This window comes from Haliotis asinina, chromosome 11 (assembly GCF_037392515.1).
Source record: "Haliotis asinina isolate JCU_RB_2024 chromosome 11, JCU_Hal_asi_v2, whole genome shotgun sequence".
Taxonomy (NCBI): domain Eukaryota; kingdom Metazoa; phylum Mollusca; class Gastropoda; order Lepetellida; family Haliotidae; genus Haliotis; species Haliotis asinina.
Genome location: NC_090290.1, coordinates 6,400,682 through 6,535,719, shown reverse-complemented (window position 1 = coordinate 6,535,719; position 135,038 = coordinate 6,400,682). Strand labels below are relative to the sequence as shown.

Here is a 135,038-nt window from a genome sequence, read left to right as displayed (position 1 = left end):
TATGACGTCAAACGTCATGCACGTATAAAGATAAGGGGGCATAACTCCGCTATGCTTTACATTACGTCAATGTAACTCAGATCACATGGACAGTGTTTGCTGTGGATACGGATTCGCTATGTTTTATTCACAAGGAACCAAACTATTCCAATATAAAGTTCCCCATAGTGAGCGGATACCGTTTGGTAGTTTCACAATTTGTAGTGAGTGGGTAAGTCTAATTTTACGCCGCACTCAGCAATATTCCAGCTATATGGCGGCGGTCTGTAAATAATTGAGTCTGGACCAGACAATCCAGTGATCAACAACATGAGCATTGATCTGCACAATTGGGAACCGATGACATGTGTCAACCAAGTCAGTGAACCTGACCACCCGATCCCGTTAATCGCCTCTTACGACAAGTACAGTCGCCTTTTATGGCAAGCATGGTTTGCTGAAGGCCTATTCTACCCCGGGACCTTCACGGGTCTCACAATTTGTAAGAAGAGATGCCAACGTACTACATGAGAAAGCAGGTATTAGCAATTTGGCTGGCCCTATCCAAAGCATAATTTAGTTCTTAGAATCCCATATCCTCCTGTTTGTGTAGATGTAACTTGATTACTTTTGCATCATTATTAAGGGAGTAACAGACACATCTTCAAGTGTAATGAAATAACTGAAAATAATGCGACATTTTAGTTGACCTCAGGGCATGTTTTGTGCATTTTGTGACGTCTGAAAGAGATGACATCGGTTTGCTGATTTGCATATATCTCACCTAATTTCCACTCAATGTGTAAAAGGCCTCGGCTTCTATGTCACATTTCAACACTCCTTAGAAAAAACATTAAATGAATGGTTTTACCATTGAAATTGTGTCCTGAATATATCAACAATTAAACGGTTTTACTACGTATCTTATTGTGAGCAACATGCGCACCTGTCTGGCATCAGTTTAGCTTAAATGAAAATTTCGCAAACACCTGAATATTCATTGAATATTCATTTAGGATATAAACTTTTCTTCTTATGATTATGTAATTATTTCTCTTCATAATTATGCCATGAAAAGTACAAAGAGATCGCTTTTTAGTATGGAACTTAGAATATGGACGTAAGGTTTGTCCAAATTAAGACATGACCTGGTTTATATATGTTCAAACAATTTTCGTATATCCTGCCATTAAAATATGTTTTAATGGAATTTGAATTGACTCTATGATCGAAAACAATGATGATGATGAATAAAACGTTTTTCACAACTCGCACCTGGTCAATCAATTTTCATAAACGTTTTGTCTAAAAGAACGACAAAAACAAATGCAATGAACAATTAAGACATTTCCTTTAAACATGTGTGCCTATACATTTTATAAAATGTACAAATAATGTTCATTAATATTATCAGTTTTACTTATAAGTTCGAATTAAACCTGTTCATATGAAACCGCAATATTTGTCCCAACGTGCTGAATATTGTACATCACAGGAACTATAGTGGTGGTGGATTTGCAGGTCGCCTGCAGCGGAGCTCAAGTTCGAACGGTGATCTTACATGTCCTTACATTGGAAATATCGGCGTGTTCTGTCCGAAGATTTGCTGCGTTAAGATATCTGTTACGTAACTCGCTGTTAACTATGTACCTATTATCTCGGACTGTTATGACACTGGCGACCTCGTCGACCTGTATATTTCACTGGCCCACTGGCTTGGAATCTCTGCCACAGTCTACTAATAGCACTCGTAACAACGAAAACCCGGGTCGATTCATGGGTACAATGAAGCCCATTTCTGGTGACCCCGCTGTGACATTGCCGGAATATTAGTAAAAACGCCGTTAAACTAAACGCACAACATCGGTACCGATGATATACTAATGACGTATAATTCCATTAATTTATTTAGAACTCCAAATTTCCCAACATTATAACTCCGTGATAAGAAAAGCATACGGAAAATACCAAAATAGTAAACTTACAAGTTATTCTCTTCGCGAGTCTCACGTGATACACGAATTTTCTAAACTTGCACATGCATATCGGGTAAACCTACCCTGCATGGCCCGGTCAATGCCTTTGTGGTGAAGGGCGGTGGGGTAGTTTAGTAGTGAAAGGTGTTCGCTCGTCACGCCGATGACCCGGGTCTCATTCCCGAATAAGTACAAAGTGTGAAGCCCATGGATGTGTGGTGTCCCGGGTCTTGCTGTAGCTGGAATAGTGCTAAAGCAGCGTAAAACTTAACTCACTCACTTTATAGTGACCACAGATTAGTTGGTGAAGTACAAACGTAATGTAGTAGTGAGGGTGTTAATGGAATGTCGGTGTATGGCGCGTTTGTCCGTGAAATGACATCATTGATCAACTTTCATTCTTTGGCGATATATACTACCGACAGAAAATAAGGGAACCAAGAAATTGAATGTAGATGTCTTTGACTGTGACAGGGTCCGTTATCGTGGCGTATCTCCCAAACGCAACATCCAATGACAATGGAATTTCGCATAATGCATGTTCAGCACGTGCTACACGTGCATACAGAAGTTAACTCCTGTAAATGTACTGGAGAAGTCGCAATCACTAATGCAATAGAGATGGACACTTACTGACAGAAATGCCTCCGAGGCAGTATCTCGGTCAAGCAACAAAATGGAGAATTATGGGGATGATAGAGGGGAGGGGCGGGGGAGACATCATTATGTGAAGTTGCCCGGCAGATGGGTAAATCAAAAAGTGTAATTTCACGCCTGTAGGATAAGTACCGTCAAACGAGTGGGGTTGCAACGAGACCTGGGCGTGGTAGACCAAAATCAACGATACCACGACAGGATCGTCTCATTACGTTAATTGATCTACGCGATAGGTTTAAATCGGCCCCTGCCATCAATAGAGAATTCCGCACACTCACTGGAAGACGCATTTCAACCTCAACCGTTAAAAACCGACTCTATCAAGCTCGTCTGAAAGCAAGACGGTCTTTTAAGGGTGTCACCCTTTCAGCTCACCATAAGCGCCAAAGATTGGCATGGGCTAGGCAGCACCAGGGACGGGCTATGCGCCACTGGCGTTACACCATGTTCTCTGATGAGTCAAGGTTTTGCCTACGATTCACAGATGGCAGAGAACGTTGTTGGCGTCGGAGCGGGGAGCGATATGCCAGAGCAGCAATTCTTGACCATGATCGATATGGAAGTGGTACTGTCATGGTGTGGGGTGGGATTACACATGACAGACGATCAGATTTGGTCATCATTAACGGAGCCATGACTGGTCAGCGATACGTTGACCAAATATTGCGTCCTGTTGTGGCTCCATTGGCTAGAGTTATCGGCCGAAATTTTGTATTCCAAGATGATAATGCCAGACCACATCGGGCCCGAATTGTCTCTGCTTATCCCCGACAAGAAGGTATCCAGACATTGGACTGGCCCTCTAAGTCCCCAGACCTGTCCCCAATTGAACATCTCTGGGACGTTCTTGGTCGAAGGGTGTACGCCAGGGACCCAGGACCCGCCAACCTGGCCCAGCTTGGTGCAGCTCTCCAAGAGGAATGGCGGGCAATACCACGTGCAACCAGCCGGAAATTGATTAACAGCATGCCATCAAGGTGCCCAACATGGTGGACACACCAGATATTGAACTTGACGCCTAAAATTGATTTAGTGGATATTTAAAGCAGTTTCAAATTCGCTATTATTTCATTAGTTCCCTTATTTCTTGTCGGTAGTATATGTGTCTCTGCTTCTCTCTCTGGCTTAGAGTCCTTACTACTTGTGTCTGAAGGTACTGCTGATAGGGATTTTGTGTTTTTGCAGATTTGTATTGTCTTTTTTGTACCTTCAAGTTCGCTTGGTACAATACAGGATTGATAAATACTGATGTCTTTGTTTTTATGGAATATTTCGGTCACTGCCTTCAGCATTATCTCCGTGTTTAGTGTTGACTTGGTTGCCTCATCTCATCATGTCCCCGTTGCGTAGATCGATGCTCATGCTGTTGATCACAGAAGTTTTCGGGACCAGCACGTATTTTGTCAGCGCGTGTGTGTGCTTCCTACGTTTACTTGTACATTTAATCAGAATCAGTCAAAATACATGTTGTAATCAGAATGTGTCACTTTTTCCCATGGTGCAAATTCTTGCTTTATTTTCCATTATTTGACTCATTGCAACGTGTCGTATCCGATGATGTCATGTACCTACGTAGGCAGTGAGACAAAAATAAACTCATGAGTCTGGATAACTATTAAATTACAAAGATGGATCGCTATCTAATGCGGTGGGGTTTATGGCGTGGGGGATGGGAGGAGAGAGCCGATTGACCTACTGTAGCATAAATATCGAGGCATTGCGTATTGAAGAAAAGAAAGACGTCATTTATACAATGTACTGCAGTTACATTTTGAGATAATAAAATGTAATACTTTAAGTTTATTTGAATGATTCACATGAAATGTCACAGTGAAAAAGGCGGGAAATTGTCACGAACACACAGTTCGACAGTGGTGACATAGGCATGGCGCGAGCTGTAACGTCACGTGACTACCATCGTCCTTCACATCCCGAGACGCCTGAATGGCCATCCGTGGATGTGTGCAGTGAATGTGTCGGGGTGGGTGGGACTTTCTGTCTGACCGCTTGAGCGTGCGTGTTACTTTGTGCCGGAAATATAATGCTTTCTGGCTGTTTGACACGTAGCAGTGAAAGAATAGTTTTGTCAGGGCATTGTAAATCCGACTTCTATCGATTGACGGAGAAGTGGGTGTGAGATGGGCGTGGTTGACAAAGTGATACCACAATTCCCCTTACTGTGAACTGTGAAGTCCAAACAGAAACTTGTGACATTATGTGCATGTTCAGTTTTTAGTATAAAAGCATTTTTCAAATTGAAAGACGACAATAAATAAATAAATAAATAAATAAATAAATAAATAAATAAATAAATAAATAAATAAATAAATAAATAAATAAATAAATAAAACGAAAAATATTACTTTTTAAAGTTTATTGACTGCGATAGATAAATAAACATTTACAGATTGAATTTACAATGGATGGAATTGACAAAACTAATCAAGGGATTATTCTGTTTCAAAATCCCATATACACATCTTCACATTTACACATTTAATCGTATCCCAGAAGCGTAGCCCGATACCGGCGATGTTGATGAGTGATTGCCTGGTCCAGGCTTGAGTATTTACTCATCGCTGCCATTTACCTGGAACATCCTAATGCGTCGTTAAACAAACAAACAAATCCTAAATGAATAAGTAAGCCCAGGTAACTTGTGGGTTCACTGAGGCTAATTTGCAATTAAAGCGGACTTGTTTGTTTCTGCGGAGGTCATATATTCAGTTAATGGCGCAGAGGCGTTCCTGACTAAACATCGTCATATAGATTAACCAAAACTGTATGAATGTGTTTTCCGCGTTTTACCTGTATGGATGAGGCTGCATCCCCCCCCCCCAAAAAAAAATGAAATGTCTCTAGGGCACATTTTTTTTAAAAACTGACGTGGCAGGTAGGACCTTTTTTTAAATTTTGATAGAAAAAAGTGAGGTATTTTTTGTCTTTCTCAGAAATATAGCTGGAAAGTTTAGCACGTGTTAAGCGCGAGTTGTTGATTCAGTCACAGTCATTGTTACAGACACTCATTCTTATAGTGCACAAATGGATGATCGGCAAAATCGGTTTTATTTTTAACTTTTATTTTATTTTTATTTAAAAAATGTTGCGCGGTCAAATAAAAGTGACGAGCCGATGCCCGAGAAACCTTTTTTTTTTTTCATTTAGCCTTAAAAAACAAGGGTGACGGGTCTGGCGGATGCATTAGTCACTAGGCCGCTCTACAGTCCAAAAATACCATGTTAGGAACCATCTTTGGTTTTCTAATTCATTGACCACAACCAGTGAACAGGTTAGAGTTGGTCTTCAGCAACACACGTTTGTGGTAAGAAGCGACTAACGGGATCGGGTGGTCAGGTTGGCCGAGTTGGCACCGTCCAACTCAAAGACGTCCGTACTCATGATATCAACCCCTTGTTTGGTGGGGACTCGATAATTTAGGTCTTCATAGGGCTTGGGTGAGTGGGTTTTAGGTTTACGTCAATTTGCCAGTATTCGAGAAACATCACGACAGGGACACCAGAAATGGGCTGCACACATTGTACCCATTTGAGGAATCGAATCCGCGTCTTCGGCGTGACGAGCGAATACTTTAACCACGAGGTAACCCAACAATATGTACATGGAGTCGACACATTTAGCGTAGAGCGCCATATTGGTAACCTTAACACGGGTGTTAGACGATGAAATGAAAGCGTAACTGCAATGTACGATTACATTCAACGTTATAATTCCATACATACAGGTTAGTGAGCTCAGTTCAGAGTGATATAGTTTATTAAATATACATGCTCACATGTGTATGAGGATTTTCTGAATTATTCTGTTTTACACCGTTTCACTAACTGAAACAGTATGTTTAATGACTCACCGGCGTGCACTTGCATGTCAGAGACATTTAGAGAAATAAATTGTCTCTGAAATGAACAGAAAAAAAATACAGAAAAAGTGCTCATAAAAAAGAGTCCCGAGACGTCCTTGATTTTCACAGAAATGTGGATATCTTGGCCTGAATGAGTTTTCCTGTGTATGTTTGTTCCCTGCTCTGTATGACAGACGAAGAAACGTTTAAGCACTGATTTTCTGTTTTCTTGTTTTCCTGGGAACTCTTTCCAACACGAGACGCACAGCCTCTAAACGCAGAAGTGTATGGAACGTAGAAAGGTATAACTGAACATAAGTCGATTAAGCCTGAACACAGATGAAGGAAATGGGACACACGGGTGAATACAGATCACTTACAGAATATGTACAGACACAAAGGGGCGTTCAGGTCAGTACCTGGTCACACCATCCGTAGCAGCAGTCACTGCTCGACATATCGTTCCGGAGGGGATTGCACAAGTCGTCGGATTTTTTAGCACGGAATTCTTCGCCATGCCTCCTGCAACGCGTTGGCAGGTTACGCAAGTGTCTGAGGACGATGGTGACGTTTACGGACGCGTCGACCATGTTCGTGCCATAGATGTTCGATCGGGTTCAGATTATGCGATTTGGAAGGCCAAGGAAGAATGCAGACGTTTGCATTGTCGAGATAGGCACCTGTTGCATGAGCTGTGCGAGGTCGGCGTTGTCGAGTTGAAACAGCTCCCTCTGGTGTTTAAAATGTGGGAGGAGGTGAGGCCGCAAGATTTGGTCGATTTAGCGATATGCTGTAAGATTTCCATGAAACAACAATAGCTTTGATCTAGCCGATTGTAGTACATTGCTCCCAATACCGTAACGTTTTCTCCACAAAATCTGTCCAACTGTCGAGCGCAAAACGTTCATGTCGACGTCGATAGACACGTTGTCTCCGATCCCGTCGTTGCAGGAGGAAACGCGATTAAATGCTGAACCAAACGTAAAGTCATGCAGGTCCTCAGGTCCCATGCCTGTACCCTCTTGCACGACTGGACGCCTCGTTGTCTTGTAGTCGTATCAGGACAGGCTCGAATTCCCACATCTCCTAGACGATATCTGAGAGAATGCAGTCGACCATGTCCCATGATCCTCTAACAGATTATGGCAAAGCAGACACCACCGAGCACATGGCAGTCCACGTGTGTCTTTCTTGGCTTAGTAATCTTCTCCGTAACCCCCACTCACCCCAACCTGGCCGTGTGGGATTAAGTAAACAAACAAACCCAGTCGACCATGCCTCACCAATCTCTAAACAACTTGCCCGACTAGCAAAAGAGGATACCACCCTGGAGTGTCCATTGTTATAGCATATCGGTGACGTAGGTGAAACACCCGCACAAAGTAGTGAGTGTGTGAGTTTAATTTCACTCAGCAGTATTCCAGCTTTATGGCGGCGGTATGTAAGTAATCGAGTCTGGACCAGACAATCCAGTGATCAACAGCATGAGCATCGATCTGCGCAATTGGGAACTGATGACATGTGTCAACCAAGTCAGCAAGTCTTACCACCCGATCCCGTTAGTCGCCTCTAACGACAAGCATAGTCACCTTCTATGGCAAGCATGAGTTGCCGAAGGCCTATTCTACTCCTTCTTACAGGTCACTTACTCATTAAAAGACACCACTATATTCGCATTTGGGCATATCATTCATCAGTGAGCCTGACCACTCGATCCCGTTAGTATGGAGCAGGAGCTGTCACTATCTCGGACAATCTTGGGTTGAATTGAAGCGGGTATATCGATGCCATAATTAAGTGGTGCTGTGATGTCTTGACTGGCAGTGCCCTGATTCCAAACGTCCAGTGGCGATATTTCGACCGGTAGCATTCAGTCTTGGGAGTGTGTATCAGAGTTTACTTGGCAATGGTCGTGATGAAATGATACATTTGGTTTGGCCTTTTATAGTCGATGTCTCGACACATGTTACCGACATATTGCATGTGCATTAGCTGAATTTTGTTCATGAACTTTTCATGTATCGTTTTCATTTTGTATGACAAACGGTTACAAACACATTTTTAATACGTTGGCGAGCATTGTAAAAACCACGACATGACTAAGGTGTGTGTGTTCTTTTTCTTTTCTTTTCTGTTCTTCTTCTTCTTCTTCTTCTTCTTCTTTTTTTTTTTTTTTTTTGAAGCGTGATGAATAATCAATCTATGCTTAGATAACTTTGCTGTTATGAACGGGATTCAAAGATAGGAATTGTCTATTCCATTATAATGTGTAGGTAACAGGTAGTAGCTAGTCTAGTAGCTAGTCGCTAGTAAATCTTAATGTTTAAGGTGTGTGCAAGCAGCCTGTCTGCGTAACAGAAAGGATACCGAATACTAAACTGTTTCGCTGAGAATCTACAAAAAGAAATATACTATACAATATTCTCCTTTTTGTAGGGGCGGTGGGGTAGTCTAGTGGTTAAAGCGTTCACTCGTCACGCCGAAGACCCGGGTTTTATTCTCCACATGGGTACAATGTGTGAGGCCCATTTTCTGGTGTCCTCCGCCATGACATCGCTGGAATGTTGCTAAAAGCGGCGTAAAACCAAACTCACTTACTCACTCACTCTCCTTTTGTCTGGTATGGTATTCTCCAATGTATGGGCCCCGTGAAGGTCCCGGGGTAGAATAGGCCTTCAGCAACCCATGCTTACCATGAAAGGCGAGTCAACTTGTCGTAAGAGGCGACTAACGGGATCGGGTGGTCAGGCTCGCTGACTTGGTTGGCACATGTCATCGGTTCCCAATTGCGCAGATCGATGCTCATGTTGTTGATCACTGGATTGTCTGGTCCAGACGCAATTATTTACAGACCGCCGCCATAAAGCTGGAATATTGCTGAGTGCGGCGTAAAACTAAACTCACTCACTCCAATGTATGGTATTGTATTGTTCTGATAGGCCCAGGAGCATAAGTATCAATGTTCTTCATCGTTCATTGTATATTTATGAAGAGAAATCGAAACATAACCAGACTCGAGGAAACTCTGACATTGTGTCCGTGCGTTTTGAAATAATTTACGTGTTGTTCACATTAAGGTGTACGGTGAAACTACCTAACTGTTTATTCATTCTGACCCATATTCAAATGGTAAAATCAGGCGTCTGCACAAAAAGCGTCCTATTCTGACTGACGAACAGAGATATTTTCAATGTACTCTTTCTTAAAAAGTCACTACCCCTAAACACAACGCATGGGACGCACCTGTACAACAGGTTTTAAGGAGGTCGAAATATCACTGTAGAACATTAATTTGGGCAATCATCTTGCATCTCATAGTCGCTAAGGTTTGTGTCTAGCCGGTGTCTTTAAGATTCTTGAGAGGTTTTCATTTCGTTTGCTTGAAAATGAAAATCATGGACATGCACATTTCACGTTATACACCAATCATCTTCCGAGACTGATTACTGTACAACCAACTATGGTCACAAGGAAGTGCAGGTGATGATGCGCTCTCAAAACATCCATTATTAGCGTGCCAACATTGACTGGCTCCGATATATCTCCCACTTATTTCGATCATAAGTTACAAATGAAATTCACCTACGTTTTACTTCACCTACCTGTCCTTAGTAAGGGTTCATCATTCCGTGTTATAACAGTATCATACCAATGGCTTGATGCATAAAATTAATCAGTAAAAAAATTCTAGGGGGTCCCCCTGCCCCCTGGGCTCCCTACGGCCCTGGAGTATACTTTCAAGGGAAACTAAGTGAGATATGAATATTCTTGTAATTTGTTCATTTCAATACATTATACTGCATAATGTTAATAGTACTGGACATCGCTTAAGGTTGTCTGACCTGTGGTCTATACATTCCCAATAATCACACACATCCAAGTAAAAATAATTCCTTGTGTATTGCCCTACAGATATGCATCACCTCATAACAGTCCGAAACTTTCGATGTCTTTGTCCGATATTGCAAAGACGTAAAACAAACCATGGTGCCCAGTAAATTGTGTAGTTCATCCAGTAGTTTAATTGCATTTGAGGATATGGCTAATATTCTTTTAATAATTGTGCAAAATTAGACAAAATGCATCTACACAAATTGAAGATTGCGAAGAACTAATTTACATATTGGATATTCAGCTTCTTGGATGGATTTAGGAAGCTGAAGGACCATGAATACATTTGAAGGAGCAAGAAGTACATGTCGTATAAACAATAAACAGAAGTTGTTATCCGTAAATCGAGTCTTGTAACCATTTAGCTACTAGTATCACTTGAATGCTCACGCTGGGCAATTTCAACGTTTCTCTTTATATGTGATACTTGGTTGGTTGACTGGCTTGCTGTTTACCACCGCACTCAACAATATTCCAGCTATATGACTTCGGTCTGTAAATAATCGAGTCTGGGTGGGGCAATCCAGTGATCAACCGCATGCGCATCGATCTACGTAACTGGGATACGATGGCACGTGTCAACCAGATCCGATATCTGACAGTTCGGCACGCATGGGTCGCTGAAATAGAAAACCAATTCTTCAGGGGACAATTTGTTCGACCAAATCCCATTACCGAGTGGGTCAATGTTTTTGGTATAGTTTGGGTCATGATGAACGAAACCTCGGGAAAATAGAGCGTGCTTATCCACATCACATTCTCTCCATGTGACCCGACTTACAATGATCTTGTGTAAGAAAGTGAGTGAATTTAGTTTTACGTCGCTTCTTAAAAGCAATGTACTTGCAATATCACTTCGGGGGACACCAGAAATGGACTTTACACATTGTACCTCTGCTGGAAACCAGCCCGGGGCCTTCAGTGTAATGAGCGAACACCATACAACCACTAGCCAATGGCCATGCTTGAAACACAGCGAATAGACAAGCAGTGATGCTCCCTCGACTTCGTGCGTGTGCAATTTCTTTGTCGCCGTTTGACGTCACAGGGCAAAATAAGGATTCTAATTCAAGACAAGACATTTTGTATATGGAATATGTAGCGTTATACATAAACAGAAAAATATGTGTAATACACTTATCATTTTCAGATATCAGGCAGTATTTTGTTTGCTCACACTTTCCGTACTGATGCCAAATACAAAAGATTGCTTTATCGGTGTTCGATAACAAGCTGAAAAAGGGAATGTTTTTATCTTTAGTTTCGGACAACACTTAGTAGTGTCATTTTTTTAAAACGGATCGGTATTTTCACTTGAATTCATACCGTCGATTAGCATATTAAATACTGTATATCCCTGTGTATTTGTTCACTATAACGCAGATTGAAGACAACGAGAACGCAGTTCTTGCACAAAGTTCACGTTATATATCCTACCCCATCAATAACTATACTGCAAGATATATTGGATGGTTTAAAGTATCATTCGTGTGAAATTTAAATTTTGAAAAATAACTGATTGTGAAATTAAATATTCAACATGTTCCTATTGACTAGGCGCGGGGAACGTACAAGGGAGCTAACTCATACTGCCTTAAGAGTCATCTCGTTTCAAGAGCTGGCGGTGAGTGGCACTATATATTCAAACGGTTTGTGACATTATTTTTCACTTTTTAAAACTGCGTGCGTGCGTGAGTGCGTGGGTGAATGTGTGCATAACAATTTAACGAGGCATAAAGTGGACAGAACATACAGCTTAAAAATTCATCAAACAATTAAGAAAAATATTTCTTGACTGTGGTCACTGTGGTCATTAAGTAAATTACAAAGCGTAGATTCCATGAATACAGTAGGAGTTCAATCAAATGCGACGTACCGAATTATTCAGAGTCACTACTTACTTTAACGTCAAGCCGATTTGGGGACGATATATGTTCTTACGGTAAATATTTCCTCGTATTTTGTTTGATTCCCCGATGTTTGCGAAATCATCGGGTCCGTATCTGAACTCGGCATGATAACCAATACGTTCCCAAACCCCCTCTATATTTTTGTGTGACGTCATGGAAAGTAACACAATAAAATGACGTCATGTTGTTTCATAGCAATGACGGTAGATTTGTTACGGCAACCTTTGATGAAAATGTGAAGTGATCGGACGCTGGCGTCGCTTTGTAGTAGATGGAACAAGATGAAGTGGAGTCACGTATTAGTGGAGTGAGAGGAAAATGAATTCACTGGGACACGGAAGTATGTTGAAAATATGAAAAATCGAAAACACAAGAAGTAAAACGGAATATGATGATAAGAGACTCAGCACCTGGCTGCCATTGAAGCAGAGTGGGGACAGTTTACAATTCAACACTAAAGTATTCCACCTTTATCTGGCCCATATTTTAGGTCCCTTGGTGATAAACACAGTATGAAACTCCATTTTCCATATCTTGTCCCGCATCATCTCGGGACGCCCGTATCTGACTTAGGAAATGGAAAAAGGAAGGTGATAATGTCTACATATTTGCACCATTCGTGATGCTGCCTTAGAAGCCGAGTACAAATTACAGCGAAGGTTTCACATTTATCGAAATTAATATCTCTATTGTATTTTATCTAAAATCATTGCCACTTCTAAAATACTGTACGTTTTGAGGAATTAAAGACATGGTAGTTCTTTCTAACCCTCTAAATAATTTAAAAACAGTTAGAAAGAAACATAATGGTCTAAATGGTAAAAAAACCAAAAAACAAACCCAAACTTTTGACAGTATTTTTTCGATTTAAAATCGGTTTGACGACCAGTTTAATTTCGCCATTCATTAGTAAGGCATAATATAATAAGCAACGGATGAATGAACTGTGGTTATGTACTTTTATTTTTCGGAGTAATGTTATGAAAGGAGCATTCGTTGTTCGGCAGGAAATCTAAATAGTTTCACCTAAATGTTGTTTACGGACAACAGGTTGAAATGGACAAAATACGTTCAGATGTAAACATAAGTAACACACAAACGGCTGGTCACTTCTGTGATTTCACGTCCAACGATTAACTTTATTTAGCAAGATGATATCACTTATAGCTAGGAAATTGTGTCATGTAAATACGGTGTTTACAACAGACGCCTATTAGCATGAGTCGATAGATAAAAATAGCCGTGCGGTATATAGGATCCGTCCCAGCATTCAGTGGAGAGTGCTCGCCATTTCCACTTCGGGAAAGTTAAAGTCTAATGAAAAGAGTTGTACACTTAAGTGATATTTCAAACCGCACATTGGTTATAAGCAGCCTCTAAAGGTCACGAGGCTGTTCAATATTCATGTAAGTATTTTTTATATTAATTAGATACAGTCAGTTGCCTTTTCTTTACGTTTAGTGAAGAATTATCAATGTGCTGTCAAAATTTTGCGTGGGCCGTTCGCCAAGTTCCCGTTTCAACCGGGACAGGAAAAAAATAACAGGACCTGTAACTAAATCTGACTCGATTTAAACAAAAACCGACAGTTACTTAACTGTCAAAACAGTTATTGATGTCGCAGTACAACTAGTTTTGTAGAGGATTATTTAGGTCACGTCGAACGGTTTTTGACACCGGTTCAAGTTTTCAATGGAATATTTCATCAAAGTCGGAGCTTTTGTGTTCGAGTTGAAGTTTCTATCTTGCCTCGGGACAGTTGTGTCTGGTCTCAGAATGATATTCGTGCACCCCGTTAGTTCATGCAGTGCGCGTAGCAGAGGTAATCAGGGCGTTGTCTTTTCAGTTTAGCAGTGATGTAGGGATGGCCCATCACTGGGTCACAAAGAAGTCACAAGCTGAAACATTAATGCTGATAAGCTTGTTAACGTCAGCTCATTTTGACCCACCACCACCCGATTACTTGTATCAGTATCGCACTGTCTCTGTTGTTATCATATTCTGTTTTTTAATTGTAGTAATGTTATCGATATTCAATTCAGTGCCTTGTTGCACGTCATTCAATAAATAGTAAAAACATGTATTCTTTTCAGGTTATTAGACATGCTAGGGTTCAAGACTTGTTTATGTGTGAGGACACTGTCATCCAACTTCCTGGTGTTCTTCTTTCTGTCTTGTTATCATCATTCATCTATCATTAGTTTGAACAAATCATTCCATATACACATCATTGTCATTTACATTTTTCTGAAACAATCAGCTAAATTCAAATTCAGTCTTACTATTTGACAGAGTACTTGTTTTATGTAGACTGATATGTTTGTGAATGTATGTGTGGCTAAATTCTTGTATATTTCAGATGGTGTTCATGTTTTATTAGTATGTGATGTTGTTATTCTCTGTGGACATTTAAGATATCCCCATTCAGTGTTTTCTTGTTAAATTAAGTCTTCTCTGTACTGTGTCCATAGCAATGCTATTTACATTTTAATGGTGATGTGGTATATTTATTATCCAGTTTAGCATTCTTTGAGGGCATTTTAGATCTGGCATATATTGAAATTTTCATTCATTCAGTACATTCTTGTTAAATGAGTAAATGAAGCCAGAGCAAAGAATTACTCCTTACAAGGTCTTGTTTCACATCTTGTCATGCTCATGGCTTCAGGAAAAGGGTATTTGTACATTTTTGTCCTTGTCAAATATTTGTGAAATAGGTGTTAAAACCACTTGGCAAATTGCATGCACTGCACTTTGCCAGTCTGTGATCATCTTGAATTAACCTAGGCTAGGTCTGTTGAGGCTAGTGCATCAGTTGTTCCTACAGATGATGGATGAGTTCGATAATGTCTGTGGAATGATGCTATAGTGGGACGATGGTGATGCTGCAAGGGTTCTGGTGTAGTAATGCAGATTCACTGCATTTATGTAAATGTGCAGTGAGGCTATGTGAGTGGGTGAGGGAGTTTACTTTAATGTTGTACTCCGCTCTATTCCAATTTCCAGCTATATGGTAGCGGTCTGTAAAAAATAGTCTGGACCATACAATCCAGTGATCAACAGTAAGATCATCAATCTGCACAATTGGTAACCGATGACATGTGTCTATCAAGTCCTTGAGTCTGACCAGCTGATCCCGTTAGTTGCCTCATACGACAAGCAAAGTCGTATGGCAAGCATGGGTTGCTGAAGTTCTATTCTACCCAGACCTTCACAGGTTGAGGTTATGTTACACTGAGGGGTCATTTTATTTATTTTTAATCTCCCACTCAAATACCAGGTCACTATGAACGTTATCATTGATTATATGGCTATATGGGAAACTCTGTTATTGATCACGTACTGTCTTCCTGATAGGAACAAGGTCGAGTTCCACATCATTGAGGCCGATGTAAATTCTTGCAGAACCTGTAGATCTCTCTACAGTTAGATGCACTCACGCCAGTAGATGCTTGAGATGCATTCTTGAGGATCATCCTATCCCTACAGATTTGAATCCATGATTACAGGCTTTGGCTTGTCAGTGTGACATCCACCCATGACCTGCATCACTTGAGGTTTTCATGCCTCATTCATCATATAGACTTGGATTAATGATCATCAGATCAACAACCGTCTTGTCAAGGAATGATTATAAGTGGTCGCTGTCATAAGGCAGTAATTCTGCTTCTGTCTTGTTAGTTCAGTGATGGCGTCACGTACATCAGGATTACGTCTCTTTGGAGAGTCATGACAAACCTACAGCACAAACTAATACATATCTTAATATGTCTTGACAGACAGTCTCACAGTACTAGTCACAGTCAATGAACTGCATTATTTTTCCATCTGCATGGCTCATTCCACAATCCTGAAGTCCCATATGAAGAAAGTCTAGATTTCTTCAGGTTTTGAATATCTCATCTCTCTGTTTTGTTTTTTGTGTTTTTTTTGTTTTTTTTTTCAGTTTCAACAAAGTTACTTCTCTTATCAAAATTTTATTCTGAAACTAAGCGTTGGTCTACAGTTTCACAGTCATGGATCACATTATCTTCCCTTCTGTCCAGATCTTCCTGCCCTAAATGATGTAAGTCTTGTTTTCCTTGGGTTCAGGTTCCAGATCTCCCATCTCACAGGGGCTCCTTTGCAGTTTAAACGAAATTCCTTGTTTCTGTCAACATGATATATATTCAGAGAATAGGCATGGGTCTACTGTCTTGAGAAGGCTTCAAACTTCATGCTAGATTGTGAGCTCATGACACACACATTCATACACCCATAATTGCAGTGAGTTTGAATATGATGTTGAAGTTTATTATACCTTACCTGAACCGTCAAGGCAGGCATACCACTTGAGACTAGCAGCCAGTTACCTCTTTCCAACATTACTGCTTTGTGAAGGATCACCGGGGAGGTTCTTGATGCCACCTGGCTAATTGATAAGTAATTATACCCTTATGTGTAATCCATGCTCAGACGGTGGTAAGTGTAAGTGACTGGCATCTTCTTTCTGGACTCGTACAAACACACGGTGATGTAGTGTATTGTTTCACACCTGCTCATTGGCAGTGTAACGATACAGCAACAAAGTTGTATCATGGTTTCCAGGCTAAACATAAGGAATCCTTTGAATGTGTGACAAGTTCAGAGTGTGTGAAAATGTGTGTCAAGTCTAGAATGTGTGACAAGTTTAGATTGTGTGAAAATGTGTGACAAGTCCAAATACTTTTTGTAAAAATTATGATCAAGAAAGAATAAGATGTCACTGTGCCTTCTACTAGCCAGGCTGGTATCATTTACAATGTAACAATGTGATAATCATGATGCATAATGCAATAACAGTAACAGAATTACAGCAATATTAAAACATAGTGTTAATACATTTTTTTTAATGTCTGGGACCATGAATATTAATAGGTAAATCCCTGACGCTGACAGTATCACAGTTTCTGGGTCACCTGCTGAAAAGGAGAGCATATGAAGTCAAGAAATGAAAGTACATCAAGATGCAAATCGTATCACACATGTATTGTAATATATATTGACTTGCCACCTCACTGTATCTCTACACACATAATTAATAATATTCACATTATCAATCACCTGTACCATGGTTTAACCCCCCCACACCCACCCCCACCCCCCAGGCCATTTGTGCTATTAGTCACTGGATTGTCTGGTCCAGACTCAATTATTTACAGGCGTGTAGGAATCCGTACTAGTCCCACAGGCAGGGTCTCACTCACTCACTCAGGATCTTTCTGATGAGATGACCATTTTTCTCTGTGACAGAAGTTGTTGTAAAGTTGACTCCTTTCAGGACACTTTGAATTTGTCTTCCCTTATGGTGTTCACTGGTTTGTCTGTTGGCTTATCCAAAGTGCTGAATGTCTAACACCTGAACGAGTGTCTTATCACCTCTTATATTCAACTGAATGAATTTAAGCCTTGCTTGCTCTCACTTTTCTGAAAATGTCTGCCTGTCTCCTTACTTTGTTAGATGTGATATTTGTAGATTTGGTAGTCAAATTGGACACTCACTCACTCGCTTAAGTATCATCGTATGGCACTAAATCAGCATATTTCTCAAAGTGTCCACACCCCTACACACATGCCATTGCCAGAGGTTGACTACCTTTCCACGGTTGTCGGAGATTGGTTTTGTGTCACATCAATGATATAGCTCGCTAACACTGTGCTCTTCTGGATCTGTTTTGATGGGAATCATTCAGCTATGATTTCTGCTGCTATGGTCACACGATGATGTTGATGTATCATCAGCCATGGATGATGTCTAGTATGAAAGTCTAGTCTTGTCATAACACATCTTATAACAGAGATTCAGGGGTCTGGATAGTCGCTACTGCTGGGGATGATACCATGAGGCCCCAATACCATACTTAGTTATGAATGCTGATCAGTGTTTGAAATTAAGGCTGAAAATCAATGGGCCTTTCTCATGACCCCAATATCATACAACACTCTAGGTTCATGTACAGGAAGCTCTTGAAGATCCAGGGTAGAACTGATTTTCAGTAACCCATGCTTGCTTTAAGTGGTGACTAATTTTTAAAAATGTTGAACAGTGATGTTTGTAACAATAAGAAATGTCTCCAGCAATAGATGTGTGTCAGTGTCTTCAGCATTTTGGTAACTCTTCTGCTCTATGTCACAATGTTGATGTGGTTAAAATGACAGCGATGAGCCAGTTGTAGTCCTCCATGTGACTCATATATAAAATCAATAATGATTCAATGTTGATGTCATGCTGTACTCAAGTGGAACCATGGTAGAAAATCTTCCACATGGTCGGCAGAATGACTTTGATTTTTCTTTTTATATTATCACTGCCCATTAGGAACGTAATGTCTAAGGAACATTTTTGCCTTTTTATTACAATGGGGGCTCCAGCATTGTAGTAATGAATCATTTGCAGTCATTCAAGAAAATCTTTCTCCATTGATATTATTTGTACAAATATTATGAATTGGGCTCATTATAATACAGCTGCTTGTTCAACGTGCTCAAGACGATTGGTCATACCACGAGCCAAAGTCTTATGTCATAGCTACTGGTTCCAGAAATACACAGTGGCCTATACATTGCAGAAGTGCCGATGTGACATTTTTCGACGAAGCCTACATGTGGAAGAAAGATATTGGCATTGTTGCCCTGCAGATTATTGATTTTCTCCAAAGGTCTAGCCCCATCTCATACGTTCCCTACAGTGACAACCAGTTGCAGGAAGACAGCCTCTACCGGCGGAGCTAAAATTATCTCATTATTTATACTAGAATGTGTATTAGATCATGGTGGATTTGTCACAGTAGGGCTGTCTGGTGTTCTCTGAGGTCTGTCCATCTGTCCTGACCTGCATACATTTCGCAAGTCTAATTTTCCTCCATTTTCAATCATGTTTAGTTGTTGGCCAAAGAAAACCCGGGACAATCGAGACATCATGTCGAAGGCTAAAACACAGCAACCGGCGGTGATACATAAAGTCATCATGGTTGGAAGTGGAGGCGTGGGAAAGTCGGCATTAACATTACAGTTCATGTATGATGAGGTAAGAGTTGAATTTGCCAATAAACTATTACAGTGATAATCAGGAAGAAACTACAGGGGATATCTAGACCTGATCAGACTGATATTTGCCTCCAAATCTGTCAACAAATGTCATTCTAAATTCTCAATTTGGAATTTAATATTTCTCTATTCATGAATAAATCACAATTTTTGTTTTAAAATTACAGTAATTATGTATTAGAAATCTCTTGTTTGGATTTGTAAAATTTGCCAAGCTATTGATATGTGTAACCAATAACTAATTTTTATGTCAGTGTTGTTTATGTTTACTTTATTGATATTACTAACAATTTTGAAGGCTTTTTACTACTTGTTGTGATTCAGTGAAGGGGCAGTGGAGTAGCCAAGTTGTTAAGATATTCACTCATCATACCAAAGACCTGGGTTCGATTCCCCACATGGTTTCAATGTGTGTTCCCTATCATGATATTGCTGAAACATGGCCAAAAGCAGCAAAAAAACAAACTCACTGAGTCTTGCATTATGGTGTATGGTGACCAATACTATTTTTGTCTTTGGTTTGTCTAATTATGTCAGAAACTATATTGTCTGTACCATTATGTTCAAGAGCAGACATAAACTTCTTTGCTCTGTAAGCAGTTAAACCCATGGATGAAACTGTTAATAAGCGTAATTTGGAGTTTGCTTGCATTATTATGGACAGATGAGTTCTAATGAAGGAACACAAATGGCGGCTCTAGTGCTTGCTGGCTGCTACACGCTGGTTGTGATGTGAAGCCAATTGTCCTCAGAGTGTAAGAATATGGCTGGAATATTGTTGCAAGTGGCTTCATATTCGTCTCTTGTGACGAGTCAGAAGTGGATTCACTCACTCCAATCTTGCTTTCTTTTCTTCAGTTTGTAGAGGATTACGAACCAACAAAAGCTGACTCATATCGGAAGAAGGTAGTTCTGGATGGAGAGGAGGTTCAGATCGACATCCTGGACACTGCTGGACAGGAAGACTATGCAGCAATTCGGGATAATTACTTTCGTAGTGGGGAAGGTTTTCTCTGTGTCTTTTCTATCACGGAGCAAGAATCTTTTCAAGCCACGGCAGAATTTAGGTAAGAGTGTTTGAAATACACATTTTGCTTCGTCTCAGTGTCACATGTTAATGGCTTGGAATGTGTTGCCCTGTATCTAAGATGCTGTGCAGTGTTGCCTCACGTTTGCACTGTTGTTGATGGTTAATATCCCTTATTTTTAGTGTTCATTTTCTATCAATCTATGAACTTGGTTGAAATGTGTCATACTTTCTTTTGTAAGATCTGACCCTCAGTGTACAAAGTAATAGTGACACACAGTCAGATTTGGAGAAACGATTGCTGATAGTTGTTGGATTGGTGATTGCGTTTGCCAGCTTCAGCATTTCAAGGGCATGGCATAAGTTGTCTCTCCATTGGAAAGTCACACTTCACTAAATGGGTACCCAGTGGGATGGGATGGGATGGGATGGTAGTGTTCCTGTTGACCTGTACCTTGAAAAGAGTTATTTAATTGAAATTTCTGAGAATGTTGTGGTAAAACCATATTTACTCACTCTGTATTGCTGCACCATATTATTGGCATACAGCAATACTCGTTTCAGATTATGAGAAATGGTCTTCAGGGGGCATGATGGGGCATGGTGGGCGAGCTGGCTAAGGCGCCAGGCTAGTGATCCAGCGAGGTTGAGGTTTCGTGATCGAGCCCACCTGTGACCAGGTGTAAAAACCTTGAAGTCAGCTTTGTGTGGAGACTTTTTCAGTGTTGTCACAACCCTGTGCACTTAAAAGAATCCACGAATCCGTTGGTATATGACCAGATGGTGGCACATGAACACTTGCATACACCTAGTTGCTGGTACAGCAACGTGCAGTAAACTTGGACAAAGTACTGTGACTACATGTCTCAATCCACCCAGCTGTGAATTGGGTACCAGGTTATGATGAGAGAGACACAATAAACTTGGTGTGCGTAGTGGCAGCAAGAGTTGTATACTCCCCAGGGAGTTGAGATTGAAATACGATGTGCTGTTGAGATTGACATCCAGTGATCGAGGGAAACATACCAGCATCTTGAGCATGCATTAGTGCCGGGATATGTGCACTATATAAATATCCTGTATCCTATCATATCTTCAGCAAACCATGCTTGCCACTAAAGGTGACTATGCTTGTCGTAAGAAGTGACTAGTGGGATCACGTGGTAAGGCTTGCTGTCTTGGTTGACATATTTCATCGGTTTCCATTTGTGCAGATCGATGCTCGTGGTGTTGATCAGTGGATTGGCTGGGCCAAACGTGATTGTTTACAGACTGCCACCATATGGCTGGAATATTGCTGAGTACGGTGTTAAATGGTACTCACTCACTTTTTTCAGATGATACACATTACAATACTTTTTCTGAGATGTATTGTTTGAAAAACTGTTTGAAGTTGTGTGGTTGTCTGAATGGGGTGAGTTACAATCTACATACACTTTCATACACAAATGATGTTTCCCTTCATGATTTATTGTTAAGAGAGTATACTTTACACTCCATACGTTGTATGAAATTGAAAATAGACCCCGTAACTATCCAAGCCTAATTTTGAGATTGCTGTTATCTGAACTATAACAATAATCCTTGAGCCCTTAGTGTGTAGAAAATCAGATCAGCTTGTAAGAGCAGTGTCACTCTTTGTCAAACACTTAAGGTTCCAATTTATTGGAGTGTATCACAATAGAAGTATCCGAATTTCAATATGTTCTAGCACAGCTAACGTCCCAATTTTTCTGCGTGAATTGCAAAAATAGTCTCTGATATATGTTGAAATAACATACACCAATTTCCTTTGTGAAAAGAAACATTAGAAAGATGAATGATCCAAGATCACTTTGTGTATATTTGGTTTGACTCACCACCAGGAAGCCATTAGCCTCACGCATATGTCTAGTCACACCAGTATCGGTGAAAATCACTTTTTTAGAAAATATGCAGGACTTTTTGTCCTGTCCATGTTATATTATCCAAGGGTTTGGGATACATGTGTTGGATCTCGTTTCCATACTTGACCAATTTTTGCTGCTGTGCCTGGTGTGACCAATTCCTCTGCAACATTGACCACATGTGGAATATACCAAACAACATTCATTCTCAAAAGCCTATATGGTATGCCCCCAGTTTGAATGTGTTAAAGGTATATTTCAAGACATGTAGGACTGGCTGTCAGTAATCATCGATAATATCATATTGATCAATTATCAGTATATGTCAGAGATGCATTAGAAAGCAGTCTGAAAGAAATCACCATCTTTCATGATAACTGGTGACATTGATTAATTGGTGAACATGAAATACAAGAACAGTTACTTTCCCTCTTTTTGTCAGATGCCATAATCAACCAAAACAACACTGTAGCTCCATTTTGTTAAGCATAAACTTGGTTCAGCCAATTTGTCAATAAGAAGTATTACCCGCGGCACAGCTTACATATCGATAAGTGTATACTTCTGCCGATCTATGTTTGATCTGATTGGTAATCATATTTTCTATCCCTGATGATTTATGCATTTTCTAGAGAGCATGTTTGTGATTACCTAAGAGCCATAATATTTTAGCAGACATCAATCATAAATCACAGATCTAAAGGAAACAATGACTACTAAATCAAATGACTTCTCTGTAAAGGAATACCCCCAAATTAAAAAAAATATGAAGTGTGAAGGTACAGTTTAAGATTAGTGGTTAAAGCATCCACTCGACATGCTGAGGACCAGGTCGACTCTCCACATGGGTAGAATGTGTGAAGCCCAATGGTGTCCTACTCTGCTGTTGCTAAACCATACCAACTCACTGATGACATTGTGCAACATGCAAGTATAGACATCAAATTGAAGTGAAAAAAGGAAAGTAAGTGTTTACGGTTTTGTGTGAACCTTGAAAGGTATAAAGTTGAAACAATATGTCCAAAAAATCTCTCCATGGAATAACAAGAGTTCATGATCGCATAGCATAAAAGAATATTGGTCACAGAAACTTTTTAAACTGAATTTTGAACTTTTATGTCAGTAAATTTGTAAGAGTATTTGTTAAACTGTTCCTCATATACACATGGTAGATAGGTTCAGTGAGAAGTCTGAAAAGAATGAGATAGCATTTCAAGCTGTCATTTACTCACTAGTGGGCAGTAGGCTGTGTAACCCAGGGCTATTTCTGTCTTGTAGTCATGCTTGTGTACTTCTACATTTACCCAGTAGGGAAATACTGCGGAACTTCACGCAATAGATATCCTTGTCATAGCCTAAGGCAGTCTCTGATGTGCAAGGCCTTGAATGAATAAAAGTTATTTATGAGGTGTTTCTCACACTCATTTTAAATAAAATTCATTTTCAGTCAGTAAAAGCACCATTTGAAGGTTATCACTTGTGATCATGTGAGTGTTGTGAAAAAATGAAAATAATGTGTTTTTTTTTTATAAGACATGTCCAAATTAATGGAGTGATTCCTTCCTCTTAGTAGTCCCTGATATTGTATTAATGCTTAAACAAGACAAACATAGTCAATAATAATACTTTGTGTTGGTTTTGTTCAGTTTGTATTGACATTAAAGCTTGACTGGTTCAGAATTGTTGCTAACTAATGTTTTTAGTAAGCGAAACTTCTTTTTTCGACCTGAGCACAATTTAGTAGTCTTGGGCTAGCTGACAGACTAGCGAATGGCTTAATGTGAGTATTGAGGGCTGTGTCATAATGATAATATGTGCTGATGACTGCTGCATGAGTCAGAACTTGAGAATAGACACAGCATTTTTTCCATGTGTGACTTGTGACTATTTGAAATCCGGTGATTGTGAGATTGTTATGTTAAAGGTGTTTGGGTACAGTTGTGTGAGCAAGGTAGAGTCTCAACAAAATAATCCAATTATTGATACATATATTGTATGTACTGGAATGTGTATTGATGTAGGATAATGCCAAAGACACTTTTGTGATAACCCTGGTGCTAAATATTAAAAGATTTTATGATAGAATATTTTACTGAAATGTTTACTGACAATCAACACTCAAAATTCTCATGACTCCATTAAGTTGCGTTTGTCTCCTTTAGTACATGTGATAATTGTTATCAGGTGTTGTGGGGTAGCCTAGTTGTTAAGGCATTTGTTCATCATGCTGAAAAGCCAGGTTCTTTTCTCCACATGGGTACATGAAGCCCATTTCTGGTGTTCTCCTGCCATGATTACGAACATTGCTAAAAGTGTCGAAATACCCAACTCACTAACTGACGTGCCAGACCAGTGATTCTGGGGTAGGCCAAGTCCTCCTTCCTTCCTCAACGATTGGTAGGACAGCTGAACAGACTGCTTCTTAGTGACCAGAATGAGAAAGTATTTCCCTGTCCAGGTTCATTAATCAAGGACACTTTGCCCGAAGCACGTACATTTATAATGATAGCCAACTCTGCTGAGCAGTGGTTATCTTTGTGAGCTGAAAACATCTTCAGTCTGTATCATTTCCAGCTTGCCTCACATGTAAAGCATTCCGAATATTACCATAGATAAGACAATGTTCAGGACCAAAAAAAAGCAGACTGTGTAAAGGGATCAGCTTATGTATGTGTTACACTTTTGTCAAATTTTCAAATGGTAAGAAAACAACGGCATATCTCTCATGTGACTGAACTAACAAGTGAAGATGACTTTGTCAGTAATAATATCAAATTTGCCGTTAAACGTCACTAGACATGATTATTTTTTGCAGATCTAATTTGGATTTCATAGGCGTTGTCTTGTATGCAGGGATTAATATCAGCATGTGTAACTGGTCTGTGTACTGTTAGTGATTGAAACAACTCTGTTAGCTGATGCATAAAGAGAAATTGTGAAGTCAGTTAGCAAAACCTGGTAGTTTAACCTTTGGCCATTAAGTCACAGGATGAATGTGTAAAGGTAACCCTCTCATTAGGCTCCAGGATGTGATCGAGGTGTCTGTCACCAATGCTTCTGCAACATGTATTTATTGCCAGTTCAAATGGTGAGCTAACAGGTTAGAATTGGTCTCCAGGCTGCTTGTAACTATAGAGGTATTGACAGGTCAGGCTGGTCCCTTGGTTGATAAGGTGACATTGCACACTTTACTCAAGAGTCTTTTAAGGGTAGCATGCCAGGGATATAGCTCTATAGGTGAAGGTAGTGTAATAAAGGTGTAGCTCTACTCATGAGTGTACCTCTACAGTCTTTTAAGGGTAGCATAGCTCTGTAGGTGAAGGTAGTGTAGTAGGGGTGTAGCTCTACTCACAAGTGTAGCGCTACCATGTTTTCAGGATAGCATGCAAAGGATGTAGCTCTACAGGTGAAAGTAGTGTAATAGGGGTGTATCTCTTCAGATGAGTGTAGCATAGCGAGTGTACCTCTGAAATTGATGGTAACATAACAGATGTAGCAGTAAAGGTGAAGGTAGTGTAATAGGCTCTACTGATGGGTGTAGCTCTGCATGTGACGGCATGTCAGGGATGTTGCTCTACAAATGAAAGTTGTGTAATAGGGGTGTAGTGGTTCAGATGAGTGTAGCATAGTGAGTGTACCTCTGAAACTGATGGTATCATAACAGATGTAGCAGTAAAGGTGAAGGTAGTGTAATAGGCTCTACTGTAGTAGCTCTACATGTAAAGGTTGCATACCATGGATGTAGCTCTACATGTGAAAGTTGTGTAATGGGGGTGTAGTGGTTCTGATGGGGTAGCATAGCGAGGGTAGCTCTGAAACTGATGGTGTCACAACACAGACGTAGCTGTGCAGGTGAAAGTAGCATGGTTGGGATGCAGATGCTGTGCACAGGTGCTGGTAGCATGCCATTGTTGTTGTAAGTGCAGAAAGGGCAAGTACTCTGAATGCTTCACTTGCAGCTTACTTCTCACTTGTATGTTAGGTGCATTCATGAGATGTCTTCAGGTGAGTGATGGGAACACATTAGGTGTGTAATGGTACATACAGATGGTCAGTGCAGGGCAGGTTAGTGTGGAGATAAACATGTTAGCTGTTTGATGGCAGATTTAGTCAGTGAGTTTGAGTCATTGTTTCAGCTTGGATGAGGATATAGATTCCGAACATAACATGAGTGATGAGTCTTTCATTTGGGTACAGAGGGTAGTGTTGATTGTCTCTTATAAAACCTGATAAAGCTGATGATGGTTGTCATAACAAAATTGTCTTGCCATGATACAGGTGAAGTTGATTGTGATGAGGAAATTGTCTGATGATGATGATGATGATGATAATGATGATGAACTTTGGGTCACACATGTTAATATATTTGACAGTCTTAATGATTTTGTTGTTCTCTCCTAAAATCAAATGTTATGTTGTGTCTCATCTGAACAATGTAATCTATAAACTTAAATAATTGCTCATGTGTCCGAATCAATAAATTGCCTGCATTAACCAGTAAATGTACATCACGTGATTCCTTCTTAACTGACCTGAATACACAGTTTTCTCTGACTGATGTATAAGCCAACCTGATAGGCATATTTATTATGTTATTACGTTCTTTTTATGTGTGTGTGGGCTAATATACCAGAGCTATATCGATAATGTTCCTGTGTACATTCTTGAGATTGTCTGTGATGTTAATGCGGACAGTATTTCTCATTGTTTTTTTTTCATATCGACATTCTGAGATGAATGTTTTCATCTTGATATGTTAAATTCCAACCCACCCTCATACAAATAGTTGAAATATCAAGCTCTAGCGTTGTATATCTTGTATTTCTATCCGTGGGCGAGGAATTAAGTGTTGGTTGTGTATTGAGACATTGAAGTTTTTTGGGATGAGGAAATGGCACTGTATCAGCAGTTTCACATCCATTTTGAGGAAGCTTTTAAGGAATTTGTCAACTATGCTTCATGATTCAATGGAGGCTGTGGGATAGCCAACTGGTTAAAGCATTCGCTTGTCATGTTGAACACCTCTGTTCGATTCCCCACACAGTAACAATGTGTGAAACCCATTTCTGGTGTCCTCCTTGTGAAATTGCCGGAATATTGCTAAATGAGACGTAAACCTACACCTACTCTTGATTGATTCTAGTTTGAAATAACTAGAACTGTTTATAAAAAACAATATTGTGGCAATATTGGTCCAGTACTATACATAAAGGTCTACATGCTGATGTAAATTCTCCTCTTCTTGATGCAGATTTTGTTTTTACCCAGAGCTTGATTTGAGACATGTTAACCTACTTGCACCAGGTGCAACCTAAGCTAACAACGTAGCTACACCAGCAAAGTTCCTGTGTCAACATAGTGTGTTAAAACATCAGAAGTTTCGGTGCACATATATCTGTGAGGTAGTACACATGAAACCATAGCAACACAGAGACACAGCTGATAGTTGTTTACATGAACTGTCATGATGTCATGTCTGTGTTTCTGTGTTTCTGTGAGAGCTATTCAAAGTTAAGTTAAAGAATGAGCTCACATATTTATGCTGATAAAATTTAAATTTATTTAATATTGTTGATTTATTCCTCAAAACTTGACTTGCACTTTCTGCAAGGTAGACTCATGAAGAAGTTGCATGTTTTAATGTTGGGCTGCACCAGTGCAAGTAACAAAGCAGTAAATCGAGGACTGTTGCCTTTGAGTATTTGAAACTGCAAAGGTTGAATTTTACATTTTGTGTTGTCAGTGTGTTATTATGGCCATCTACCAGATTGAAGCCTCATAGGGTTTAATTTAATGACATGAAACTTTGACAACCTTGGATAATAACCACTTTACATTTTTGACAAAAACAGCATTCATCTTCAGCTTGATGTAGAACTATATGTTAAGTAGCAGTCACACAATCACCGGCTGTCATCATCAGGGTCACTTCTTTTTGTGTATTCCTGCTGAAATCTGTATACTTTAAATGGGAAAATTTCAATATGCAAGGGTGCAAGTTTGTATATATCAGTTTACATTTTGTACTATTATGTGTCTCCAAGTTTTGCAAGTCAAGGTTGGACTAAGTTATCTTGTTTGGACATATGGAGTGAGGTGTGTCTAGCAAGAGACAGTGTTACTCGGTACAGCAGCAGAAGCCATTGTGATGAGAGATGGTGTAAGACACTGACCCCATTCCACACACCTGACGCCTCTCAGTGGCAGCTTCACTCATGGCCTAGTACAAGGTCGGATGGAAATATTGTAGTCAGGATCCCTATCCTACACAGGCAACAAGTGTCAAAACCTGGGATACTAACTCACCTCAGCTTAGGATGTTACTAGTCTGTCTTCCAGTCCTTTAAACACATTATTTCCCTCTCCATCTGGAATGTCAGTCATAGGGGTGACTGTTGAGGGTGAAACAACTATTGCCATAGTGATAGTCTGTTGCAACATGCTGTTGCAGTACGATTGCAATACTATTGCAATACTATTGCAATCGTCTTTTTCTCTCCTTGAATTATCTTATTTGAAGTCATATCTAGTCAATATGAAATAAAACAGTTGAAGCAGTTTCAGTCTCTTAACTGCTGACAAAAAACTTAACATGAACACAAACTCCATGAAGCTGCAAGTCTGAGCCAAAAGATCCTGTATTTTGCGCTGTGCATTTGTCAACAGAAGTCAATTACCACACTGTTGATAGTCACACGTACGCAACTATTTATGCATCAATAATTTCTTCATGTCTAGCATAAATTAATTTGCTATCAGACTCAATAATTTCAGTTCATTGCTGTCGAATACTTAACAATTTCAATCCATCGATAGCTTGATGAATTTAAAACAGACCAAGTCACTGTTCTGTCTTACAGTCCCTGAACTGCATTATGTACCCCTCCATCGTTCCTGCAAGGCTTAACCCTAAATGAAGCAAATCTTACCTGACATCTCAGTGTAGCTTGTTTGTAATTTTAATGGGATTGTTTGTTACTATCAAAGTTATATAATTATGTTGCTATAAATGATGTCATACCACTCTCTTTGCAATTTAAATGGAATAACAAGTTTCCATCATTCCAATTCTGTATATACAGACGCTAAGCATTAATTTACTGTAAGTAAATCATATGCCAACACATCTGTGAAGCAACTACTGTGTAACTAAATCTGATCTTGTTGCTGTTTATAATATTTGTTTTAAACTAATTCCTGAATCGACCATGGTTAGAAATATTCCCTCTTTACCAGATATTTTATGAATAATAATCAAGTATGTTTCAGGTAGGAGTATGTTTTGTCAGATGTCATACTGACCTTCCAGGAGGCTGTAGGTATCATGTCAGCATTGTTTGAATGTATTTGTGAAGTGACCACAATCCTTTCATATTGTTTTTGTATGAGATAAGGACGTTAGCCAGGTGCATGATCTGAAACTGAAAATGACACTTAAAAATATCTTTGATAGCAGCATGTCTTTTATGCTGACTGTGTAAAGAAACCTTAAAAGCCTTTTGGTCAACTTCAACAAGCACTTCCAGATCTGACATACAAATGTATTTCAAGTCACTTAGGTTTCATAGGTGTCTAAGTGTAGTGATTAACAATCACGTCTACTGATGAATGATATGAAAAAATATTGACTCATATTAATGAGTAAGTATGACTTCTAGTGAACTGTACAGCTGCCTTGTAGCATTATGTGTAAGAGGCAACTGGGACTGGATGGTCAGGCTTTCTGACTTGGTTGACACACGTCATCGATTCCCAATTGCAAAGGTGGATGCTCATGCTATTGATCACTGGATTGTCTGGTCTAGACTTGATTATTTACAGGTCACCACCATATAGCTGGAATATTGCTGAGTGTGGCATAAACCTAAATTCACTCATTATAGCATTATGTTCCTGAATCTTTCTTACAAATAAGGTCATTGCCACTGTGTTGATAGATATCTGTGTTGCAAAGCTGAATGTATGTGTGGGCGTCATAAGGAAACCATATCAATTCGAACACTACATCCTTGTTAGAATTGGACTTCAGCAACCCATACATTATATGCAAGAACACTGCCATCTAGATGGAATATCACTGAGTGTGGTGTTCACAATGTCAGTAGGAGAATCTGGTGGTCATGCTTGCTAGCTTTGTTTGCACATGTCATGGTGTCCAAGAAGATAGGTAGTATTTTCCATGATGCAGAAAACCTACGTATTTGATGCACAAATTATCTCAAATACGCAGTGAATTTAGAAGTTTGCGTAATTGTTGACGCAATGCTACTGGCCCCCTTAGTTCAGATAATCATGTTATCTGGTTTGCTTTTGTTTTATACTGCTCAGTTTAATGTATGCTAGTTAACTACTCAGTGCTGATTAAATACCTGACCTGCCATACTTTGTTGTCAGCTGAACAATCACAGTTTATGTCTTTATGAAAGTTCCAATCTGAAGATAACTCCCAGAAACATGTAGGCACCATGTCTCTTGACACCAGGGAGTCATGATAACTTTTAGATTGTTATGCCTAGGGGAAACACTGAATAGGTGTTCATTTTGTCAATCATCTGATTAGCTGGTCCAGGGAATCATGATGACTTCTAAATTTTTATGCCTAGGGCAAACACTAAATATGTGTTCATTTTGTCAATCATCTGATTAGCTGGTCCAGGGAATCATGATGACTGCTAACTTTTATGCCTAGGGCAAACACTGGATAGGTTTTCATTTTGTCAGTTATCAGCTTAGCTGGTCCAGACTTCATTATTTACACGCTGCTAACATACAGCTGGACTATCGCTGAGTGTGACATTAAGCAACAAACCAACAATTTGTTACTGTGTCAGTAGATATGTATGTTGCAGTGCATGTATAGTGAAGCACAATTGTTGTGTGTGGGGGCGTCCACAGGAAAGCCCTGCCGACACTCAAGTACCTCCACTGGTGGGAGGCAGTATTGCCAGAGTGACTGGGATTGTCACAGTCTCTGTCTAGCTTCAAATTAGGGTCAGCACGAAGCCGATAATGTCATGCTATGCAAAAATGCATGTTAGAAGTCATGGGCCAGTGAAGGTCCAGGTTTTGATTGTTTTCCATGATCCATGCTTGTTGTCAGAGGTATGTTTGGTTTGAAGGTGGTGGTTAGGTCTGTTTAATGCTGAGTCAGCAGTATTCCAGCTGTGTCACAGTGACTTGTCAATTAAACCAGGGCCTTGTGAACTGGTGACTGAAATCATGAGCATGTATGTAACTGATGTTACTAACTAGTCAGACAGATCACAGAGTCTGGTCAAGACTAATGCTTAGTACCTGATGATGTTAATAAAAGCAAACCTCGATGTTCAAGTGAGAATGAACCTCAGTGAAACTGGACATTCAGAAACTGGAAAAAGACTTGTTTCATTAAGAGATATGGCATGACTAATAGTCATGGACGGACGGGGAAGTAACATAGTGGAATGACTGACTGACTAAGCCTGACCTTCCAGTCCACATTTTTGTGGATCCTTATAACAAGCATGTGTACCTACAGATTTTTCACGGGGATGAGAATCGTGGCAAAAATACTGACAATGGCCTCACTGTTTTTCTCTAGGATCATCGAAAGGTTTGACACATACATATACCAAACATATTTTGGCAGTATCTACAAGCCCTGCAGGAACACAACCAACCTGAGGACCACTTACAGAATACAACATTGCCTAGAATACACAACTTGAGTTCAATATGTTCCTGTTTTGTGGAAGCATAGGTTACTGAAGCATTGCCTGCTGAAACAACAATAATTCCGCATTTGATTTCACGATGGAAAGCGACCTCAGTGGCCTTGTACCAAAATTTGATAGTGCCTCAATGGAGTGAAGCTGTTTGTTTAGCTGGATGAGAGTGAAGGTGAGGGCTGGGGTCGGTTTGAAGGAGGAAGAGGGATGTTGTATACAGACAAGTAATTCTAGCTACAGAGTCCCTTCCCTACCTCACTGCCCGATAAACAAGTCCCTCTGTTGATAACATAGCCATAAACTATGTCTAAATACTGGGAACTCCAGCCTCTCTCCCTTTTTAATATTCCAGTTGTTAGTGTCATTGTTTGTCTCTGGGACACTCAGGATTTAGGTTGTTGATCTTTTACTCATAAATAGTTTGTATACTGAGATGTATTTGGTAAACTGTCTATGTGTTGAGTATGGCTGAGTTTACTTGTTGGCTTGTAAACTTGGTTAGCTTGGATAGAGATAGGGCTGAGGGATGTTGGTTGTGTTATCTAGTCACTATCTGGTAATTCAGTTTGTGCGTGAGGTGTGCAGCATGCACTGAGTTAGGCCTACATACTACTCATGCCTGGTCCCAATGAGATTAGTTGTAGGCATGTAGTATATTTTGGTGTTATTTGGCATGGCTATGTTGATCAAGGCTTTTGGTAGGAAGTTAAGGTGTCTGATGTTTAATAGTCTAGTGAAGGGTGAGAGAGGAAGGCAAGGGGTGAGAGGGGAAGGTGAATGTCAAGACGGGAATTAGAGGCGTAAGAGTGAAAGGCAACACACAGTTCAGAGGGGAAGATGAACTGATTGTGAAACAGGGAAGAAATCTAGGCAAGCTGTTCATTGTGGTGCCATTGATGGGTCAGGTATAGCAGACCTTTTCACCAACACTGGTGTCATCACTATTTGATAGAGCCAGTTGCTTATGATGTTGTTATAAGACTGCTCTGAAGAGAGATTACATTCAGAATATCATTTGGAAAGTTTTGAGCAGTTACTGGTATATTTTTAATTTATGTATTACTGTTAGAAGAATGATGACTTGTAGTTACACTCAAATTTTCTGTGGGAAGTCACAGGTTTCTCCTGTGGGTTGGTCCTCTTTTCTGTTGAGTTCTTAGTTGAAAGTTGGAACAGAGCCTCACTGACTGTTGCCTGAATGGTTCATGACTTGACGTGGCCAAGGTTCCGTACTTGAGACTTACACAGGAAACTGTATAATTAGGTACCAGTGTGTCTGGCTATCTCTGTGAGAGTGCTCTAAGCCACAGGTGAGACAACCCCTTTCGCTTGCATCACACCTTGATGCCGCACCCTCCCACCTGTTGATTGTTGAATCTCCTCTGGGGTCACCAGAGATTAATTGCCTGTCAGTGGGGATGAATTGTTTCAGTTGCTAGGTGAGCTGGTAGAATACAGATCTCTGCTGTGTGCTTTAAATCAATCATTGATGGTAAAAAGGTGTTCTTTCATAGCTGGTTCTAAAGTTAGAGGAGCTGTTCATTGATGAGGGCATGTCCTTCTGTTGTGAGCTGGATCTCTTGTTAAAAGTGGGTTGTAGGGTAGCCCACTGATTGTTTCCCACAAGGAAGGTCCAAGTTTAATTCCCTACAGGGATACAAGGTTTGAAGTCAATGGCTGGTGTACACTGCTATGTTTTTGCTGGATTATTGCTAAAAGCGGTGTAAAACCATGCTCACCTACTCTGTTAGCCTTAGAAGCAAAGTTTATTGATAAGATGTTGTGCTGTTGTCAGCTGGTTTCCTTGTGAGGGCCACTGATTATTGATAAGATGTTGTTCTGTTGTCAGCTGGTTTCCTTGTGAGTGAGGGCCACTGTTTATTGATAAGATGTTGTTCTGTTGTCAGCTGGTTTCCTTGTGAGTGAGGGCCACTGTTTATTGATAAGATGTTGTTCTGTTGTCAGCTGGTTTCCTTGTGAGGGCCACTGTTTATTGATAAGATGTTGTTCTGGGGTCACTGTTTATTGATAAGATGTTGTTCTGTTGTCAGCTGGTTTCCTTGTGAGGGCCACTGTTTATTGATAAGATGTTGTTCTGGGGTCACTGTTTATTGATAAGATGTTGTTCTGTTGTCAGCTGGTTTCCTTGTGAGGGCCACTGTTTATTGATAAGATGTTGTTCTGTTGTCAGCTGGTTTCCTTGTGAGGGCCACTGTTTATTGATAAGATGTTGTTTTGTAGTCAGCTCGTTTCCTTGTGAGGGCCACTGTTTATTGATAAGACGTTGTTCTGTTGTCAGCTGGTTTCCTTGTGTTTATTGATAAAGTATGTTCTACTGTTCTCTGCTGGTTGTCCTATTGGAGGCGCTGTTCATTGATGAAAGCGTTTTTTTCTTATCTCTAGATAGCATCACTATAGAAGTAATAAGTTCTTTGCTAATATAATACATTCTACTTAAATTCACTGTTATATTTGCTTGGTGGTTAAAGGCATTGCTTGCCATATCAAAGACCTGTGTTTCATTATAGAGATATGTCGATCTTTTTCCTGTATTCTCCTGTGATACTGTTACAATGACCAACTTCTGGACCATACAAGTTTTCAGCTTATATTGCAGGTAGTACGGTACAGAAGTGTTTGTTACCATAACAGCATCAGTCTTTCACTAACTCTCTTCACCTGCTGGAGTTGTTACAGACCCATAATCTGGTTAATGAAATAAGTCTGATATCTGACTGTCCAACACACATTATTTCCTCATATGTATTTGATCGTTTTCTTCAGGTCAAGGCTGTGGCCACAAGTTTAAGGCTGAGTCATTTCTAGAAACAGGAGGCATAGTGTAGATTTGACCTTTATTAGCTTCATTGTTTTCAGACCTGTTGTTTGATAAGTTATGTCCTGTAGAACAATTGTTTTTTGGGGGGAATCAAAATAGCCAGTTATTCATCAACTCAGCTGAACTACACTTGCCGCCTGCTCGTTCTTGAATCTACACGGCTTTGCCAGCTTGCGTTATGTTTTCTTCTAATCAATTTGGTTGCATTAGCATATTGCTGACTCAGATTATGTCAATTCGTCATAGAGATCTTACTTTAGATGTGTGCATCAGATGTCTTACATATTTCCACATTCAGGGGTGGGAATTATCCATAGATAATGTGATTCCATGAATCTCATTCTGTGTAGGGTCACTTTCACGAAACAGAACATTCCAATATATATGTAGAAATAAATCATGTAGAACACTTCATCCCTGGCTGTCTGTAATAAATATCCTCATCCCGACATTGTAGTGTGTGCTTCAAATACAAGAGTGCTTCAGATATAAGATCTGAATTATTGATTTTTACTACCAAAGGTAACAGCTGACAACTAATCTGCCAGTTGAAATAAGTTGTCAGTATAATAGGGCTGTTGATCTGACAGAGAATATTTGTTGGGACATCAATGAGAGATACACAGTAAGGGATGTTATTATATTCTTATCAAAGAAATGAAAGAAGTGGAATGCTTTCATGTTAGTGTAAATTGTAATAGTAGACGGGTCGAACTCAAAGTGCTTCAGACAGGTAAATATTGGATGTAAGTGAATGCAAGCTGTCAAAAGATGTGATTGTTTTGGGGCATTTATTGTTTTTTTTAATAAGTAGTTTAATATACATCTATCCATCGTGCAACAGTTATCTCAGTGACTCCTGAAGACCCAGATTAGAACTGGTCTTCAGCAAAACCTGCTAGTAGGTAAGAGGTGACAAATGAGATCAGTTGGTGACTTGGTTGACACATGTCATCGTATCCCACCTGCGAAGATTGATGGTCATGATGTTGATCACTTGATTGTCTGGTCAGGACTTAATCGTTTACAGAGTGCCTTCATAGAGCTGGTATGTTGCTGAGGGCAGCTTTAAACAGCAAACAAACCAAGAGAAGTCCCAGATCAGTTGCATGAGGTGTGCAGTGTTCTGTCCATTGCGTGGATCAAATACATGGTTCAGGCAGTCTCTGTCAGTGACTTATACTGAAGTGTTAGATGTCTGAAACCTGCTTCTCTCTGGACTGTCTTGCTTCATTAAGCTAACAAGCAGTGAAATAACTGGTATATTGTTGAAAAGGACATTAAAAGGAACCCTTCCACACGTACACATTGTCATCAGCAAAAAGACTGATCATGTTTCCTTTCTTTTTTTTTCTTTTTTTTTCTTTCCTTTTGTTTTTGGGAGATTTTTCATGTATTTACCTTTTTTTATTTATAATCTGCCTTGTAGTATTTTGAGTGCTGCAGTAGAGTAGTGGTTTTAGTGTTCACTCATCATGCTAGAGGCCTGGTTCGATTCTTCACATGGGTACAATGTGTTAAGCCCATTTCTGGTGTCCCCACCGCAATATGGCTACACTACTGCTAAAATCAGCATGAAATAGACTCGCTCATCACTTTTGTGTTACTTTTCATTGATCTGTTTATAGAATGAAATTTCTCAGTTCTGACACCATCTTGTTTTGAGGTCAGTGTATTGCTGTGTGAACTTACCAGTCACCCTGCCATACTGTAACTTGTACAGCAGTCCAACATTGTATCCTGAAAACCACAATAAATTAACCGATTCACAACTTCAGTTCGCCATACAGGCAGTATGTTACATAACATGCTATATCGGTATAAACATATGTATACAATAGCAGGTCTTTAAACACCAAATGAAGCTGTTTATCTACCAGCTTGACTCTCTGATTCTCTGGCATTTCCTGGTTCACTATAAATAGCACAACATTAACAGTGCCCACAAGCTACTCAGTCTCTGAGGCCCCAGGGGACTGGAGTATTACTCAAGTCTAGAATGGTGTAGCAAGTCAAGGTTACCCCAGCTCCAGAAAATACATAATTGCACAAAATATCTTTACAGAATTGATTCAGACAAATAATGTTTATTCATTTTAGCAACCATGCAACTTCAGATTATACAAGTTGTGTAATAATAAATTATTTATGATCAAATCTTTCTTTACAATACAATACTGAATTTCATTACTTAACTGGACCATCATGTTCTTGTAGAAACCAAACAGGATTAATTTTTGTGAGGGTTTTGAAGATGACCTTTGGCTTCATGGAGCAAATTACTTTGAATCTCTTAACATAATTAATTTAGATATTGCTGATCAACTTTTTCCTGACAGGTAATATGGGAGGGATATTTCCAAAACTGTAATCCCTTGACATCAGATGAAGATTTAAGATTAATGCAGTGGGAAGCATGGGAACGTTGTCACTCATTTATCTCACAGTAGGTACATGCCTATACATGTTCAATTCTCTTTCATTTCTTTCAGAGAACAAATTTTACGAGTGAAAAATGACGAAAACATTCCATTCCTGTTGGTTGGGAACAAGTGTGACTTAGAGGAGAAGCGACAAGTTAGTAATGATGAAGCCACAAAACGGGCCCAGGAATGGAAGGTGGTTTATGTGGAAACCTCAGCAAAGACCAGGACGAACGTAGACAAGGTAAAATAAACTAAGTCATGTGTCTTCACTGTTTTGTTGGCTGAATGTGGACACTAAATTTGTAATCTTTTTGGTTCTGATGGTGTTGCCAGTCTAAGTAAACTTATCCTCAGTACTTTTCGTTACACTCCACTACTGAGTCTAACAAAACCTTATGGGAGGTCGTGTCAGGTAACCTTTGAGATTGACCAAACAGAACACAGCTTACCAAATCACGAAAGTGCACATTCATACATACCATTTGAACTTTTTATCTCGAAAAGGTTCGTACCCGAATGATTCTGAATGCTATTTAGCGCATGCTTGCTTCCCGGTGATGCACACGGCATACGCACAACCATGACAATGGTGAGTAAACAGTAAATAGTGTTTTGGGCAATATTTAAGGATGTTATCTTGTGGAAATACTAGCTAATGGTAACCATGTCAACAGAAACCCCAAAGCGTATATACTGCAGGTCAATTTACTGTGTTATAAGCAGATTTTTGTTTGTGGAGAGTTCTGTGTCAGTGACCTGAATATTTTGAAAGTCCTTCCGATCCCTAAATAGTAGCCATTGTCTGATTGGTTAAATCTATTTAACCGTCTCGCGTTTGATTGGATGGTCCATGGTCGCTCAAAGGTTACCTGGCGTGACCTTCTTCTAGGTTTTGTTATACTCAGTGGTGGAGTGGAACGAAATATGCTGAGACTAAGTTTACTTAGACTGATTAGCATTCTGGGAAGAATGTCGGCCATATTTAATACTTTCACATGTCCTTCTTGCATGAATTTTGCTAACATTGTTAAAACTCTGTGTTGATTTAATCCTGTTTTGTTCAAGACTTGTTGTTATTTGTTTTACCACATAAATGACCACATATTCTGTTGCTGTAATTGATGAACATACACATTTTGAAGTTGAGGGGGGTCAAATATTGGTGCCCACGCTTTCAGAATGAAATAGAACTGACATGAATGTACAGCCCATTTTCAGTAATCCTACATAGAACTCTGGAAGTGATGATATCCCGCATTTATTTGAAACAACCTGTGAATTCAACAGGCAGATGAATAATGCTAGTAGTCACTTGTATAATTGATGAGTCCGAACAATTCCAGAGGCCCCTTCTCTAGATCTTGTTAAAGATCACATATACTCTAAGGGAGTACAAATACATATCAGTTAGTCACATCATTATAAACATAACGCCGTCATTAAAACTGCTCATTTTGACCTTTAATTGCCTTGAATCGACTTTTTTGACAACAATGCACAACTGTTTGAATGAAATTTCATGTACATTTCTGAGGGGTAGATTATCTTGTTGATAGGTTTGTCTAAACCTGAAGTCATGACAATTGTTTTGGAAGATGGAAGTTTTATGTTTTCACAAGCTGCTTCCATTTAGTTTTGTCACCTGCTTTGCTTAATTTCCGAGATACAACTTGTATTCATAGACGATTCCGTCAAAATCGCTTACTGTCATAATGGTTATTTATCATTGTGTTAAAAGTGGTGTCATGCAAAATCTTTTTGGTCATGAATCAAAAGATTATCTAACTAGTAGGAAGTACTTTGATCATTTTTTCTTGATGAAAACAAACTATAATCTAATTGATTCTCAAACTGAGTTTAGACTGTGATGCCACATATTAAAAAAGGCAGAGCCCTGTCGTGAACATCCGTCTGTCTGAGAATAAATGCTATTTAGGAAAGTTTTCACTGAATTACAAAATCCGAACTAGTCAAAGTAGTATTGATTTTTTTAACTAAATGTAAACAAATCTAAACAGCATACTCTATCTTGGAAGGAAGATAGGTGTCGAACCACCTGATTTAATAAGTAAAGGCTTCCAAAACACTTGCTTTGCACTCACAAACAACGTATTTAGCATGAACTGAGGGGTCCCATGGAAAACTGTGCATGGTGACACCATCACCCAACACATGGGAATATTTGACGGCAACCAAACGATTCAGCATGTCTTTGTTGCCATTGACATTGAGAAATCAGCAAATTGACGAGCTTGTTACACATTTTATATACAACTAACTGAAAATCCTTCCTCACTGACGTCACTGCAGTGCTTTGACGTCAGAGCTGCACAACCTGTTTATGGTTTTGTTGGTGGGCGAGAGGGAAGCAGACTTTTTGGCAGCTTTAATTTGCTCGGTATTAGTCATAAAGAATGACTTTGGAGTTCCGCTTAAGACTAGCCATAACTCTTTCATATGTAATGGTTGTAAGAGTCAAAGAAAATGTGAGTTTATTCATTCTTTAGACAGAGACATTACCTACAATGTAATTAACGGGCTCGTTTGTAGGAATACCTAGAATGACCCTGACCACTTTCTGATTACCGAAGGATGTGGCATGGATGCCCTTGTAGAGCTCCAGGTACAATTTGAATTCTTTCGCAGATAACTTCCTAGTGTTTTGTCAGTTTTAAGACTGATGATGTTGTGAAACTTTTCGCATGGTCACAAGGTAATTTGTCCTCAATTTTGTTTGTTTTGTATTTTGATATCTTGAAATGGTTCAATCTATTGATTATAATTACACAAACACCAAGGCCAGCAAACCTGTGCTTCTGATCATTTAACTGCCTGACTATCTGTTTTCATCAGGAAATACTGTTTTGAATCTAGTAAAACGTGTTATGGAGAGATGTCATTTGATATTGGTTAGTAGCAAAATTATTCATTCTTAGTTCATAAGAATACATTACATATGTCGGCATTCTATTAATTTAAGTTAATGTTGAATAGGATGATCAATAAGATGTTTCTTGGTGAAGTTTTGGCCTATTCTGATAATTCATGGAATATATTTGTTCTGCAAGAGCAGCTGTTAAATATTCAGGATTTTGGTGATTAATACACTGGTAGTGTGACACAGTTGTAGTGTGTTTCTTATTGTCATTAATAGCTGCCAAGTTGACATGAAACATTGTTGACTGTCACAGCTTCGGCTGAAGTAGTTCCTGGTTACTTCTCTCAGGATAACTTGTGTGACGATGAGGAAGAGAAACATCCGGCTGTCTGGTCTGCCTGCAGTTACATGCACACTTTCCCATCAGTTGTGGTAGTAGGCATGTGCACGGGATCCTCTGTGCTTCTCATACCAGCTTTATATTAGAAAACCTCACCAGTAGAAATCACAGAGTCGAAGGATCTTTGTCAAAATTTAATAAGGTTAAGGGATCTTCATGATTCAATTCCCACAGTTGATGTTAAGGAGCACCAGGCTGTCCTTGAGTTGGTGCAGAAGCCAAGTAGTTGTAGTGTTTGCCCTTCATGCCAAAGGCCTGTGTTCAATTCCCCACATGAGTACGATCTGTGCACTCTGATGTTTCCAGATATTGCTGGAATGTTGCATCAACAGAGTTTCAGCCAGGCAAACGCACTTGTGCCATTGACACTAAAAAATATGCAGTGACAATTTTTTCAATACAAATGGTCAAATTGTGGCTTCTTTGGAATATTGCAGAAAGTGGTGTAAAACTAGACTCACTCTATCAATGAATGACATGGTCAGGTGATGGAACTATTGAGCTTCCACTCCAAGGGGAGCCTGTTTCTTTCAGGTGGTACACTTGCATTCATTCCATTTGCAACATTGTAGTGAAGTGACTATTTCACAAACCTGGAGTGTTTAACAGCAGTATGACAGACAGTCCAGCTACCCACCAGTCAGTGGAGTATTTAATGTGGCTGTATGACAGACAGTCCACCTACCCACCAGTCAGTGGAGTATTTGATGTGGCGGTATGACAGACAGTCCACCTACCCACCAGTCAGTGGAGTATTTGACATACCAGTATGACAGACAGTCCACCTATGCACCAGTCAGTGTAATTAGCTGACTATCAGGAGAGCTGTGGCTTCCTCTGGCTTATTGCTAAAGGTCTATGTGCTCCTGTGGTGGAGCTTTCAGATCCCAGGTTTTAGTGTAATTGCGCCCAATAATTTCTGATGTACTCATAGATCAGAGAAGAAGGTTGGGATTTAAGTTGAAGTAGGACTGCTTGAAGTGAGGGAGGTTGAATCACAGTATGCTAAGATAACAGCCTGTGGTGATGATGTTTGAAATTGAGATTTTTGTTGCTGCGACAATGCCATGTTCATTGCAACGTGAGCTTTTAGAGAGCATGATGCTCTGAGCATCAATTTTAATGGATTTGAATCTCACTGTATTGACTATAATCAGCTGAATTTACTTCACAGGACACAATTTTGCCTAGACATTTGCTCCACCCTTGTGACTATAATTCGAAACTGATGACGAATACTCATCAACACATGTTAAGGATCACCTAGAATATTGATATTTGTATAGATATCATGTTTAAGTATGTGGAGTAAGTTGAAAGATCAGCAGGTGTTTTGTATCGTCTGTTGACTAGTGTAAACAAGACTGAAGGTGTCAGTTGTGGTTCTTCCTTAGGCTTTCGAAATGGTTCATCATGTGCTGCATAAAGCCTGGAATTAGGATTCTTGCAAGGATTTAAACTGGTTGATGAATGTGTAAAAACCTTGAATTCAGATTCTCCTGAGAGGCTTGGGATAGGGCTCATGTGCCTGCTTGCAGCTGCACGCACACTTGTTCATTTATGAGTGCAGTAATCTTGAACTCCATTTCACCTCTCATCGTACTGATGGCCAAATCTGATGTTTCTTCACTGTATATCGGCATACCCATTTAGATAGGAATAGATATCCTTGGATCCAGAATTTCTTCTAATGAATCCAATAAATTCAAAGCTTGAGGTTATTTATTTCAAGAGACAAGTGATTATTTCTTTTGAGACAAGGATTTATGGATAGAATATTTAGGATAAAAGGTCTGGCAAAGTTTCAACTGTACCACTTAAACAGATACTATGTTTTTTGGGTGTACTTACAGATGGAGGCTTGTGTATGTTGACCGCAGACGCCGGTAATCAGAGTTTTTTCAGTGACCACATTACTGGGCAGTCTGACGTACATTGGAGTATAGACTACATTCCAGACTCTGGAAATACACCTGTAGGAATTGGTCTCTTGTTTTCATAAATGTGGCTTTGATTTGTTAGGGTTTATGTTTGTAAGGTCAGCATGCCACACACTAACCTGTCACAACAAAAATCAGCAGACAGTTTGCCCGTCTGCCGCTTTAGCCACTTGTCCAAAACTGAGCAAGTACACATCCTCTGTTACAGAGTGAACAGCTAATGGTTTTCTATACAACAATGTGCTTCTCTTCAGATTGACAATTTACGCTTCTGCTGCTTTAGCCACGTCCAAAACTAAGTAATTCATACACTGTTATAGAATGAACAACTGATGGTTTTCTTTTCAATGACATGTTTGTGAAGATGAGTCTTCAGATTGGGTGGATACATTGTGAGCTAGGGTGTATTAGAGTGAGTTGCTTTATCTGACGATGAACCCACGATAACCCTGGTTAGAATTTGTCTTCACCAACCCATGCATCTTTTATCGGGTGACTTTTGGGAAAACCAGGTCACATTTGCAACATATGTTATAGTTTGGATTACACTATCTCAGTAAAGTAGATCCAAGTACTTCCGTAGGGTGGAGTCCCACTCCCTCAGAGTCACGCACCAACTTGCCAGCACACAATGTGAGATGCTTCATGGCTTCCACAAAAATGGAAGTTGGACAATTGCTAGACCATGGTCTTTGTACTCCCCTCCGATAGGTGATGCTTGCTGCCTCAACAGTTTAAAAACCAGAGAAGATCATGTAAAATTCTGATCTTCATGAACCCATGTCCATTTTGAAAGGCAACCTCAGAAGGGAGACTCACAATTGTGAGATAGATGCTGATGACATCAATCACTTGATTAGTCAGCCTTGGGCATTGTTAGACTGCTTGTATATCTGGGCTAGAAATGGAAGCGACATTGAGCCTAACAGATTCAAAATGTCCTATGTGGACCAGAAGGCATAGAAGTCTTTGGTACAGACAGCCTTTTTATGAAATATGAGACATGATATATGAGGTTGGTCGGAATAATGTCGACATTTATTAACATGTCCAACAATACAGCAACTGTTTACTCCACACCCATGATCTGGTGGTCTGGAATATACAACAACCAGGGAAGGGATTTGTGGAAACTATCAACATTCTTCCATTTGCTTTAGTTATTTTGTGTTGGAAGACACTGAGCTGTCAAATTACGTGAGACAGAGGAGAAAGGTATCTTTCTCCTTGCCTGCGGCATGCCATTGCATCACAGATAACCAACAGAGGCCTTTTAGCAAGCTGAAGCAATGTTGCACTACAGTATTCATGAATAGTGTCTGACCGTCTGACAAATCCAGCAGATTTGCCAATGGTCAGACAGAAGTTCCCAATCTGCTGGCCCCAGTGTCTGACTGAATATATCACAATAACTTTGTCTGAAGTTGTTATATGTGGCATGCCACACTTGTTCACTGTTTATAAATTTATGTTTATAATGTTTGTCATTATATAATGTTAATAATTTCAATGCCAATAATGAGAAATGTTAAATCTGAAATGTGTGTTTAATTTTATTCTGTGGGTCCTGTGAATTTTCATTGGGTCAGACACACATCTGAAGCTTACAGGACCCAATGTCCTGTTACTGTGAAACACCATTCATTAACACTGGCACCATCTGAAATGTTATCACTGAATACCAATTTTATGTACCAGGTGTAGTCTTACACAGATTGAATCATAAACAAAATTTTATGAAGTAAGATGAAATGATCTATCAGATGCAGAATAATTTTGTTTTGGGGATATTTTACGTCAACACCAAATCTCAAGTATTATATGTAGTTTTCTACTGACCAACAGGTGCAATCTGTGTTTGTTCGGTGCAGTCCGGTCATATCCTAAGCATGCATCTAGACTAACCAATAGTCTTTGAATATCCATGGTGTATAATTTAGACCAAAGAAACTGAAATTGAGAACCAGTGAGATGGGAAATTCAGAACTTGAGGAAATCCAGACTTGCTTCAAATAGGGTTTTAACAATGCAGAAAGGGTAGGGGGAAGGAAACTAATGTTTGGGGGTACTGCGAGACAGGCTAGGCTGCAATGGTACAGCTGTTTTTATATTTCCTTGAATCGACCCTGACTGCCATATCCTTATACCACTGGTAGTGTTAGTCGGCTCCAGCAAAGGCAGTGGGGCTAACAGTGATACTGTATGGCAGGTTACATGTCAGGAATGTCTACTCTGCTGTGACAGGTAAACCACTTTGGCCTCCACTGATCAATCTTTGATGTACTTCCACATGGAATATACTGAATGGTTGTATCGATAGTGCATCTGTTAGATGTAGGCAGTTGTATCTTTGAAGGTCTGTTACTTCAAGCTGACCCCCCAGCTGTCTTCATGTTTGGAGGAGACATTTTACTTAAGCCATACACCTGAAGCATTTGTTAAAATGTGTTCATGCTGTGTGGGCCTAATAGTAACAGCCTGGCCTGTAAGTTCAAACATACCTCAGGTGCATTGGGGTGAACCAAGAATAAGGGTTTGTTACTCATGGAAAGGGATTCTCCTACAGTCTTGTTGGATGGAAATCTGTATGTTTGGATGTTGATGGTACAGGTCTGAAAGATTCTATCAGGCTTTGCCAAGAACTAATATCATCACTGGACTCCATCAATGGCTATGACAGTAGAATGCTAAGACATTCAATGGCTATGACAGTAGAATGCTAAGACATTCAATGGCTATGACAGTAGAATGCTAAGACATTCAACAGTCATGATGGTAGAATGCCAAGACATTCAACATCTGTGACAGTAGAATGCCAAGACGTTCAACAGCTGTGACAGTAGAATGCTAAGACATTCAACAGTCATGATGGTAGAATGCCAAGACATTCAACATCTGTGACAGTAGAATGCCAAGACGTTCAACAGCTGTGACAGTAGAATGCTAAGACATTCAATGGCTATGACAGTAGAATGCTAAGACATTCAACGGCTATGACAGTAGAATGCTAAGACATTCAACAGTCATGATGGTAGAATGCCAAGACATTCAACATCTGTGACAGAAGAATGCCAAGACGTTCAACAGCTGTGACAGTAGAATGCTAAGACATTCAATGGCTATGACAGTAGAATGCTAAGACATTCAACAGTCATGATGGTAGAATGCCAAGACATTCAACATCTGTGACAGTAGAATGCCAAGACGTTCAACAGCTGTGACAGTAGAATGCTAAGACATTCAACAGTCATGATGGTAGAATGCCAAGACATTCAACATCTGTGACAGTAGAATGCCAAGACGTTCAACAGCTGTGACAGTAGAATGCTAAGACATTCAACAGTCATGATGGTAGAATGCCAAGACATTCAACATCTGTGACAGTAGAATGCCAAGACGTTCAACAGCTGTGACAGTAGAATGCTAAGACATTCAATGGCTATGACAGTAGAATGCTAAGACATTCAACGGCTATGACAGTAGAATGCTAAGACATTCAACAGTCATGATGGTAGAATGCCAAGACATTCAACATCTGTGACAGAAGAATGCCAAGATGTTCAACAGCTGTGACAGTAGAATGCTAAGACATTCAATGGCTATGACAGTAGAATGCTAAGACATTCAACAATCATGATGGTAGAATGCCAAGACATTCAACATCTGTGACAGTAGAATGCCAAGACGTTCAACAGCTGTGACAGTAGAATGCTAAGACATTCAACAGTCATGATGGTAGAATGCCAAGACATTCAACATCTGTGACAGTAGAATGCCAAGACGTTCAACAGCTGTGACAGTAGAATGCTAAGACATTCAATGGCTATGACATTCAATGGCTATGACAGTAGAATGCTAAGACATTCAACAGTCATGATGGTAGAATGCCAAGACATTCAACATCTGTGACAGTAGAATGCCAAGACGTTCAACAGCTGTGACAGTAGAATGCTAAGACATTCAATGGCTATGACATTCAATGGCTATGACAGTAGAATGCTAAGACATTCAACAGTCATGATGGTAGAATGCCAAGACATTCAACATCTGTGACAGTAGAATGCCAAGACGTTCAACAGCTGTGACAGTAGAATGCTAAGACATTCAACAGTCATGATGGTAGAATGCCAAGACATTCAACATCTGTGACAGTAGAATGCCAAGACGTTCAACAGCTGTGACAGTAGAATGCTAAGACATTCAACAGTCATGATGGTAGAATGCCAAGACATTCAACATCTGTGACAGTAGAGTGCTAAGACATTCAACAGCTGTGACAGTAGAATGCTACAATTTTTGTTGTCAATTTAACTTACCGTTTCTATAGATTCCAAACTGTCTAAGGAAGAGAAACTGTTATTTTGGTCATGTAGGTCAGTGAAACATATGTTAGTCGTACAAGGCATAAAATATTGTATTACTATACAGCATAAAGAGGGAAGTCTGTAATGGCAATTAGGAAATTCACATTTACAAACGTAGGACTGAAGTTTGATCTGATTATCAGCCTCCAAAGAGGTCATTGTTGGCAGTGTGAAGAGTTTTGAAAACCATATTGAACTTCACATTGTCCATGTGAGTTAGTGAATATTGTTTAGTGCCTAGTCAGCTATTTGAAGTTACTTGCAAATCCTCATGTTATAAATTGAAGTTGAAGTCCAAAAATTGATTTACTGCAGCCACAACCACTCATACCTTTGTAATATTGAACACTCACTGACTGGGGGGGTAAATGTGTCAGTTAAAAGAGGTCAGTTTTCCTCTTGAAATCCATATTCAGTAAACTATGGTGATATCAAACACATAGACCACTGATTACAGTAAAAACTGTAGTACATTTGAATTAATTTGACTACAGTATTCATACATTTTCTGAGATCTAAGAAAAGCACTATGTCAGTTCATTGTGAGTTTATTTATGTGAAACATTGTTTACTACAATTGGTATAGGCATGATAAGGGTACTAGCAGGGTTATTGGATGTTCTTGAAGAAATTGAAACAATTTTTAAGGATCATATGCGAGGTTCTATTGCTTATTTTTGGTTTTTGTAGCAGGGTGATCCCAAGGATCTTGTTCCAGATGAAGAAAGTCCTGGGTACATCATGTAACTTGATGTCCTTAGATGTGAGTCGTGGAAGGGCTGGGATTTGAAGTTGTTTGTTTTACACTGTAAAAAACAGGCTTGTACTGCTGGAATGTCTTCACTGTGTTGAAACCAATTATAAAATCTGTGATGCAGTCTTTCACTGCTTAGGAGTAATTAAATGGAATGCCACTATACCATTGTTCAACTGTCCTTCATGATATTTAGGATGTCAGCAAAAGAAGCATACTCCAATGCTTCTTGAGCTTGTGACAAGTGCAGGGCCAGTGCTTGGCATTATCGGCATTCTGAAGAAAATGCATGCATGCACACAAGACTAACCTTTCTTCAGTCTTAAAAAAACCCAAAATGATAGAAACAAGCAGCTAAATCTAAACTGAAAAAAAGTTTAAAGACAGATGGTATAAAATCTGCAGAAAATCTACTCTTTGCATTGCAGTAAGAGTTGGATGGAAGGGAATGATTCAGGACTGTGAGCCAGACTGATGATTCTCCAGGAAATTAAGCATGAAGTCAGGAGCCCTTGTCAGAACTGATAAAACTTCACAATTACAGGGATTGGGAAAGGCGGGGGTCATGGGCCATTTTGCATATTGGAATAAAAAATGGCCCATTAAAATTTGGAAGTATAGTATTGATACAATGGCAGTGGCCCATTCTAAATTCAGAAAATGGCTAATAATCCTGAAAATGCCCCATTGTCAAAGTTCTCTTTCCCAGTCCTTGCAATTATGTGTCTTGACTCAGATCCTGAATCAGAAAATCTTATTGCAGCAGCAACCACCTTTATTTGGGTGACAAAACATCATGTTTCAGTGATTTCTGAGAGTTTGTATGTTAGAGTAGAGCTAAACTCCAATGGTTACCTCTAACCAGAGGACACCTGGGGTGGCCTTGCGGTTAAAGCTTTCACCAATCAACCTAAAGGCATGGGTTTGATTTCCCAGATGGGTACAGGGTGTAAAGCCCATTTCTGGCACTCCCTGTCATGATTTTGCTGGTATATTGCCCAAAGTTTTGTATAGCTAGACACACTCACACACTCACTCACACACTCACTCACGCACTCACTCCAACCATCGCCCCATGTTGTATTCGTAATCATGTTCATGATACTGATATCTTCTTCCTGTTCCGGGCAGTGGGGTTGAGTAGTGATTAAAGCGTTGACTCATGCCAAAGACCTAGGCTCGAATCCCACATAAGTACACAGTGTGAAGCCCATTTCTGGTGTCCCCTGTTGTGATATTGCTGGAATATTGTTTATAGCGATAAAAATTTAAACTTGTCCATATTTCACAGAATATGTGTCAATAGAGAATAAATATTTCATTTCATATTTCGTCAGCCACAATTCTCTATTGATCTGCATCATCATCAAGTTGTCTGCTCATCACGTACAGTGTGTTTAATCAGTTTCTTTAAGTTCACTCTGAAGAAAGAGTGTTCGTACATGGTTCATATGAGTTGTGGTTTAGTGCTAACTTGACTGTGTACACAAATAACTGGCTTCATTACGAAAAAGCCCAGATTTGCTCCTCATGTAATCTTCATGATTCATTTTATAGCCAAAAAAGTGGGCTTCTTTATCGCTGCCATGCAGAAATAAACAGAGAGCCATTTGATGCCTGGAACATCTGATAGCTTTTTAGAACTGGGAGGAACCCCACGTGCCAAGCCGCGATTTTGATAAATGTAATGCGCTCACTCAAGCAACTGTTCTTTCCTTTCTTTGAATTTCCTATCAACTCTGTGTATATGTCATTGTTCCTCATTAAAATATCAATTTATCTGACTGCAGAATTTCAGAGGTTAGATACTACTATTGTATGTAATGCTTGAGCAAAATATATTTATCTGATGTGTCAGGAATGTAAAGGCAGTTTGTTGTTGTGTCGCAGTGTTAAGTGTGGCTTGTTCTGTGACAGAAACAGAAAATGTGGAGTCTAAATTTTAGAGTCAGTGAGTGAGTATAATTTTATGTCACACCCAGCAATATTGCAGCAGTCTGTAAATATACATGGACAGTGCAATCCAGTGATCAACAGCATGAACAATAATCTAAGCAAATGGGATACACAGTCTTGTGTCAACGAAGTCAGCGAGTCTGACCACCCGATCTCATTAGTCACCCCTTATGACAAGCATGGGCTGGAGATGAATTCTGACAAGGATCTTCGCGCCTCTGAGTCTTTTTGATCACAGACAGGGAGGGAGTGTCATCATCATCTTCAGGTTTTGCTGAAATCATTACATGTTCAAATTACTGTATAGTTTACTTGTACAACTGCCCAGTGAGGCTCCGGGTAGAATAGGCCATCAGAAGACAGCAGCAATGCTTTTATTTGAATTTTTATGTTTGAAATTGACTCTCATATTCAATTTCAACAACTTCTGACTAACTGGCATAAAACAACATGCATGACATTAACTTGGAAATAGAAATGGCTAGCAGCATCTTTCTTTTCTGCTTCAAAGCATCCCCATGTTTACGTACACATTCAGAAGTGATACTGATAAGTTGATATCAAGACTAACATAATTTCAGCCTAAAAAAGTAAACTGAATTTACTTTATGTACATGTGTTCCCCTGCATTGTCCGAAGGCCAGATAAGATGTGTTTCGGGGTAAAAGCACATAGAAAATTTCCAGTTACGCACTGAAAAATAATTGTTGCATATCATTTAACATTTTGGAGATGCAAAAAGTTTAAAACATACGCTTATAGAATATATTTATGATAGTCATTTGCATAATAAAGAAGACATTGCTTGCTATCAAGTCGTGCTACAGGGCAAGTGATTTTTGTTTATGCTATCATTTCCATCATATTTAAATTTGTTTGGAATAGGTATGTCATATGGCAGTGCATACCTGCTTATTAAATTTACTCATTGATATATACATCACTAAAATACACTACATATTTGAAAACAGTTGGTAATGGAAAATGAAATACCCGCTCAACATAATACTCACTGTGGGTATATTACCCATATAAGCTAAATCTTTTCTGAAGCTCTGAGAGTCATGTTAGAGAAACTTGGCATGAGTGAAGTTGAAGCTTGTTGAAGATGTTCTGCACGCAGTAACACGGGCAGTATTCATCTAATGACTTCCTCATTTGTGGAAGCACAGACAGTATACAATGTAGCATGTGGTACCCAACTCAGCCTAATTGTTGATACTTTATATAAACTTTAGAGCTGGGATCTTCCAGCTTTGATTAACTGGTGCTGTTGAATGTTGGAGATGACCCAGTGAATTCAAGGATAATCACAGGTGGAACGTGGAAGATGCTAGATTTTGTCATTGAGAGTTAAGTCCCTTGGCAGTGATGGGATCAGCTGGCTGTTAGCTTGATTTGCCACTTGTTTTGATCTTTACTTTGCCATCAATGTCTCTGATCCACATCTAAACTAATGAAGTCATATTTTGCTTTGAGCTTGAGCTTGAGCTTGAGCTTTGAGATTTCCTCTTGCTTCAAAGTGATATCCTGTTTTTAACCATTTTAAATGCAGCTTCATCTCACTACAACCTGCACAGAGATGCCAACCTCTACGATTTTATCGTAGTCGCTACAAATTTTAACTTCAAACTACACCAATACGATTCCACTAGAAATCCTACGAAATCTGAATAAATTGCATTAAAATTCCGATATATAGACAAAAACATATATCTTCAACGATGAAATACATTTTCGGACTTCACATCCTTCCATTCATCATATTTAATGACATATTTGAACTGGAATGATTGCAAGTAACAAACATAATTTTAGCGAAGCTGGTTTCAGTACCTTTGCGATTTGACACATTTAGTTCTGGCGGAAATAATTTAATCACGTGACCGTAATATCATTCATTTTTTTCTCAGAATCCATCATGATTTTGTTTATTTAGTTAACTACTAATTTTATGGTCGAACTACTAATTTTGAAGTTGAAACTACTATTTGCAACACTTCGGGGTTGGCATCTCTGCCTGCAATGTATGGGCTGCTTGGAACACAAGCACAATCAGTGGTAGTTTCTTAAAGCTTGTTAGGGGCAAACAGTATCAGTGGTATGTTCCAGAAATCTCATTTGCAGTTTGTCTATGATACTTGCCTACAGCTGTCAAAATGTCTGACTGGCATGGGATAATGGTTGTATGTTCCTGGACAACAGGATACGGTGTATGTCACTCGATATGTTAACAAATCAGTGCTTCAAGTAGCTATGGTGTTGGGGTTGCACATTTATCACAAGGCTGAACATAGATACCACTGTGTGTGTGTGTGTGTGTGTGTGTCTGTGTGTGTCTATGTCTGTGTCTGTGTGTCTGTGTCTGTGTGTCTGTCTGCACTTGACTGCACTGTGAGCTTGTCGAAGCATGAGATGAAATGGCACTGTTTAACAGGAACCCGACTCAGGCACAGTATCCTGACAAACAAAGCAGTCCTCATTGTGTCAGCTGAATTCTGAACAGAGACTTTAGGATAGCTAAGTGGTTGAATCATTTGCTCGTCAAAGACCTGGGTTTGATTCCCCACATGGGTACAATACGTGATGCCCATTTCTAGACTCCCCAAACTGGCTCTTGCTGGAATATTGCTATATATTGTCATTGTTATAAAACTGGACTCACCTGGGCAACAACAAGAACCACAGTTGAAAGTTTGTTGGCATTGTGTGATGATTAAGCACAGACAAGGGTCGTAATGTCTATCATTTAATTGTTTAATTGTCTGGTCCAGGCTTTTATATTTATGGTTGCCATCATTTTGAGTTAAGGACAGAATACAGCTCTGAACAACAAATATAGTCACCTCCCCATCTGGTGATATATACAAAAGTTTTCTCTCAAGCGTTGTTAAAACAGAATCCGAGTTAACAACAGGAACATCTCTGTTGCAAGACAGAAGGGATATGATTCTTCTTCCTTTCCAGGGTGCTTTTCAACAAAGGAACCTTAGCTCTATGCCAGTCGTGGGTCTGTGGTATGGTATGGGAGTTACGATCACCTTAGCGTTAAGATTGCTTTATACAACGTCACCCTGGAACCTGTGAGTCACAGTACTTAAATCCTCATCTCAATCAAACTTTTTTTCTAAACAAGATTAACACAGGCTGGGTTTCCAGTGATGAAGTGCAGATGCATCTCCTGGATGAAGGTTCCACACTGTTGTGATGACAATGTGAGCTGCAAGACACCTGTGACGGAGCCTCATGAGAGGCTGAGGTTTTGCTGCCTTGGAATTAACATGAAATATTGGCAGACAGGTTTATGGTTGTTTAAATGCCAGGATTTTGCTGGGAAACCTGACAAGGTACAGAGATATGGATAGGCTGATGAGTGAGGTGATGGGTTAGCCTGATGGTTGAAGTGTCTGCTCATTATGAAGACCCAGGTTCGATTCCTTGCATGTGAGTTCTGTTCCTGGTGTCCTCCGCCATTATATTGCTAATATCGGCATAAAGTCATGCTCATTCTTTCACTGACTATTTTAAAGTCTCCTTTGACATAGCTGGAATTCTCCTGGTTCAGCATTGTTAACCCATTCAACACCATAGTCTGAAATATCTGCCAAGCCGTCACCACTCCCTAGACTCTGTCGGCCGAAAATCAGCCGGGGAGTAGTCACATCAAAATGAGATATGATTTTATGAATCTAACTAACATATGATTCGTTTATCAAATCCATCACCCTTCATAATGCCTCTAAATACTTATTACATTTCGAATGGAAATATGTTGTTGACAGGATTAGAATTATAAACTATTTTTCTCAATGTTATTGGAAAAGAACTATTCTCGCACACATGCTTCAGCAACAGTTCCACATCAGAGTTCTCAGTGAGCAAATTAACAATGTTTAGAGGATATAATTAAACAAATAAACTGAAGAATAAAATCATCAACAGCACTCATTAAAGTTGTCAAATGAACATTATAACTTACTATTTCCATCTTTGTGTGATCATGTAATGTAATTCAAGTGACATCTTGGCTTTCTTAGCTTTGAACTTGTTGTTTGAACACAATGTATAATTATAAATGTATGCATAGACTATCTTGTCTCAGGTCATAACCTAGCATGATACATCCTCTAAGTTCCGTATTATATGTATTGATGGTTATTTTTTGTATAACATATTCAGAACAGCATGATTTTACCCCAAACCTTTGTCTGAATCTACAGGTTTTCATTTACAAGGACAGTATCCATTGCTGTTATCTGATTGGCTGACTTAGGTCACGTGTCTGATTTTGACCAGTCACAATCCTTATAGCAGACTGAGGCGAAAAAGCGTCATTAGAAACCAGTCTTTATCCAATAAAAATGTTTCTTACAACTGTGAAAAAACTTCTGGCAAGGGCACAGTGATATTGTTGATGTTGAGAGCTAGTTTGAATGAAACCCTCCATCATCAAACGAATTGCCTCACATGTTGTTCATACAAAGCTTTGAAAACAGAGGTATTTCATGCCGTTGTATCACGTTACCGAGCGGAATGTCACTGATAATGGGAAATACATGACCATACATATTATTTCAGAAATCTTTTTATAATAATTTTCTGATGGTGTGAAAATGAAAATATACATGGAAAAGGGAAGGGGATATCATTGGGAAAAATTGCCCCTTGTGGTTCATCTGGACATATAGACGTGTAAACATTTTCATTAAAAATTTACTTCTTTAAGTTGTAGTCATTTTACTTGAGTACTATAATAAAAAATAACTTTCATATTTATTAACACTAGGACTAGACCTTTCGAATGGTGTGTGATTTGTAGTAGTAACACTTATTTATGAGCTTATATTTTCCTTAATAAACATACGCTTCATCTATGACCTCAGAGTCCCTGGGAACCAGGTTTCATGGCAGTATATTCCTCTGGTTGACTGGTGTTGAAAGAGTTAACCAAAGACCATCAGTAGAGTAGGTGTTCATGTCGTTCTGCATCATGGGTCAACATGTTCTGTTCTTATCAGAGAAGAACTCAAGGTCAACCTGCTCCTTCACTAGAAAACAATGTGATAAAGCTGTGTCACTGTTCCCCGATATATTGATTGTTCACTGAACTTGTCTGAGTATCATCCACCAAGACTTTTCTTCAGACCTGTCTGATAGATAGAACCACATTGGATATTTTCAGCTCAGTTGCTGTTTGATATCAGTCTTTTGTGGCATTTCTTTGTCTCTGTAATCAGCAGGTGTAGTTGTTGATGAGCGGCTGGGTGAGTCAAGAATGATTGACCCACGGTGATTCCTAGTTACAGTCAGTCCCCAGCAATCTTTGCTGGTGTGTGAGAGGCAGCCAAAGGGATTGGCTTATCATTATTGGTGAATTGCAGTAGTGTTCATTGATGCTTACTATAGTAATCACTGGATTGTCTTACATGTGCCATCATTTACACATACATCATGAAGCTAACTAATATTATGTGTTTAGTGTACATACAAATAGATCAGATCAATAATTTTGTTTATTGATATACAGTATCATAAAGGCTCTAAGGGTTGTTCTTTCACAGTTTTAGATTAGTCAAGGATTCCTACACTAGGACAGGGTGTGAGGGTAGCCTAGTGGTTAAAGCGTTCACTCATCAAGTCAAGGTTCGATTCCCCACATGAGCAATATGTATGAGGCCCTCCATGACATTGCTGAAATGTTGCTAGAATTGGCATACAAAACAAGCTGACTCACTCACTCACTCATTCACTTCAACTCTGGAGCAAAACACAGGTAGATTTCTGCCTCATTTGTCATTATCTGCTACCTCATAATAAGCATTGGTGATGATTTTCAACCATAATCATACAAGGAAGCAGATTCTGTCAGAGACTTTCCCCTCATCCTGATGGATCTGGAGTATCAGGTTGACTGGCTCAGTGACCAATTCAAGGGCATGTCATTATATCACCTGGAGCCAAGGCCACAGAACCAGTGAAGATCCAGGTTAGAATTGGTCTTCAGCAACTCATGCTTGTCATAAGAGGTCGGGCTCATGGATTTGGTTGATACATGTCATCATGTCCGAATTGTGTCAATCAATACTAATGATGATGTTCACTGTAGTGTTTGGTCCAGACTCTATAATGTACAGGCTAGCATGTATGTTAAACAACACAGAAAGAAAATGTCTTCCTGGAGAGCACAAGTTTGGTACTTCAGTCTCCAGCATCATTAAACCAAGATGCTCATATAAGAATGAAGATTTTTATGGATATCAACTTCTTTATGTGAGAACGCAACGTTTCGGAGTTAATGCTTACTCCTTCATCAACGCAACGTTTCGGAGTTAATGCTTACTCCTTCATCACCTGATGAAGGAGTAAGCATTAACTCCGAAACGTTGCGTTCTCACTTAAAGAAGTTGATATCCATAAAAATCTTCATTCTTATGTATTTTCACTTCTAAATGACATTCAAAGAAGATGCTCATAGTACTTGTTGTTCAGCTGTATTGTGCCATGTACAGAACTGTTAAAACAAAGACTGATTGTCTTGGAGTCAGTATAGTTCATATGGGGTACCCCCCCACCCCCATACCCCGCACACACTACATCTGAGTACACATTTCAAAGTAAGTTTTTGATGCTCATGCTTTTTCATTAGATTGATTGGTCAAAACTTGATTATTTACAGACCGCTTGAATATAGCACCACTATTGCTGAGTGCAACAATATTTAAGAAAAAACAGCCAGTCAACCAGCATTGGTTCAATAACGTTAGACACGATGTTAAACCCCACTTCACTTCACCCCTAATGAGAATTGTTAATCAGTGACGATCTGGAAACTGTTGTGTGGTAAATACTACACTATATGGTAGTCCCTAGTGTATGCTTGAGTAAGTAGGATTAATGCTACGCCCCACTTCTCTGCCCTGCCATTCATTACCAACGGCTGTTCTGTTTCTGGTAGGACCTGTCAACTGACTGTCAGGCATTCTCCTCCAGATTGGACTCAGCTCCACACTCCAAAGATTGCTGTTAAGATTTTGGGTTGGGATATATTTTCATTAAATTGCTCTACAGTGTTGAGTTGTGATGACAAATTGGAAAGTGTTGGATATGTTTGTGTAAGGAACCAGATGTTTTGGAGAATAGTAGACGTGAGCTACAGGTGTTAACGTTAATGTCAGATTTAATCCCACCAACTCACCAATGTTACAAGGGTATAGGTAGATGGGATTAGTTTTGTGAAAGATATATGCTAATTTGTCAGCTCTGTTCACTCGGCCGACCTGTATGTTTTCATTACCAAACCCAGTAAAGATGGAAATGTTATTGATGGCACTGTGCAAACTGAATCCAGTGAAATGGAAGGCATGCCTTTTGTCTGGATCTTTTCAAATATCCTGCTTGAGAAGACATACATTAAAAGTTGTCCCTGTGGTTTTGCCGGTGGCTATTCTCTGTGGCAATTCCCTGTGAAAATCTGTCACCAGCAACCATGTTATTTTCTGAAGGTGATATGGTAGTACTGGTGACTCGTGGCTCATCAAGTCAATCATTGGTTTGTGTGGTTCTGATTCGGGGCAGGGGATTTCCTGAAAGTGATGTATCAAAGCTGGTGACTCGTGGCTCATCATGTCAATCATTGGTTTGTGTGGTTCTGATTCGGGGCAGGGGATTTCCTGAAAGTGATGTATCAAAGCTGGTGACCCGTGGCTCATCATGTCAGTCATTGGTTTATGTGGTTCTGATTCGGGGCAGGGGATTTCCTGAAAGTGATGTATCAAAGCTGGTGACCCGTGGCTCATCATGTCAGTCATTGGTTTGTGTGGTTCTGATTCGGGGCAGGGGATTTCCTGAAAGTGGTGTATCAAAGCTGATGACTCGTGGCTCATCATGTCAATCATTGGTTTGTGTGGTTCTGATTCGGGGCAGGGGATTTCCTGAAAGTGATGTATCAAAGCTGGTGACTCGTGGCTCATCATGTCTATCATTGGTTTGTGTGGTTCTGATTCAGGGCAGGGGATTTGCTGAAGGTGATATGTTAAAGCTGGTGACTCGTGGCTCATCATGTCAATTATTGGTTTGTGTGGTTCTGATTCAGGGCAGGGAATTTGCTGAAGGTGATACGTCAAAGCTGGTGACTAATTGCTCATCATGCTAGTCATTGGTTTGGATGTCCCTGATTTGTGGCAGGTTACTGCGACACTGCAGCACTGTAGCCAGCTTTATCATTGATAATGGTTGACAAACTCTTTAAGACAGTGAAATGCTGATTGGATTCTGAGTCTATCATTGTATAGTGAGCCACCATGTGATCCATCTTGTTCACTCCTAGGCATCTATCATCCCAACACCATGCTGTGTATCTTAAGCTTTTGGTATGTACTCTCATAAAAACACTTGGATCTTAAACATTCAGTTGTGTTTTTGCCATACTTTTTACTCTGCCAGAAAGGAACATGTTTCCATATGTAGTTTTCTGTTGGTCGTATAAAAATAAAACTGTTGTGACCTGATTTGGGATGTGTTTTTTTAGTGGTATTTTGTTGGGCTGTGCAGTGTAACCAGTTTTCCTGTACTTACTGTTTCAAACATGAAAACGTTGCATATTGCGAATTGAAAACCAGTATTTTGACATGAATTAAAAAAATTAGCAATTTAATATGATGCCTGTCAGTACTATGACAAAGGCTTCACTATGGCATTTAAGCTAAAAGAGGTCATGTTTTATGTTTTGTCATGATTAAATTTTTTTTTTGTTAAAGCTTAATCAAGCATTTTTGTGATTTTGTTTTGTTTTTGCTTTAAAAATGAAGCATTATTTCAATTATGTGTAGTTTCTTGTTGAAAATAATTCTTGCAATATATTTGCAAGACATTTTGCAATGCTTTTTGCTTTCACAATGTATTGCAATATAGAGATTCTCTGCCATAGTATTTTGTCAGTTTGAATGTCTAGGGTGATAAGGTATCTTATCTGCAAAACTGACATTAATGTGGATTTGTACAGTCACAAAGACCCGTGATTCTGAAGATCTGGGATAGAATTTGTCTTCAGTAACACAAGTTTGTTGTAAGAGACAACAAAATGGGATCAGGTGGCCAGGCTCCAGACTCGATTATTTAGAAACTGTTGGCCTAGAGCTGAAATATTATGAACAAACCAACCAGTGACAAGGACAAAACATGCACGTCACTGTGTCAGTGCCATTATGTTGAAGACAATTTCCTACCACCATCACCTGAATGATCAGTGTAAGGCGTGTTTTCGGTCCACGGATGAAGAAAGAAACAGGCTGATAGTACTGGATGTTGACGTCTGCTGGTTTCTTAAGTCATGCATGGAACAGAACGAACATATTGAAGGTTTTCAAGATCACCGACAGAACAAGGAAAATTGATTTCCTGCCTATCCCTATCATAACAATAGCTATGAAGACGTTGGTATTAAGTCTGTCCCTGGTTTAGTGAACAATAGCCCTGAAGGTGTAGGTTTGAGGGTTTTCACACAGTATCTTTGTTTCGACTTACTGCATGACAATTTACAGTAATCTGTCAGTGGTGTCATGTTTCTACAGAGTGATGTCATGGTTCTCGCCTGTACCTGTCACGCACTGTTGACTATGGAAACATTCTCCACATGTTTCTCATGCCAGCTGACTCACTCAATCACTGGCCCGATATCGGGGTTCTCCGATTCACCACAACCAGAATTCCTTTCGGCCTCCATTCCGTATAATCTCCTCGTCAGAAGCCCCCTGCTGTAATTGCTTCTGGTCAGTAATTGTTCATTATGGTTTCTCATCTGAACATTTGTTCAATTAGATTTTCCAAGACTTGTAGCAATGCAGGGTTTGAACCAGTTAGTCTGTCGTACAGACCCTGAAGTATATATATCCAAGAAAGCCCATGCAAGTTTAGATTTCCATAGCTTCAGGAAAAATGAGGAAAGTCTTAGGGCTCCATTTCATTATATTATTTTTATTTTTCACCATGAACGTTTTTTCAGTAAAATATGTTCATTTCAGAGACTAGCTGTTAGTCTAAGAACCAGTCACCAGCTTCCTATGCTTCTTGTACATTGTAGGCAGGGTGATCAGAGGTGCTGGACTGTGATTAGGTGTTGGAATGTCTGACAGTGATTTGGTGGATTAGGTGGTTAGACAGTGATTTGGTGGATTAGGTGGCTGGTCAATGATTAGGTGTATCAGGCGATGAGACAGTGATTAGGTGGATTTGGTGGTCAGATGGTGATTAGGTGGTTTGGGGCCTTCCCTTAGCATGTCAGACAAAAGACAGTGTTGTCTGTGTTATGATGCCTGGCAGCACATGCTTAGGATAAAGTTTTCTACAAATGATTTTGTTTACATTTACATATGGTTATAAGCAGATTGTCTCAAACAAAAATTGCAGTCTTAAATATATTTATCTGGCACGTGAAAAACACAGAAAAACTGTACTACTAATATAGATATAGATCTTCTAAATGGTGCAGAGGGATGGTATGACTTCCTGTTTGTCGACAGTACAAGCCAATAGAGTATTAGCACCAGCAGTTACTTTGTGTTCCTTGGAATTGATTTACACTAAAACCCAGGTGAAGTTGGAAAAGGTGAGGCGTCAAGACGCAGTACCCTTTAAAACATGATCTTGGTACACGCCAGGACAAGTGATGAACAGGCACTGTACTTCATGTTGGTTGTTATCTTGTAGATACTCACACCAAACCTGTTGATTACAAATGGCAAGGCTGGGGTGTGGAGGTCTGCATGCTAGGAATGAGTAATTCCATTTACAACCACTAGCCCCAAGCCATGGTCTTGTCAGATTTCTTTCATTCTAGTAAGCTGGAGAAAATTCCCTATACCAACACGAAATGTGCTGAAAATTATGTCAGGTGATAATGTCAGGCTACTTGACTGAAAAAATATGGCTTTCTTTTCATGCCAACCCATGTGATGCAGAATGACCATTTTTGTCATGGTAGTGTCTTCACCAACCCATGCTTGTCGTGAGAGGTGACAAACAGGATTGGGTGGTCAGGCTCACTGACTTGGTTTACATGTTCCATCATATCTCAGTTGCGTAAATCGACACTTGTACTGTTAATCACTGGATTGTCTAGCCCAAACTGGATTATTTACAGACCGCTGCCATATTGCTGAATATAGGCATGTCAAACAAACTAAATTAGGAAAAGGAAACCACTGGGACAGTCGTTGTGGTGGGAGTTGTCAGACATTAAAAACCCTTCCTTTGCGCTTTGCGTTATCTGCGAGGTAACAGATCTCCGCGGTTAATTTCTGTCGTTGTGAGAACTGTTAATTGTATGTTAGCGTAGGGTAAGCTCCCCAATCTCTCACCAACTGATAGTGGAGGAAAGCTCATGAAATGATAGGTGTGTCAGTGTTTAGGCTATAGCTCACATCTTCGTGAACCTCAACACCTTCGCGGTTTGGAGGCATACAGATATACGTAAACATGGTAATACAGATTTTATTCAGTCATTGTCATGCAGTCATTGTATAATGACCATATTTGATTGATGGATGTGGCTTGATTATACAACCCGCGAAGGTCCCGGGGTAGAATAGGCCTTCAGCAACAGGCGACTATGCTTGTTGTAAGAGGCGACTAATGGGATCGTGTGGTCAGGCTCGTTGACTTGGTTGACACATGTCATCGGTTGCCAATTGTGCAGATCAGTGCTCATGTTGTTGGACACTGGATTGTCTGGTTCAGACTCAATTATTTACAGACCGCCACCATATAGCTAGAATATTGCTGAGTGCGGCATAAAACTGAACTCACTCACTCACTTGATTATACACTTGATTGTTCAGATAGTAGGTCTGACAGCAGTGTCGTTGGAGCAGCATGTATCTGCTGTGAAAGAAACAACCAAACACTTGGCAAAGTCATAGATGTGTTGTGTGTACAGTGAATAACATTGTGCATTCATTTGGATACAGTGAATATATTTTTCTGTGTCTATTCTCCACATTTGTGGATACTGGACATACATTTAAGCATGCTGTGTTGAGACCTGGTTAATTGCAAGCTCAATGAACAGCATCTATTTGAAACTGACAAAACTTGTGTTTTGAGCCAGACTTGATATGACTGCCAGTTTCTCCACATCTTCATCCCTATTTAAGTTTCACCATCATTGTGTCATAACAGTATTGACCAGGCTGTTTTGTTTTATTTCCAGTGTCAACTTTCATACTTATTGCAGATATATTGTGACAGTTCTCTTACAGACGTTTTATAACCTACTGCGCACCATGAACAAGTACAAACAGGAAAGGCGCTCTGGTAAAAGTAGTGCTGGGGCCAGTAAACAGAAGGCTGAGAAAAAGACTGCTGACAAAAAGCAAACTAAGCCTAAGAAAAAGAAGAAATCAAAATGTGTTCTTATGTAACACTGCCGCTTTCCGACAGATGCCATGTAACTTGGATTTTGGTATCCCTTAAACTCACCCTTTCCCAAATTCTGCATACCCCCTCACCAGCAGAAATGAGTAGCACTTTTTTTGTGTCAGAACCAACTTTGGAGTAGCTGTCAAATTTTAACTTTGAAGTGTAATTTCATATCTCTGATATTAATAGAATTAAGTTATTATTGAGATAATTTAGTTTGATTTTCATATTCAGAAATGAGTTTTCAACTCTTTATATGAAATTATTCAAGAATCTTTAATATTGGATAAATTCCAATATTAAAGAACGATGATGATAACAAGGCACTTACCTTACCTAACACTGGAACTGACCTGACTAGTCATAACTCCCACAGCTGTCAGGATTTCCTTAACAAAGTTTTCCCTTTTGACTTAACACACCTCACTGGTATACCGTGCACACTAACTGGTGAATGTACAAGACAGCTTTTTGTTTTTCAGCTGGTGTTCAGAATTGTCGATTTTCAATTTTTCTTATGTGCATTTAAAATACCGCTAGAATATTTTACAATGCTTTTTTTCAAGGAGATTTTTCAGTTTACTTGTATGCTGGAGGACAAGGAACTATACAGACAAGAAATTATGGATAACAATTGATCTATTTTACTGTATTAATTAACAGTGTTTTTGCATTGTTCTTAGTGGCCCTTTGTTGACCACTCCCTGCTTGGCATCTGTATAGAAACTCTTTAATGCCCTATGACAAAGAATTTGTTCTCCATAATTGTTTTGTCTAGTTTGTTGTCTTTTAAGTTATGAATATGGAATAATTTATACTGGGGAAGGATACTTTGCTGAGTTAGTTATAGTAATATGGTTTAACTGAGTGTCTCACCTTCTTAGATACTTTACTGAGTTAGTTGTTATAAATTGGTATAAGGGAATGTTTTACCTTCTTAGAGGAGTAAATGCTGTAAAGATTTTTGTGGGAACAGCTTTCAGTCATCAGAATTTTCACAATTTGCCATGAAGAGTTGTGTCCCTTGTGTGGTCAAGGCATTGTGGCCAGTTTGTGATTTTGTTTGTTTCACTGAAGTGGTAAATGTCTCGAACCTAGGTGATATACTGTCTATATTTCTGATGTTAATTATAAGCAACAAATAATTTTTGGGGTTTTTTTTATTTAATTTTTCTATAGAATTTACAACGAAATTGGTTGATGAAATATTCTAATCTCATTAGATCTGTTTCTAATGTTATTTTGAATAATTTTAATTATAACGTGTAGGAGTAGGTAGTTGTCAGTACACAGCAAAACAGTTATCTATTTGTCCAAGAGGTTTTTATTTGGTAATGAATAACCTTAGACACTAAATCTTTTAAGCCTAAAGCCTTGAATGTTTGTCTTGGTTCTAGAATTATCAGTTCATCTTCAATCTCGATCTGTTGAATAACGCGCAATGATATTGATTGACAGGTTGAAAAAAGCCATTTGTGGTCAATAGCAATTACCCTTGAGCCAACATTCAAGGTCTTGCAGTCAGGGAGACTGTTTCTGATCCAAGTCTTTGCCGAATGTCTTCGTATATTGAATTTCATGGTTCCCAAGAAGCCTCACTTAACACTTTCCATGAAAATATGGCCTTTGATTCTGGACCTGAACTGGGAAGTCCAAATTGAATTGACTTTCACCTTTATGAGCCATTGACTACTTTGTATTTGTCTCTGAAAAAATGTTACACTGTAATTAGAGGGAAGCAACCCCATCATTAAACCACCAGCCAGCAACACTGGCTTTGATCTCCACCTGCTGCACATCTGTTGCACTTGCACACACTTGCAATGTATGTAGGAACTGTTATGTATTATTCTTTCTCAACAATTGAACCATTTATCTGTTTCACCTACTTTCCATATGTTATTTTGGTATGCCATTGTGGACTGCTAAAAGGTTGTTCTGTGAAATATTATAATGTGATTACTTTGTGTGAATGTGTTCAATGTTGAATTTCTACTATGAAGAATATTAACAGAATAATATCACCTTTATGATATATGCTCATCTTCCAGTAATAATACAATATTATATTTTCTTGAAGACTGTTGATTGCAAATTTCTTATTTCAGGAGTCACGAGAAAATTACCTTTTTGAAATGTTTTTGTAATCTCTAGTCTAGTAAATGGTAGGGTCAGTGTTCATTTTCATCATTGTACTGACATAAGATCATCACTTTGTTACTGACATAAATCATCACTTTGTACTGACATAAGGTTATCACTTTGCAATGATATAAGGTCATCACATTATACTGACATATGGTCATCATCACACTGTACTTAATTTGTAGTCTTGTAATTTGTACAAATGTTCTCCTGTGATACAAAGTAAATATATTGTGATTATTGATCATTTTCCCAAATTTTCTTTAGAATGGCATATTTGGTTTGGAAAATGTTGTTTAATATGACGTGTGTCATATAAGTATTAAAACAACCAGAAAAAGGTTACTATGCATGTAATTGCACATTAACATGCAAGTTTGCTTTAAAGAATTCACATCATATTTAAGCAGGTGCTTGGTGGAGTTAGTAGAAAGTAATTCTACTTCTACATTGATTCTTCATCAACTTAGATCGATATTTTGCAACATACTCTCAATATATTTCTGCATTTGTTATTGGAAGTGTATTAGCCCTTGAAGATCCAATATTGAATTGGCCTGTGGCAATCCAAGCTTGTTGTAAGAGGCCGCTAACTGATTTGAGTGGCCTGGCTTGCTGACCTTGATGCATGTCATTGTATCCCTGGCAATGCTGAAGATGTCATGACCAGACAATCCAGTGACAAATATGTGATACAATGGCAAGCATCTACCGTGTCTGACCACCCAGTCCTGTTATTGTCCTCCTATGATAAGCTTGAGGGATTTTGCTGGGTATTTATGGTTCATAAAAGAAGCATTTGTAAATCTCCTTAGTGATTAATTTTTACTTTTTATGTTTCAGGTATTCTATGATTTGATGAGAGAGATTCGCTCACGGAAGATGGAAGCAAGTCGACAGAATAATGGCAAACAGAAGAAAAAGAAAGACAGTCGCAAAAAGAAATGTGTAATTTTGTAACAAACACCCCTCGTTATAACTCTCCCAAACTGTGCAAAGACATCTCCACATCAAGGCCCTAGCTAGGGGCTCGGAAATCAGCCACACTTCTCCAGCCAAGCTGACTGGACAGAGTTAGAGAAAGACTTAGGATGGATGTCACCAGTTGGCAGATGTCCTAGGACTGTCTCTAAACAAGGCACTTATTCACAGACAGAGTCACCTTTTCAGGAACAGTTTCTTAACATTTGGAAACAACGATGTGTTTCGATATTTAGAGAAATGCCGAGGGGTCTTTGGAAACAGCATGTCATGATTTCAGCTAACATGCTTGTTTTCATAATGTATCAACAAAATTTGATAGTAAGATCCAGATATTTTCAGGTTTGAAATTGTTACATTTGTTTTTGTGTGTTGATAATTACCAATTAACGAATAGAAAGATGGAAAGAAAAATGTGAAGAACATTTTATATGCTTCATTGTATATGATAGGACCAAAAGTGTACTTTTCAATATCAAATGTACGCAACCTATTGAATCATCGTGCTGCTTGCATGGAATGCAATGTATGGCTTGTAGTGTAAGGGAGGTAACTCTCCATGCAGAGCTGCTACCAGTCACAGCGACAAGGCTTTTGAAATCCTTCAACACAGAATTTAAATTTTTAACTCATTTTTGCAAATCAAATGCCATTTGTAAATCTACTTGTACAGATATTCTTGTATTGAATTATGTGTGCCATTTTGAGACTGAAACTCAAATGATGCACACTTATTCCACAATATCACTGTAGAAATTTCAGTCTCGGTTTCAGCTTCATGATGTTTTAGTTGCATGGACAGCCTTGTTGTATTGAATAAAAATGTCACATGTCTGTAGATTGTCATGAGAAATATTCAGAAAACATGTCTTAGTTGACCCTTTAAATAGATTGATTTACTACACTGTTGAATTCATGATTAGTATAATCTTGTAAGTTTTGTCTCTTTGTTGTCAGTGAGCATCGGGCAAAGGCATCCAGTGACAATAGAGGGACAGTGGGGTAGCAAAGTGGTTAAGGCGTTCGCTTGTCACGCTGAATACCCAAGTTCGATTCCCCTCATGGGTACAATGTGTGAAGCCCATTTCTGGTGTCCCTGCTGTGACATTGTTGGAATATTGCTTAAAGCACACGAAACAAAACTCACTCACAGATAATAGAGATTTTCACACTTTAATCAGCAGTCCTTCCTGAAGTTGTCTGTGATTCTGTTGAAAACAATCACATCAGCACTGACATATGTATGAAAGCCAAGAACTCATTTTCATTGCTTCAATGAAAAGTTTTAAGATTTTGATGTCCAGAGATTTCTATACAGTTGACAACCTCAAAACCCTTTCATGACAGTCACAACTTTAATATGATCTAACTGATTAGATTTTATGCTACTCTAAAGAAGTGAAAAGTGAAAAAAAAAGAGTATTTAAAAGTTAATCTGTAAAAGCTCATGGGCATTCGTGATTTTCTTTAATTTGTTTTGAGTAATATATTTGTAGTCTTCACCTACACACTATGCTAAGATGTGCGCTTCTGTTTCTTGAGGGTAATACAATCTGATGTACGCCTCTTTGTACCAGTGTCACCCAAGCCAGATGATGAATGACGCTGTTACACAAAGGCATACATGAGACCATTGTTACCTGTAGGAGAAGCCTGTTTATCTTACTGCCATGTTAATTATACAAAATGTCATTTCAGTTTATTTTGAAGATGGCTAGGGACTATATGACATGTAAAGAAATGGTGTCTGCTTCTCTAGTGGATTTGAAACATCAGTGAAACATATTCTGACAAGTTTAAAGCTGCTATAAAAATGATTAATTATGTTTATGTTGAGTGTGCAAATGATTCAGTGTATGAAATAGTTTAAATAAGGCAATGGAAGTTGGTAAAATGAAAGAGTACACAGTGAACTGAAAACAGCTAATCAACTCCATGCACTGTACGTGTTGCGGCCTGATTGCCAGTGATACAGCTCAGCAGAGCGTTTGGTTGTAACCGTGGCAGCAGGTAATATTATTTCTCCTGGGAGGGGTGACACAGAAACTTGTCAAAGCGTCATTGGCCAAAGAAATTTAAATATTTTACGTGAAGGTAAAATACAGTTTTAAGAACGATCTCTGAACTCTCACCAGATCTCTTTTACAGTAAGACAGACATAACACATCTGATTGTCACAAGCAAATGTTTGCCAGAATTTCAAGCGTAATATCTCTTGCTTTGAGAGCAAGTTTCTTCAATCAGCAATAGTGTTACATTCTAGTATCTTGCTGACAGTAAGGTATACTTAAGGTGACATTTCAAATTCAGAATACATTCATCCTGAGATTTTTGTAATTATTCCTATGGAGGAGGTTTTAAAGGGATCAATTTTGAAGCTTTTCTCCAATTTGGGCGCTTTGTGTAGCCTAGCGATGAATGAGCTGATTGATAATGCTGAAGAACAGGGATCTGTTCCCATGGGTGCAACATGTCCACTGTTGGTGGTTGACTGTCTGTTGTGGCTGGAGTTGATTGTTTTTATGCTGCACACATATTCCCGTCAACAGAGATCGATGGATGTGAGGAACAGTGCAAGTGAGTGTTTTTGTAGATGATGCATTCGAAACTAAAATGTTCAAAAACATTTACCCTGTCAGGTTCCATAAATGTTTCCTCACAGACATGACTTTCAGTTTCAACAGTTGAGTCATGGTGCGGATTGTCACAAGGCTGAAGCTTTGAGATGAGTCATGTCATGCTTTAGAACTTTCCTGTTTGCTTGAGGCAGCCTTGTCCCAAATATAACCAAAGTTGTATTTGATTATTTGCGTATTATTTCTTTTTATGTATTATTTAGTAAAAAGATTTCATAATGCACACAAGTTGGGAGGATGCTTTTGTCGAATCTTCAAATTTCACAATGGTCCGATAGTCAGAGACAACTGAATTGTACTATGGAAAATTGAAAATATAGTGAAGGGAGTCTTCATTCACTTGTGGTATTTCAAAGGCTCTAATTCCAAACGTTTTTGCTAAATTGATGTTAAATCAAACCTCACAGCATTTTTTCAGTGTTATGATTTTGGGTTTTTTTTATCCTGCGGCAAAAAGCTTAGAATGTTCATATGTCCCAATAATGAATTGTTTGACACAAGTGATAATAAGTAATCTGATGTTTAATCTACAGAAGCTCTTGGAAACAGGTCTGGAAACATGACGTCACTTTGCCCTGTAGGTTCTGTCTTCAGAAATAAATAATTCTTAGTGGAAAGAGATAGTTCAATTTGACTGTGATTTGGAATATGATCTGCTGAGACCTTAAGTGGACATTTCACCTTGTATTAAATGTTATTTATTAGGCTGGTGTAAATTTCACTATTAATAATAGACTAGCAACTTGTACCAATTGTATTTAGATCAATGCTCATTTTGTATGTACTCCTGTAGGCCTTCCTGTTAGCATGCTATTGATAGGAGATAAGCCTTGTTTTACTGTTCTCAAGCAACCATCCTTGATCATGCAAGTTTTGTTATTGGTTGTTGTTATGCTAAGCACCCAGGACCAATTCAGCATGGCAGCACTAGCGAAATCTCTCCTGTTTGGCAACTTCAGGTGGAATTTCTTCCGCCAATCTGAGTAATTTTGATTGGATTGCTTTTTCTAGTGCTGTGCCATTTCAGTTGGCCCATTTCAGTCCGAGCTGTGGTAGTGAATGGTCAAGAATATATTCAGAAGAATGGAGGTTAGAACACGGAAGAATCAGTGGTGGCGAGGAACTGTTTCATGGGGCTGCTCAGAGTTGTCTCCCCTGTAGCCAGAATGATAGTCAATGCTAAATGAAAGTAGACAGCACAACCAGATTGTACATTCTGCCAGGAGAATAAATTGGAGTAGTTCATCCAAAAGTAGAAAACAATCTCAGGTGGCGGATGATATTATTTTGCAAGTCAGTATTTTATGTGACAGGCTTATTGAAGATATTTGAAGTAGTTAGTCTATTATTGGTTTGAAAGACAAAATCGTCATGTGGCCATATGTGACGTGACACCACACATACATGCCCAAGGTATAAAAGTCATTTCCAGTTTCCTTAAAAAATCACTTGGACTTGTTTAGAATCAACTTTTGACTAACAGTATTATGTTGTGAGAATGATATAAAATATTGTAATATAAAAATATTAGGTAAATGTTACAAAATGAAAGATATAAACATCTCATGCAAAATGACACTGTACATTTTTCCTTCATAAAGAAGTGAAGTTTTGAAGAGATTAGGTGGTGGACCAGGGCATTTATTATGTTGAATATGGTATAGTAGAGTATAGAGCTGATGATGAAGCATTTCAATCCTTTACTGAGCATCGTGTGAGGTTTCAGCATTGTCCAAGGTTTCAGCGGTGTATGGAGCTACTGAAGCATTCATCAAACCATGTACTGAAACCGGGTCCTAGATGACCCACAAATACTGAGCAGCAGAGAGTTTGAGTATCTGCGTTGAATCACGTGATTAATCAGGGTGACTCTCCTTGTCCTTGTGTGAAGATGTCAGGACATTCTGTATGATCAGCATTTTGATGTTCGGATTTTTCTACAATGGTGCTATGTCATCGTGCTTTTTACCTGATAACAATGTTAGTACATTACGTTTTGAGTCAAGTGAATATCTTTCCATCTGGACTGTATATTGCAACTGGTTCCAGTTGTTGAGGTTTGTGAGATGCAGGTAGGAAAAGTCATGAATCCTTGGTTTTGATTCTGTTAGAAGGGTCTGAGTGGTACAGAAAATTTTGGTCTATTTTCATTATTTAGGGATCCAATATGGCTGCAAGGTCACTCAAACACACAGAGACAAAATGTCTGTTCTCTTGAGTTGCAGTCAAGGGAGGCAACTAAAATAAAACAGGGTCAAAATTCCATGTTTTATGAGTATTAGTCAATTGCTGTTATAATTATTTGCTAATCCATTGTGCTCAGTGTACAGATGAATTGTATGCTCCTATAAATGTACAGTCAAATTTTGTGTACCCTGCTTCATGCTTTTGTACACTTGCTTTATTCGCCACTTTTTCAGCCAACATGTCTGTGATGTTTCGGCACTGGTATTCAGTTATTTACGATAAAGTAATTATTACATGTTTATCCCTCTGTGCTTCACTGACCAAAGGGAAAGATGGTGGGGTGGTCTACTTGAGTAGGTGGTTGCTTCTCATGCCATAGACATGTGTTCAATTCCCTACATGGTTGCAAGTGTGAAGCCCATTTTTGGTGCCCTCTGCAGAGATATTTGCTGGATTATTGCTGAAAATGATGTAAAACCATACTCGCTCACTACCCAACCTACTGCTTCACATCTGTATGATGTCCACAGTTATCGCTAGGTGAATAAAATAGAAAACAAATCTAAGGATTCACATTGCACATTACCTGCATAAATGCTCTGACAAACTGATCTGTCCACAACTGAACAAAGACCTAGGGCACTTGTAGTGCTGTGGTTCTTTTGTACAAGAACACCTGTACCAATAGTAATACTAAACACTGTAAGTCACATTTGACAATTTTGTCAGCTGAAATATTTGAAAAACCAAATTGTTCCTGCATTTTTTAAAAATAGAGGTGAATGCATAAATACCTCTTTAATGCAGCATTTTCCTTTTTGTACATTGGTTTCTAAACTTGACAATTTTCTGTACTACAGTTAATACTCGTGAGCTTTTGTGTCTTTTAATACTGAAGATACCTGAAATCAAAGCGAGTCATGGTGATTCCTGTTATTTTAGATGTTGGGAAACATTCTTAAACTTACAGCTCTGTGTGCTCTCTTGATGATTTATATTGTTGATAAAAACAATTCTAAATGTCTTTAGTTTATGAGCAGAACTTATCTATTCTATGAGTTATGGGATGGACTAATGTTAAGTATTGTCACTTTCCTCTCTGGTTTGTCACTGACCACTGGTTTGTCTTGCACTGGCCAGATTAATCATTTTGACATGAGCTAGAACATTGCTGAATTTTAAAAACCAGCAACAAACAAAATTTAAAACTGTTCCTATGCCACAATTTAGGGGCAAAATTTTGATGCTTACAGAAAACCAGTAAATTGTTCAGGGCGGATTAGGGTAGCTGGGTGGTTAAGGCATTTGCTTTGGAGAAAGCCTGGGTTCAGTTAACCAGATGGGAGCCAGTATGTGCAGTACTGCTCTGGCAGTCGATGATGACTGTCTGCTCCAGATTCAATTATTTATAAACTGCCACCATGTAGCCGGAAAACTGCTGATTGTGGCGCTAAACAGTAAACAAATATACTTCTCCTTCCTGTGAAGTATAATATGTTGAACTTCATAACAGAACAGATTTCATATCGGGTTGTAGTAAATAGTTCTCATTTCATTTTGGAGGAATGACACACACAGTTCTGAATATGTATGCAAACTGTCTTTTCAAATTGAAATTCCAGTCAAGATTGCATGATTTCTTTGTCCAGTGCTACTAGAGAGTTCTCATTGAGGAGTTCAGTGAGTGTTGTATTCATGATTAATATCCATAGTCAGTGTAGAATATTTTGTGGAAGGATTTCAGTTTGAAGAGACAGCACATGTTGACAAGGAGACCTGGGCTCCTTGTTGAGGGAATTAGATGTTACATTTGGTCAATTATGCCATTTGTTTTATACAACTTTTAACATTTGTTTGTCAACTGAAACTGTTTCTATTTAAACATGTATCAATTATTGCCTTTGTCAATGCCCAGTAATTTCATTAAATACTGCATCTTTTTTCATGCTTGTTTTGTTCTTTTCCTTTCGATTCCCCACTTGGGTACATTGCATGAAACCGATTTCAAGTGTCCCGGATGTGATATTGCTGTAATATTGGTAAACAACGTTCAGCTACTCACTTGCGCACACATGCATGCACACATGCATGCACACATGCATGCACCAAACCTCCCACCCACGCCACTGGTCATCTCCCACCCACGCCACTGGTCATCTCCCTGAGAATTCCATTCAAGCTCATTTGTCAGGTGCAAGAAGTATGTCATTTCATTTTTCAAGGTACTCGATCCGTGAATGTCCCGTGAAGGTTCCTCGCGGGTTAGTTACCACGTGAGGAAGGAAGGGGTCGCCTTGTGGTTAAAAATGCAATTTCGCCCGATTATCAGTTTTCCATTACTTACGTGTAGCCATGTCAGATGAAATTCATAATGTTGTGGGGAACATGTCCAAGAAATCTCTCGGTTGGTATTCCGTCTTGAACGCAAACCTATTTTAGGGGTGGTGTCCTGGAACGTGCCAACTTGACAAAGTTATTCATTTCCTGATATCCGATTCTTAACCGCTACATACTGTTTCTCCTTCAGTTGAGGCTTTAGCATACACATTAACACTATTGCGTACGTTATTGAATGTGTGAAGCGACATCTTTGATCTTCATGTAATGTAATCTAAATAACGAACAGTCTGCCACTAGCATTTCATTACTAAAATGTTGGTAGCAGTATAAAGGTTAAAGCGTTCACTCTTCGCGCCGCCATGCACCTTGAGTATAAAGCGGTCTAAAACTCAGCTCACTCTACCAATCTCGCCGGAGACCCTGTTTAGACTCCACTCGTGAAATATAACCAGGTATTTCTGGTATTTCTTTTGTTTGCTCGCAGAATGAATCATTAAGCTTGCAAGAGGAAACGCTGATGTTCATTTGATAGTTCAGAGACATCTTTATGGTTCTTTCTTCACAGCATGGTGCTTGAGAGACCAGTCCAGGATGAGTCCATTCTGGTGTCCCCACCGTGATATTGCTGGAATATTGCTAAAAGCGACGTAAAACACAACTCACTCATTCTAACCCAGGTTTCCTACACCCATGTTAATTATTTTCATTAACGAGGTTAACGCTCGAGGCTTATATCACGCAAGGCTTTCGTCAAGCTTAACACGCTGTATCACTTGTATAACAGTAATACAACTGGAAACATGTTCAAAGCGGTGCCATGTCCACTGAACCCGGAGGTGTCACTGAACAAACAAAATTACATAAGAACAATACATTTAAAAAGGATTTTATTCAGTTTGTTTCACCCTACAACATTGTATAAGAAAAAGTGATCCCTTTGGAATGAACCGCAAGATGAAGCTACGACGGACAGCGGACATGGACTCCTAAGATATATGGGCTGGATGGGTGGAGTAGCAGTCGGGGTAACTGAGATGAAAAGACACAAAAGTCAGGCGACGCCAGTTTGGAGAAAACCGTCTTTGGCTATTTTATGTGAATAAGTGCTTCACATGGTGTACAGTGTACAGTAAACCTGTTTAGAACTGGTATAACATAGTTTTTATGTTTTTGGATTTTTTTATATTTGTTTTGTTTGCTCGCAGAATGAATCATGATGCTTGCAAGAGGAAAGGCTGATGTTCATTTGACAGTTCTATGACAGAAGCTGTTTTATGGTTCTTTCTTCTCAGCATGATGCTTGAGAGACCAGTCCAGGATGACTCCATTCTTTGCGCACGATCCCTTGGATTGGTCACACGTATAACCATTCGGGCAGCAGTGGCGTCCGTCCTGGCAACACGTAGCATTCTGGTACGGACAGCACCCCCAGTCTCCACTGGGCAACTTACAGCAGGTCTGTTTCTCGGTACAGTACGCGGAAGGACTGCAGGGCACCAACCCATCACCAACTGAAGTTCCAGAATCAGTTTGTGTTCCTGTTCCAAATCCTGAGCCTGCTCGTTTTGCCGCCCGAAATCCGGATCTTGCTTTACTTCCGGGTCTGGTTCTAACTCTGACTTGTTGATTGAAGAAGAACACGGCAGCTGAGGATGTCGCTCCCTTTTCAGAGTCAGATGATGCGGATGTAGCAAATGAAGGTGATACACACTGGTTATTCACGCAGTGGGACCCAGCTCTGCAGCAGTGGAGGCCGTTAATGCAGCATGATGCATGAGGCCATGGGCAGCATCTCGAACCGAGAGGGGAACGACAGGTTGTCTGCTGAAGTGCACAAAACCCAGCTTCGTCTTGAGTAGTGTATTGTAACATGGCTACACTGTCGTCGCCTAATGACGGCAGTCCATCGCTGTCTTGTACGTCACCTGTGATTTGCCTCTTTTTCTGGTCTCCATCTTTGAGAGTTGATCGAAGGACGTCCATGCGAACTGAGTCTTTTCCCGTGGATCCTCTGTTGTCGATTCGTGCCTTGTTATAGTTTGCCTGTTTCTCAGCAGAAGCCTTTGAGAGTAAGGGCGTCAGAGATGGATGACAGGTATTTGGTATGGCGCCACAGGTCGATCCCAACGGGCAACAAAAGAAGCCAACAGACATTTTACAGCAGGTGTACATGTCTGGGCAGACGTATTTTGCGTCGCATCTGATGAAACCTGGAGTGCTGCTTTGAGTGAGGACTTCATTCTGTTTCGATTTCTCTAGAAATTCCAGCAGCGAGGATAACCAGGAAATCTGACCAGATCCTTCTGCCACCACGGCCACCGTAACCAGCACCGACAACGACTTCACCTGTGGACAAATACAACGATAGTTCTTTGTGTGCGATATCGAATTCTACAGCTAATATCTATTAACCATATAGCATAAACTGCTCTACAAAACTGCATATTATTGGATTATTCGGGTTAATATTGTGTTGTGCTATTAAGTTGTGGCATCGTGATGAGGGGCATACACATTTATTTATCCTACCTCATGTGAGGATGTCAGTCTCTGATTGGTTCACATGACCTTGAACAAATTACCACGCATGCACAGTGCACATCGCCCAACAATATAATTCCTTGCGAGGTAGAATACATCATCCCTACCCCGCCCCATGGAGAAGAATAAAACAAAATATGCACTCGCGGTAGTCAGTGAACCTTGAACACGTAGTGAGGATCGACTAGTCACCATGTTAGTAAAATATATGACTGAATTTCAGTTTGTTTTAACGTTGTATTTACATAATAAGATGTGTATACATTCGGCAAGATAATTTAGTTGTAGCATTCGGGGTTTACTGGGTTTTGTGCGTCTCGGTGGAGAAAGCCTAACACAAGAAGCAAAAATCCGTATAACCTTCATCACAACGCCACAACTTCTGATGTGCGCCCTGGATGGAAAAAAAAATTGCTAATTTCTTTTCCCGAAAAATAGAATGTGTGACTCCACTTTGTGAGACCAAAAAGCTTTAGAGCCGTGACGAGAAAGATAATCTGTCTCTTATTAAAAAGGAGAGACGCAGTTCGTAGTCGTTCATTACCGCTAAATGCGAAAGGTATTGTGCGAATAAATCCAGGATCTTGACACGATCAAGGGAGGCAACTTTAAATCTGGACATTGTATACGACGACAGTTATCGCTGGTACAAATCAAGTTCAACTCACCAGAAACATCTTCGCGGATCCCAGAACCAGCGCCGCGCTGTGACGTTTGCCACTTTGTCGTCCTTTTATACCCGCTGTGACCTTCCTCTCACACTCAACAATGTCCTGTCAAGCCGTATTTTGTTCCTTGTGCTGAAATGTTTCCTCACCCAATTGTCTTGGTTTACACTTCCTGCTATTCTTCCATTGTAGGTGTTTGTGCACGTGGACCACTTAACAGATTAAGTAGGCAATGGAGGTGGTTTGACATTTTCCTGATATCAAAAAGTTTGCAAAACATCTTCACCCGAAAACCAGTGTTCTGTTCGTGGGCCTCCTTTCAAAAAGCTCTAAGATGATCGTAAGTCACTAAGGTAGCCTTAGTGCAGTGTTAAAGAATGTGAGTTAAGGTTAACCTTAGTAAAGGTTGCTTCATGAAAGGAGACCCTGATGGGTACAAGGTCGTGATCCTGCTGAAATGTGATAACCGCAACATAAAAAACATCACTCACTAATCCATGCAAGCCATAATCTCACATTGATGATACTATGGTGCGCTAACGCAGTGTAAGCCCGTGAACACCAGTGTATGTCTAACCCAACATTTGACCTTTCATACTGTGAATAATGCTATTAGATTTACATCTGTTATCTCACATTAAAGTAAGCAGATTAAATTTGTGAAAATTCACATATACGTTTTTTTTGGACAGTATGTATAGATATCACGTGACCTACATACGCTATCTCTCTTAATATTTCTCTTCAACTTAAAACGTACAGCTCGAACTGAGTTTGAAACTGACAAACGCAAAGCCTGAAACAGCTAGTGTGGACATCCTCACCATGCCTTTGAAATACGGAAAATATGTTTGGTACAATTAGTTTAGTTTTGTTTATGAAAGTAAAACCGCCAGGTTGAGATATTTATAGTGATTTTTTGTGTAAATCGGATACCATGCTGATAGGGAAGAAAACACTTTTAACACTGATACAATGACGAGCAAAATAAACTACCCAAAAGACGTTACGGTAGATACGGGAGTAGATTGTCGGACCTAATGCACGTTCAATTCAACGCAGGAGATAAACACAGGGTTTTTTATAACCTAGACGGCTCACTGAAAGAAGGAATATGTAATTAAACGCAACAACACCCAGCAACAGCCCAAAACACAACTAAGGTCTTCCCTGATACCACGTGTTTTCTACGTACTAAAAAACAAAGACATAAAGTGACAAAGGAAAATTCCTTAAATGTTTTCCAGTTTTCGTCACAGCTTTATATAGCAATGTGGGAGGAAACCTCAGAATAAAGAAAGGAACACTGTCATGCAGTGGTGTTACCTTATTTGTTTCCCTCAGTATACATGCAAGTCGACTTGTCCCCTATAATATAACCGACATGAGACACCAGCATGCCACTGTTTGACTGACATGTGACAGTGAGGCAGATGACTGTGACACCAATATGTCACTCTGTGACTGACATGTGACTGTATGACTATGAGCTAGATATGTGACTGTGACATCAACACGTAACTGTGTGACTTACATGTGACTGTGTGGTCAACATATGACTGTGACACCGACATGTGAACGTGAAACCGACGTGTGATTGTGACACCTAACATGTGACTGTAAAACCAACATGTCACTGACATGTCACTGAGAGAGCAACATATGGCCGTGCAGCGAGCATGTGACTGTGGGGCTGTCATGTTACAGTGATACCGACTTCTGACTGTTTCACACTTGTGACTTCAGACCCACATGCGACAGTGCAGCGGACATGTGACTGTTTTGAGGACATGCGACGATGTGGTGGACATATGACTGTGAGAGATAGATTAGCGACTGTGAAACCGACATGTGCCTTTGTGACATTTAGAAAGTGGTCAAATGTTATATTTGGGATTACTCTCAGGTGAGGCACCCAATCGCCAGCACACAAAGTCAGCCGTCCAACCCTGTGATGCCACTTTACTAAGAAAGTGTAATCCCAAATATGACATATATTACATTTGACCACTTTCCAAATGGCAATGTGTAATTATGGTGGAGACACATGGGAACGTATACCCTGGAGATAACGAGGATGTCACAAGGTGCGCTTAGGAGACACTTTCCACCATGTACATTTCCAATAATGTCTTTACTGAACACGTGTCATAATGCACAAGCTGAACATGAACATAGTTCTAGGGTTGTTTAACCTTTTCTAGGGTTGTTTAATCTTTTCTAGGGTTGTTTAACCTTTCTAGGGCTGTTTAACCTTTTCCTAGGTGTAAAGCTGTTTAAACGGCCATTACTACCATAAGTTCCCACAAACGATTGCGTCTTTATGTTATACAGTGGATGCTGTCTATACCGGCACTCATGGGACTGAAGAAATAATCCGGTTTAGACAAAGAGATTGAGTGTTGAGCTGATGGTAAATGTACAAGCCATGGATGGGGATGAAATTTTTTGCCGGTGTTGACAACTTGCCGGATTGGACAGATACCTGTTTTGACAGATACCTGTTTTGAATATCAACAGTGCCGGAAAGTATGGCCACATGGCAACGCCAGCAATCTGAATGTCACACAGATCTCAAATAGCAGTTGTTGTGAGGGACATCGGAATGGGCTCCACACATTGCACGCTTGTGGTGAATCGAACCCGGGTCTTCGGTGTGACGAGCGAACGCTTTCACCACTTGACTACCTCTCCACCAGTTGAATGTTTCTGGGTAGTTTCAGCAGATACTGATGTGGTCGTCAGTGGTGGTTCGTACAATCACAACGGGCTGAGGGGTAGCCTAGTGGTTCAAGCGTTCTCTCGTCACGGTGAATGTTCGATTCCCTACATGGACCACAATATGCGAAGCCCATTTCTGATGTCCCCCTCCGTGATGTTACTGGAATATTGCTAAACGCGGCGTAAAACGAAAATCACGCCATAATGAAATTTGTTCTCCAGTATGCTTGCCTCCTTCGCAGCTGGTGAAAATGAGACCATAGCCTGCGAGATTTTGTTTGAAGTAAGTACTTGGCATGTGCATGTCAGTATGCATTTGATCGTTTGATCGCCTGTTTGGACCTACTTTTGAAATTGCTCTTGGATTTAGGTGGTGCATAATTGTACGACATAATAGACAGAGACAGGGTACTGTGTGTACTGTCCAGCAAAGGTGTTCATGACAAGATCTTTAGGCTTTTAAGAAACATATGTAATAATGTTTCTTAAAAGCCTAAAGATCTACCCCGGATCCATAATAATAATTGTTTGGATTACACACGGTTTTGGCGACATAGATGTATTCATTGCAACGCTACAGTGACGATGCAAGGATATCTGTTCCCAAACTTGGAGTAGTTCTTTTCTAAAAGTTAATTCATCGCACAAGTCAGTTTTAGAACAGAAGCGCATATAACTACGTTGTACACTCATGGAGAAATTATGCAAATTTCGTTGCTTATCGCACAAACTGGGTGCCCAGCTGTTGTGTTTCAATAAAACCATTGCGGATGATACTTCAGCCTCCTGAAGCAGTGTTAAATAAAACAGATCTAAGGAGCACTTCCCCCTCCCCAACCGTAACCATCTCTGCATGAGGAAATAATATGATTACAAATGCAACTATCTCAGATTACGTGTCCTTTTGCTTAACAAGCAATAATATGTAATATTCATGAGGAAATTAATTTGAATAATAAGGAAATATTATACTGGGGGTTCGACTCCGATATGGGTGCACTGTATGAACTGGTGTTCTTTGCTCTGATGTCTCAGAATTATTCCCAAAAGCGACGTAAAACTAATTTTGCTCAAATAACCTGATAACAAACGGCACACAACGAGATTCCATTTCAGTCCCATGCAAATATTTAAATGTGCTTCTTTTTACAGCAGGGAGTGCAAATGTGCTCCTTTGGCTTTTACGATAGACGTCCATGGGTGTGGCGTGTGTGTCTGCATGCGTACTTGTGTTCCTGCGTGCATTTGTGTGAGTTCTTGTCTATGCATGTGTGTGCGTGTCCATGTGCATGCATGAGTGCACGTGTCTCCCTGGCCGTATCATACATGGTCACGATGTGAGATAATACCTGATGGTAAGGGCCGATATTGATGATGTCGGCGCAGAGGCAGTAACATATGATCCAGTGAGTAGGTTTTACGATGCCAGCTATATGCAGGCGGTCTGTAAATAATAGAGTCTGGACCAGACAGTCCTGTGATCAACAACATGAGCATCGATCTGCGCAATTGGGAGCCGATAGCATTTGACAACCAAGTCAGCGAGTCTGACCACCCGATCCCGTTAGTCGACAAGCATAGTCGCAAGCACTATTCTACCCCGGATCCAGTAAAACGTGTCCGTTTAGAATCTATGGTGTCTCAGGAGGGGAGCATTATAAAATCATTCTGGGCTAGTGCAATCACGCATACACTTACACCGGCCACGACACAAAGACACAAGCACATGACTGAGTGATATAATCTTATGTGAGCACGCATTGTACCCAAGTGATGAATCCAAGAAACTACCCCACGGGCCGATATAATCTTGAATTCAGTAATACAGCCCACCAAAGAAAGCAAAATGTCTGATAATAACGACGCCTTTCTCATGCTGTAACTTGACTCCAGCTATGAAATATGATCTCCTCGAGCTTTCCTGCATGCCAGATCGTAAGTTTTCCTTGACATTTACTATTTTAACGTCATTCTTTCTAGAAATAACATTTCTAAAGGTAAAGCTTCCGTACAGTTTCCTGTCGATGCCCGCTCCAGCGGTTTTATTAGACTTCGGGAAGTTGTAAGTCGTTCACGCAGGCTCTTGATTTTCACTCGGCTGATTACACCATAAGATATGGCATGTGGGGCTTTGGGGAGTCTCGTAAGTCTTCCCCCTGGCAGGAAGTGTTCACATTTTAATGGGTTTTTTTGGGGTTTGGTTTTTGTTTCATTTGTGTGCACTCGCTAACAGTGAGTGACGTCATGTTTCAGTCACCCCCTATGCTGGTTGCAAGGTCGTCAAAATTGAATGGTAGGTAGACGGGGAGTGACAGTGGTGATTGCATGTCATTCTGTCGAGGTTGATTCTGATCATTAGGAGTGATTGAGTTTAGTTTCACGCCACCTTCAGCAATATTCCAGCTAGATGGCGGCGGTCTGTAAATGATCGAGTCTGGACTAGATAATCCGGTGATCAACTGTATGAGTATCGACCTGTGCCATTGGGAACCGATGACGTTTGTCAACAAAGTGAGCCTGCCGTAGCACTGCCACTTGGAAAATATCATCAAGAAGAAGTTTATTGCAGTTTAGGAGTCCGGCTCATAGACAGAAAAGAAAGAAAAACATCATCAAGATCAAGAGCATTATTCCAGCTTTGATAGCCATGTAAGTAATGCATTTATAATGTACTTATTATTGTGATCACCAACAGAGTGGTTTTTAAGATATGCTTGTTCTGAGTATGAAGGATTTAACATTAGAGAAGCACACAGTCTTGATGTGTAACGCATGCAGCCTGAAACCCTTCGAAGCGCCTGTAAAATATATCGCTGAGACCAATCAACACCAGAATGAAGGAACATCAGACCTCAGTCAGGAAACTCGACCAGAAATCGGCCATCTCTGAACACATTCTCAAGAACCCTGAACACTCAATTCGATGGGAGGACACTAGGATACTATCTACCAACAACAACAACTGGCGCCAAAGGAAACTGCAAGAGGCCATCGAGATCCGGAGACAGAAACCAGCCATCAACCGCGACCAAGGAGTGTACCTACCAAGTGCCTGGGACTTATTGAAAAATTAATCTCATCTACCTGTGTACATTCTATCTATGTAATTCATGTATAGCCTATCTACCCAGTACATACTTGTGTTTGTACATCACCAACCCTCATGTAACATGCTCACCCCCTATCGTGTGTTATGTACATCATCCTATCATGCGTAATGTATCACCATTGGCTTCCATCCTTATCCCCAATCATGTTATGTAAACATATCCAATCAACTGTAATGCATTACCATTGGCTTCCATCATTGTTATCTTAACTATCGGCTTCCTATCAGTGCTTGTTTATACTAGCTTTCGTTAACTCATTCCACTTGTTACTTTGTTATTGTTTTACCTGTACATATAAATACACCTCTGTATCCCTTTCCCAATCACCTGATGAAGGAGTAAGCATTAACTCCGAAACGTTGTGTTCTCTCATAAAGAAGTTGATATCCATAAAAATCTTCATTCTTATATCTGTGAACCTGTGAACCGAAGTGAGATCATGGAGCTCCTGTGCATCAGTGTGCACGTTTCCCGCTGGTGAGAATTGTTTGTCTAAAGCTTGATGATTTGTTGTTTAACGCCACACTCAGCAATACTGTAAACAGCTATATGGCGTGAGCCTGCATCTATGCAATCGTACATATGTCGACTAGCCTGACCACACCCGATTCCTTCAGCCGTCGACAGCGATGCATATATCTGATTCTGTCGAATATCTATCGATGTCGACCGAAAATGAAATCATCAGTCCTACGTAAACTGATCTATGGTGGTTACGAGAGATATAGTATTCCCAGAAATTATTGAGAATCATGTAACTGATTACGTTTATTAACTTCTGGCGTTTTACTTACATAAACATGTTAAAACATCATCCTTTTACAGTCTCAGTCTTGTTTTAGTACTTTGTTAGACCTCCTCGCTCAGCAATGCATGCCTGAATACGCCTAGGCACACTACCCATCAAAGTTTGTAGGTAATCGTGTGACAGGGTATCCCAATATTGGACCACCTCGGCCTTCATATCTTCAATATTTCTCAGTCCCTTTTGGTTTATTCTGTCCTTCATGACTCCCCACACATTCTCAATTTGGTTTAGGTCTGGGCTGTAACTGGGCCAGTCTAAAACTTGAACATTTTCGCCCGACAACCACTGTTTTGTGTAGCGCGCAGTGTGTTTTGGGTCATTATCATGCTGGAAAATCCAATCATCTTCATACAATGTTTGTGCTGTCGGAAGAAGGTGACCATTTAGAATGTCAACGTATCTTTCTTTTGTCAAGTTTCCCGTGAAAACACACAATGGCGTCACTCCGCGAGCCGATATGCCACCCCACATGTGAAACTTCGGGCTATGTTTTGGTCGCTGGTAGATAGGTTTGACAGTATCTTTGGTCCAAATTTTCACACAATTAGGGAAAAGCCAAACAGAACTTTCATCCGAAAAGAAAACATTATCCCAATCTTGATTTTCATGAGCCCGACACCAGTTTAAAAGTTTTACCTTTTGTGCATCTTTCATCAACGGCGAGGGAATTCCACGTTTTTTCACCCAATTAAGTCTCTGTAATTCCTGCCTAACTGTTTCATTGCATACCTGAGGACTTCCTCTGCTAATCATTTCATTTCTGATGTTCTCAACACTTTTCAATTTGCCCCTACTCACAATCTGCCCAAGTCTTCGGCGATCCACAACACTGAATTTCCTAGGCCGCCCTGCCCCTGCTTTGTGCTCTATCCCGGTTCCTGTTTGAATATTCTTCAAAGTTCTGTATACTGTAGACAGAGGAATACCATGTCTACAAGCTAACACTTTAGCATCAGCCTCACCCCTTTCAAAATCATCTAGAATGAGCTTTCTTTTCTCTCTTGCTGTAAATTCTGCCATGTCAACACAGGAAGCCGTCTGCTCAGACAAGGGAGATAACTCTTGACGTAATGAGCTGCCTTCTAAACCTTCAAGAGTTGTCTCCCTTATTTAGTATGCTTAGTGCATAGTGAAAGCCCTTTTTCCAATCTTAGCATCATTAGATAAAAACAAAGATTTTCTCAATAATTTCTGGGAACACTGTAAGTTGTTTGTGTACACAAACAAGAGCGAATGTGTTTGAAGCGCTCGAGCCCAACGTCAACACGCGTCATTTTATTTTCCGAACGTGACCGCCCTTTGGCTCTTCGTTGAAACAAGCAACTTCTGTGGCTACGATTCTGACAATTTTAAAGAATGGAAATTGTGATCTGTTTTTTTTTAAAAAAATGATAACTAACAGGAGAAATTAGTGAAAGCAATACTGATTTCATACATGGTTAAATTGATAATTCCCAGCTCACAAACTTGTGAACAAAGACTTGTTTGGTGTTTAATGTCACTAGGTGTTGGTCAGACTGAGAAATGTTGCTGATCGCGTGACCTCCTTCACTGGGGGTGTTTGACTCCGCGTGTGGCATCAATCATCAGATGTTCTGGCGCAGTGTCCACTATTTCGCACAGGACAATGGTGATGGCAGCAGAACTGTGGAACAACGGACACTTCTGTTCTTTCTATTCACACAATCTGAACAATGGACTGGCCACCCAATACCATGACTGAGTGAGAAGACAATCCAGTGACCAACAGCATGAGCATCGATCTGTACAATTAGGAATCGATGACATGTGTCAACCAAGTCAGCGAGCCTGACCTCCCGATCCCGTTAGACGCCTCTTGCGACAGGCGTGGGTTAGTGAAGATCAGTTGTAACCTGGATCTTCAAGGGTATATCCATGAAGAGACTGACAACCTATCCCTATGAAGAGGCCACTCAGTACCCTTGAGACCCGTGAAGGTCACGGGGTAGAATAGGCCTTCAGCAACCCATGCTTGCCATAAAAGGCGACTATGCATGTCGTAAGAGGCGGCTAACGGGATCGAGTGGTCAGGCTCGCTGACTTGGTTGACACATGTCATCGGTTCCCAATTGCGCAGATCGATGCTCATGTTTTTGATCACTGGATTGTCTGGTCCAGACTCAATTATTTACAGACCGCCGCCATATAGCTGGAATATTGCTGAGTGCGGCGTAAAACCAAACTCACTCACTCAGTACCCTTGAACACTGGCAGACTACAATCCAGAAAAAATATTTAAACTGAAAAATAGGTCCAATGTGCGTCAAGAAATAGGAATGCACTGACTGAAAACTGTTATCAACTGTATTCACTATATTTATGGTGGAGTTCTACAAATAGAAATATTTAGGGTGACTGAATGATTTAAAAATGAATAAATTAAGAATCAAAACATTGATCTGATACCCTCTGACATTTTAGCACAGGATTAGCTCAAACCTGAGTTTTGTCCCATGTGGGTTGCCACCGGTTTCAATGATCATGGGGAATTTTTACTAAAATCGATGTATCTTGGCACCTTCTTTTCGTGACTCGAATGTATTATTAGATTCGAGTTGGAGTCTGGCCATTTGGGACTTTATCTGTTTGGGGGCTCATTCACTTCCTGATTGGATAAGTCGAGGCTAATCTAATGATCCTCCCGTGTACGACTGCACTGCAAGATGCGCTCATAAATATCTTATTGCGACTCAGCATGTGATCTGTGCCGCAGAAACTGTAGTTTAGTTATGTGGGCCGTCAAAAAAGAAGTTGATCGCAGGTGACTTGTGAATAGTGAGTGAGTTTAGTTTTACAGCGCACTCAGCAATATTCCAGCTACATGGCGGAGGTCTGTAAATAATCGAGCAGACAATCCAGTGACCAACAGCATGATCATCGATCTGCACAATTAGGAATCGATGACATGTGTCAACCAGGTCAGCGAGCCTGACCACCCGATTCCGTTAGTCGCCTCTTACGACAAGCATAGTCGCCACTCACTCACTCACTCACTCACTCACTCACTCACTCACTCACTCACTCACTCACTCACTCACTCACTCACTCACTCACTCACTTAAAGCAGTGCGAGGCCATTGCGTCAGTTTACTCGTGTGTGTGTGTGTTTGTGTTTGTGTTTGTGTGTGTGTGTGCGTGCGCGCGCGCTCTCAACAATATTACAGTTACAATCTAGTGACCAACAGCATGAGCATCGATCTACTCAGCTCGGATACAGTGACACCACTAGTCAGCGAGCCTATTTAATTTCGTCCAAGCAATTATTACAAAACACCATGATCAGCAATATCCAACTGTAGCTAAACATATAAAACAGAATCAGAAGAAAAACCAAAAACAAACAACAGTGGTTGATACTATAAGCAAGGAGGGCAAATGTTTTCAGCGGGAATCCAGTGGAGGAATGTACCTTTAGATCTTTTATGATATATACAGAGGGGAAAAAATAAGGGATCAGGTAAAAGTACAAATGTTCCTCACCCCTTTCCAGGTTTCTTCATAAGCTTTGTATCACACTGGTTTCATTTGGTCTCATTTCTTTCCTCAGTATATGTCTCTCAAATTGCTCTGGTTGTTAAGCTGAGCATTAAGAAGATTTTTCGTTCTCAACCAAGTCCAAGAACAAAAAAAGGAGGTCGGGAATATTTCATTGTCAAAAGAAAAAAAAGTGCTCTCAAGAGGTAAACCTCATTTTTTGGATTCCAGTGAAGACCGACAAAATCTATTCCTGTCGCAAGAATCAAACGGTCATATGTGGTATCATGTTGCATGTCATCATCTATACGTCATCACAATAGTTGCTCCTGATATCAAACTCGTCTTGCAAACTTTTGGTTATTCATAGACCCTAATCACATAGCTGAAAAATAGCTGGGTGTGACGTTAAAGCAGAACAAATGAAAAAAGAACCCATTTATCATCAATTCTTAACCTTGAAATTTCAACCTTCCGGTTTCTGTTGGAATGGTACCTCTTGTATTAACTATACATAGTTTGAACATTTGACCACCAGTACAACTGCGCTAGGTTAATTACACCAGCCGTCTCCAAAGAAACAAGACATAAATGGCGAAATGAGTAATATATACGACAGGCACTCGCTCATACTAAACAAATTGAATTATTTTCGAACAGAGACTATCCACGTATCCAATTTGGGAAGGCCTGAGTATCGTTAGATGTCTTGCTGCAAACAAATGTCTGTTTAAAGAGGTTGTTTTCATACTTGTGCGTTTCATGTTACTTCCATTTTGGTGATACAGGAATCCAACATGCCGTGACAGATTAAATTTTCCAACGCAAGGATATCGACACAGATGCCCACAGAAGATACAGATTCTAAGTGACAACTGGATCTTTCTTTATGGCACGTTTGTGTGGGGAGTGAGTGATTGAATACGGGTTTACTCCGCTCTAAGCAAGATTTTTGCAATATCACGACGGGAGACACCAGAAATGAGCTTCAAACGTTGTGTCCATGTGGGGGAATCGAACCTTGGTCTTCGGTGTTACGAGAGAACTCATTAACCAAAGGTCTACACCACAGCCCATTTTTCGGGATGGAACGCCATGGCGCCATAATTCCTAATTATATAGCCTACACCTGTATGTAATGGTATTGTTCTGTTCCAGCACTGGTAGATTCGAGAATATACTCGATCGATTGGCTAATAAAGACTTGTGGCTGAGATTAACGTCCAATCGTTTCCCTTACGAATGTTTCATGTTTTTGTTGCACAATGCTAATAGATACTTATGCTAAACGTTCAATTGTTTCCTATGCCAGTATCCAATGTGTTAGCTACGCCATGTCTCTAGATACTTGTATTGAACGTTCAGTTGTTTCTCGTGCCAGAATATATTGATCTATTATGCAGTTGTTCCCATGGCAATGTTGAACGTTTTGATTTGACACACGGTGAGACAGCCATTTAGTTCGGGCTCATGATACTAAACTTTCATTCTAACTGGTGATACGGTCTGCCACATGATAATTGAGATTATCGCAATTATCAGTTGTATTCTGGGACAATGATATATAACTCACACAGTCAAGATGGTAATTCTTTTCCTAGGGTCTAAAGAAGAAAACTAAGCCAGGCAATTAAAGGTAAATCCATTATTAGAAGTAAACAGGAAAAAAACCCAATTGCTGAGGGATATTCGAAGTAGAGCTGAGGGAGAATATTACGTCTCGGGGGATATAACACCTGTAACCCGGTTACACACCAAAATCATGTTTGTATTTCATATGCAGTGTTTAGAGATACTTTTGTTGAATGTGTTGTCATGGCTGTGTTGAACATATCCCGTCAAGGTAAAAATACAGAGAAAATGACTGGGCGACCGCATTCAAGAAGACAGGTCATTTTCTCTCTGTTGCGCAAACCTACTTGCGCTACAGTGTGCCTTTGATTCCGTACACAGTATTTACCGACTCTTGTCCAGTTCCCAAGTTCCAAAACGACTCGTAGCTCCGAATAGCGTATGGTCGTGTACTCCAAACACCTCACAAACTCGCACAAAGGGCCATTTTAGGCAGTTACTCTCTTAGGAGCAATCCAAGATATATTCGCACAAGCGCTCATGCATGGTCGCTTCAATACATGGACGTTAGTGTATAAAAGCAACAAGTGGTTCTTGTGAGTTCGTTCCATTTTAACCGGTTGTCATATCAACCACAACCCGCGAAACTTTCGATGTCAAACTGATTTTAGTCATACATTACGAGAAATGATAGATTACTTTGTGCTATCATTTTATAAATAAAAGAACAGCCATTCGTCTTCGCGACAATATTAATAACACAGATATCCCGCAACGTGATAGAGAGATTCACGCTGTCTGCAATGACGGAGGAAATTAGATAACTAGCATGACGCTCCCTACAGCCTGTTGCCATGAAGTGACATTTCCATGACGATGGGTGTTAAATATTTAATGGATCAACATGAACCCTACCAGATCAAAATGGAAATATCATCGATGATGTTGATATGAATAAAACAGGTCAGAGCAATGCTACATAACAGACGGCTATGTTGATGGTGTAGGGTCAGTCTGACATATCCAATTTCTCACACCGCCCACGTGACCTTTTGCCGTATATAGATTTCATAGACGTCTCGGTGGAATCAGCTTTTTGAAGGCTTGGAAGACTGCTTTGAAAGACTTTCAGAGCTTCAGAATGGTGAGGTAAGAGTCTCTGAAGCAAACACAGACTGGGAATATTCCCCCACAAGCACTGTTTATGAAGAGTACGTTCTGGTGCAGTAAAGTGAGTGAGTGAGTGAGTGAGTGAGTTTAGTTTTACGTCGCACTCAGCAATATTCCAGCTATATGGCAGCGGTCTGTAAATAATCGAGTCTGGACCAGACAATCCAGTGGTCAAAACATGAGCATCGATCTGCGCAGTTGGGAACCGATGACATGTGTCAACCAAGCCAGCGAGCCTGACCACCCGATCCCGTTAGTTGCCTCTTACGACAAGCTGAGTCGCCATTTATGGCAAGCATGGGTTGCTGAAGGCCAATTCTACCACGGGACCTTCACGGGTGGTGCAGTAAAGACATAATGTGCTACTGGTAGCTGTCTAAGCACACTCTTACACTGGGTCTAACAAAACTTAGGTGATTGACCAGTCAGAGCACAGCTTACCAGCTTAGCGTTTTTGGCAATATTCAAGGATGTCAGCTTGCAGAAATATTTTTCGTTTGTAAGAGATCATGGCCAGTGACCGGTGTATTTTGTAAGTCCCACCAAACCCTAAACAGTAGCCGTTGTCTGATTGGTTAAATCCGTTAGCCGTCTCGCTTTTGATTGGACGGCCATTGGTCACCCAAAGGTTACCTGACGAGACCTCTTACTACGTTTTGTTAGACCCAGTGCAGGATAACGCTGCGGCTAAATTTACGTAGTCTGCTGCTCGTATGCAGTTTCAGTTCAGGTGCAATTCAGGTGCGTTAAAGGTATAGTTCAGGTGCCATACGGGTTACGTTCAGGTGCGTTACAGGTATATGTATAAGAGGATACATTTTCGAAACTCTCTTAGCACTAAGATAGTCGTAAGGTAGTGTTAATGTATGGTACCTACGATTATCTTAGCGCTAAGAGAGTTTCGAAAATGTAGGTCCATGTGCGTTACAGTTATAGTTCAGGTGCAATACGGGAATAGGTCAGGTGCGTTACAGTTATAGTTCAGGTGCAATACGGGAATAGGTCAGGTGCGTTACAGTTATAGTTCAGGTGCAATACGGGAATAGGTCAGGTGCGTTACAGTTATAGTTCAGGTGCAATACGGGAATAGGTCAGGTGCGTTACAGTTATAGTTCAGGTGCAATACGGGAATAGGTCAGGTGCGTTACAGTTATAGTTCAGGTGCAATACGGGAATAGGTCAGGTGCGTTACAGTTATAGTTCAGGTGCAATACGGGAATAGGTCAGGTGCGTTACAGTTATAGTTCAGGTGCAATACGGGAATAGGTCAGGTGCGTTACAGTTATAGTTCAGGTGCAATACGGGAATAGGTCAGGTGCGTTACAGTTATAGTTCAGGTGCAATACGGGAATAGGTCAGGTGCGTTACAGTTATAGTTCAGGTGCAATACGGGAATAGGTCAGGTGCGTTACAGTTATAGTTCAGGTGCAGTACGGGAATAGGTCAGGTGCGTTACAGGTACAGTTCAGGTGCGTTACAGGTACAGGTCAGGTGAGCTACAGGTATAGTTCAGATGCGACACAGGTATAGTTCAGGTGTGTGAAAGGTTCAGCCCAGGAAGTAAATGTATGCTAGTGATATTACATCTGCTGTCAACTAAATGGCAACTTGACATGCTCTCTGTGCAACACATCTGTCTCAGAGACCCAAGAGTGAGTGAGTTAATATTTAACGTCACATCGGCAATATCTCAGCCATATCGTGACGAGAACGATTAATTATAAAAATACAAATGAATTACTAGCACGAACATTGTAAAACCCTGTCAACGAAGAACAGTAAAACGGACTAGAATATCACAGAATAGAATATAAAACTTGTGAGTATACCTAAAACAATGTATCTATAGAGGACAGTACAATATAAAAATGAGCTATAGGTTGCCAACAACTGAAGGTAGATCACCATACTAAGGACCATGGGGACTTACAGACGTGAGTACATTTGCCTCCTCCATGGTCCCTGGATTTACATCATCCCTTCAGCTGTTAGTAATTTAGACAAATCTAGCCATAAAGTAAAAACACACTTATTCTACGATTAAAAAGCTGGAAAACTGAATTTACTTCAAATGTTTTTGGACTTACGTACCCTCTCAGGAGGACAATTATTTTACGATACTTCAACCCCCTTTGAGGGTACAGCCACTAACGATCTGAGTTACTAATTTAATCTTCCAATTTTAAAATATTTATCTATTTACAGTTCAGTTAACAAATTTAATTCCTTTAAACATGCAATAATTAAATGAGGCCTAACACTGTTAAAAAGATTCTTCATAGTTTGTGAATTAAAATACTGACCCCTTGTGATGGAATACTCAACACAGTCAAGCAAGATATGCTTGACTGTGATTCTTTCATCACAAGGGATACAGAACGGAGGATCCTCACCTTTCAAAAGGTATTCATGTGTATATCTGGTGTGGCCAATACGACATCGCCGCATAATGACCTCTTCAAATCTGGACTGACAACCCAAGTAGGTGTAACCAATGTAGGGTTTTATTGCATGTAATATATTTATACCCACTTGGGTGTCCCACTTCTTCTGCATCAGATCACGTATATAAGATCTAATAGTAGGTTTAAAATCTGAGTATGGAATAAGAAGTGGTGTCACAGAATTGTTGAGTGCCGCCTTGGCAGCAAGATCGGCCATCCTATTCCCAGAAATGCCTACGTGGCTGGGTAACCAACACAAGACGATGTCGTATTGGCCAGTGGCAAGATCATTATACAATTTAATAATTTCAATTAAAAGTGGATGTTTACGTGAAGGCACGAAAGAGAGTCGGAATATATTATATACTGTTTACGTATCGGGTGTCTCTGAATATATTTAAGAGCTGTTAATATGGCGTTAGCTTCTAAAAATAGAACTATTGTCTGGTAATCTAGAGGATATTGTTCTGGATCCAATGACAGTGGCACAAGCCACTGCGCCACCGTCCTTGGACCCATCTGTAAATAAGGATTTGTAATTGTTATATGTATGTTTCAGTTGATTATATTGTTGTTAACATTGTAATTCATTCGTTTCTGATTTTTTAAATGATGTTAAAGTTAGGTCAACCTGTGGCCTAACCAACTGCCAAGGGGAAGAGGAAAGAAGACGGAAAGGAGCTATATTGTCCAGCTCAATACCAGCAGCAGCAATAAACGGCTCTATTCTAAACCCAAGAGGTGGAACAAGAGAAGACTTTTTGCTATACAAATCCTCATAAAGAGGATTGAAGACACAGTTATATGCAGGGTTAGATTCGTTAGAGTATAGTTTTGTGATATATTGTGGAGATAATTTGATACGGCGTTGTGCAAGAGATGGTTCATCGGTCTCAACGTAAAGACTGTCAATAGGTGAAGTTCGGAAAGACCCAAGACAAAGTCTTAAACCTTGGTGGTGGACAGAATAAAGAAGTTTAAGGTTGCTTTTGCAGACTCCACCATATACAATGGAGCCATAATCAAGTTTAGAACGTACGAGTGATCGATATAGATGGAGAAGGGTAGCTTGATCCCCTCCCCATTTAGAATTTGACACCACTTTCAACAAGTCAAGTGCTTTCAAGCATTTAGTTTTAAGTGATTTAATATGCGGTAAAAACGTTAAGTGTGAATCAAAGATTAGACCCAAGAACTTGGCTTCCTTCACAACTTTCATCGGCGTGCCATCTAGAGACAGTTCAGGGTCTTTATGTGGTTTATATTTGCGACAAAAATGTATGCAGTTAGTTTTCGATTTAGAAAATTTAAAGCCGTTTTCAAGACACCATTTATTAATCTTGTTTAAACACAACTGTAGTTGCCGTTCAGTGGTATTCATATTTTTACCACCACAAGAAATAGTAAAATCATCCACAAATAACGATCCATCAATTGAATTATTTAAAACTTTTGATAAACTGATTATCTTTATTCTAAAAGTGTGACTGACAAGATGCTGCCTTGTGGAACACCCTGATCCTGATTGTAATGATCAGACAGGGTAGAACCCACGCGGACTTGAAATTGTCTGTTATTTAAAAAGTTGCCTATGAATTCAGGCAAACGACATCGTAAACCGAAATCATGTAAATCTCTCAGAATGCCATACTTCCAGGTTGTGTCATATGCCTTCTCAAGATAAAAAAAAATCGACACAGCGTGTTGTTTATTAATCAGCGCGTTTTTCACAAATGATTCTAAACGCACTAAGTGATCGACAGTACTTCGACAGTTTTTCCGGAAACCACATTGTATATCTGTGATAAGGTTATTTGTTTCCAAGTACCAAACAAGTCGATTATTTATTATGCGTTCCATGGTCTTGCAAACACAGCTAGTTAATGAAATCGGACAATAATTGGATGGATACGTACGATCACGTCCAGGTTTAGGTATTGGTACAACTGTAGCATCACGCCATGAAGAAGGAAATTTCCCGGAAGTTCAAATATCATCAAAAATGGATAAGAGCGTCTCTAAACAGGATTCTGGTAAGTGCTTCAGGAGTTGATAATGTATGTTATCAGCTCCCGTAGCAGTGTCATGAGCTTGATCAAGAGCAGTATGGAGTTCATGAATAGAAAACGTTTCATTATAATCTTCCCCATTATCAGAATTGAAATTAATAGTTTTCTTTTTTTTGTTGTTTTTGATATTGCTGAAATTTAGGTATATAATTATCAGAGGAAGAATGTTTAGCGAGAGTTTCGCCCAGTTTATTCGCAATATCTGATTTATCAGTAAGTAATTGATCTCCATGTTTAAGATGAAGGACAGTAGGTTTAGTACCTTTACCTTTAATTTTCTGGACCATATTCCATACCTTGGACATGGGTGTCCGAGAATTTATTTTGGATACATAATTTTGCCAAGATTGGCGTTTGTTCTGTTTAAAAGTACGTCGTGCTTTAGCATTTAAAATTTTAGATTTATTTAAATTATGCACCATAGGATGGCGACGGAAATAATGTTCTGCTTTTTTCCTTGCCTTCCTAGCTTGTTTGCATTCATCGCTGAACCATGGTTTTCGAATATGTGGAACTGCAGAGGACTTTGGTATACACTCATCAGCTATGGAATTCAGTTCATCAGAAAAGCATTTAATAGCACCAGGAACGTCAACAAAACGTTCAGGTTTAAGTTTCTCCGCACACAGTGTTTCATATAAAGTCCAGTTAGCCTTTTCAAAATTCCGTCTTGATGATGGAGGAACATCAGATGGAGTTACAGATGTTAGTATAGTAGGAAAATGGTCACTTCCACAAAGGTCATAGTGGACTGACCATTCAAATTCATTTAGTAGTTCTGAATTTGTGAGTGACAAGTTAAGAGCAGAATAGGTCCCTGTACCGGGGTGTAAATATGTGTTGGAACCATCATTATAAATACATAAATCATTGTCAGAACAAACGTCCTCCAACAACTTACGTTTAGTGTTTGTACTTACACTACCCCAGAGTGATTTGTGTTCATTTAAATCTCCCATTATAATACAGGGCTTTGGGAGTTGGTCACAGAGAGCTTGAAGATCAGTTTTGGCAAACGTCGAAGACGGCGAAATATATAGAGAGCATAGCGTAAACGCTAAGTAATTCTCACTGCAACAGCCTGCATATTAGTAATAAGTGAAACAGGGCTTTGGATAACGTTTTGTCTGACTAGAATGGATGATCCGCCAGTGGCCCTATCACCCGGAGGGGAAAAGCAATGATATGCATTAAATTGACGAAGGTAAAATGTATCTGTTTTAAATATGTCTCTTGGAGACATAACGCTGAAGGTGTAACATCTTGGACTAATAGCTGTAATTCATGTAAATTAGTCCTCAATCCTCTGCAGTTCCACTGTACAATATTATTGGAATAAATCTTTTTGGTGGGTTAATAGGGGATCTACCCCTCACCTTTTTCGAGGGCGACAAGCTATGTGCCCTGGGATGGAAGTTTTCTGACACTTCCATGGCCTCAAGCGATCCATATTTATTGAATACTTTTACAGGATTTTCTGAACCCTTCTGGGGTCTGCCACTCTTTTTTGAAGATTCTGTTCTTGAGTCAGTTTTACTTTGAACAATATTCTTCGAGTTTGTTTTTGATCGTGATTTGTGAGTTGGCTGAGACAAAGATTGTTCTCAAGATACAGATGAAGTCTGACTGCATGACTGTGACCCGGCTTTAGATACCACCTGAGTGTTGACAGAAGATGTCAAGGTCTGTGTAGACTGTTCGGGTGCAACAAACTGAGCATTATTTGTTTTAACCCACGTCAAGTCTGTCTGGCAATGTATCGACGAGGTAGTTACTTTTGAGGTATATTCAGGAGTTCTGACAACTGATGCAAATGATTCTGTATGTGCTGCAGATTCCACAAGTCTTTTGGCGTTTTGTTTTTTCCAGACTGGACACTCTATGGCGAAAGACGAATGATTTCCCGAACAATTTGTACACTTTTTATGGTCACTGTTACAGTCTTCTGTGACATGAGTATTCTCACTACAGCGGGCGCATGTTATGGGCTTGATACAAGTGTTCACCGTGCCCATACCTTTGACATCTAAAACATCTCAGAGGATTTGGGATGTACACGTCAACTGAAATACTACAGTAAGTTGCTCAAATAGACTTCGGAGGATTTGGCGAGGAGAAGGAGAACAGATAAGTATTTGTTTGGACCGTTCCATTGTTTCTGCGGATCTTGAATCTTTTAACATAAATCACTCCCTGATCTTTCATCTTAGAAGCAATATCTAACTCTGACATATCAGCAAACAATCCATCCCTGTCTCGGATTATGCCTTTACTGGTATTCAGAGTCCTGTGTGCAGTGATAGAGACGGGACTTCCAACAAATACTTCTGTTGACATCAGGTTCTTTGCTTGCTGTTTTCTGCTGCATTCAACCAACAGAGAGCCTGAACGCAAGCGTCTAATGTTTTTAACCTCACCTGCAATGCCATGTATACCCTTGGAAATGGCAAAAGGGTTAAGTTTCAGTGGCGTCTTGTCTACAGTTTCTATAACTAAAAATCGAGGCCAATAGTCGATTGAGTTAGAAGGTCGTTGGTCGTCATCATCGTTGTCAAGTTGACGTTTATTGCGTTTTGCGGGGGTTTGGTATTCCATAGGTAGTATAAATGTTTCATCATCCAAGCTCCCCACCACGGAGCATCACAAAGGACAATGCTAAACACAAGCGGGTCTCCAACATGCAGCACCAAGGATACTCAGATAATATACTCCAGCAGAAAAAACAAAAGATTAATTCTTCCACCAGATTGGCCCATGAGCCACCGCTTTCTGGGCATAAGACTCTAGGCAATTACATATACATGTAATCTATGAACAGGGCTTGGCATGACCAGCCGATTGATTGAACCGGGCCCATTCAACCACCCGTCTAGGTGAAGTCAGGGCCAAAGTGGTGTATCGGGCATTAGGAACATTGGTCCTGCTCCCATGCCCTCAACCACCAGGATCCCCTCCTCCACCGACACAGGGCCGCAACCCACGGCAAACGGGTTGGTGGACCAAATAGCCCCCCGGGTCCACAACGGGGGTGTTCGCGAGCTCTTGGCGTTACCCAGCATTCACCACGAGGAGGTGGTTCGCCACGGGTGCCAGAGACCTAAGAGAATAAGCATACTAATGAATGCAAATCTCCATAAATTTGCATTTGATTAGGCAGTGTTCTATAGCTAGGCTCATCTGGAACAATCGTTTCTATTATGTAGATATAATTTTAGGTTATTAGGCTGAACTAACCGAATGTTCATATAAATCTGAGCGCAAAACTGTCGTCAATGTACAGACGCCATTAATCTGATCATAGAGGTTGAATTAAGCTCACTCTTACGTCTTAGGTTACATGAATGACGTTTGATCTCCTTGTTTCAACCGTTTGACTCTCTGTGTTGTTTATATCTATCAGAGGCATTTCCTAATGGGCTCTCAGTACTGTTGGCAACGTTTTCCTTTGAAAGCAGTGAAGTCACTTTCGACCATGTGCTTCAAAGAACGTGTATGTTTTTGTCACTGAGGTCATCCGTCATCCTTTGCGACTTTTCATTATGTAGCAGGAACAGAACCCCGTTTGTTATGCATTGGATCGTGACACAGGAGACCGGGTTCGATTCCCATGGGGGAAAATATGTTGAGTGCATTACTGGATCCTCCTGCTCTTCTAATGCTGCATCGTCGACAAGAGGTTTTGTAATCACTCAGTGATATTGAAATAAACGGTTTTCGTTTTCTGTCAGCCTAGACATCAGCCTAGACAACGATCCGATACATTGTCACTGATGACAAGCTCTAACCGGAAACTTTAGGAGCTTCTGTTTTATCTTTCGGCTTGCATCATTGCAACAAAGTTTCGAATCCTGGACTACAGACAAGTTAAAGGGCGTGTTAAGTATCTTTCATATAATATAAACGTCTTCCTTTTTGGTCTTGTCCAGTGAGTAAATGTACTTGTACTACTCTACGGGTCTACGGGTCTACGGATCTGCGTATCTACGGGTCTGCGGGTCTACGGATCTGCGTATCTATGGGGCTGCGGGTTTACGGATCTGCTGGTGTACGGATCTGCGTATCTACGTGTCTACGGATCTGCGGATCTGCGTATCTACGGGTCTGCGGGTCTACGTATCGACGGGTCTATGGATCTACGTATCTATGGCTCTACGGATCTGCGTATCTACGGGTCTATGGGTCTGTGGATCTGCGTATCTACGGGTCTATGGGTCTGTGGATCTACGTATCTACGGGTCTATGGGTCTACGGTTACGGCTAATGCAATATTGATACCCTGTGTACAACTGATACGACCTCCTGTTTGAATAAATTTGCTTTGTAACATAACTTATAGCGATGCGAAGTAGAAAATGATCTACTCCGATAACTTATCCCAATTAAGTTGTGACGTCATATGCAGTTTGACTCAATATCTGATAAGGTCGTTTTGATACCATGTGACCAGTTACTGCCGGTTCCTGCGTGTCACAATGCTTAGATTTATCAGCACCAGGGTAGGCGGTAAGGAGCCGGTAGTGTCGTCATGCTGAAGCTCCGGGTTCGATTCTCCACATGGGTACAATGTGTGAAGTCCATTTCTGCTGTCCCCTACCGTGATATTGCTGGAATATTGCTGCAAACGGCTTTAAACCACACTCACTCAATCAATCACTCCTATGGATAAGCCTTCGCTCATTACGCCGAAGTCCCGGGTTTGATTTTCCACATGGGTACAATGTGTGAAGCTCATTTGTCATTTCACTCCCCTACATCTAACTGACATACTATGTTGTACATACATAGTTTTGTCACTCCTATGACCTAATCCTTGTCCCGTCACAGTGTCAGGATTAGAGGACTTTCACCATTGCTGTGATCTTTGAGATTAAGACTGACACAGACAAGCTATGCGACTTCCTTATAAATTTGTTATATTCCCTACCGTTTGATCTCCGACAACAGGTTTATCTTGCTGGACGTGGCCAGTTAACAAATCATTTGTCCAAGCGCTAGCGCGCTTATTACGGTGAGCACGGTATACCTCTCTTTCCAACTCCAGGATTCAAGAAATGACAGCGTCTGCGGCCTGCCTGTCATGACATATACGTCGTATTAAGCCGACTATATGACTGAATTATATTTGTAAACGGCGGTAAAGCGTCAATTTGTCTGGTAAAGAAAAATACATATCGTTCATATTTCCATACAGAAACCTCCATTGACAGACGAAGCCCCAACCTCAACTCATTACCAACCTAACTGGTATTATCCCAGTGGTTAATAGTAGATTCGTGCACATAATAGTGACATTTACCTACGATGAAGGCATTTAGACAAGCTCGGCCGCCCCCACGAACGTCACTTACGACAGCCCCGCTTGCCACTCATCGATCCAGCCCCACTAACTGGTTCTTCGTCAAAGGGCTGACTACCAGTTTCCTTCAGCAATTACAGAGGTACGGTGAAGCTTGTGTCTGGTTTACGAAGAGCTTCCCGTCAGTGGAAGTGTTCGTCCCTCATACCATGTCATATGGATGTCCACGACTATAACACGTGGTTTATTGGTGTTTAGATAATGTATATCCCAAGAAAAAACAGCAAGAGTAACAGCATTTACAGAATGGTGTTAGTCACAACCATTTATTATGGTTATTATTCCTGGCCTGTACAACACTGTAGCTAGTTCTAGACCTGTTACATTTTTTCGCATAATGGCCCTTGCTCTACTCCTGTTGAAGGTGCTGGTTCCACTTTAGTTAACCTGGCTAATATTTGAATTCCATATGTCACAACCTATGTTCGATATCAAGATCTTGCCCTCCCTTGTCCAATGTTTACATCCCAAACCATGCCTCAGATCCTAAATATTCACCTGTATTCTTACTCATTTGACACCAAGATCAAACGTATTGGTGGTCCTCGTTATTCAACATCAAAGGAAGCCGATTAACCCAAGATAAATTGATCGATTGACTAAATATTAGGTAGGGAGTTTAATTTCGGTATTCAGTTAAGGGAGCATCCCGCTGCAAGTCTCCTGTGTTTGGTGAAATATTCTTTTCCTCTTATGACTGCCCTAACTGAGTGCCGAAACATCATCAGTATCGACAGGGCACATGTTACAGCACTATATAATCATTAATGGTAAAACCGATTGCATATCTTGCTATTATTCCTCTTATGAAATAAAAACTTATTATCAATAGATTTTAATCAAATATGGATTCTTATGTGATGAAACTTATCAGAACTTTGAAATAATTTCTTGACTCCCTCGTGTCTTTTGTGTTCCATTTGAACACGTATGTGCAGATGCATGTTTATAAATGTAAACTAAGCAAACCCAAAATGTAACTTAAACAAAGATCGAAAAAAATCCCCGCTAACGCTGGCGACACGCATCTAGTAAAGTCCCCAGAAGTAAAATAATTTTTCATAACTGACTCATGATCTATGTCTGCTCGATAAATGTCTAATATCAGATGACATTAAAATAACAATCGTTGGCATTCGTATTTCACAAAAAGAAAAAAAATATAAGAACATGGATGACGTCATGAAAAAATGTGTTGGGAAAGAAATTGAAAATTACTGCATGTTGTATGAAACAGTGATGGCTTAACCTCAGGTTTGCTGCGTGAGATTTGTAGAGGTGATAACTGTTTCAGAAAGCTGCATTACTTTCACCTTTCCTCACATATATATAACAGTACTCATCCTCTCATCGTCATATTCATATTATTGTATAATCGTTTTATGTTCAGTGAATGAGTGAGTTATCAGAAATATTCCAAAAATATCACGATAGGGGACTGTAGAAATGGTGTTCACACATGTGGGGAAACGAACACGGATCTTCTGCGTGATGAGCGAACGCCTTAACTACTAGGCTAGCCCACCGTCCCCTTTTTATGTTTAACCCCACTGAGCATCTGGGTACGTACAGCTCCATACTGACAGACGATTCACTGATTTGAACAAATAACAAGCAATAGGTGAAACTTGTTTCTCTGCCTAGGCTCAAGGGGATTAAAAGATGAACTGTATTTCTGCCATCTTACCTATAACAAACTGGCAGACATCAACAGTGAACGTTCACCCCCACACTTAACTGATACCTGTGATTTGAACTATATCCAGTAGACACTGAAGGAAAACGCACTGACAACACCATGAAACAACACTGCTGAGTTCTCCCGTCATGGTCCAACACTGCTGAGATCTCCCGTCATGGTCCAACATTGCTGAGATCTCCCGTCATGGTCCAAGGTGCAACTGGTTCCTCGTACATCCTGCTTGCCGGGAGATTAGTCCAACGGAGAAGTGGATTGTTTAACTTGGAAGAATACCCAAAGAAATTTCCAAGTTTTAATATAAAATTACTCAACTGAGTAAGAACTGAATTCTGGGAACCTAAATCATAAATTAAAATTAGAGACACCATTGCATAGGTAGTTATCTTTGTTTGCCTAACTGTGACCCTGTAGGCTTGTGAAGCTTTGCACATATTGAATCCGACAAATTTCCGGTGCTTAAAAGCAAACTTTATACAGTTTAAATTTATATTTCACGTACACTTGCGCTTTGTTGAATGACTTTGTTACGAATCTATGCGTTTGCAATCAAATTAAATTCATTTTAGGAGTCAACATGTCCCTAACTGATCTGGTTCATGAATACAAGGAATGCCTCCATTTTCCAGGATTTCCAATATCTGAAGTAAAAGACACAACCTTTCTACAAAATGAAGACAATCAGATAAAACCGTGATTGAGTTTTTAGTTGAGATGCAAATTGGTCTGGTATTATTTGATATAGAAAATCCGATCTTTATATTTATCCGATTTAAAATTTAGCACCACTGCATCGCTAATTCGTGTTATTGCATGTGTAAATGTACTAAACATGTTTTCTTAAAGGTCACATGCAACGTAAAACACAACTTTGCAGATTCTGGTACCTTTCGGTGTGCACTTACTGAAACAAATCATAAAAAATGCCAATTCAACCTATAAAGTTGAAAAAAAAACGCGATGAAAAAAAAGCCCGCGAAATCGGAGTTCAAACGTTTCACTAAATTCCCCCCAGCGCTGGGGAGAAAACTGGTTTCAACAGCTGTGCTGCGCTGCGTCCATAACGCATGCGCAGTGGATAGATTCGAGGAGCTTGAAACAGTATGCATGCCCAGCGTCTGAGGTCGTGAGCAGTAGTCTAATCTTGGTTGTGTACACAAACAAGTACATAATCTACTCGTTACGTAAAACAACTTGTTGATTGTGGTAAGCAGTCTCTGTCACAGAGAAAGCTCAGTGTCTGGTTTATTCACACCTATATGTCTGTCTGCCTGTCTGCTAAAGACAACATGCAATACACAGCTTCAATCATTGACCACGTGCAATTTGAACTTAACACCTATCAGACTATACGACATAAAGAAAATAAGTTGATTTGTGACTCGTGCACCCGAGTCCCGTGTCTGCCACATTATGTTATTTTTTATCACGTGTGATACACATGACATGTTTTTATGTCTGTGGGTTGCAAACAAACTACATTCATCTTATTCGGATGACTGGATCTGACGGAAACTTGTGCAAACTCTTGTCAGATTCAAGTCGTGTTTTGTACTTGGACGAATGACAGATTCCAGCCACGCAGTATTTTACCATCTCTACTGACATGATTTTTTATTGGATCGAGCGCAAATTCAGAGAACATGTATTTTCTAAACCCAACATCTCTATATACATTCTTCATGGATATCGACTTCTTTTCGTGTATATGATTTTGCTTGACAACAGTATATGAATCCATACTGAAACGACGCATTAAGCACACAAAAAGAAGTTGTTATCCATAAAGAATCTTACTTTTTTGTGACTGGCTATACTTCTAAAATGCCCATCAAACAGATCATCTTTCTGTACACACAATGAAGCCTCAGCATGTCAGCAAATGGAACAGCCAATCGGAAGCCGTCGTTACACTTGAGTGCATATCCACCCGTTATGACTGGGTTCGGTCTCCCGAGGGCTTCGTTTCTAAGTACAAAATATTGCACTTTTGAATCGCGATTGTACGCTTATAATTGTGTTTATTTGTTTTTTTTAAAAGCCGCAATCTATATTATATGTCATGAATAAGTGATAAATGTGTTTTAATTATGTTTGATTTTTTGATTGCATGTGACCTTTAACACTGCCCTGAAGTGAGGAAACCCTTGGGGAGGCTTTAGTTTGAAAAAGTTTCCTTGCAAAAAAAGTGTTCATTGATCGTGCTCCTTTTAGTTCCACAGCGAAGCTAGGCAAGAGATATGGGGCCAGATACCATGCACGGTTCCGTGAAATGTCACAAAACCGTACACTTACTGAAGACTAAACGGAGTATTAGTAAGAAATCGATCGTTTCTGGATTTAGAGATAATACATATGAAATATTGCTCGCTATTTTCTTGCCTTTCCTATAACCTCTTTCTCTTTCTAATTCATATAGTTATAATTATCATCTTACAATATAAACAAACGTTTTTGCCTCATTTACGTGTTAATGTTGTCAGAATGTTTGACAAAATGCATTTCTTCATAGACAAGCTGTACTCATAGACATGACCAGTTATAACGTACACGCATCTAAGTTTCATAGCTTGCATGACGTCGCAATTGGTTTGTAAAACGCCTTGTCACGTAAAAATACTAAATGCCATGATTGGTTATGAATTACGGCAAATCCATGTAGTGGTCTAGTAGTTAAAGCATTACAGGCCAGTGTTCTATTCCCGACATGGATAATAAGTGTTAATGGCATTTCTGGCGTCCCTCGCCGTGATGTTGCTGGAATATTGCTAAAACCAGCATAAAACCATACCCACTACATCTTAAAGTCGTATGAGATGCACAAAATATGTACACTATATCTTTTTATATGAACGTCCGTGTTAGTTTCATGTTTTTAAAACTCTCGTAGGTTCGGTTATAAATGAACGCAGAACAGCATCAATCAGATGTCTAATACTTTCTTTTGACAACAGTTATGAAAACTTACCTCACATATACATAATCGTCTGGAGACAACTATTGGTTCGTTATCACAACTGAGTATTGTTGTCTTCGGATCAAAGAACATTCATAAGAAACCGATGGATGCGTTTTGTTGTCATAAAGCACACCATCACTATTTGATTCACGTCAGTCAATATACTGACTGCACACCTGTGCCAGTGGACATGTGAAACATACTTTTCAGACTCTGACGTCGAGCAAATAATTCGTGTAAAGAAACCTCAGCCAAGCGTTAACAGTACTTTTAAGTGTTGCACGCTTAATTCGATTTATTTTTAATCGCCCGTTAGTTGTCTTAATGTTTTCATTAGTCCCATGAAAGAAAAACAGAACGGCGCATTGTAATAAAAAAGAAGAAGATACATTTTCGCCAGCAGGATTATCCGGAAGTGCCCCGTAATGTGGAACGTCCACAATTTGATTAACCGTTTCTTGACTTTTACTGTTGTGCCCTTTGGTTAAAACATTAGCTTTATTTATGTCTTTACTGTGTTGTGATGACAGTAAGACGGATGTGGCTGAGAAGGACCATGACTGTCATCATGAACATCCCAACTGCAAATAGGATCCTATCCTTTTCCAGCAACAAAGATATGATAATGATGAAATGGTAAACTCTCGGGACTAAAACAAGTATGGATACCGTATTAAGGCTTAATGTGTTACATGTCCAGTTACATAACGTCACTTCCGGGCTAGAACTGGTCTTCACCAAACCATACTTGTCAAAAGACGTGATTGGTGGTCAGACTCGGTGACTTGGATGACACGTTTCATCGTATTTCAGTTGCTTATGCTGTTGATCACTGGATTGTATGGTCGGTTATTTACAGACCGCTGTCATATAGCTGCAATATTGTTGCCTGTGGCGTAAAACAACAAAGCAACTCTCAACATAACAGGCATGACTTGCACTTCCACGAGAATAGTGCCGACTGACGGGGTTCCGTTACACACAGGTATAACGTGATAAATACAATCCCAGCCACCCCCCCAAAAAAAACAAAACAAAAAAACCCAAAAAAACAACAACACCAAAACAAAACAAAAAAACCCAAAAAAACAAACAAACAAAAAAACAAAACAAAACAAAACACAAAAAACAAAAAACAAAACAAAACAAAAAACAAAACAAAACAACAAAAAAGACAAAACAAAAAAACACCCACATCCTGGCATATACAGAGTGTAAATTCAAGATTTATGGATGTCAATTTTGTTATTGTAAATGTCACTACGTTTCGGAATGTATGCTTGCTCCTTCACTGTGTGAGAGCAAGCATACATTCCGGAATGTCTTGCTAAACAAGCTGAGAGCCATAAATCTTGTTTCTCCTGTGCATTCCGTTTCTAAAGATTTGATAAGCAGTGTTACTGTGCAACGACCTAAACAAATAAGTGATTATTTTTTTCAATAAATCAACCGTTATATCATCACACATATTATTTTAAACTGTTCCACATAACAAATGTAAAGGTACTGACAGCGAGTGAAAACTGAAAGGCAATCCGTTCACACCGTTCACAACCCACAACACATAAAATTGAGCTTCTTACCAGCGAATGATTCAAATTCTGTCTCTACAAAGAAACGAATTTTTGCAAAGAGGAACGAGAAGGAATTAGCTCTCATTGCAGCACGTCACTTGAATCGAAGTACAAGTGCCAACCACTCAATCATTTGCTTACAGAAGAAACAAAATTGATTCTAACAATTCGATGACGACAGCATCTAAATTTGGGGAGAGAACCGTCAGACGACAGAATGCCGTAATTCTTTCAGCTATGGGCAGTGAATGGTGTTTCCCGTGTTCTCCTGGTCGGTTCTTCACGAGTATTAGACATCAATAAAGTTGCCGATATTTGACACTTGTGTCAATGGAATGGAATGGAGAGATAGAGATGGGGCTTAGGTTGGGCAGAGATCTTGACTTAGGCGTTACGAATCGTTTCATTCCAACAAGAATCTGTAATGTTATAGATTTATGGGTTACAAATTGCATTCCGACAGTCTTCTGTTATATGTTGTAGTTTTCATGTTATGCGTGTTACATATATTAAACGTTCCATAGTGTAGTATCTGAGAACGACATATAATCCTTTTGGTGTAAAGTAAACAATGCCTATGAAAAGTATATGACAATACAGCAGATGTGATTTATAGAACTAGGTGTAAATATGTGCAAGGAACGGGATATTTGCCATTTAAAAATCTGATTTGTCAAGGAGACTGTTGAGAGAGTTCCTGGGACGAAAATGTCTTTGCTGCTCATGTATAGTGGACCGTCCAGTCCGGGGTTCCGCAGGTGGGTAGATCGATCCAAAGCTGCACTGTGCTGTCCTGCCTGGCGCTCGGATTAAAGAAACAGCAGGTGGGTCGGAGTGTCTGAATGGGGTATGCATGTTGAAATGTATCCTCTTACTATGTAGTTGGCTAAAATAGCACCCAGGCTGTGCCAACGTAAACTCAAAATCGCTCTATACATGCAACAACATTCATGAATGAATGGCACACGAGAGGATGATATCATGCTTTATTACGCACTTAATATGAAATCAAACTTCAAAGCCAATCATAAATTTTGAAAAGAATTCGTGTTTTACAACGCTCGATTTTACACGCATCTAAAGAAGTCATTTGACATAATGATTGGTAAGACTAATCATGTTTGTCTCAAACCCTGGACGCCAGTGCCAGTACAAAGAAACTGAACAAGACCAGAATCTGTCTTCCATCTGTGGTTATTATGGCACGAATGAGAGGGTGAGTTTAGTCTTGCAATGCTTGTACAGTGAAGTATTCTTGCAGCATCACGCTGCGGGACACCAGAAATGGGTATCACATTGTATCATATGGTTAATCGAATTTGGGTCTTCGGCGGCACAGGGACTTGTATCGCTTAGAAACAGCGCTCGAAAGACATATATGTGTATAGACCCTACCCTGGTACTATATAAAAGGAAAGGGATGTAACGAAGAAACCACCCCCTGTTCGATCAAAGTTACATGTCACCGCGTAAAATATTTTTAAGGCAACGTCGAGGCCAACGGATCGAACGCTAGATGATTTCCCTACAAAACGAGCCATAAATGGCCACAATCGGATCATTATTTCAAAAGTTATACTCCACGAATCATCGAAAACAGCTACCTCCGCAATTTCACGCCAAAATCATGGATCACCAAATACGGCGAAAACTCACCTTTTAAATTAGTTTATTAATTCCAGACACGTTGACAGCACCAGCGCTGGGCTGGATTCGATCGGCTGCGGCATTCCGTGGGTCGGAAAACTTATTGCAACACCTACATGTCATTTTCTCGACAGTAAGCAAACATTTTCACCAAAATCGCTGGCAAACCTACTCACTTGTCGGCCATACGTGACCTTGACATTCATTGAACTGAGCAGATCCGCGCAAACAGACTCGGGCCATCCGATTGGTGGGAAATAAAATATACAGTGGCAGTGGCCAGTCGGATGGCCCGAGTCTGTTTGCGCGGATCTGCTCAGTATAACTTTTGAAATAATGATCCGATTGTGGCCATTTATGGCTCGTTTTGTAGGGAAATCATCTAGCGTTCGATCCGTTGGCCTCGACGTTGCCTTAAAAATATTTTACGCGGTGACATGTAACTTTGATCGAACAGGGGGTGGTTTCTTCGTTACATCCCTTTCCTTTTATATAGTACCAGGGTAGGGTCTATACACATATATGTCTTTCGAGCGCTGTTTCTAAGCGATACAAGTCCCTGTGTTCGGCGGGAGGAGCGAGCACTTTAACCACAAGACTTGACATGACAGATAAACCTTTGTGACATGAATGAAGTAGGTGTATTTAGTCGTGTTTCACATAGAATTCGTTGTAAAATAGAGTGCTGTAGTTATTCGTCCAGAATATATTGGAAACGACTTGCAAAACTAAACCACTGATACGTATCATTGATAAATAAACTCTATAGAACAAAATCTTGAAATATCGGACATTTCTGGAAGCAAAAAGATAAAGAAATGACAAGGCATATACAGATTATGTAAACCATTCTAGAAACGATGTTTACCAGGAATCCTACAGAACCTAATCGGATTAATAACTTCATTTTTGTATTCTTGATAAGGAAACATTCAGGCTCATTATTCTAGACAGAGATAAATCGAAGTCCATGCACCAAAGTGCCACCACTTACAGAGTCAAATTATCTAATGGAACATATAAAATCACCATAATATCAACTTAAATGTTATCCACTTAAATGGGCCAGTTCTTGAAACTCAAAAGCAGAATGAAAAATATATAAAGCATATGAGGTTCTTGTTTCTGGACAGGCTATTTAACATGAGTTCCACAACGGAGCCTATTAAGATGCATGACTTTCTTTTTGACATTCCTGATAAAAACACATTCAGGTTCAATATTCTGTAAACGGAAAGATGGAAGTCCGTGCACTTAAGTGACACCATTTACATTTAGTACAATTCCCTTCAGTCAAAGTCCGTTAAAACGCGAAAGCGTGTACCATTGAAGGTAATAGTACTGATTAACCTCGGAAGTTCGAATGTATCTGTCAATCGGTTTGAAAGGCAGCCATCAGTGTAAGCTATGGAGAGAAGCTGATAAAATGAAAGTTATTCATCATTACTGGGTCTGTACTATTTTGTTTTAGAAATAAAAATGCTTCGAGTGACGTGTATTGCTTATGGTATAGTCACTCTTTGGGCAAAGCGTCAAGGACTGGAGTCCACGCTCATTAGGCGTCAAGACCTCTGCATACACTACTGTTACAAGTATGCAGTGGAGGAGACAATGCAACCTCACATAATTTCAAAGTCTTATTTGTTGTCTTGTTAGTATGGAGTAGTTTGTATTGTGATGTTGATGTTGGAGGTGATGTAGCATGGAGATGTATCATTATCATTGTCACTGGAGTAAAAACACAGGTGGTTTGGTCATATGTGTTCTCGGAAGCACCATGCTTCAAATGACGTGTATCATCTATTATAATACATATCGTCACTTGGGTAATCTCTGGAACATCACTGGCACGTAGAACGCTTACAGTGTAATTGATAAAAAGTTTCTCAATTGTTAAAAAAAAAATGAAACCCAACTGTTACTGGCCATTAGTCGTGTTTCACATAGAATTCGTTGTAAAATAGAGTGCTGTAGTTATTCGTCCATAATATATTGGAAACGACTTGCAAAACTAAACCACTGATACGTATCTGGAACATCACTGGCACGTAGAACGCTTACAGTGTAATTGATAAAAAGTTTCTCAATTGTTAAAAAAAAACAACAAAAATGAAACCCAACTGTTACTGGCCATGATGACATCGTGACCACTACTACAGACAACTGGGATACGAGTCTTTAGAAATTGGCAGACCATCCTATACCCATGAAGATTGCCTGTGTGCTGATTACTGCTGTGTTCAGCAATATCCTGGTTATTTCCATGTTGCTTGTAAATAATCGAGTTTAGACTAGACAATCCAGTGATGAACAGTATGATCATCGATCTACGTAAATGGGATACTAAGACGCGTATCAACCAAGTAAGTGAGCCAGACCACCCTATCCTCTAGTTGCCTCTTACGATAAGCATGGGTTGCTGAAGATCACTTCTAACCCGGATCTTCACGAATTATCCGTGAAGAGACTGGTAGGCTACTCAATATCCATGAACTGACAGAGAGACGTTGCTGAACATTGCCCTAAGCAATAGGAATGTTCTGACTGAAGACCATTGCAAACTTTATCCAGTATATTTCAGGAAGAATCTTACACATTCGAAATCGTTAGGATGATTGAATACTTGATTTATTCAAACAAAATAGAAATCAAAACGTTGATCTGATGCAGTCTGAGACTTAATTTCTTCGGTGCACATGACAAGGTCAGGCCTGAGTTATGTCCCTTGTGGATTGCTAGTGGTTTCATTGATCAGGGATAATCATTACTAAAATCGAGGGATCCTGACGAGTTTTCCGTGACTCGAATGTCACTATAGACATGCACCCAACACCAAGTGAATATAAATTAACTAAATAAAATAAACACACACACACACATACACACACACACACATACACACACACACACACACACACACACACACACACACACACACACAAAAAAAAAAAAAAAACAAACAAAAAAACAAAAAAAACAAAAAAAACAAACAAAACAAAAACAAAACAAAAAAACACACAGACACTAAAACAAACAGAGAAGCAAAGTACATCAGCACACACTTTTTAAAACATGTGGTCATTGAGATAAATAATTGCACAGATAACCACATGGCTTTCTTCAACATACATGAATGTGTTTTAATCATACCGTTTAATCTCCGATAAGAGGTTAACTTGTTGGAGAGGGTTTTAACTGATCTCCTCCAGATGTCCGACTGCTTATCACGGTGAACATAGTATCAAACATTCAGCAAATGACGTCTGTGGCCTGCCCGTCATGTATTGCATAAAGCTGATAATATGACTGAATTATATTTCTAAACGGCGTTAAACCGGCAATCCCTCTGGTAAAGAAAAATGCATATTGTTCATTTTTCCTGACAGAAACCTTCCATTACCAAACGAAGCCCTAACCTCACCTTATTACCAACCCAGCTGGAATTATCCCAGAGGTTAATAGTAGCTAAGTGGACATAATAGTGACAATTACCCACAATGAAGGCATTTAGACCACCTCGGCCGCCCCCATGAACGTCACTTACGACAGCGTCACTTGTCACTCATCGATCCACAATCGCCAACTGTTTTTTGATCAAAGGGCTGACTCCAAGCTTCCATGTTACAATACAGACATAGTGAAGTCTGGTGAAGCACGGTTTTCCAACAACTTTCCATCAGTGTAAAGATCTACAGCAGTGTCGCCACAACTGTCCACGAGTAAAACAAGTGATTCATTGTTATTCAGATTATATCCGAAGAAAATAACAACAGCAATAGTAACGCCAACAATAACAACAGCAATAGTAACGCCAACAATAACAACAGCAATAGTAACGCCAACAATAACAACAGCAATAGTAACGCCAACAATAACAACAGCAATAGTAACGCCAACAATAACAACAATCACCCGACTAGTCACGCTGCAAAGGTCTTTGTTGAAACATTCTCTTCCTTTTATGGCTCCCCTAGTTGAGTGCCGAAACATCCTCAGTATCGACAGTGCACATGTTACAGCATTATAGAATCATTAATGATAAAACCCATAGCAGATCATGCTATTATTCCTCTTATGAAGTAAAATGATAATCAATAGATTGTAATCAAATATGGATCATGTTTTAATGAAAATTAACAGAACTTTCAAATAATGTTTTGCATTAACAAAGAGGATGGCGTGCCCTCAGGTTCCTCGTGTGCTTTGTGTGTTTCGTTTGAACACATATGTGCAGATGCATGTTTACAAATGGTAATTAGCAAAACCAAAAATGTAATTTAAGCAAAGATCGAAAAAAAAATTCCGCTAACGCTGTCGACACGTATCGAGTAAAATCGCCAGGAGTGAAATAATTTTCATAATCAGAACTGACTCATGATCTATCTCCGAGCGGTAAATGTCTAATATCAGATGACATTCGGATTTTACAAAAGAGGAAATATGTAAGAACATGGATGACGTCCTGAAAAAAATATGATATGCGTAAAGAAATTGAAAAATTACTGTTGTCTTAAACAGTAACGGCTTCACCTCATCTTTCCCCGTGTCAGATTTGTGGAAGTGATCAATGTCTCAGAAAGCTGCATTACTTTGACCTTTCCTCAACCGGTCACAAGTCATCCTCTCTTTACTAGTCATCATATTCACGTTATTTTATAATTGTTCAATATTTAGAGAGTTAGTGAGAGGAGTATTCCCACTTTCAGAAATATTCCAACAATATCACGACAGGTTTCTCCAGACATGGGTTTTACACATTGTGTCCATGTGACAAATCGAAGCCCTATCTTGGGCGTCAAGGTGCAATAGCTCAATAGGTCAAGTGCGATACAGGTGGGCAATCAAACCCGGATAATCGGTGTGACGAGTGAACGCCTTAACCGCTAGGCTAGCCCACCGCCTTCTATTTATTTTTAACCCATTTGAACACCTTGGCATGTGCAACTAAATATTGACAGAGGATTCACTGATTTGAATGACAAGCAACAAACGACAAGCTGTTTCAGGCATGAAAGACATGCTGGGTTTCTGCCAACTCCCCTTTATCAAACTGGCAGTCATCAACGACAGACAGTGAACGTTCACCCTCACACTAAACTGACACCTGTGAGTTGAGCCACATCCAGTAGACACTCAACGAAACTCACTGATAACTCCGTGAAACAACACTGCTATGATCTCCCGTCATTATCCAATGTGCTGCAGGTTCCTGGTACTTGCCGGGAGATTAGTCTAACGGGATTATTGGTTGTTGCCTTTGACCATGCACCTGGTGCCACCATTTGGAGGAATCCATTCATGCAGTTTCCACCATTTTGCCCTTAAAGCCCTGTGGAATTTGTTTCGGTAGAGAATCAATTCTGGAATATACAGAATGCATGACCTTTACTGACTGTGTCGAAAACCTATTTACGATCGTGAGAGACCTGTAGTATTGCTAACTTAGCTCTCATGACCCAGAGGAGAACTGGTCATGGCACTCAGGACGGTGATTATGTAGGGAGTTGATTGGCCTTCGGGAGAAGTGGATTGAAGAATTTGGAAGAATTCCCCAGTTTTAACACACAGTTACACAAACAAGCAAGAGTTGACTTCTGGGAACCTAAATCATAAATTAAAGTAAGAAACACTATTACATAGGTAGTTACTAGTATTTTTCTTTGCCTAACTGTGACCCTGTAGACTTGCCGAACTTTACACAAATGGAATCAGACAAGTTTAAATTGTAGTTACTGTACGCCTGTGCTTTGTTCAAATGTCTTTGGTACGAATCTGTGCAATCAAATTACATTCATGTTGCGTGTCAACATCTAATAGTTTTATGAATACAAAGAGTGCCTCTTTTTTGATGATTCTTAAGAAAACAATTGCTCTTACGCGATAAACCGTTTCCAATATGAATATATTTTTAATGTCTGAATTGAAGTAAAACACCCAACCTTTTTCAGATAGAAGACAATCAGACAAAGCCTTGATAGAGTTTCCAACTGAGATTCAAACTGGTCTTGCTATTATTATTTGCCTCCTTGGCTTCTTACAGTCTCTAGAAAAGAGACGAATAGATAATTTCATTTATCTGATTTGAAATGTGACACGTCGCATCCCTAATTTTATTAGCACACCATTGTGCTATTTCCAGTGTATGTGTGCCAAATGTTTCTTATTGACATTACCCAGAAATAAGCAAACCATTGGGGAGTCTTCAGTTTGTAATACCTCAGTATCGCTAAGCAATGGACACGGCACCCCGTGGGACGTACTTCATACCAATACTGAAGATTAAAGGCTGTTTTACTAAAAGAAGTTGAAAAAATAGATCGTTTCTGGACGATTTCGAGATAATAATACAAGATGATACATACGGAATATTGCTTGCTATTTATTTCGTTTCCCATAACTAGGTTCCTCTTTTCAATTCACATCTTTGAAATTATCATCTGAACATGCAGTCAAACGTTTTTATTTCATTTACATTTAAATGTTGTCATGTTGCCTGTTGAGTTTCAGGCGACAGCAGGCGCGATGCATTTTTTTATAAACAATCTGCACTCATAGCCAGTTATTAAGTGTACTAATCTCAGTTGCCATCGCTTGCGTGAAATTTCACGATTGTTTTATAAAACTTTAACTTCTCAGTTGCTGTTTTTAATTGAGGCTATAAGCAAATTGGTGCCCTCTATCTTCATAGTGGCATAGTGGTTAAAGTGTTCGCCCTTCACGCCAAAGGGGTGTGAAGCCTAGGTTTAGCGTCCTCCACCGTGGTGTTGTAATATTGCTAAAAGCAGAGTCAAATCATACTCACTCACTCAAAATTCGGGCCCGACATATAACATTGAAATCACCTCTTAAAGTCATGAGATGCGCAAAATATGTACAATATATTTTTTTCCTGGCAGTCAAATTATATCAGCGTCCGTATTGGTTCTGTGTTCTTAGAACCCTCGTAGACCCGATTACAAACGAACCAGATGTTTCATAATTTCTTTGCAAAACAGTTTCTAAAACTGATCTCACAGAATCTGATACATAACCGTGTGTAGACAATCGATGGTTCGTTAACACCACTAGGTATTGTTGCCTCGCAAGAATACTGTTTACATCTAAAAGAAACTGATAAATGCTTTGTTTCCGTAAAGTACACCATCAACATGTGGTTCACATCAGTCAATATATTGACTGAAAACCTGTGCAAGAGGCCATGTTGGAACATGATACTTCATTTTCAGATTCGAGCAAATTCTTTGTGTAAAGAAACCTCAGCCAAGCGTTAACAGTACTTTCAAATGTTTCACGCTAAATTCGATTTACTTTTAATTGCTACCGTTACTTGTTAAACGTATTTATCAATTAAATTTAGGAAAAACAGAACGATGCATTGTGAGAAAAAAGGAGTCATTACATCAGGATAAATGTTCAAGTAATACTTTATGCCAAAAAAAAGACGATACATTTTCGTCAGCAGATTTTCTGGAACAGCGAAGTGCCTCGTGAAGCGTATTTGATTGAACGTTTCTTGATTTTTATTATTCTGGATTTTGGTTAAAACATCAGTTTTTATTTCTGCCGTTACTGTGATGACGGTGGGACGGATGTGGCTGAGAAGGACCATGACTGTTAACAACAGCATCCTTCTGGAAACTGAATCCTATCCTTAGGGATATCATGAGGGTCATGAAAAGATAAACTGATGGGACCAAAAACAATTATGGAACCCGTTTAAAAACTTAACACTTTAAATATCCAGTTATATAACAACACTTCCTGGTTAGAATTGGTCTTCAGAAACCAATGCTTGTGAAAAGAGGTGACTAACGGGATCGGGTGGTCAGGTTCGCTGATATACTAGTATGTCAGTTATTTACAGAATATAGTTCCCTGTGGCGTAAAACAGCAAAGGAACTACCAACATAACGGCCCTAACTCGAGATTAGTGCCGATTATCGAGGTTCCATTCATACAGGTATAACGTGATAAAACCAACCCTCACAACACGCCCTGGCATAAGCAGAGTTTAAACAAAGCAAGACTTATGGATGTCAAGTTCTTTATTGTATGTGCTTGCTTCTTCATTGTTCACAATAATGAAGTTGACATCCATAAATCTTGCTTCTCTTATACAATCCATTCCTAAGTGCCCCTCAATATTGATGGGCAGTGTTACTGTGCAAAAACTTAAACAAATAAGTGATTATGTTTTCAATAAATCCACAGTTATATCATCAAACATATTATTTTGAACTGCTCCACATAACAAATGTAAAGGTATTGACAGTGAGTGACAATTGAAAGGAAATCCGTTCACAGCTTCTTGCCAGCTAATGATTCGAATTCTGTCTCCACAAAGAAACGAATTTTTGCAAAGAGGAACGAGAAGGAATGAGCTCTCATTGCAGCACGTCACTTGAATCGAAGTACAAGTGCCAACCACTAAACCATTTGCCTACAGAAGAAACAAAATTGATTCTAACAATTCGATGACGACAGCATCTAAATTTGGGGAGAGAACCGTCAGACGACAGAATGCGTTAATTCTTTCAGGCATGGCCAGTGAATGGTGTTTCCTGTGTTCTCCTGGTCGGTTCTTCATGTGTATTAGACATCAATAAAGGTGACGATATTTGCCACTTGTGTCAATGGAATGGAATGGAATGGAGAGATAGAGACGGGGCTCAGGTTGGGCAGAGATCTTGACTTAGGCGTTACGAATCGTTTCATTCCAACAAGGATCTGTAATGTTATAGATTTAGGGGTTACAAATTGCCTTCCAACATAAATTCATTTGGATTGCCTTGTTTAGAATGGCCTCCTGTTATATGCTATAGTTTACACGTATATATATTTATATAGTAAATATATAGTAAACTATGGAACTATATATATATATATGCTTACTATCTCGCAAAGACATATAATCCTTTTGGTGAAATTCATATGCCCTTAGAACAGATTTTCTGAGGGGCTAGGTTTAAGTTACCATTTACAAATCTGATTTAGCAGGAGAGAATTTCTGTGACGAAACTATCTTAGCTTTTCAGGTGTCGTGGTCAGAACGTTTAATCGGGGTTCTGCAAGAAGTAGATCGATCAAAGATGCACTGTGTCGTCCTGCCTGGCGCTTGGATTAAAGAGGGAGCAGTTGGATTGGTGTGACGTGTCTGAATCGGTTATCACTGTTTAAATGTATCATGTTACCATGCAGTGGGCTTGCAGAAAAATAACGTTTGGGTTATGTCAATGCAAACACAAACTCGCTTTATAAATGCAACAATATTCGTGAATGAATGGAACATGAGGGCAGTCCTTCTTTATTACACACTTAATACGACATCAACCTTTAAATCCACTCATAGATTTTAGAAAGAATTCGTATTTTACAACGCTAGATTTTACACGCATCTAAAGAAGTCATTTGACGTAATGAATGGCAAGACTATACATGTCTGTCTCAAACATCTGAATTCCAGTGCCAGTACAAAGGAACTGAACAAGACCTGAATCTGTCTTTAGTTTATTATGGCATGGATGAGCGGGAGAGTTTAGTTTTGCAATGCTTTCAGCAGTATTGTAGCAATATCACGCCGGGGAGATACCAGAAATGGGCTTCACATTGACCCCTTGTGGGGAATCGACATTCTAAGAGTACCATCTCTGTTTACAGAGACCTGTTTCGTCCTGAACATTCTACTGTGCCCTTTAACTGTGGAAACACGTTTCTGATCATGATCATACGAGAAATCAGTCAGAGTTGCCAAAACATGGTTTCAACTGTAAATCAGGAACTAAGTTGAAACCAGTATGCTACATGTTGTTTTGAAAATGATTATGTTCCTTAAATATTTTAGGAATATAATATCTTGGGACTCGACGAACAAAAAGTCTGAATCATTTCATCAAAAGTTTTCTAGGGGAAGAGGAAGATAAAAGCTCCATAAATCACCTGACATTTTTGGTGAAGGATGTGCTTTCCTTCTTGATTAATACACATCAGTGAGAACATTTGAGAATGGGGTACTCAAGTGTGAAATTGGATTCACCGATAGCTTTTGTAAAATTGACAATAAAAGCGGACAAACGTCATTTCTCGGACAGGCAGACAATATAAACACATTTGGAAGATCTCAAGAGTATGGCAGTAATGTCAAATAAAAATAATATAATCAATTCCATGAATATTAACTTTGTGTTCATTGTATTTTTATAGTACTTTTGTAACTTATCGCCATGATATTTTGACTTGAGCATTCCTAGACGTATAAAATTACATTAACACTGCGTGGGAAAAAGCTTACTTGACACTAGGAAAACAACTGGGAGTAAGGAAACAACTAGGAGAAAACAACTGGGAGTTGGGTCTGTCATTCAGGCTTATGACTACATGTGTGTGTAAATGTTATTACCATGCATGGTGCTTGACATGAAGCGATAAACACAGAACCTGGAGCTAAGAGAGGTGAGGGAATCACACTTCCTGCCCAAACAAAAACAAGGTGTCTCAAAGGAGTATGAAGTCTGTGTTGGAGCCAGGTGTATGAAACCATTGGTTTTATTGATTTTCAGTGATCATTTGGTAGTTTCTCAGAAATTTGCCGTTGTGGCAACGGATAATTAAGACTAGTTTTTAATGTATTGCATGCCTTTTCCCTGTTTTGTTGGAATCCCACTGCAGGCATGACAGATTACATCTGTAACTTCAATAATTTACCTCACACGATCTCAAAACAGAAATCCCCCATACATGGGGAGGTTATCAGCATTCCTGAACACATGAAGGTATTAGGTTTAAAATGCAAGACAATATACTAGTACAGTCAGTAAAACCATTACAAGAGATGTTCTTGAAGCCTGTGGGCCCGTCAAACATTGTACAAACTGAATCCGACACATTTCCAGCACTTACCAGCAAACGTTCCTCTGTAAACTTTAATGAACAAACAGTTTATTTTGTTTCAGTTTATTTTGTTCAAATGACTTCGTTACAATTCTATTCATTTACAGTCAAATAAAATTGAAATTGCGTGTCCACATCCCCCAAACGTATACGTTCATGGTGGCAAAGGACACCTCTAATTTACATGTTTCTGAAAAACCACATTACCCTTACTTGACAGTTCGTCTCCAGTATAAATATATGTTTTCCGTTTGTTGTTAAATCTATATTGCCTAAAAAGATAATCTGACAAAGGCATGATAGTAAGTTGTCTGGGACTGTATTATTCCTCAGGTGTTCTGCTTGTAATTATTCGTTATGTAAATCGCGTTATGGATAGTATGTATCCCATATGCCGTGCTTGGTTCCGACTTACGACATCAATCCTGATCCACATGAAAGGGTAAACTGTAATGAATTATGTCCGGGTTATTGGTATATGTGTGTAACCAGCATTCATATTGTGCATGTAATTATTGTGGCATATTTTTCTGAATTGCGTATCTATTCATTTTCAGAAGATTTGACTCAAAATGCATTTTCTCCAATATATATATAATATATATATTGTTCATTATGTGTTAATTATTGTCCTCCTGAGAGGGTGAGTAAGTCCCAAAACTTTCAAAGTTAAATTTCAGCTTACCAGATTCTTAAAATTAAAACTACTTTTAGTCACGAGATGACAGATATGTTGCCGATGTGACTAAGAATTGTAACTCACTCATTATGTGAAGAAACAGGACGACATGACACATTTAAAATTCACACGTATCACGTATCATCTTCGCTTGGTTAACGCAGATTATCAAGGTTCCGTGACACACAGCTGAGCGGAACGATGTATAAACGTGCCTACATCTCGTAAATGTGTATTGCAAATTAGCCTTTACGTCAACAATCATATTACTTTAGAGAGCTCCATGTGAAACGAAGAATGGCATGAACAGCAAGCAAACATTACAAGCAATTACGTTCACGGTATCCAACACACAAAAACCAGAACGTCTAATCAGCTCCGAATCAACAACTGTCTCCACAAAACACGCTAAATAATAACGCCTTTGTTGGCAAAGAGGAAAGAGAGGGAATTACCTCACACAGCACCACGTCACTTGAATCAAGTGACAAGTGGCAACCACTAAATCACCAAGCAAGAAAAGAATCTAAATTGATTCTAACAGTTTGATGACAGTGGCTAAATTTGGACATTGAATGGTCAAACCGTTGAATACGTCAATACTGTCAACCATGACACAGAATGACGTTCCACGTGTTCTTCTGGTCGGTACTTCATGTGTATAAGACGTCAATGACGTCGCCGATATTTGACACTTGTGTGGAACGGCGTAAGAGACGACGGCTTAAGGATTGGCATAGGTCTTGCCCTAATTGTTTTGAATCGTTTCAGTCTGGCAAGCATTTGTTATAATATTGATGTATGTAGTATACTTTTAACATTGTGCCAGAGCTGAATGGTTTTGATTGTATGCCTTGTTAGGTCAAAACTATGTTACAAATAATAGTTCACACACAGAAGAACATTTGGGGCTGTGGGATGTGGACTGGCCAAGATGTGGGACTATTGGTCATCAGTTCCAAACCATTCAAAGGCAGGACACCTCCAGGCCACACATGAGACAAATCAATTCGATGTTCAGTGTTAGCAAATACTAAGTGAGACTTTATATTGTTATATTTATTGTTGATAAATATTGTCACAGGACGTCAACATGCACTGCCATGTTCAATATTCTTCCATCCCAACCCTGAAGACCTCTGTGAAGTATCAATATCAGAACGTAATGTCAATATCTTGTGTGATCTCTTGTGAGATCTCTGTCAACTGCAATAACATCCTTGACCCCTTTCCTCAACTCACTGTATTCAAGTCAAAAGGCAAATGATGTTTATTGTACAGGAAGCCTCCAATCTGTATTCATTGGCGTTAAACATATGGAGCATTATACGTGTGGTGCAATATGTAGTAATTAGTGAGGTAAACAGCAAAATCGTGATAGAGGCAGTAAATTATGTAGAAGTACCGAAATACGATGGATCTACAAAACTATATATTAGACTGTTACGTTTAATAAGAGCATACCTGATATGGTAAGACAGCTTTATTATTCCATGCAGGTCAGCTGATGAAAGAAGTAGCTTAAAAGCTAATGGAGGTGGCTTACCTACATAATATTCAGCCATCTATAAAAGGACATACAAGCAAAAAATGCATTTCATTTTCCAAATCTAAATTACACAGAGGGCATATTCTCTTACATCCTTCAATATAAAAACGTCTTCCTTCGTTTACCATTGTGTTGATCAAACCTAACCTATAACGTATTAATGGATATCTTTGATGTTGAAAACGACAGACTCTTCTCCGGCTGAAGTGGTGATTTGTATATTCTATTGGAATTGGAATCATACCGTGAACTAATATCTATTGCTGAATGCCATTCTTGATTAAACATATTAAGACTTATTTCTCGAAAATGAGTCAAAAACAAACTTGCATCACCAACTGACTGGCTTAACTATACAAAACCATAACAATGTGGAAACAGAAGATTTCTCACATGAGATGCCCACGTCACTTTACCATTGTTGTCCAAATGAACAAGCATGTTATAAGCCTTTGTGGGTCGTCTGTGTTTTTGCATACACAATATATTAAACCAGAATTTTATACATCGAATTTGAGTGGATGCCATGCTTACAAACTGCGATAATATCTTAGTACAATTCGTTGATAAACAGGGAAAATAGAATTGGACACATCCTTGTCTCAATCCATCGGGGCAGTCGAAAATATCTGTCTTATCATCACAACGAACACAAGCTTTGACATTAGCATACATCGAATCGAATACATTCTACCTTTCAGGCCAGCTTTACATAAAGAATGCCACAATTTAGATCGACTGACAGAATCAAATGCTTCACGGTATTCAAGAAAAGCTACATGGAGTTTACGCTTACGATGGGACAGACTAATGCAAATAGTGTAAAGATATAATCAGTAATTGAATATTCATTTCTAAAACCTGCTTGAGATTCCGGAAGTTTATCTTGTTACTCTATCCAGTTCGCGCGTTCATATGGGAATCTCTAAACTCAGACAAATTAGAGTAAAAGCTGATCAGCATTATCGAGACTAATAGTAGGATGAACCCAATGGTGGGACATATGTACATATAAAATAATCTTTTAACTATTTGCAAATATCACCTTCCAGAATTTTATACATATGAAATTGCCAAAATTACTTACACGATTTGCTGAGAGATCGACGAACACCTACCACCCGAGTGAAGACTGTACTCGGATAGTTTGATCGCTGGGCTATAAAAGATATCGTAGTTGTGCAACCCATCAACATTAGAAATATTGTCAACAAATGTTTCTGCAAGACATACAAATTTTGAAATGACGTAAATAATTCAAAGAGTCATTTTCATAGATTTTGGAATTCAAACCATTCACATTTGAAAAAAGAAAGTCAATAATCAGCCGGTTCACAATGTTGTTTTCACACCGGTGTCACGGTCACGAGATCCATGAGAAGTATGAGAAGTCTTCCTATTTCGACACGACTGGAGGCGTTGTTCGGTATCTGTACTTGATGTTACAATGTGCCGTCTCTTTTGACTGGTTTTTCTGTGATATCGACGTTGTGGATTCTGTAGCTAAGCGAGGTTTCGTTAACATCTTGCCATTCTTAAAGAAGCCAAACCGGTTGGTAACCTTAAACGTTTGAAGTTGCTGTCGTCGACTAGTCGTTAAATCACTCGATATTAAAAAACCCTTTCCTTAAGTGCTGGTCTAGTCTTAAAGACTCTGAGAAAACACATGGTCACAGTAAGTGCATCAATATCACTGTAAATCAAGTCATAGTTATGTTTCACATCAGTAACCTCAGATCTCATAACTGTAACCCTTCTGTCCAAATCATTACATTTTGAACTCATTGCTTTAACTTCACTTTTAAGGTCCGATATTTGCGACGAAGTCCAGATTCAATTTGACGATGAGGTAAAGCGTTCCATTCTTGATGGAGACTTGTTCCAGTACATCCTGATTTTGTGTCGAGGTAAGACTCCGGTATATCCTCCGACCCATAATGAGCAATACATGCTGAAGGTGGAGCTGCTATTGCCTCTTGATGTCAGGGATCACCAACAAGTGGGTATAATGTGGCCTTGCATTGTCGCCCATGAAGACAGTCCTTGTGGTCAGAGGATGGTCTTGTGATATAGTGTTATGTGTTGTGCAGTAATGGTTTAAGTATTATATACTACACATGCACCTTTAGATTCAGTCCCAGCTCAGTGTGTGATGTGAAGACGTCCTCTAAATGTAGACTTGTTAAGACTTGCCCTAAAGATCTGACAATGACTGAAGGAGCTTATTCCACAATCATCAGTATTCTGCTTTAGAGCAGTGACGTGTGTCTTCCACATGCTCTAGTCTGTTGTGTGTGTGCGTTTTAATCTAACATGGTGCTGGTGTGTTTCAACACCAATTTTGTTTCGCCGTTTTTAACAATGTTTCATTTCACTCAAACACAACGAATATTGAATCAGTTGCTGCAATTCAAGCCCTAAGATGTTGCTGAACGTGCCATTAAATACACACAAAGCTGTCAGCTTAAAGTATTAATGACAAATATATGCTTATATATTAAGTATATATATGACTATCAAATTTTAGGGTGTTCCCATACTGTTTGTTTGCAGTATATATCTCATGTGCAAATCGTAAGAAGCTGGGCAATTTGTGATACCTTTGTACTGATTTAAACGTACATTTCTTTAAAATACAGTGGCCAACTTCAGAACATTTCCTTGGCTGTTTGATAGTTTAAAATCTGGTATTTCAGCTTCAACTTGAGATTCAACACGTGGCAGTGGTCTTCAGAATATGACAACAACCCTGTCTGCGATGTCAGTGAAGTACGGCTGTCCATTTAGATTTTGCCAAGCACCACAAGGTCAAGTTTTCATGTTTCAAATTTCTGAGTGTAGCATTGCTGGTGTGAAAGAGGGTTTTTCAAATAATAGGGTCTGTCAGTATTAGTTATGGACAGGCTGGTAAGTTTGGTAAATAACGGGGGTTATTTATCATTCGAACGTCTGTGGTGTATATTAGTTTGATGCCAGAATTGATGTTGGAGGTGACGAAGCATGTAGAAGTCTCATTGTTTCAAGAAAATAGACCAGCCACTGCAAATATGGATCGTCTGCGATATGTGATGACATCAGCAGCTGGCAGTTCTACTCATCTTACATCTTCCACTGGAGATCCCTTGTCCCGGCATATGATGAGAAACAGTTACCGAGTAGGCATTTGGTGCCAATTAGCAAGACCTTTACAAGCTCATGGACCATGGGTGTGCAGAATGGGTGGGCGGTTCTCTGAAACCTATGATTTTCACGAAGGACATAATTCCAACTGAATTGATACATCTCACATATTTGCATATCACAGAGAACGACTGTAGTGTCATTGTTTCCAATTCAGGACTGGAATGCACAGAAGTTTACAAATATAGAGGTCAGGATTGCCAGGCCACTACTTTTCCCATATTCTCTGAAGATGATGGGGATAATGATCGTACACACAATGCAAGCTCAGATGCGGTTATGTGAACAAACATGAATTTGTTCTTACATTGTTTGTAGACATCTTTCGATGTGTTAATACCTGCTCAGTGTCTCATGAAAACATGTGCTAAATGGATTACAGCGCCTTTTGACTATCAGGTTAAGAGTAGCAAGATTTATGGATGCCAACATCTTTATTGTGAATAGCACGCCTTATTCAGAGTAAATAAACTGACATCCATAAATCTTGCTTTTCTTTTGCATTTCACATCCAACTGGCTTTCAATGATTTGACTATCAGGATATTTCAATATGTTTGTCAGACGAAAATGGCTCTTTCCTTGACAGGTCACAGAATAACTTGCCCAAAATGTATACTGGGTAATGAGGCAAAAAGAAGTGCTGGCTACTTACCCTAGATTGAAGTGCCCATAAAATATTCATGTTTTTCTTCTGTAAAGTGTCCCGATTTCAGTCATAACTATTCTCAGTTTATTGCTTTTGGACACTTAAATGATTTAACAATCTAATGGTATCAACTGTACTTTTGTTTTTGTCAAGTCAACTTTTACTTTCGGTGAGTTTTGAAAACACAAGAATCTGTAATGGTAACCACAATTTCATTTTGGTGAATAAAAGACAAGAAAATATTAAAACACTTTCAGAACATATATTTTAGTGTTGTTTTATTGGCAGTCTAGAAGCTGAGGATATGATGAATGAGCACAGGTTTTATGGACATACCATTTTGTAATACTGTATAGACAGATGTTTGGAGATCTCTCAGATTGACCTACGTGTCATGGTCCAGCTTAGTCGCTCTTGATGTTGCTTTATGGTGTTCACGGTGGGTGCCCTAATCTTGCACTGATTCAGGATTCTTTCTCTTGACAACACCATCAGAATCTATGTCCAAATGTCGGCTATACAAAAGAAAGAAGTTATATATTCACAAAAATTAATTGACCTCATGTGTTTATGCTGAATCAAAATATTTAGGTTGTGCCTTGTCAAAACTCCGATTGGAGTTCATCTCTGTGACGTGTCAGAAGCCACTAGTTGTACATAACACATCTACATTAGGGAAAGATCAGCCAAGTCGTGTACACTTATAGAGGTTTGCAACAAACAACTTCCTATTGGCGCTATTGGTGATTTACTTTTACTGTATGTACATATTTATAAGAATATCGATTAAAGCAGCTGAACACGGCTAATGATTTAAACCAAGGAACATTCAGAAATCATAGATTAAATAAAGCCTGTAGGTGAATGGCATTGTTGTAAAATGAAATTTCTTTTGAAAATTCGAAATTGCCATTACTTTGGGACAGTCTCCATATCTCTGTCTGAGAAATCAGTTTCTTTCAGAAATCAGATTCTTTCAAGAAAGTCCTAAAATCCATAACCATTGTTCATCAACATATCATTATTATTAATTGATTTCCTGTGGAGTGTGTACTAAATCACGAATGCAGTGTAGTAATTCATGTATAAAACTTTTGGGGGTTTTGTCGAAGCAGGTGAAGAACCCTTGACGCTAATGTCTTTTCGTGTTCATGCATACATCCTACTGATCACAAAGATGTTAGAAACAGTGAAGACGTAAGTGGTAAATCAGTGATGATGTTGGAATGGGCATTTCGGATGTTGTTGTTGTTGTTGTTGTTGTTGTTGTTGTTGGAACTTAACATTATCATCATCATTATTATTGTGCTCTTCTTGAATATTATTATCAGTTATCAGTGCCCTTGCTTTACCTTGGACTTGAAGATTGAGCGAGGATGTACGGATATTGTTTGGAGATCAAGAAATGACGTCACACAATGTATATAAATTGAAAGTGCAACAAGAAAACAGCTTTATCACATCACCATCATCTTCTTCGTCTTCTTCTTCATATTTCAGCTTTATCCTGAGAGTGGATATATTTTATGTTACTTGGCGATTAAACAAGACTTCACATAATATGTGCATGTTCACAATTGAGTTCATGCTTTCAACAAGAGGAGACTTAAGTCGACCGAACGCTCCCTTAAAACTTTTACTGGTAAGTTTGATATATTAAAAACAACTGAAAGAACTTTGTTGTGTGTATAGAAAAAAACTTGTTTCACTTGTTCACTCGACGGTTTGACAAAAACATGCTGCTGGTCCGAAAGCAATTGCTTTTTCAGACGAAACAGTTGTATGACTTGTGGCAACAACAAATAACCCGATATTCTGCTGTGTTTCCTTCTAAAAATACCGTTGTGTTTCTTTGAATATCAAGCAGTTAGTTCCCTCCTTCACAAACCGATCAATTCCAGATCTTCTTAGAAACCTGTAAAATGGGAAAGGTGTAAATAGAGGAAAATAGTTTGAGCAGTCACACCTCCCAAATGACATTTGGAGATGGTCGAAAGAAACGAGTTCGAGTTGGTGGTTACCAAGACAACCCATTGAACTATGTGACAGTAGTGATGATGATGTGATCATTATCATCATCATCATCAAAGCACATTTACACATATACCTATTTTTTCTGCTTACTTGTATGAGTGAGTATGGAATTTAGCAATAGTTCACCAGTATTCCGGTTGTTAAAACCAGAAATTGGGTGCATACATTGTTACGTGTAAGGTATAAAACCAGGGCCTCTGAGTGACCTGATAATGCTTTATCCAATTGGCTACTCCACCAAACCGTCTTTAAACTCACAGTCAGTGTTCCCCTTTACACTATTTTGCAACGACATTCTACACAGATTCCAGATTCCAGTTACATGAATGTAAAGATGAAAATGGTCATGGTTGAATAGGTGAGTAAGTGAGTGAGTTACGATTTATAATTTCGTCGGCGATATGTCAGCCATGTAGTGACTTTAAAAATATACCAATTCATGATGAACGCAACTGAATAATAATAAAAATAACCCTGTCAGTTGAAGACAGTAAGGAAACTAGATTTTCACAGAATTAAAAGTAGCATATCACAGTAAACTTAAAAAAACTTTTATGGACAATACAATAAAAATAACTATATAAATAAATAAATAAATAAAACCGGGTTGGCGATCATCAGTAACAGTAACAGTAACAGATGAATCACCATACCATGGGTCCGTCGGAACGTAAGTACTTTGTTGAGGTCATGGTTGATAATGATAATTATCCTCCTTTGTACGAGGGAGAATATTAGTTATCTTCCCTTGTGCGTGGGAGAATGGTAGTTATCTCCCCTTGTACGTGGGAATATGGTAGTTATCTTCCCTTACGCTTGGGAAAATGGCACTTATCTCCCCTTGTACGTAGAAAAATGGTAGTTATGTTCATTTGTACATGTGAGAATGGTAGTTATCTTCCCTTGGCGTGAGTGAATGATAGTTATCTTCATCTGTACGTGGGAGAATGGTAGTTATCTTCCTTTGTGCGTGGGAGAATGATAGCTACCTTCATCTGTAGGTGTGAGAATGGTAGTTATCGTGGGAGAATGATAGCTATCTTTCCTTGAACGCGGAGAGTGATTGTTATCCCACTTGCAAACGGTTAATTGACCTGTGTTTGCAACAAGAATACCGTGTCGCAAGAGGTTAAAACATCACTCTTGAGACAGTTCACACTACACCGATATATTCGCCATAGAGCTACGACTCTAGTTTGACTCTCCTCTCCATCTTGTGTTGTTACAGCTTTACAAATTTAAAAATATTCCAAATTCGCTCTGTTTTAGACATGTAATTCTAAATCAATAACTGGGTTTTCCTGGATCGATCGTTTTACTGTCTGGTTAGTTTCCGGGATTACTGATGTACAGCCAGCTAGACATACCGTTTTTTAAGGCAGATGGCAAGTGCTTAAGGCAGGACATGCTTATCATTTTGCAAACACCTGCTGTCATAGATATAACTGATTTACAACGGCAGCCATCTCTTCCGAGAGGATTGTATATTTTAAGGTCAAAAGATATATATTGGCACGATTTATAGCGCATTTTGTACTGAATAAGGCCTCAGAAGACATGTGAACAGAAACAATCACCCCTGACTAAGAATCAAGGTTATTGTGCTTTATTAACGTAACAAATACTTGTCCCTACGAAACGATTCAACACATTTAAGCGAAAACCTGTCAAACCTTAACAGTGATCCCTAAACCCCTGGTTCACGCTGGCGATAAAAGTGTCAAAAATTGACGGTTTTGTTGATGTCTCACACTCACAAATGATGGGTAAAGTAGAAACAGTATTCAGTGCACATATCCGAGCGTACTGACGCATCCGATGGTCGCTTGCAAATCGTTAACTGCTTTCGTACTGAAACTGTTAGAATTGCATAACATATATATAATGCATAAAGTCATGTGACGTGCGGTAGTGAGAGCTAACCTGGAACCCCCATTCCCCACACACATAGACCTTTTTTCTTTCAACAACACCGTTATCAAGCAAAAGATAACGTTGTTAGAATCTACACCGAAACGTCGCGTTCACTGCTAGAAATAAGTTTTCTATGCATGAAGGTCTTCGTTCTTATCATTCCAACTTCTAAAATGCCACATAAAGAAGAAAAATCTGTGATATTAGAGTGTTTTTACTGTCCATCATCGACAGCTTTATACGCTTCAAAATGTTTTCACATTTATTGTCTTTTCCGTCACCATATGGCTGAGATATTGCAGATGTGACGTTAAATATTAAACCACTCACTAAATTTGTATGAAACTTACCTTGATATCATTGCTAACCGAATGAAAGTGACTGCCACGTTAATGTCATTTGAAAGTGCAGTAATGCCATATAACCCTTAATGGTTGCGGAGTTTAATGGTTAAGACTTGCGTCTCCATTTCCCTATCATATGTATAATGTTATGATTTGAGAAGGTTGATGTGTTGATGGTCATCGTGTCAGCCGCTGCATTTTGTGAACTCGAATACTTCGAAACTTTTAACACAATTTAAGCCACATCCGCCTTGCGTCGTCATTGCACTACACAGACATTAATAACAGTTTAAGAGAAACTACTCAACATCACGGAACGTATTATCAATTCCACTGTGTACGTTTTCTACCACTACGCCTCTCAAATGATGGTCCCTTGAATCTGGCAATGAAGATATGTTGTCTTCCTCTTGGGCATAATGTGCTACATTCACATATTATCTGATGGAAATACCTCCTCCCTTTCACAATATATCGTTATATGTTTCTCTGGGCATTAAATGAATACATTCAGCACTGACAGGCAGTGACTAAAATTTAACATACATCCGATAAACCACAATGCCCCTAAATGCACTGGCTAACGCCAGTTTTTCAGAGCAAGTATTAAACATGTGGTTGAGAAATTCTGTGACTGGATGAAAGATGGTTTAAAGAACATAATAGTCACAGACATACTTCGACTACCAGAAAATGATAAAGATATAAAATTTTGTGTATACCGTATGATGTTATGAGTTTAAAATACTATTTAGGACGTAGCTTTTGAAAGATCTAAGCCAGAGAAGTTGACGTCCAGGGTACTGGTTACAATGAAAACTTGGACTGATCCAACACAGGACACAAGAGCCAACACATGTTTCATTTACCACCATAGGTATAATGGTTTGCTGGTCTGGAACATATAATATTTTAATTATCCGATGGCGATGGGAAGATATTCACATTTACAATTACAAGGTAAGATTTTTTTTGGTGCCTGGGACTGAGATGTTAATGACAGAAGTGTGATCTATTGCTCCATTGAAAATACAAATCATACAGTCTTTTCTGTGCATCATCCCTCATTATTATCGCTAAATCTAAAAACAATCCACGGTATGTTTTTTTCTGAGCAATACATCATTTTATCTTTGCACGTTTGGTCTGAATTGTGTCTAGGGTCCCATTTATTATGTTATTGCAGTTTCCATGGAACCGTTCCTACGTATCTAGTGTCATCTTTAACACAAAGCTATACTCCGGGGTTTTGCTGGGTCTGATTAATGTTCGGTTATAATGTCTATATAGTTGCTGTCTAATTTACACTTCACTTAGATAGATACATATTAATAACAAACACACACTACTTTTTGCCACATGCGTATTGCTCCATTGATGATACATAGCAAAGACTCCTTTCTATGCATTACAATTCATAATGTCTCTTAATCATCTAGAAATATAACATTTTATTTGTTCCGAGTAATAAATCATTTTATCTTTTGCTTTTAGATATTTCTAGTATATACTTGCATCTACATGCACTGTCGCTACAAAAGTGAAACGCGAGAGTTAATTCTTGAACCTAATCTGATTTTAAGAATTAGTGAAAAGTGTTTACGCTACTTACGTCACTGATTTATCATTGAAAAAAGCCGGAAGTAATGAATCTCCCTGACAAGCTCCGTTACATCGGGCTTTAACCACTGGGCCGCCACTTACTAAAGTCATAACTGCTACTTTGAGATTTGCATTCACTTTGCTTTAGGTCAGGTACCTAATACAAATATGCTACAGTCAAAAGCGGCATTGAATCTAGCGCACTATCGTACTATCCTTGGCAATTCCTTCGGCAAACAATTATAAAACACATAACAGTGGCAAGGTGTATGTACGTCAGTGTGGCACGTGCGAAGAACATGAAAGAAGAAAAAGTGTGAGAGGTGAGGACATGCCTAAATATAGCTCCAAATATTGTACTTCCTAACTTCTAAAATGCCACTCAAAGAAACTAATTTTGTTCACCGGGAAAAATTTCATTCACGGAGATTAGCATTGGGTCATTCTCTACACCCCAGTCTAAATAAACGTAGTTTCAGTATTATTCGTTACACACTGATTCAAACATACCCAAGTAGGAGTTTAGGTCAGGTAACCTTTGAGACTGACTAATCCGAACCAAATCGCGAAAGCGGACATTCGCACATAGCTTTCGAACTCTATCGAAATATCGTGAGTAAACAGTCGCAGAAAATAGCGATTTGTCAATATTCAAAGATTTCAGCTCGCGGAAAGCACTAATCAGAAAGCATTAACCGTATATACTGCAGATCTGTATTTTTTTCGTTTGTTGAAGGATCATTGTCAGTGATCGGGGAATTTTGTAAGTCCCGCCAAACCCTAAACAGTAGCTGTTGTGTGATTGGTAAATCCGTTCGGTCTTCTCGCGTTTGATTGGACGGTCATTGGTAGCTTGACTCAGTGTAAGAGTGTAATGAATAATACTGAGACTAAGTTTACATAGACTATTTATACACTTACCCATCGTAAGGATATACTGTTAAGGTAATATTTTAGTCATTCATCATTCACAAGGACCTTTCAGAAAATAATTACGAAATCTAAAAAAAGAATACATTCAGAATGCCTGATCAACAGATTTTCGTCCATTGCTTCAATAAGGTTAAGCGTCTTACCTTCAGATATCACATGTTTACAGTCATGGGACAGGCATGGTGGACAATTCAGCTAATGGGACTTTCCTAACGCAACTTACAAGATAATATAATGTATGTGAGAATGTAATCCCGGTCATATATGTGTACGACCCGTGAAAGTCCGAGATAGATTATTGGCCTTCAGCAACCAATACTTATCGTAAGAGACAACCAAATGGATTGGGTGGTCAGGGTTGCTGACTTGGTTGACACATGTCATCGGTTCCCAATTGTACATATGTTCATGCTGTTGATCACTGGATGGTCTGGTCCAGGGTCGATTATTTAGAGAACGTCGCCATACAGTTGGAATATTGCTGAGTACAGCGTAAAACTAAATTCACCCATTACAGACATGCAGAGGTAATCAGCTCTGGGGCGTCATGTTCAGTTGTCACGCGATCTTTCTAATAAACTTCAGCGCTGTTCAAAGCCTAATGATCGGGGATTCCAGTCCCTGACACCTTGACGTATAGCCACAGTGACATGAATAGTTAATACACTTCATCCGAAATCGATTCGTTTGATTCCTGGAACATACATCAAGAGTCCACCTGTCTTTATCCACACTGGAATTAGACTGCTCCGTGTTTCGTCTCAGTAAAATATACTGCAGGCACAATGAATATCTCTTATTACCCCACTTCCACCTTGGCCTGAACTCATATGAACAGCTGCGGTCTCTTAGGATGTCAGATTCGCCAGTGACATTCACTAGTTTCATAAATATGTCATTACACGGGACATCGTATTCATTTACTACTCACCCATCATTAACAAAATAATATCGAGCAACAAAGCTCTTTCTAAAGAATTCAACGAGTATTGATACATGATGATTGTCCCTCAAAGTAAATGAATAGGAATAGAAAGTAACAACATTTGGTTGCAACAGAAATCAAAGCAACACCAGGGTGTGAATATGTAAACACTGATGTTTTACACTATCCCATATTATATAAGACGAGTAATTGTTCTTCTTTCTTGTACAGCACAACGTTTCTAGGGAACGTCTTGTCCCTTCTTCAACCACCTGAAGAAGGGTCAAGAAGTAGCCCAGAAACGTCGTATTTTACAAGAAAGACGAAGTTGTCCTACATATAAATGTCTTATATATTCACCAACTTCCAAAGCCTCTCAAGAATTCGATGTTTATCGGCCCTGCAGAGATCGTACCAAGAGATTGTATTTGGGAATGGTTCCAAGGTATCTGATGTCATGGCATCAAAAGGAAAATATTTTCTTTAATCTTTTGGTAAAATAGTAATAATTTACTTAAATTTCTATGTTCAAGCAAAACTATACTTATACTAAAGAGCGGCTGTCAAGTAAGAAAATGGGATTTTTTTAAAGAAACACATTTGCAAAACATTGAAATTAGCGGCAACCTTTGTATTCATGAACCTATGAGTATTGGAAATGTTGACACGCAACTTGAATTTAATTTGTCTCTAAATGCATAGAATTGTAACGAAGTCATTTGAACAATGTGACTTTGTGAGTTACAATTAAGACAGTATACTGTTTACTGGTTCCTGCAGGAAATTGTTGCATTTAATTTGTGCCAATTTCGAGAAGCCCACACTGCCACAATTTGGCAACAAAGATAACAACCCTTGTAATGGTGTTTTGCACTTTTACATTACGATGTTGCTTCCAGAAGGCAATTTTGGTTCATTTTTGTCATTAGCGCTTCGGTGAATTGCGACAATGGCATTTTGAAATAGGGGCAATCTCTTTGGGTGTTCTTCCGTGTTAAGCTCAATCCAGGGCTCAGGAAAGCCAACAGGCATCTTATACAGTTTGGCTACTGTCAGTGTATGAAACACTTACAGAACGACAAGATAACTAAAATATCCTGCCGGTCCTGTTAACATGTAACCAGCCCTGTATTAAATATAGGAAATTGAGATATAGTGTTAAAAGAAATTAAGTAAAGAATTACTTGTAGTGAGGTAAACTTAAACAAAATCAAATTTAATAAAACCATGACTTGGGGGTCACTGTTAATTCTTTTGTGTCAGTGCCGTCAGAAAATAACGACGTTGGCTGAAAGTATTTTCTAGACCAGTCACATTTAGTGTCCGATAAATGGGTAGGCAGATCTGTGGAAGTTACAGTTTGATTGACCATGAACTATACAGACATCGTCTAGTTACCACAATTGTAAATTATTTTCGTAATATTTCCTTTAGTCAATGACATGGTCAAATATATACCATTGGAAAATGTATTGACGCACAGGGCCGACTATAAAATAAAGTTGTCAGCCTGCCATGTAACTAGCAAACAGCGGACCGCCGGGCAGACGCTATTTCATACACTGACTACTGCAGTTATGTCCCGAGTTCATGAAAGGTGTGCTATTATTAAAGCTAAGTCAGCAATATTAGAGACCAAGTCTACCGTGCCGGCAGCTGCATTCCAGCAAAGCCAGAACCAGTCTCGATTTTCTGATGTGATAGATTCTATTTGGGACAAAGTCAAAATGACGGTGAAAATTATTCGAAATGATCCAGAGACACCAGGAGGAGGTGCAGTGAAAATACAAGCCCGTTTTCTTGCAGTACATTTTAGTACCTCTCGGATCATTATGGGATTGTTATCTAGATTCATGTCAACCATCGGATTATCGGTAAACTTCGCTTAGTGTTGATTTCACTTGTTTCAGTGAGTGAGTGAGTGAGTGAGTTTAGTTTAGTTTAGTTTAGAAATCTTCCAGCTATATGGCTGCGGTCTGTCAATAATCGAGTCTGGACCAGACATTGGAGTGATCAACAACATGAGCATCGACCTTCGCAATGGGGATCCGATGACATGTGTCAACCAATTCAGGGAGCCTGACCACCCGACAGTCGCCTCTTACGATAAACTGAAGGTCAATATTTTGAAATGACCTTCACGGGTACGTGTTTCAGTAATGGTGTAGTAGCTTAAATGGTCAGTGGGAATAGACTATAGAGAGCTTTATTTGAAATAGGCATCCACATTTCATCCTGTTTGGTGGGTGCATGACACGGTATGGTAACAATCGAGTCTGGACAAGAAACTCCAGTGATTGACATATGAGACATGATAACCGAGTGTATATTTAATATTTTGACTGACCTGAAGACCAGCATTGTGTCTGATGATCAGCATTTGCTAGCGATCCCTTTTTTGCAGCTTCTCTGCTGAGATATCAGTACTGTCATCACTCTCTTTATTGCTATACTTACAGCTCTTTCATTTATCTAAATCTAAAATTGCAACTGAAACTTAATTTTATGTGAAGTTTCTATTGTAAATCCTGCATGCAGTGTTGTACTCACGTTTCAGTCATCCATGAATATTGCTGCATTCATAAAGTGATCTTGTGTTAGTGTGTGTGCATGCAGTATACCCGTTGCTTTCAGGTCAAAGATACAAACTGGTGTCATCGCTGTCACTTTGGGTCTCAGATATAAACTTGTGTCAGCGCTGACACTTTCCTGCTTTATATCGTAATTTACAGTACCATTATCATTAATTATTTAATTATTCAGGTCAGAAATGTTTTTCGACAGTATGAGTGGAACATTTCGGGCGAAACAGATCTCTGAAATCAGTGATGGTTATTCTTACAAAGAAAAGAAAATATTTGAAATGATGTGAAATACCATTTTTCTCGTCTGACATAATAAGCTACGTCCTGTTATGTACAATTGCCCCCACGTCTTTCCATTAAACTTCAATACCCATGCCTTCCTGTGGTTAGATTTTATCTCCAGTAACCCATGCTTTTCGGAAGAGGCGACTAACGGGATCGATTCCCCTGCCGTTGATGGCTGCATTGTGTGATCCAGACTCGATTATATACATACTGCCGTCATATATCTAGAATATTACTGACTGCGGCCTCAAAAAGAAACAAACCATCATCTTGTCAACGGCACATTCACCCGAAGAGTCGTCTTGACATAGATAGTAGACATGCCATTAAAAAGCATCGCGATATCTTTAGGTTCTGGGAACATGTATCCAAAGTCCATCCGCCTCTGTCCATCGCGACAGTGAGTCTTTTCCGTGCTTCATCACTTCCAACATGGCATCAACAAGAAATAAGTCAAAATGGTGGGAAACAGCTTTTACCCCCCCCCCCCCCCCCCCTATGCTGCAAGATGGCGTCATGTACAGTAGTCTCGAAGCCTAACGATGATTGATTCCTGTCTTTGACGCTTTGACCAGAGAGTGATCGTGACATAAACAGTTAATACACGCCATTCGATGGATGCTAATCACTAAAATATACCACAGACTTTCAAATCATAAATAACTTCCGTTATCTCACTGAGGAGCTTTTCCATAGATCACACTGACAACTGCCTTTCAAACTGATTGATAGAAACAACATGGCTAATCAGCATTATGATATGTAATCTTACAAGATTACACTTTTTTCTGTGGGACTCACATGACTCGAAAGAAACATTTCCTCGAATTATTAACAGCACTGAAATGTGAAATGTATTAATCTGAGAGTATTGTATAGTTTCAAATAGCTGAGACAGACGGAACATTTTTTCATGAATATGTGTGAAATCTTTGAAATTATTATTATAGAAACAGATTGGAAAATCTGCAAGGCTGTTGCGTACTGACCCAGACGGAGTAAAACGTCACCGTCAGTTGAAGTTGGGTTGTATTTAGTGCAGGAAGGTTTCAAAACAAATTGATATCATGGTAATTTTATATGTTTCATCTTGTGTGAATGCAGGGAATTTGACTCTGGCTAAGCGGTGGCACTTTGGTGCATGAACTTCGATCCATCTCTGTCAAGAATATTGAACCTGAATGTTTCTTTATCAAGAATACGAAAAAGGAAGATTAAGTTCTGTTGCAGGATTCCCGGTAAACATCCTTTCTAGAATGGGACACATAATCTATACATGCCTTGCCATTTTTTATCTTTGTGCTTCTAAAAATGCAAGAGATTTTCGGAATTTGAGTTTATGGCACTGAACGTCGTTTTCAATATATTCTTGAAGAACAACCATGACGCACCACCTTGTTAGATATATCTCTCGAAAGACGGC

The 135,038-nt window shown here is 39.5% G+C and overlaps 2 protein-coding genes across 2 annotated transcripts; one reads left to right on the top strand and one right to left on the bottom strand.

Moving 5' to 3' along the window:
• Positions 1 to 13,525: 13,525 nt before the first annotated feature.
• Positions 13,526 to 66,471, top strand: LOC137255273 (ras-related protein Ral-A-like). Its single transcript, XM_067792725.1, has 5 exons — positions 13,526 to 13,678; positions 19,173 to 19,317; positions 20,196 to 20,404; positions 37,289 to 37,463; positions 64,917 to 66,471. Exons 2-5 carry the CDS (start codon positions 19,210 to 19,212, stop codon positions 65,031 to 65,033), a joined length of 609 nt encoding a protein of 202 aa, XP_067648826.1. The 5' UTR covers positions 13,526 to 13,678; positions 19,173 to 19,209; the 3' UTR covers positions 65,034 to 66,471.
• Positions 66,472 to 73,087: 6,616 nt separating this feature from the next.
• LOC137256190 (progranulin-like) lies at positions 73,088 to 75,893 on the bottom strand. The gene is made up of 2 exons (XM_067793907.1): positions 75,427 to 75,893; positions 73,088 to 74,563 (listed from the first exon to the last, which is right to left on the bottom strand). The coding sequence occupies exons 1-2, from the start codon at positions 75,433 to 75,435 to the stop codon at positions 73,490 to 73,492; spliced, it is 1,083 nt and encodes a 360-aa protein (XP_067650008.1). The 5' UTR covers positions 75,436 to 75,893; the 3' UTR covers positions 73,088 to 73,489.
• Between the last annotated feature and the right edge of the window lie 59,145 nt (positions 75,894 to 135,038).

Coding starts and splice junctions, on each gene's coding strand:
- LOC137255273 (XM_067792725.1), top strand. CDS start 19,210: ATGTCGAAGGCTAAAACACAGCAACCGGCGGTGATACATAAAGTCATC. Junction 20,405..37,288: donor CAAGCCACGGCAGAATTTAG/GTAAGAGTGTTT, acceptor CATTTCTTTCAG/AGAACAAATTTTACGAGTGA. Junction 37,464..64,916: donor CCAGGACGAACGTAGACAAG/GTAAAATAAACT, acceptor TTTATGTTTCAG/GTATTCTATGATTTGATGAG.